The sequence below is a fragment of the Neoarius graeffei genome, chromosome 7 (assembly GCF_027579695.1).
Source record: "Neoarius graeffei isolate fNeoGra1 chromosome 7, fNeoGra1.pri, whole genome shotgun sequence".
Lineage (NCBI taxonomy): Eukaryota > Metazoa > Chordata > Actinopteri > Siluriformes > Ariidae > Neoarius > Neoarius graeffei.
In genome coordinates this window covers 66,929,296-67,073,474 of record NC_083575.1, presented here as the reverse complement: position 1 = coordinate 67,073,474, position 144,179 = coordinate 66,929,296, and the positions used below count along the sequence as shown (strand labels likewise).

General features: G+C 40.9%; 6 protein-coding genes across 6 annotated transcripts in view; 3 read left to right on the top strand and 3 right to left on the bottom strand.

Annotated features, from left to right (window-relative positions):
- Window positions 1–48,450, bottom strand: part of si:ch211-51a6.2 (neurotrypsin) — a 51,386-nt gene extending 2,936 nt beyond the window's left edge. The window contains exons 1-13 of the mRNA XM_060926270.1: window positions 47,978–48,450; window positions 40,865–40,907; window positions 35,794–36,036; window positions 34,025–34,163; window positions 33,738–33,916; window positions 21,005–21,152; window positions 18,430–18,608; window positions 17,037–17,178; window positions 12,905–13,119; window positions 8,764–8,905; window positions 8,233–8,511; window positions 5,980–6,102; window positions 124–404 (exon numbers count right to left, since the gene is read on the bottom strand). Of these exons, the coding sequence (XP_060782253.1) occupies window positions 124–404; window positions 5,980–6,102; window positions 8,233–8,511; window positions 8,764–8,905; window positions 12,905–13,119; window positions 17,037–17,178; window positions 18,430–18,608; window positions 21,005–21,152; window positions 33,738–33,916; window positions 34,025–34,163; window positions 35,794–36,036; window positions 40,865–40,907; window positions 47,978–48,040 (2,176 nt within the window). The 5' untranslated portion in view covers window positions 48,041–48,450. The remainder of the gene's footprint in view (window positions 1–123; window positions 405–5,979; window positions 6,103–8,232; window positions 8,512–8,763; window positions 8,906–12,904; window positions 13,120–17,036; window positions 17,179–18,429; window positions 18,609–21,004; window positions 21,153–33,737; window positions 33,917–34,024; window positions 34,164–35,793; window positions 36,037–40,864; window positions 40,908–47,977) is intronic.
- A 5,951-nt stretch (window positions 48,451–54,401) lies between these two features.
- chchd1 (coiled-coil-helix-coiled-coil-helix domain containing 1) lies at window positions 54,402–59,560 on the bottom strand. Its single transcript, XM_060924824.1, has 3 exons — window positions 59,287–59,560; window positions 55,420–55,538; window positions 54,402–54,898 (listed from the first exon to the last, which is right to left on the bottom strand). Exons 1-3 carry the CDS (start codon window positions 59,417–59,419, stop codon window positions 54,797–54,799), a joined length of 354 nt encoding a protein of 117 aa, XP_060780807.1. The 5' UTR covers window positions 59,420–59,560; the 3' UTR covers window positions 54,402–54,796.
- A 25,990-nt stretch (window positions 59,561–85,550) lies between these two features.
- si:dkey-191g9.5 (rap1 GTPase-GDP dissociation stimulator 1) lies at window positions 85,551–101,481 on the top strand. The gene is made up of 14 exons (XM_060924822.1): window positions 85,551–85,563; window positions 86,771–86,875; window positions 88,140–88,262; window positions 89,648–89,773; window positions 90,008–90,136; window positions 92,010–92,135; window positions 92,410–92,553; window positions 92,949–93,080; window positions 93,659–93,793; window positions 94,087–94,212; window positions 96,132–96,271; window positions 97,807–97,933; window positions 98,168–98,296; window positions 101,354–101,481. The coding sequence occupies exons 1-14, from the start codon at window positions 85,551–85,553 to the stop codon at window positions 101,479–101,481; spliced, it is 1,683 nt and encodes a 560-aa protein (XP_060780805.1).
- A 10,310-nt stretch (window positions 101,482–111,791) lies between these two features.
- On the top strand, window positions 111,792–115,962 carry si:dkey-191g9.7 (G protein-regulated inducer of neurite outgrowth 2). The gene is made up of 2 exons (XM_060924821.1): window positions 111,792–111,934; window positions 113,513–115,962. Exon 2 carries the CDS (start codon window positions 113,519–113,521, stop codon window positions 114,923–114,925), a length of 1,407 nt encoding a protein of 468 aa, XP_060780804.1. The 5' UTR covers window positions 111,792–111,934; window positions 113,513–113,518; the 3' UTR covers window positions 114,926–115,962.
- Window positions 115,963–129,007: 13,045 nt separating this feature from the next.
- On the top strand, window positions 129,008–129,421 carry sprn (shadow of prion protein). Its single transcript, XM_060924997.1, has one exon. It carries the CDS (start codon window positions 129,008–129,010, stop codon window positions 129,419–129,421), a length of 414 nt encoding a protein of 137 aa, XP_060780980.1.
- A 5,170-nt stretch (window positions 129,422–134,591) lies between these two features.
- The window catches only part of mtg1 (mitochondrial ribosome-associated GTPase 1), a 15,791-nt gene continuing 6,203 nt past the window's right edge, over window positions 134,592–144,179 (bottom strand). The window contains exons 3-11 of the mRNA XM_060924820.1: window positions 144,135–144,179; window positions 143,951–144,037; window positions 143,784–143,840; window positions 141,917–142,007; window positions 141,747–141,808; window positions 141,374–141,470; window positions 136,533–136,614; window positions 136,222–136,334; window positions 134,592–136,107 (exon numbers count right to left, since the gene is read on the bottom strand). The exon at window positions 144,135–144,179 is cut by the window's right edge and continues 60 nt beyond it. Coding sequence (XP_060780803.1) covers window positions 136,010–136,107; window positions 136,222–136,334; window positions 136,533–136,614; window positions 141,374–141,470; window positions 141,747–141,808; window positions 141,917–142,007; window positions 143,784–143,840; window positions 143,951–144,037; window positions 144,135–144,179 — 732 coding nt within the window. The 3' untranslated portion in view covers window positions 134,592–136,009. The remainder of the gene's footprint in view (window positions 136,108–136,221; window positions 136,335–136,532; window positions 136,615–141,373; window positions 141,471–141,746; window positions 141,809–141,916; window positions 142,008–143,783; window positions 143,841–143,950; window positions 144,038–144,134) is intronic.

Below are 144,179 nucleotides of genomic sequence, written 5' to 3'. Positions count from 1 at the left end.
CAGAGAGCGGAGACCGGTTACTCTCTTTATGCAGTGTATTATGTTTACAATTACATTTTAGGATTTAATAATCATCAGTTGAGTTGCAATCAGAGACACAAAATCAGTCATGAGCTCAAATACCTGTAACTCCCCAGCCGGTGATGACACATGCAGCAGGTCTTTTTGTTTTCCTGTCACTATGAACAGGAAGGCAGGCAGCATTAGTGTGTGGGTTGAAAGATACACAGTTCCCGTCTGTGCCTTTCAGCCTCACCAAGGCAATGTCGTACTCCCAGCCCTGGCTGAGGTACTTCTTGTGGATGACAATGCGCTCTGGAGAGAGAGTGCGCTCAAAGTCGTCCCTTTCCTCTGTATGGTAGTCTCCCAATCTCAAAACATATCGTGACGGATCAGAGCCAAACCTGAGGAAGTGATAAGTTGTGGTGTGGTTTTGAAAATCAGATTCCATTTTCACAACAACTTGTAAGGGGTGGGTTTCCCAAAAGCATTGTAGCACAAAGATCATCGTTAAATGATAGCGCGAGCATCACAATGAACACTCTCTCTCCTAGTTAAGACGCTCTTAGCGTTAAAAGGCTTTTGAGAAACCCACCCAAGAGTGACACTAAACTTTCCTAAGTCTGAGTTTCTCATTAAAACCTATTTACAAAATTGCATGCTAAGGAATCTTCAGTGTAATGTTGACCCTGTTTCTGCACATGACGGCATGCTTCAGTAACGAATTTCAGCAGTGACTGGCTAATTCATGTTCACGCACTCTCTTTCAGTAACTGCTTATCCTGGTCAGGATCACAATGTGTTAGGTTTTGATCTGTCTGTAGCAAAGGAGGTTGAATTGATGAAGTATGATCTAGGAATGTCGACCTCTGCTGTCTAAGAGATTCTGCCTCACGGATTGATCCGGGAGGAAAGAGTCACTGACACAGACACAGCTGCTCAGCAGAGGTGGACAGTAACAAAGTACATTTATTGAGTACTGTACTTAAGTACACGTTTTGAGTATCTGTACTTTACTTGAGTATTTTTTTTAAACTTATGACTTTAACTTCACTACATTTGAAAGGCAAATATCGTACTTTTTACTCCACTACATTTCTATCAAGGTCCTCGTTACTATGAAGCAGCTTTGAAAGTGGGTGGTTTTTTTTTCTAAAACGTGATTGTTTTTTTCACAGGTGACATTGAGACAGCTGATCAGTAATCACTAGGGTCATGTCATGTCCATAGACTGTATAAAATCAAGTTCACTGATTTCTCCGCAGCATTATTTAACACGATCAGTTGATGGCAGAATGGAAGGAGGCTGATCTTCTGGAGAATGCACGCACCCATGGCCATATCTAGAACCCATGTTTCAGTTTTCTGCAAGGATTAAAGATTTGTTTCGTTTTAAATGTTTGCTTTGTTTGGCGAAAACGAACCAAAAACTCGTCATCTAGCCTGTGGAAGCATATTGAGGTATGTAAGCGTTTTATTCCAAGAGAAAGCTTGCAGTGAAGTTGTCTGTGCTTTTAGAGCTAGCGGTAACGTTGCAATACCTATGCAGTCTGGTTAGTCACATGACTTTCTATGGATTTGCCTGCCAAGTTGCTGGAGCCTTGTCCATGGCTAAAGTTAACACATAACTAGTTAACTTGTACAGTGTTAGTTAGTATGTAAAAACAAGAGTTATGCTAACATGAATAACGTTAACTTATCTGAAGTCCTTTCAGCAATATGTTTTAGCAAAATCTTGCCAAATAAACAATGTAGAAATCTTTCTTTTCTAGAACCATTAGCTACCCAATATGATTTCGAGTTTGAAAAGAGTTTGCTAGCATGTCAGGTGGCGTTTCACTGACTAGTTAGTTTAATGTTAAACCACCATGATGGCACAACATGCGTTTATTTTGTGAATTCACATTTCTGTCTTTGGTAACGGCATTCGGTACTGTAAGCGTTGTGGCAATAATACAACGATGTGTTGACAGAAAATGTATTTTTAAAAGCAAATACTTCAGTACTTTAACTTAAGTAAAAATTTGACTGTACAATTTTCACTTGCATCGGAGTAACATTTGACCAGTGGGATCTGTACTTTGACTTAAGTAATGAAGTTGGGTACTTTGTCCACCTCTGCTGCTCAGAGATGTTTCTCAGGTTATTGTAGGACAAACATGAGTATATATTCACATTCAAGAGTGGGCTATAGCTATGTGATTGAATGATGATGATTTAAGAAGCTGAGTTGTCTGTGTTTGACAGAGTAACATAAATGGCTGATGAAGCATTACATCACTGGTTTAGACTCCTTTATGAAAGCAGAGAGACATTATGTCCCATTACGTCATCCGTCAGGATCATAATCTTATGAAAAGAATAAAGACATTGCTGATCAACATAACCTTCATTAAGCTAAGAGCAGAATGTGCGAGCGAAGATAAATCTCAAGGATTTAATGAACCAAAACAAGTAGCAATCAGAACAGCCTGTTCCAATTTCAAACGTGCCAAACATATATTTCTATCACACCTGGAACACAGGTGTGAGGCTCCCGCACCTTGGGTGGAATGCCAGTCCATTGGAGAGCACCATGCACACAGTCACACATGGGTGTGATTTACTGTATCTACCTACCAATCTTCCTACTGGAATGTTTTTAGGAGGTGAGAGGAAATCCAAGAACAGACAATAACCTGGGACCTTGAAGCTGTGAGGTGGCAACGCTACCCACTGTACCATAGCGCCGCCTATGCTCGTTTGCCACGTCAGAATGAATAAGTTGATTGGGATGCCTCTGCTGTCAATAAGTCTGCTCCTGTTGTTACTACTTTGTATTCTAGAAATACCTTTAAAATATACGGTACTTCATAGAAGAAGGAACCTATAGAGATCTTGCAGTCACGTGACCGGAAAGTACACAACCGCCATCTTGTCGGTCAAAAACACCGCTGAATACTGCTGCACTCGTGTACAGAATGGATCAATTTCAACCGACGGACTACACGGCTCATTTTTCTAATGAACAGATAACTAGATATATGTCTAAAATAAACAATCTACAGATTTGTGACCCTTATGGCTTACCGGACGGAGTTTTCACGACCGGATTTTGAACTGTCAGCGGAATACCCAGACGTGTATAATTACCTCATTAACTTTCCCTCGCTGTTCAGTGGTGAAGCACTGCGTGCTTATAAATCTGTGGACAGTTATCTTTACAGAAATTCAGGATTTGTCAGCGACTCAGATGTGGCATCTTGTAAACAAGAATCCTCATTGGATGGGTAAGTCACTTAAGTATTGAGTACAGCACTGACCAGCCGATTATAGAATAGAATAAGGTAATTCCAAATTGTCCGTGTTGTTTACATGGATCTGGCGTTGGAGAGATAGAGGCTTGGCAGTGGAGGTTTGAGTGGCTGTTTTCTGAGCTTAGTCAACAGGCCGGCTCTGCAGCCTCGCTTTTGCTTCCGCTCCCGGCACCGCCTCCTTCGCTTTGCTTCTCATAACAATCCACGGAGACCCCGCTGGTCTCGCTAACTCGTCCGGAATGTTTTTTTTTTCTCATCCGGAATGTTGTGCATGCGATGGAAATCGCTACAAACCGTCATTTTCTGCTGGAAACCAATGTCCAGTAAGTCCATACGGTTGTAGTAGATATTGAAGTCCGGTACAGACAAACAACACGCAAAAATACACACAAAAAACATAAAAACCGTGCACAGGTAGGGAGAGCTTGTAGCCGCAGCCGTTGTAGTAGAATTGTATATAGTAGGGTTTTCCAGAAGAAAAGTTAGAAGTAGAAGTAGAAGGCGGAATATGGCGTTTGACCGACAAGATGGCGTCTGTCACAATCTGGATCGGCTGTGACGTCACATGCAAGTGCTCCATTGAAGAAAAACTATCTCAAACATTTGACCTTGACATGACCTTGCCCCTGCTTGGATTAATTCCAAAATCTCAAATCTTATATGGAGTCTAATACTTCCCTATAAACCCTGCTAACATTCAGCCACTTTTTCTTGGGATATCACACTAAAGAGAATCTCGGACAGAGCTGGACGGATGGACAGATGGATGGACACACGGATGGGCCGATGACAAATCATAGCAAGCCTTGAGGTCCTGAAAATTAATGTGTAAGTAAGATGTCTGTATGACAAACAGGAAGGAAGCTATTAAAGAAAAACTATTTCAGGTGTTTGACTGGGCTCTGACCTTTATCCTGTTTGGATCAATTCCAAAAGCTATTCAGTTCATCGGATGGTTACAGTGATAATTCTGCATAACTCCTACCAACATTCAACCACTTATTCTTGAGATATCATGGTCACAATAATCTCAGAAGGATTATTGTTAACAGACAGTCAGATGGATGGATAGACAAACAACCTGAAAACATAATGCCTAAGAGATAAAAATAAAATAAAAAGTGTCCCTTAGCAAAAAGAAGTTTATTCAAGTGTACTATGAGTATACTTATTTTTTACTAAAACTGAGGAAGTATACTTGAAGTTGACTTTTTATAAACTATATTTTATATACTTAAGAATAGTATAGTGAAGTATACTTGGCTTATACTGAAAAGTATAAAAAAAAAGTCTAAGACTAAGTACATTAATACTAAGACTTACACTTATACTTTAATACTAAAACTTATACTTTAGTATACTTTTTACGTTTTTCTGCCACAAAGTACTAATACTTAGTATATCTTGCTCCAAGTGCATAATAAGGTCAAGTCATTGACTCCTGCTTAACATTTAATTTATATATTAATATAATATAATGCTGGAGTTTAAAACTTTACAGTATATAGTATGTGTGCTCAATTGCATTATCTTTATGTACCTTAAAATCATACACAAAAACAGAAAAAACTTTTGACTTGACTTTATTGATCAAGAGACCATTATGTTTACATTTTTACATGCAAATGTGCACTTTTTCCTTTCATTTTCTCCAGTAAGGAAGGACTTGATTTCATAGGCCTTTGTTTTTGAAATGTTTGAAAATATATCAAACTTGTTTTCAACATTCTGTCTTGTGATTTTGTAAATGCATCACACTCTTGTGTACATACAGTATGAGTAAACTTTAAGAAAACTTTTAAGTAAACTTTGTCATGGCTCAGCTGGCTAAGGCGCCATACCATAACTCTGTGGACCCGGGTTTGATTCCGACCTGAGGTTGTTTCCCGATCCCTCCCTGTCTCTCTTTCCTGCTCATTTCCTGTCTCTACACTGTCCTATCCAATAAAGGTGGAAAAAAAAGTAATATGCCAAGTAAACTAGTGAAATAACCAACGTTTATAATAGTATACTTAAAGTATACAATAATAAACTAAAAATAGGGACTCGAAGTATATAACTAGTACAATGGCAGTATATCGATAAGTGTACTTGTGGTATACTTTAAGCATACAAGAGGGATATACCTAGTATATAGATGAGTGTACTTGTTGTATACTTTAAAGTGTACTTTTGCAAACTTAAAATGAACTTTAACGTATACTTTTATAAACTTGAAATGTTCCAATTTAGTCCAAAAAAGTATTAAATTTGTATACTTTCTAGTACACTAAAAGTACATGGTCTGTAGGATACTTGCTATACTTATACTGAAGCATACTTAATAAAATGAACTTTAAGTATACTACTTTTTGCTAAGGGGTTGCTGATTTCATACATTACTAGGATCTAGAACTAAACCTCGGTTTCTTTAAGGATGAAAATTGTGTTGTTGAAAACGACCTGAACAGAATTAGTCGAATATGCTAAGTACGTTACTCAGAATGAATTAAGTCTTAAAATTAATACTTATACCCAGTCATTTTTAAAAACCTTTTCCTAAATTGGCCATTTAGAGATTCTTCAAGATGTACCTCAAGATATTTTGTGAATGATGCCCCAGAACATAAACATCTTTCTTTGTAGGCAGACAGAATAAAGCCATTGTGTTTTTATGCAAAACCACTGGATGTCTCCCTCTTACCTCTTAAAGCAATGAGCTGCAGTGACAATCCAGCAGGAGTTGATGAGAGTGGCTCCACATAGTGGATGGTTCCTTTTGGACTGAGACCTTAGCCACAGAGACACTTGCCACGGCCAGTCCCCTCTGCAGAACGAGCACTCAGATTGTTAATGAGCTAACTCTAAATTACAGTACCAGCTAAAGGTTTGGCCACACCTTCTAATTCAATGGTTTTCTTTATTTTGATTCATTAAAAGACACTTCATGTCTTAAAGTAAAGGCTCACTCACAACCCGCCGTATGTGCTACTACAGGCGGTCTACGGTAAAAAATTTGGCAAAACCATGCTTGAGACTTGTGCGACACTTGCGTGTGTTCAGCACCATAGAAGGTCGCAGACTGGCCATGGAGACTTTTGGTCCTGCACATGCAAATTCTATGGGTCTTGCGAAAAATCAAGAACGCATACACTACGTACAGGACCCGTACTCTTTTTGTACGCCTGAACCAAGTCAGCAGCGCGGCTAGTAAGGGCTTTGCGATGACAGTAAGATGCACGAGTGACATACGGTCATTGGATGAGTGATGTGCCTCAGAAGTACTACACAAGTACTCCACACTTGCTATTTGTGTGGCCCCCAAGACAGAAGTACATCTCACTTTCTACCCCATGTGTGGTGTGCATGCACCGGACGCGACCCGCACGCGACACGAAGGGCAAGACTCTGGGTATATATATTGGGGAGGAACCAATCATGTAACGTGTAGCATTGTAGAAGGGAAGAAGATGGCTGTCGCCATACTGCCACAATGACTGAGGGAGTTGGACTCTTATAGGCAGATGATAGAAGCTGGGGAGCAGCACGAAGCGATATTGTTCTTCATCTGAAAGACAGATGCAGAATGCTGCAGACATGCTGGTTTTATACCCATTCCTGGCTTGTGTAACATGAGTTATTGTCATGTGCTAATCACGTGCGTCACACATGCTTCACAAGTGCGTCCCGTACTCCTAGTGCAGAAAACTGGTAAAATGCAAGTCACGCGCGCCACACTCACTGAACACGCACTGATCATGTGCGTCAGACATGCGCTTTCCATGGGCTAACGGCGCAATCTTTCCCAGGCCTTGAGGAAGTCAGGCGTGCAACCTGTACTTGACAAGTACTTTGCCCCTAGCCCTCCCCCAAACTTTCCCCCAGGTTCACCGCGACCCTGCGGCACGGCTGCGAGCTCCCAAACCCTGCGACCCGTGCGTGTCCAAAATACTCACGGTGGGTTGTGAGTGTGGCATAATGATGGATGCCATTTCTCTTTATTTAATTGAGTGGTTCTTAACATAATATGGATTGCTACAGTTGTGGAATAGGACTATTTACTGTATTTTTATTAGCTATTGTTTACTGTTTGATCCCAAATGCATTAAGGAGGTAAGAAATTGCACTAATTAACTTTTGACGAGGCACAGCTGTTAATTGAAAAGCATTCCAGGTGACTACGTCATGAAGCTGGTTAAGATAATGCCAATAGTGTACAAAGCGTCATCAAGGTAAACAGTGGCTACTTTGAAGAATCTAAAATATGAAGCATGTTTTGTTTTTTAACACTTTTTTTTGTTTACCACATAATTCCATATAGCCCTGTGATGACCTGGCGACTTGTCCAGGGCGTACCCTGCCTTTTGCCCATCGTCAGCTGAGATAGGCTCCAGCTTGCCTGTGACCCTGTAGAACAGGATAAAAGCGGCTAGAGATAATGAGATGAGATGAGATAATTCCATATCTGTTCCATATGTTGTTTCGTAGTTTTGATGTCTTCAGTTTTGTTCTATAATGTAGGAAATAGTCAAAATACAGAAAAACCTATGAATGAGTAGGTGTGTCCAAACCTTTGAGTGGTACCATACACAAGTCCTAAATACCAGTGTGGGCTTTGTCTGAATAGCATCTGGAAGACTGTGAATTTGAGAAGTGGGACAGGAAGCACGTTACTCCTAAATATGGTTGTTGATCTTGGCAAAATGCAAAATATTCACTGATTATGGTAAACATCTACAGTATATTACAGCGATACCAGTTTCGTCTTCATATTGCCTCGACAGATAGCAACCCTTTCAGCAGGATATGGGGCAGCATGTTTCACTTTTATTGACTAAAATAACCACAGGAGCATGACAGCAAAAGTTTCCTTCCTTCTTCTTGGAAAAGGAAATCACGTAATATGACTTCTTCTCACTGTAAAATTATGGAAGCTGAAAGCCTAAAACTGAGTTACCTAAGTGACTTGTCTCCTCCAATGATCCTCCTCCTGCGGCGCTGTGTGTTGGGCCTTAGGCCACATGACTGGGTTGCTGTCATGCTGTCGGCTACGGGCTGGAACACGTAATCACAGATGACCCCTGCATCCTCACTGTGCCTGCAGTTATGTTTGTCTGACCCATCGGCTAAACACTCTCCCAGAGATGACTCTGTACCCACACACCTCACATTGTCCAAGTGGATTGGACCCTGACCCTCACCAAAATAGGCCATGGAACGGGCTTTAGATACTCCACTGTTTGAAGAAACAAAAGGGGGGGGGGGGGGGGGGAGAAGGTTGCGAAAAGAAGGTTTAAGCAATTAAAATATAGAAAGAATACATTCAGCCCATAATAAAGTAAGACTGGCTAATCTAGTCCTGAACATTGGTCTGAACGGCACAAAAACCAAACAGGTAAACAAAGCACACCAAGTAGCTTATCATGGATATATATTAGTTAAGCTATACAGTGTTTTCTCTTGTATTGTGAATGAGAGAGTGACTCACACAAAGCCCAGCTGTCTACACACTATAGCAGCACTGATGTCATTCCAACCATCATCACACACACTTCCCCACTCGCTGTTAATGAAGACTTCCACACGACCCTCTTTACGACTCTCTCCATCCACCAGCCTAAGTAGGGGACCTGCAAACACAGCATGTACAAACTAGAGCAGTCATTCTTCATTCCTAGAATCGGGAGTCCTGTGTGTCTATTATTACGTAATGCATATGAACAAAATCATTGATGAGCTGTTAGGTGAGGCATGGCAGAGGAGAGTTCTTGCCCTTTCAGGAATGTGAAAAAATTTACAATCTCAGACTTTATCCATCCATTATCTGTAGCCGCTTATCCTAATCCAGCCCCTGGGGGTGCATAAGCATACTCTTGGCGTTGGTCCCAAGCCCGGATAAATGGAGAGGGTTGCGTCAGGAAGGGCATCCAGCGTAAAACTGTGCCAAATCTAATCTGTGGCAGAGTTGAGGATGTTAAGGTTTGCGATGGGAGTGACAAGGTTGGACAGGATAAGGAACGAGCACATCAGAGGGAAAGCACATGTGGAGATCTTGGGAATGAAGCTAAGAGAGATGAGACTGAGATGGTATGGGCACATCCTGAGAAGAGATGCAGAGCATGTTGGAAGGAGAATGTTCAGGATGGAGTTGCCAGGCACACGAAAATGAGGAAGGCCAAAGAGGAGATACATGGATGTGGTGAGAGAGGACATGAAAATGGCAGGTGTGGTAGAGAAGGATGCGGAAGACAGGGAGCAATGGAGACGAAAGATCTGCTGTGGTGACCCCTAATCGGAAGCAGCCAAAAGAAGAAGATCTGTAGCTGCTTATCCTGTTCTACAGGGTCACAGGCAAGCTGGAGCCTATCCCAGCTGACTATGGGCAGGAGGCGGGGTACACTCTGGACAAGTTGCCAGGTTATCGCAGGGCTGACCCATAGAGACAAACAACCATTCACAACTACAATCAATTTAGAGTCACCAGTTAACCTAACCTGCATGTCTTTGAACTGTGGGGGAAACCGGAGCACCCGGAGGAAACCCACGTAGACACAGGGAGAACATGCATACTCCGCACAGAAAGGCCATCACCGGCCATGAACCCAGGGCCTTCTTGCTGTGAGGCGATAGTGCTAACCACTACACCAGCGTGCCACCTCAGACTTTATCAAAAAAAAAAAAAGATGAAATGTGATGTGCATTAGGGAGGTTGTATTAATGCATAAAATGAGAGCTTTTAATGCCTTAAAAGCTTTATAACCTTCAGTGTCTTGGGTCTTACTCTGAGAACAGAATACCAGAATATTCATATTTTTCAAAACCTAACCTTTTTAGATTTTCCAGACCTGTCTGAATCTAACGTATTGTAGAGATATCATGGAGCGCAGGTGGCCAAGTGGTTAGAGCGCTTGACCGCTAAGCGAACGGTCCCTGGTTCGAGCCTCGGCTCGACGGGGATCTGGGGCTCGCTCCCTGTCCACCCAGCAGTGAATGGGGACCTGGTGGAAACACTGGGGAAGTTAAAGGCGGCGAGGAAAGGAACTGGCCACCCTACCTCACTATGCCGATGGCCCAGGACAAGTGCGCTCTCTAACAGGCACTCTCCCAATGTACGAATCGTATATGGAACCCCCCTTTGCAGAGATATCATACCTTGGTAAACTGTTAATGTGCATACCTGTAAGCCTAGGCAGCTGGCCAATAATGTGATGGTTAATGTCCTTGTTTTATTACGTTAAGTGTTTGTTGTCCAGTTGCTTGTGCTGGTATTCAAATTCAAATTTATTTGTCACATTCACAATCAGGCGGCATGGTGGTGTAGTGGTTAGCGCTGTCGCCTCACAGCAAGAGGGTCCGGGTTCGAGCCCTGTGGCCGACGAGGGCCTTTCTGTGCAGAGTTTGCATGTTCTCCCTGTGTCCGCGTGGGTTTCCTCCGGGTGCTCCGGTTTCCCCCACAGTCCAAAGACATGCAGGTTAGGTTAACTGGTGACTCTAAATTGACCGTAGGTGTGAATGTGAGTGTGAATGGTTGTCTGTGTCTATGTGTCAGCCCTGTGATGACCTGGTGACTTGTCCAGGGTGTACCCCGCCTTTCGCCCGTAGTCAGCTGGGATAGGCTCCAGCTTGCCTGCGACCCTGTAGAACAGGATAAAACGGCTAGAGATAATGAGATGAATGAGATGAGATGTATAAATATATAAAGCTCTGCAATATACACTGCATAATATACAATATATAGAATATGTAGAAGTATATACTACACTAAAGAGAAAAATTGAAATATTTAACAATTATTCCACAAAATCAATTCATACCTGAGCTGATAGCTGACAAGGCACGTATCACTGAGTTGGCTATAAACCATGTATGATGAGATTGAGTGAAATAATTGTTTTATTATATCCACATTCGGGCGGCACGGTGGTGTAGTGGTTAGTGCTGTCGCCTCACAGCAAGAAGGTCCTGGGTTCGGCCGGCGAGGGCCTTTCTGTGCGGAGTTTGCATGTTCTCCGCGTGGGTTTCCTCCAGGTGCTCCGGTTTCCCCCACAGTCCAAAGACATGCAGGTTAGGTTAACTGGTGACTCTAAATTGACCGTAGGTGTGAATGGTTGTCTGTGTCTATGTGTCAGCCCTGTGATGACCTGGCGACTTGTCCAGGGTGTACCCCGCCTTTCGCCCGTAGTCAGCTGGGATAGGCTCCAGCTTGCCTGCGACCCTGTAGAAGGATAAAGCGGCTAGAGATAATGAGATGAGATGAGATATATATATATATATATATATATATATATATATATATATATATATATATATATTGCGGGCGGCACGGTGGTGTAGTGGTTAGCGCTGTCGCCTCACAGCAAGAAGGTCCTGGGTTCGAGCCCCGGGGCCGGCGAGGGCCTTTCTGTGTGGAGTTTGCATGTTCTCCCCGTGTTCGCGTGGGTTTCCTCCGGGTGCTCCGGTTTCCCCCACAGTCCAAAGACATGCAGGTTAGGTTAACTGGTGACTCTAAATTGACCGTAGGTGTGAATGTGAGTGTGAATGGTTGTCTGTGTCTATGTGTCAGCCCTGTGATGACCTGGCGACTTGTCCAGGGTGTACCCCGCCTTTCGCCCATAGTCAGCTGGGATAGGCTCCAGCTTGCCTGCGACCCTGTAGAAGGATAAAGCGGCTAGAGATAATGAGATGAGATGAGATATATATATTGCACTGTAATGAAGTGAAGTTGCATCAAGAGGTACAATTGCAAGAGAAATGTACTGAAAATATTGCACCCTGGTGAGATGAAATTGCATGAAGAGGTACAAGAGATAAGGGGAATGAGGGTGAAGTGGTAATGACACCCCGTTGTTGTCCATTATTGTCCTGATTAAGAGTCCGAATGGCCTGAGGGAAGAAGCTGCTCCTCCTCCTCATTCTCTCCGTGTTGGCCTTAAGGGAGAGAAAGTGCTTCCCTGACCTCAACAGAGAGAAAAGTCCATGTTTGGGATGGCTAGTAGGCGTCATACCAGCATGTTATTTTGTGTTTGTTAGTTAGTGTTCACTGTCCAGCTAAATACCTATGATTTTCATTACCCCCTGTCAGTTTCCCTCATTGAAAAAGAGCAATTGCACTGTTTTAACTATGCTTCCTGGTCAAGTTTCTTCCTCACAGACGTCACAGTATGGAGCATCCAGGACTGGAATTGAAAACAATTGCAAATGAAATTCAGCACGTGTGTCTTGTCCTATTAGTTATACTGGAGTCATTGAGCAATTCATAGCAGTTAATGAATCACCTTCATGCTTGGAATATAAGGGGTTAAGCCTAATGGCCACTGCGTTTTACTGTTTAGAGCATCCTCATACACCATACTGTGAACTGAGTGTATTCTCAATTTTTCAAGTCATACTGGGGCTTAACAGATGACAAAAATAAATACAATTTGTGTTGTAATTTGTTAAATAGACCTACACTCTTTTTGAACCCTTGAAGGGTTCTTTGATTGTGTAACTGGAAGAAACCTGAAGGTTTGAACCTACAACAGTGTTTTTCCTATCAGAAATGTTTCCATTTAGAACCTTTTTTCAAACCAAGAACCCTTACCAAGAAGAAATCCTTAAAGAACTCCTTAAGTAGCCCTGAAGGTTACCTGAGACTTGAGGAACTGCAGTAATATCATCGGTATTTCCTCCTCTCTCACAGCGTATGGCCACATCTTCACTGTGGGAGCAGTCGTGGCGTCCCCACTCTGCATGGCTGCACTCCAGCAGGGAGCTCTCTCCCCCGTCGCACCTCACCTCATCCAACAGAATTAGCCCTGTGCCGTCCCCATACGCACCATCTGGTGCTATTTCAGCCCGCCCTCTGTTGGACAAAAAAGCTCAATTTCTGCAGTTCTTATCAAGAAAAAAATCCTTTATCCTACCGTAAATCCTAGTGTTAGAAAAGTATCAAAAGGTTGAAAATGTTAGTCTGGTAAGTCTGAATGCCATGTCACGCACTGTCTGTCTTATTTCAATTATGGCAGTCTGATAAACAATTTTTTAAAAATATATTATCAGTCCTCTCACTGGAAGTCTATTAACTTGTACAGTCCACATCCATTCCAAATGTGGATCAACTAAGATTTGAAACAGCCCTATGTTCACACTAGCAGTGAAAAGGCAATAGGTGATCATTCATTTTCTATGTATGTGCATGACACAGAGTCACAATTTCACCAACAGCGACAAAGCAAAAAAGATGACGAGCAACATTTGAAGCAAGAGCTATGTAAATTAGACATGAAGGGGTAAAGTGATAAATCCGGAAGAATGGCTCAGATTATTCATTGGACCAGTCCTATAGTGTATGGTGTGACATTTCTTCAGTTCCCCACACACAACTTTAGTTCAGGGGTCTTCAATCCTATCCACAAAGGGCCAGTGTGGCTGCAGGCTTTCATTCCAACCAAGCAGGAGCTACACCTGATTTCACTTGTTTAATCATTTCACCCTCGTCTCCAATCAACAATCAAGTGAGCCTCCAATTTGGCTGTAATGAAAGCCTGCAGCTACACCGGCCCTTTGCGGATAGGATTGAAGACCCCTGCTTTAGTTCTTACCTGCAATTAATTTCTATGCACTATCATATGCAACCTCTCATTAAATGTGTATAGAGACATTATTAAGAATAAAAACTTGGAAATAGCAGAGATCATTGGTGCCTCTGGTATAACCAGAGGTGGACAGTAACAAAGTACATTTACTTGAGTATTGTACTTAAGTACACTTTTTGAGTATCTGTACTTTGAGTATTTTTTTTAAACTTCTGACTTAAACTTCACTACATTTGAAGGGCAAATATTGTACTTTTTACTCCACTACATTTCTATCAAGGTCCTCGTTCCTATGAAGCAGCTTTGAAAGTGGATGTTTTTTCTTTTCTAAAACGTGATTGTTTTTTTTCGTAGGTGACACTAAGACAGCCCATCAGTAATCACTAGGTTCACGTCACGTCCATAGACTGTATAAAATCAAGTTTAGTGGTTTCTCAACAGCATTATTTAGCACGATCAGTTGATGGCAGAATGGAAGGAGGCTGATCTTCTGGGGAATGCATGCGCTCATGGCCCATGAACCCATGTTTCAGTTTTCTGCAAGGATTAAAGATTTGTTTTGTTTTAAATGTTTGCTTTGTTTGCCGAAAATGAATCACATCACAGCCAACAAAAACTCAACGTCCAACCTGCAGAAGCATATTGAGGTATGTAAATGTTTTATTCCAAGAGAAAGCTTGTAATGAAGTTGTCTGTGCTTTTAGAGCTAGCGATAACGTTGCAATAGCTATGCAGTCTGGTTAGTCAAATGACTTTCTATGGATTTGCCCGCCAAGTTGCCATCGCCATGTCCACGGCTAACGTTAACACATACAGTTAGGTCCATAAATATTTGGACAGAGACAACATTTTTCTAATTTTGGTTCTGTACATTACCACAATGGATTTTGAACAAAACAATTCAGATGCAGTTGAAGTTCAGACTTTCAGCTTTAATTCAGTGGGTTGAACAAAATGATTGCATAAAAATGTGAGGAACTAAAGCATTTTTTAAACACAATCCCTTCATTTCAGGGGCTCAAAAGTAATTGGACAAATCAAATAATTGTAAATAAAATGTTCATTTCTAATACTTGGTTGAAAACCCTTTGTTGGCAATGACTGCCTGAAGTCTTGAACTCATGGACATCACCAGATGCTGTGTTTCCTCCTTTTTAATGCTCTGCCAGGCCTTTACTGCAGCGGTTTTCAGTTGCTGTTTGTTTGTGGGCCTTTCTGTCTGAAGTTTAGTCTTTAACAAGTGAAATTCATGCTCAATTGGGTTGAGATCAGGTGACTGACTTGGCCATTCAAGAATATTCCACTTCTTTGCTTTAATAAACTCCTGGGTTGCTTTGACTTTATGTTTTGGGTCATTGTCCATCTGTATTATGAAACGCCGACCAATCGGTTTGGCTGCATTTGGCTGGATTTGAGCACACAGTATGTCTCTGAATACCTCAGAATTCGTCCGGCTGCTTCTGTCCTGTGTCACATCATCAATAAACACTAGTGACCCAGTGCCACTGGCAGCCATGCATGCCCAAGCCATCACACTGCCTCCGCCGTGTTTTACAGATGATGTGGTATGCTTTGGATCATGAGCTGTATCACGCCTTCGCCATACTTTTTTCTTTCCATCATTCTGGTAGAGGTTGATCTTGGTTTCATCTGTCCAAAGAATGTTCTTCCAGAACTGTGCTGGCTTTTTTAAATATTTTTTAGCAAAGTCTAGTCTAGCCTTTTTATTCTTGAGGCTTATGAGTGGCTTGCACTGTGCAGTGAACCCTCTGTATTTACTTTCATGCAGTCTTCTCTTAATGGTAGATTTGGATATTGATATGGCTACCTCCTGGAGAGTGTTGTTCACTTGGTTGGCTGTTGTGAAGGGGTTTCTCTTCACCATGGAAATTATTCTGTGATCATCCACCACTGTTGTCTTCTGTAGGTGTCCAGGTCTTTTTGCATTGATGAGTTCACCAGTGCTTTCTTTCTTTCTCAGGATGTACCAAACTGTAGATTTTGCCACTCCTAATATTGTAGCAATTTCTCGGATGGGTTTTTTCTGTTTTCGCAGCTTGAGGATGGCTTGTTTCACCTGCATGGAGAGCTCCTTTGACTGCATGTTTTCTTCACAGCAAAATCTTCCAAATGCAAGCACCACACCTCAAATCAACTCCAGGCCTTTTATCTGCTTAATTGAGAATGACATAACGAAGGAATTGCCCACACTTGGCCATGAAATAGCCTTTGAGTCAATTGTCCAATTACTTTTGGTCCCTTTAAAAACAGGGTGGCACATGTTAAGGAGCTGAAACTCCTAAACCCTTCATCCAATTTTAATGTGGATACCCTCAAATGAAAGCTGAAAGTCTGGACTTTATGTCCATGTCCATTATATAACTATAACTTGAATATGTTTCAGTAAACAGGTAAAAAAACAAAATTTGTGTCAGTGTCCAAATATATATGGACCTAACTGTAGCTAGTTAACTTGGACACAGTTAGCATGTAAACATGGAGTTATGCTAACATGAATAATGTTAACTTATCTGAAGTCCTCTCAGAAATATGTTTTAGCATAATCTTGCCAAATAAACAATGTAGAAATCTTTCTTTTCTAGTAGCATTAGCTACCCAATATGATTTTGAGTTTGAAAAGCGTTTGCTAGCATGTCAGGTGGAGCTTCACTGACTAGCTACCTTAACGTTAAACCACCATGATGGCACAGCATGCGTTCATTTTCTGAATTCACATTTCTGTCTTTGGTAAGGGCATTAGGTTTTGTAAGCATTGTGGCAATAACACAACGATGCTTTGACAGAAAATGTACTTTTAATACTTAAGTATTTTTAAAAGCAAGTACTTCAGTACTTTAACTTAAGTAAAAAATTGACTGGACAACTTTCACTTGTATCAGAGTCACATTTGACCAGTGGGATCTGTACTTTGACTTAAATAATGAAGTTGGGTACTTTGTCCACCTCTGGGCATAACCAGCTTACTTTGCTAAACTTCTAATCTGCTGGACAGTCTATACCTACAAGCAACAACGCTAGGGGGCAGTAAACACTCACAAGAGACAAACTGTAAAGACACTAGTAACTTGTTGCTTGCTAGTTTAAAACACTGTAATCCGGCTAACCAAACTGATTTTGGTGACCACTCCTTTGGGGTTCTTCTGTATGAAGACTTGACGCCCACCTGAAGCCAAGCTGCCGACACACCACCTGGGCATGTTGCTCAGTCCAGCTGTCATCACACACTGTGCCCCAATCTCCAGCGTAGTACACCTCCAAGCGTCCTTCCCATGGAAAATCTGCTCCGACCAGACGCAGTGCACCGTCTATAACACAGTTTAACACCTAAGCTTTTACAGCTGTGTCTTCATTTAGGCACGTCATAGAAATGAGTGAGTGTGCTTATCTTGAAGTAGGCATTCGGTTCCATGTCAATCTGTTATCCATGTGTTGAAATTATGCAGTGCAGTGGTTTCCAGCACAGTTGTTTTTACAGATGAAACCCATTAGTTAGCACATGAAGAATTTGACTAATAGCTAACAGGTTAGCTGAGAAATCCATCGAGTTCATGCATATAGCGCTGAATGTTGTCAAGAAGTGTATAGAAGTCTGATTCGCCTTTCATAATAAAGTGGATATTACAAATAATTAACAGTTATTCCAGACAATCGAGTCGTACATGAGCTGATAGCTGACGAGGCGTGTAATGCTGAGTTGGCTATAAGCCATGTACGACGAGATTGAGTGGAATAACTGTTTTATTATCTCCACATCCACTGGATTTTGAGAAACGGAGGATTTTTATTTTTAGCAAATTTGAGAAATAAAAACTTTATACGAAACATCCGACAAAATCATTTCTGCTTAGAATGTAAACAAACCAGTGAAATGACAGTAGCAGTTTGTGAAAAATGCTATAATAATAATTCTTGAAAAATAAAAAAGATACATTCTTACTCATGGTATATAAGCTGATAGCCTAGCAGCCAATCAGAGTGTACGATTGCTCATATCCAATGAATGTGGATAGAATAATTATATTTACATTTTCCATCAGGGAAAATTAGCCAGAAAGAGGTAACCTGGTCATGGTTGTGGATCATGTATGGGATGTATTGGAACACTGAGTGATAGGTAGGAACATACCCTGGATGGGATACCAATACAATGCAGGACACCACACACACACACACACACACACACTGGCATGTTTTTATTATAAAAACATATAATAACTGATCTGCATGCATACACTGATGTGAAAATAGTTTGACATTTTGAAGGACTTACGGTATTTTTTCAACATTAATATTGATTTCACTGTAATAATCTGACTAAATTTATTTTATTTAATATACATTGTTTTATTCATTGTAGCTATAGATGTTATTTTATCATAAGCATTGTATATTTATTTTAAATTTTGTGTTGAACTGTTCACTGTTAAAATCTTAATGTTCATGCCAACTGGTGAGACCAAATGAAGAAAAAGACCAAACATTACAGGACTGGGAGCCCCTATGTTGTAATATATACACACTGCAATTTATTGTATTTTTGTTGTGGTTGAGTTCACCTGTATATGGGTTACAGGACACTCCAGCATCCTCCATGTGGTCACAGTTGTGCTGGCCCCAGGGTGTGTGAGGACACTCTTCCAGAGAGAGCTCATTTCCTGTGCATTGTACCCCGTCCAGCAGGATGGGCCCAGCCCCCGGGCCAAAATGAGACCATGACCACGCCTTTGGCACACCACTGTATTCACCATTACAAGAACACATTAATTCTACAAATCATTTACGTTTTCAGGAGGCTGGTGGAACATGCACAGTTTTTAGATAGGTTGAGAAGCATGCATTTCCGTTCAAGGTGAAATACTGAAACATACAAAGTTTCAGAGTTTGATGAATTTGTCAATTTAACAAAATCAAAATTCTAGAAAAAAATCATATATAGTAGCACTTGCAGAATAACACTGAGACTGTGAGATTGTGTTTGTATAAGTGTGTGTATAAAGCTGTTCCTATCTCTAAGCGAGCCCTAATGCTTAGTAAGAAAGGAGAAACTGACAGCATCAGTAATTCACGCTCTCCATCATTCATTTAACACAAACTTCCTCCCACAATTCATGACTAGCTCTGCTTCATTTATATTAATAAATGTTACTCATAATAGGTGTGGGTCGGTGTTTTACTGAGTTAATAAACCATCTCAGAGGGCCTAGGTAATAAATGACACAACACATCATACAGTGGATATAAAAATGTCTACACAGCCCTGTCAGAACTGGAGTTTTTTGTGAGGTAACAAATGAAAACCAAGAGAAATCATGCCAGATCTTTTTCCACCTTTAATGTGAGAGCAACCAACAAAATTCAAGTGAAAAACAAATAGAAATAGTTTAGGACAGAAAAAGCAAAAAGCAAAAGAAATAACGAGACCATCAATGATGGCGTAGCTCACACCGGCCTCGTCTAGTCCAGAAGGAACGATCTAAAGTGGGCCACCTTGTGCAATAAATGTTGCAAGCTATATACATGCTATATCTAGAAGCTATATACACCCTAGGAATACCGACCTATTTGCCAGAAAGAATCCAAACGGCGAGGAACTGACCAAGAAGAAACAATTTTTGTTGAACTGCTCATTAAGGCTTAATTAGTCCACAACTTCATTAATAATTGTAATTAAGCAAATCTGGGTAGAAATTATATGCACCCTAGGTACCCCTACCTTAATGCCAGAAAGAATCAAAATCAGTGAAGAATTGAGGGAGAAGAAGTGATTTGTGTGGAAACTGTTTGTCAGGGCTTAATTACTCCATATCTTCATTATTAATTGCAATTATGTAAATTTGTGTAGAAGTTACATGCACCCCAGGCAGACCTACCTTCCTGCCAAAAATAATCTAAAATGGCAAGGAATTGACTGAGAAGAAGCGATTTTTGTGAAATGTGGACAACGCCGGATGACAGACAACGGACGATGGACAACACATGATGACATAAGCTCATCGCCTAACGGCTGGATGAGCTAATAATATAAATAAATAAAAAACCCTCAATAAACTGTTTGTACAAGTGTGCACACCCTTTTATAATGGGTCATGTGACTGTGTTTAGAATTAAAGAATCACATTTAAACTCATTGAAAAGTAATTATCATATCGCTGTCATCAGTGAAGTGATTCTGATCAATGCCAAATAAAGATCAGCTGTTTCTGTAGGATGTGCCTGAAATCATCATGGTTTCATCTGACTGCTGAAGCCATGGTTCACGAAGAACGTACAAGCATGTTCATAACCCCATTGTTAAAAGTCACTGATCAGGAGAAGGCCAGGAAAAAAAAATCCAAAATATTAGATGTACCACTGTACATGATTGTGAAGGCCATCATCAACAAGTGGAGAAAATGGGACACCACAGTGACATTACCAAGAACAGGACTTCCCTTCGAAATAGACAAAACGAACAAGAAGAAAACTTATCAAGGAGGTAGCCAAGAGCCCTGCTGCAACATTAAAGAAGCTGCAGTAATATTTGGCATGTAATGCTCACTCCCTGCATGTGACAACAATCTCTTGTATTCACACATCTAGGCTATAGGGTAGGGTGGCTAGACAGAAGCCCTTTCTCATAAAAAAGACCCCCTAACTTCTAAGCCTACCTAAATTTTGCCAAAATTGCCCTCCATGGACCAGACTTATTTGTCCAGCGTATCCCACAGATGCTTGATCAGATTTAGATCTGGCAAATTTGAAAGCCAAGTCAACACGTTGAACTCTTTGTCATGTTCCTCAAACCAGTCCTGAACAATTTCTGCGGTGTGGCAGGATACATTATCCTGCCGAAGGAGGCTATTGACATTAGCGAATACCATTACCATGAAAAGGTGTACTTGGTCTGGAACAATATTTAGGTAGGTGGTGAGTGTCAAAGGAACATCCACATGAATATCAGGACCCAAAGTTTCTCAGCAGAACATTACCCAGAGCATCACACTGCCTCTTCTTTGAGGATTGTGGTGGATCTGGAGCCTATCCCACAAACACTGAACTATGAAGAGCTAACTAACAGTTCAAAAGTCCTAAAGACAGTTAAAACCTGCAATACTGGAAAGCATTCTGACGTGTTAAATCACTGCTCCTTACCCAAATCCCAGCTGTCGACAGACCACTTCGGCATCAATGTCATCCCACTGGTCATCGCAGATTGTGCCCCATTGGCCATTATGATACACTTCCACTCGTCCCTCAAAGTCTTCCTGGCCTCCCACCAGCCTCAAGGGAGTGCCATTTCCTAAAACAGAGGGAAAAAAAACTAGCAATAAACACACCTGCACAATGTTCCAAATCTGAAATATACATATGTGCTCACTGTGTTTTGTAGAGATGCCAAGTGTTTTAAAGCCTGTGGATATATAACAGACACCAGAGAAGTCTGACATAATTTATACAAGACACAAGTCCCAGGACTCAAGTCTGTAAAAAAAACCTCTACTGAGACCTGAAAGACTGTATGTTTGTATATAGGGGAGTAAAATATGATGGTTCACTGCCAGGACCTTAGAGTTCCCCAGTTTCTTTCAGCCTCCTAATGTTTCTGCGAATCATTTCTTGCTCATTCTAAATCAATATTTCACAAATCTGTCCTCAATAACCCCCATATGGTCCACATTGGCTCTCTCCCAGCTCCTAAACCAAGTCATAAAGTATGTAAAAATGTGAAAGGGCCCCTGAGTAAGTTCAGTATTCTGAGAACTAGGAGAGAGCAAAAAAGTGATTTCTCTGGCATTTCTGAGGATCAGTAGAGGAAACGCTGCTCTAAATATACTTAAATCTATGCTTTAATCTGGCTCTACAAAAACATACACACTAAAGGTGTTTATCTGTCTCTGTTTAGTGGTACAAATATCCATATCTGTATTTGTATTTGCATTTCAACCTAACATGGGCATGGCCTAAACCATTTCCGTTTTAAATCCTTTTTTTTTTTTTTTTTTAAATATGACTCCTACCACCAAAAACACTGGGAAATAAAACCCAGAGAGTTTTTGACAGTTCCTCAAACTCATATCACTCAAAAGATTTTTAATCCCACTCACAGGCAGAGGTGGAAAGAGTACTAAAATATTATACTCAAGTACAAGTACTGTTACTCTGATGAAATTTTACTTAAGTACAAGTAAAGTTACCAGACAAAAAATCTACTCAAGTAAAAGTAAAAAGTAGATCATTTAAAATGTACTTTGAGTAAAAGTAAAATGTTACTTTTAACAATGGGTGTTTTCTGCCTCCATTGTGTTGTGCAAAAATGAAAAAGAAGAGGAAACAAGGATATATGTACATCTCAACCCAGATGTTTTATTTAAAGGAAGTGTATCAAATTGAATGCTTAGGATAATGCTGCATTAAAACTGAGACAAACAAAAAAGGTCAATACACACAGTCATGTCGTTTACATCGCCCTGACCACACACAAAGCATTGTACACGAAATATGAAAGTGAAATGTTGCACCGAAATCTCGTAGCTTGCCTGTGTGCACTGTGTGTTATTGAACAATTCAATTCAAACATTATTTGTTTTGCTTAGTATTCCTTTCTGGCCTGTTGGATGTAGAATGGTAGGAGGACTGATCATGTCAGGTTGGCGAGCTAACTTGCTTGCATGATTAGCCAACCGAATAACAGAGTAGTTACCGTTATGTTACAGTACCAACAGGTTGCTACTTCAACATTAGCAATGCCATCCACTATTTTTGGAATATAACCAGCCTATTGTCGGTTTTACTATGGAAAGGAAACATTATGATCAGGGGCGCAGATACATTTTTTGAACTGGGGGGGACAAAAAACTGGGGGGGACAAAGCTGCCAGCAAACCAACCCCAACCCCGATATGCCTGTCAAACTTGTTGTGGGTAACCATAGCAACCAAGCTCGAGCTCGCAACCTGTGCAGTCTGCGCAGCTCAACCAACTGAATATCAGTCTTTGTTTTGTTTTATGTGAGTTGTTGCAACTATGTATACATTGCTGTGCACCTCAATAAACTGAATGATAATTAGTCTTTTGATTTTTCCGTGAGGTTTGCCTTATGCAAAGAAAGACAGCATAGACGTTTTTTCCTCCCTATAAGTGGGGGGGGACCGAACGAGGTGAATTTAAATCTGGGTGGGACGAATCCCACCCGTCCCACCCTCTATCTGCGCCCGTGATTATGATGCCAATGACAATACTTACCTCAACATGCTTGCACAGATTAGACGTCGAATTTTTGTATGCCGCAATGGTTGTCTTCTTGGGCACACATAATCTGCATTGCATAATGAAACTGTCACCCCTTTTCTCTACGAAGCTGAAGTGATCACGTATGTAGGGCCAGGGGTGCACTTCATTACTGGAAGAAATTGCGTTTTCTGCAGGGTCGTCCACCACAGGTTCCTCGGTCTCCTCCATGTCCGCAGGGGCGCTTTATCAACACCCGTGGCCCAGGGGCTAGGCCCCTCATAGGCTACCTGTCAACCCTACCCTTACCGTTGGCCAGGAAAACACTCTTATTTTATTTGCAATACGTGTCAAGCATTTACAGTGTAAGCGCGTAATTAGCCTAGAAGCCTACGATAGGTTACGTTTGGCTCAGCGTAGCTGCGCAAGGCCCACACTCACGTCACTCAACACATCCGACCACAGAGGGAGAGAAGAACATGTGCACTATCATTACAGAGCCAGTTCTGATTATTACCATGGACAGGACAGTGATACTGCGCAACTTTCATGCAGGGGTATGACCAGAGATAACCACACAAGCGCGCGTGCGCTAATGTAGACCTATGTGTTGTAAACATAAAACACACACACCTACAGACAAGTCCTTTTAAAAAATAAAATACATAAAAATAGCTCGGCGGCATGAAAACAAACATTCACTGCAAGACAAGGTGCCCTAGAATCGCCATCAGTTTTTAATATCTATATGGACTTTGTTGTCAGGCTTGACCAGCATGAGATATCAAAACTGTACCCAGATACAGGCTTCAAGTTCAGATATTGCATTCCAAATGAGGTATCCACAAGAGAAATGCGTACGAAAGCATGAGCATCAGGAGAGGGTTGCATAACAGAGACTCTATACGCAGATGATCAGGCCATACTCACTGGATCCATCGAGGAGCTTCAGAATATTCTTCAGTTGTATGATAAGACCTACACCCGCTTTGGTTTACAAATATCATATGTCAAAACAGAAACAATGGCTTTTAACGTCAATGAGGATATCAAATGTAAACCAAGTATCATTTCCCTTGGCGGCACTAATATTAAAAACGTCCGCACCTTTAAATATCTTGGTTATAATGTCAGCAACTGTGATGAATCCTCACACTTCCTGCATGCTAGGATAAGTGCTGCATTCATGAAATGGAATGAACTGAAACACATTCTAACCGACCTCCGAATACTACTAAAAACCCGTATAAAGTTCCTAGTGGCATGCGTTCGATCTCGTCTCCTGTACAGCACACAGGCATGGCAACTATCATCCAGTGAAATTCACAAAATTGAGGTAGTGTGGCACGGCTTCCTAAGGAAAATGATTAAAGGTGGATATAAACGAAAGAATGCCCCTGACCAAAAGAACACTACAAATGAAGATATAGACTGGAGCTACAAGATGTCCAATGCTGACCTCCGGAAACTGACAGGAACCCAGGATATAAAACTATCCTGCTACGTACAACAACTAAAATATATTGCTCACGTTTGCGGGATGGGCAATAACCAAGTGCAAAAGCAGCTCCTGTTTGACAAAAATGGTTACAAATGGACGAAATGGGAAAATCTGCTGGGCATAGACACCCAACAGATAAGACGTATGATGATGGACAAATCAAACTTTGAGCAATTGCTGCAACTGCTACAGCAGAAGCACCCCTAGAGAGTTTAACTTTTGACAGGGGAACATGATGATGATGATGATGAAGGTACTTGGCTCGGCGGCCACATGAAACGTAAACACCATGGACAGCGGCCAAACTCATAACTCTACAGACCGAAATACACGAAACCAAGTCCTACTAGGGTCTATTTTACCGATCTATGTTCAAGCATCATGCAAGTCTTCCTTCTCCTTGAATAAGACCGTGCATTCAACTGCCTTTTTGACATGACTGCATCGAAATACCACTTGCAACAATATTTCATGCACTCCATCAAGAAAAAAGTTAAACATGATGAACACGGGCATACTGTTTTGAGCATACGATTTTTTAAAAAGAAACTAGCTACATCAAAGTCCTTCAATAAACCCATCCTTTAGCGCAAATGAGCTTAACCTAGTTCAAAGCATGATGCTAGCAGTAGCTGCATAAGGCAAAATCATGTGGGCCTTTCGTCAACAACAAGCCACGGCGGGCAAACATTAATAATCAAGTGTCCTTACCTTAAAACGTTGTCTTGACCACAGAACTTCTCAAGTATTTCACTTAAATCCACACGGGTTAACAACACACCCAACACAGCTAGCGAGAAATGTGGATCTGCGCTAGCTTTGTATTGCTATTCCCCTCAGTATGCTTACTCTGTCTGCTGCCCGAACTGTGACAATTATAGGCTACAATCTTTTCATCAATTTCTTCAGTAGATGCCGTTTTAGACATTTTATTATCCCCATCGAAATATGCTATTATACTAACAGGATTATAACTCAAATCACACGACACGTATTCAAATCACAACTGATTTATTTTACTGTTGGACAGATCATAGCATATCCAGCCTAGCTGCACATAGCCTAGCTGCTGGTAGGCTGATAACTGATAAGTAGCTGATATTCTGAACAGATTGGTGATTCTTACCTTAAAAAAGTCTGTGACTTTAGGCAACGATTCTATCATTACCTGCATCTCTCTCTTTTTTTTCCTTTTATGCGCCCCGCTAACATGTGAACGCTTCATCTTTCAAAGCCTCTAAATTTGTGTCTTTGCAGTCTGCAGTCTTTGGCGCGCTTTCGTGCGTGACGTTACATTTTGTTACATTTTATTCTGGTACAGTTGTGGGTGTTCGTTTCACGAACCACATCCACCATGTCTCTTACAGCAGGCTACTGTGCACTCATTTATTTCTAACCTTATTTCTATCCGTACATTAATGTAGGCCCACGATTCCGACAGTTTATTATTTTATTAATATTACAAGGCCCCCGATTGGCTGTGGCCCAGGGGCTTGAGCCCCCCGAAGCCCCCCCCCCTTAAAGCGCCAGTGCATGTCCGCCATCGTCTCTGTGAGACTCGCGCGCACGACAACTGTCCTTCCCATGATTCATTTCCAGAACGCATTTCCCCTTCTCCGTTTTAGCCTTTTTTAATTTTTTATTTATTTTTTATTTTTACTCAGTAACAGTTGTGATGTAAAATGTACCGAAGTACACTACTTAAAAGAAAACATACTTAAGTAAAAGTAAAAGTACACTCTTTAAAAATTACTTGAAAAAGTATAAGTACACAAAAAAGCTACTCAAGTACAGTAACGCGAGTAATGTAATTCGTTACTTTCCACCTCTGCTCACAGGGTTATTATTTTTATTTATACCAACGTGTGATAATGCATCAATTTGAAGTTGAAGTTAGTTTCTTCTATTTCCCAAAATCGAAACAAACTAGTAGACTAATTTAAGCAATCAGTTTAGTTACTAAGGACCGTCTTATGTGAATGAACGTGGTCTTTATTTGAGCTGCACATCTGAAATCAGTTTGCTCTCACCTGCATGAAAGTAAAAACCTCCCACCCACATGACTTTTTTGTCTTTTATTCTACACAAACCTCTGGTCTGAACCAGATGCCCTGTGAACAATTCTGGCAAGATTTCTTTCAAAAATTGTATTCATATCTGTATTTATATATCTTTAGAACACATTATCTGTGAATAACATATTTGAATAAATGTATCCATCCATCCATCCATCTTCTACTGCTTATCCGGATCCGGGTCACGGGGGTAGCAGCCTAAGCAGAGCAGCCTAGACTTCCCTCTCCCCAGCCACCTCCACCAGCTCTTCCAGGGGAATGCCGAGGCGTTCCCAGGACAGCCGAGAGATGTAATCTCTCCAGCGTGTCCTGGGTCTGCCCCAGGGTCTCCTCCCAGTGGGGCATGCCCAGAAAACCTCCCTTGGGAGGCGTCCAGGGGGCATCCTAACAAGGTGCCCAAACCACCTCAACTGACTCCTTTGGATGTGGAGGAGCACCGGTTCTACTCCGAGTCTCTCCCGAATGGCCAAACTTCTCACCCTGTCTCTAAGGGAGAGCCCAGCCACCCTGCAGAGAAAACTCATTTCTACCGCTTGTATCCGCGATCTCATTCTTTCAGTCACTACCCATAGCTCGTGATCATAGGTAAGAGTGGGAACGTAGATGGACCAGTAAATTGAGAGCTTTGCCTTTTGGCTCAGCTCTCTCTTTACCACAACAGACCAGTTTAGCGTCCACATCACTGCTGACACTGCCCTGATCCTTCTGTCCAACTCCCGCTTCCCCTTATCCTGACTCGTGAACAAAACCCCGAGATACTTAAACTCCTCCACTTTAGGTAGCAACTCCCCCCTGACCTGGAGTAGGCACTCCACCTGTTTCCGGCTGAGCGCCATGGCCATGGACTTGGAGGTACTGATCCTCATCCCAGCCGCTTCGCACTCGGCTGCAAACCATCCCAGTGCATGCTGTAAGTCACAGATTGATGAAACCAACAGGACCACATCATCCACAAAAAGCAGAGACATGATCCTGATGCCACCAAACCAGACACCCTCCGCCCCTTGGCTGTGCCTAGAAATTCTGTCCATAAAAGTTATGAACAGAACCGGTGACAAAGGACAGCCTCGGCGGAGTCCAACATGCACGGGAAACAAGTCCGACTTACTGCTGGCAATGCGAACCAAACTCTTGCTCTGTTCATACAGGGACTGAATGGCCTGCAGTAGTGGGCCCTGAACCCCATACTCCCAAAGCATCCCCCACAGGGCACCATGAGGGACACGGTCGTAAGCCTTCTCCAGGTCCACAAAACACATGTAGACCAATTGGGCAAACTCCCATGCATCCTCCAGTACCCTTGCAAGTGTAAGGAGCTGGTCCAGTGTTCCATGACCAGGACGAAATCCGCATTGTTCCTCCTGAATCCAAGGTTCGACTATCGACCGGACTCTCCTCTCCAGCACCCCAGCATAGGCTTTCCCAGGGAGGCTGAGAAGTGTGATCCCCCTATAGTTGGAACAAACTCTCCGGTCCCCCTTTTTAAAAAGGGGGACCACCACCCCAGTCTGCCAATCCAGAGGCACTGTCCCTGACCTCCATGCAATGTTGAAGAGGCGTGTCAGCCAAGACAGCCCAACAACATCTGGTGCCTTCAGGAACTCAGGACGAATCTCATCCACCCCCGGAGCCCGGCCACCGAGGAGCTTTTCAACCACCTCGGCAACCTCAGCCCCTGTGATAGGCGAGTCCTCCCAAGCACCCTCAGACTCTGTGTCCTCCTCGGACAACATGAAGGTGGGATTGAGGAGATCCTCAAAGTATTCCTTCCACCGTTGGATGATGTCCCCAGTTGAGGTCAACAGCACTCCATTCTCACTGTAAACAGTAGGGACAGAGCACGGTTTTCCTTTCCTGAGCCGCCGAACGGTTTGCCAGAATCTCTTCGAGGCCGACCGAAAGTCACTTTCCATGGCCTCTCCGAACTCCTCCCACGCCCAAGTTTTTGCTTCAGTGACTGCCAGAGCCGCATTCTGCTTGGCCCGTCGGTATCTGTCAGCTGCCTCTGCAGACCCACAGGCTAACCAAGCCTGATAGGACTCCTTTTTCAGCTTGATGGCTCCCCTCACCACAGGTGTCCACCAGTGTGTTTGGGGATTACCGCCATGACAGGCACCAACAACCTTGCAGCCACAGCTCTGCACGGCCGCCTCAGCAATGGAGGTGCGGAACATGGTCCACTTGGACTCAATATCCCCATCCTCCCCCGGTATGGAGTTGAAGCTCTACCGGATGTGACAGGTGAAGATCCGATGGATGGGAGCCTCTGCCAGACGTTTCCAGCATACCCTCACTACTTGTTTGGGCCTGCCCGGTCTGTCTGGCTTCCTCCTCTGCCATCTGATCCAGCTTGCCACCAGGTAGTGATCAGTTGACAGCTCTGCTCCTCTCTTCACCCAAGTGTCCAAGACATATGGTCGTAGATCAGATGAAACAACTACAAAGTCAATCATCAATCTGTGGCCTAGGGTGTCCTTGTGCCACGTGCACTTATGGACACCCTTATGCTCAAACATGGTGTTCGTTATGGCCAAACCGTGCATGGCACAAAAGTCCAACAACTGAACACCACTCGGGTTCAGATCAGGCAGGCCATTCCTCTCAATCACACCCCTCCAGGTCTCACTGTCATTGCCCACGTGAGCATTGAAGTCCCCCAGTAAAACAATGGAGTCCTCTCATGGTGCACTGTCTAGCACCCTACTCAAGGACTCCAAGAAGGCCGGGTACTCCGAACTACCATTTGGCACATAAGCGCAAATGATAGTCAGTGACCGTTCCCTGACCCGAAGGTGCAGGGAAATGACCCTTATGAAAAAAGGACCCTTATGAAAGAAAAAACAGGTATCCGAGTACCCTCATCTGGACCAGGGATACTGGGCCCCCACCCTGGAGCCAGGCCTGGGGGAGGGGCTCTTCGGCGAATGCCTGGTGGTCGGGCCTATATCCATGGGGCCTGGCTGGGCCCAGCCCGAATGAGCAACACGGAACCACTCTCCTGTGGACCCACCACCCTCAGGAGGTGTCGTAAGGGTCCAGTGCACTGTGGATTGGATGGCAGCCAAAGGTGGAGACCCTGGTGTACTGATCCCCGGCTGACAAAACTGGCTTTTGGGACATGGAATGTCACCTCTCTGGTGGGAAAGGAGCCTGAGCTTGTGTGTGAGGTTGAGCGGTACCGACTAGATATAGTTGGGCTCACCTCAATGCATAGCTTGGGCTCTGGAACCAATTTCCTGGAAAGGGGTTGGACTCTCTTCTATGCTGGAGTTGCCAAGGGTGAGCGGCTCTGGGCAGGGGTGGGGCTACTGGTAGCCCCCTAGTTTGGCACGCTAACATCGGAGTTCTCTCCAGTTTATGAGAGGGTCGTTTCCCTGCGCCTTCAGGTCGGGGAACGGTCGCTGACATAAATGTATTCATATTCATAAAAATATATTTACATTAAATTCCCACATGCACATTCTATGTACTAAATGAATAGCATACAGTTGTGGTCAGAAGTTTACATACAGTGACATGAATGTCCTCTTGGATATGAATGTCATGGCAATATTTGGGCTTTCAGTAATTTCTTTGAACTGTTCTTTTTCTGTGGCAGAAAGTACAGCTTACATATTTAATTTAAAAAACAACAACACTAGAATTTGGTGCACAAGTTTTAATTTTCTTTGTGTTTTCTGAAATCAACACGGTCAAAATTATACATACAGGGTCAAAAATATACATACAGCACACCTAATATTTGGGTAAAATGTCTCTTTGCAAGATTCACCTTGATCAAACATTTTTGTTTACCATGAACAAGCTTCCGGCAGAATTCTGGTTGGATATTTCACAACTCTTCATGGTAGAATTGGTAGAGTTCAATTGCATTTTTTTTTCTTGACATGGACTTGACTTATAAGCACGGTCCATATATTTTCAATTGGGTTGATGTCAGGACTTGTTTTAAGCTTAATGTTAGGCAAGGCAAGGCAAGTTTATTTATATAGCGCATTTCATACACAGTGGCAGTTCAACGTGCTTTACAGAAGTAAAGGCAAAACAGTAAACAATAGAAAATAAAATTACATAAAATAAAGGGGGAAGAAGAGAGAAAAATAAAAATAATATAAGAATTAAACAATAGTAGAAATAAAGTAATAAAATGAAGTAAAAGTTCAGTAAAAAAAAGCAGAATAAAATGGAATAAAAGTTAAGTAAAGTTTAAAACATGCAAAGACTGTAAAAGTTAAGTAAAGTTTAAAACGTAAAGATGATGATATTTATCAGTTAGCAGAAAGCATCTGAAAACAGCTTGGTCTTTAGTCTAGATTTGAAGCTGCCAACAGCAGGAGCATTTTTGATGTCCTCTGGGAGTTGGTTCCATAGCTGTACTGCATAGCAGCTAAAAGCTGCTTCACCACATTTTGTTTTAACAACAGGTTTTATCAGTAAATTTTGCTGCTGCAGTCTGGTAGATCTGATTGAGTTAGGCTGCTGCAACATATCAGAGAGGTAATTGGGCCCTGTACCATTTAGAGATTTGTACACCAGCAGCAATGCTTTAAAGTCAATTCTGTAGCTTATTGGAAGCCAATGAAGGGACCTTAGAATTGGAGTAATGTGCTCTGTTCTTTTTGTTCGTGTGAGAACCCTAGCCGCTGCATTTTGAATCAGCTGAAGTCATTTGATGGTCTTTTTTGGCAGGCCTGTGAAAAGGCCATTGCAGTAGTCAACCCTGCTAGAGATGAAGGCATGTATAAGTTTTTCCAGATCATTTTTTGACATAAGTCCTCTTAGTTTGGAAATGTTTTTTTAGGTGATAAAATGCCGATTTAGTGATTGCTTTCATATGACTGTCAAAGTTTAGCTCGCTGTCAATGAAACCATATCTTTTGTTTTAATCCCCTTTGTGTCAAGAATAGTGGTAATCCTGAGTCTTTCATCTTTTTTCCCAAATAGAATTACTTCTGTTTTATCTGTGTTCAGCTGAAGAAAATTTTGTGACATCCAGTTGTTGATTTGGTCGATACACTGGTAGAGACATTCAAGGGGGGGCATAATCATTAGGCGATAGAGCAAAATAAATTTGGGTGTCATCTGCATAGCAGTGATACAAAATTGAGTTGTTCTTGATAATTTGTCCAAGTGGGAGCATATAAAGGTTGAATAGTAATGGTCCAAGGATCGACTCCTGGGGGACACCACAGGTCAAGGACATTGATGTTGAGGTACAATTTCCCATGGTAACAAATAAGCTTCTATCTTTTAAGTATGATTTTAACCAATTGATAACTTTACCAGTCAACCCAACCCAGTGTTCAAGTCGATATAGCAGTATGTTGTGATCAACAGTATCAAAAGCTGCACTGAGGTCCATTAACACCAGGACCGATGTTTTGCCTGCATCAGTAATGTTAGCCTGCTTTATCCTCCACAACCAGCTCTGATGCATGTTTGGGATCATTGTCCTGTTGTAACTCCCAAGTCCCAAGTCGTGTTCAAGTTTCTGATGGTTTATGCTGAAGAATTCTGAGGTAGTCCTCCTTCTTCATTATTCCATCCACTTTGTGCAATGAACCAGTTCTGTTGGCAGCAAAACAACCCCAGAGCATGATGATCCTACCACCACCACCAGCTGGTACAGTGTCCCTCTGTACATGGTGGTCACTGTGGCCAAGCAACTCAATCTTTGTCTCATGTGACCATACAGCTTTCCTCCAGAAGGCTTTTTTCTTTGTCCATGTGGTCAACTTCAAACTTTAGTTCAGCTTGAAGGTGTCAATTTTGGAGCAGGGGGTTATTTCTTGGATAGCAGCCTCTTAGTCCATGGTGATCTGAACTGTAGACAGTGATCCATCAGCTTCTAGTTCATGGCAGGGCTGTGCCATGGTGGTTCCCAGGTTGTTCCTGACCATCCAAACCAATTTCCTTTCAGCTAAGGGTGACTGTTTTGAAGCAAAGTGGCTTGGCAAAGTGACTACACCTCACAATAACTTGGATACAATTGTTTGAACTGATCTTGGAACTTGCAGTTGTTTAGAAATGGCTCCAAGAGACATTCTGGAGTTGTGTACATCTGCGATCCTCTTTCTCAGATCTGCACTGAGCTCCTTGGACTTTCTCATTGTATTGTGTGTTGGTCAATCCAATGAGTGCTGTAAACAAACCTTTTTTAGGAAGGCACAGAGAAGCCACCAGCTGTAGTCAATCATGATCACTAACAGGAAGTTAAAAGGCCTTGGCCTTGGCAAGATAAGTGACATTTTGGAAGTTTCAGCACCTCTGAATTAATAATCTAAGTGAGCGTATGTTAATTTTTGACCCTGTATGTATAATTTTGACCCTGTGTTGATTTCACAAAACCCAAAGAAAATTAAAACTTGTGCACCAAATTCTAGTGTTTTTTTTTAATTAAAGATGCATGCTGTACAATAATTCTGCCACAGAAAAAGAACAGTTCAAAGGAATTACTGAAAGCCCAAATATTGCCATGACATTCATATCCAAGAGGACATTCATGTCACTGTATGCAAACTTCTGACCACAAATGTACGAGCAACGTACAGTATGTGTACCACCACAGGGAACCCAATTGTAAGTGAAAGGCAACGTATCTCAAACACTTGACCACCAGACAATGAATTTGTATTTTTTATTTTCATAAGATAGATGGGTTTTTATCTAGTGCTTATTTTTAATTTGCTTTTTTTTTTTAAATAGTGTGCGATTATTTATGAACACATTTTACATTCATCGGGAGCTCTGCTTTTAGGCAGTGCCTAAATATATCTTTAATCACATTCATTGCCTTTAGTCATACTAATCATGGCAATGTACGGTCAGTTTAAACTTTGGCAGCAAGTATGTTGGCATTTTTTACTAGGCCCTTAAACAAAGGGCCTGTATATATTACTCTACTCTTAAGATTAAGTTAAGATACATTTGAGACATTTTTTATTCAATCAGCAGGATGCTGAAACTCAAAAAGAGAGATAATAATAAGTCTAAATCCATGAAAGTAAATCTGTCCTTATAGATCAGTGTTATTTAATCTCAATGTGGTTTTAGAAATATCAGTATGAGGAAAACTGTTTCACCTTCAGGTGCAGCACACACCACTCCAGCTTCATTTCCATGATTACAGTCACCGGAGACAAACTTCCTGCCCCGGCACTCTAAGACCGAGTTCTCGTTGCCACGACAGCCAAGTTGCTCATAGTGGAAAAGTCCAGAGCCAGGGCCAAAGTAGGAGTGCTGGAGTGCAGTACCAATTTCACTGTACAGCAACAGGCAGACAGATTATTCAACTTGTCAGTCATTTATTGAGAACATTTATAACCATGCACATATAGAAATGAATAAGGCTAAAAATGATGGCTCATACCCGAGGCTAAGCTGTCGACAGATGACACTTGCATCTCGGTCAGTCAGGTGTGTGTCACACACTGTCCCCCACTGGCCATTCAGGTAAATTTCCAGACGGCCGCTCTTGTTAGACCCTCCTCCCATCAGCCTGGCTGCACCTACCGAGAGTTGTTTAAGTATAAACATATCAGTGCTTAGGGGCAGCACGGTGGTGTAGTGGTTAGCCCTGTCGCCTCACAGCAAGAAGGTCCAGGTTCGAGCCCCGTGGCCGGTGAGGGCCTTTCTGTGTGGAGTTTGCATGTTCTCCCCGTGTCCGCGTGGGTTTCCTCCGGGTGCTCCGGTTTCCCCCACAGTCCAAAGACATGCAGGTTAGGCTAACTGGTGACTCTAAATTGACCGTAGGTGTGAGTGTGAATGGTTGTCTGTGTCTATGTGTCAGCCCTGTGATGACCTGGCGACTTGTCCAGGGTGTACCCCGCCTTTCGCCCGTAGTCAGCTGGGATAGGCTCCAGCTTGCCTGCGACCCTGTAGAAAAGGATAAAGCGGCTAGAAATAATGAGATGAGATATCAGTGCTTAAATGTACTGTTTCTTTTTTGATAAAAGAAGACACAGTGTGCATACATAAAATCAACTCTGTCATTATGGTATGATAATTACATAGAAGGTTACCTTAATTTTTGGTTTAACACCATGCAGCATACAAAATAGGTGAGTTTCAAGCTTGGCAAGTAAATGAAGACAAGTACATACACAGACAGCCGCACACCTACACATTTATCCTCTAAATCTGTGTTTGTAAAAAGTGTTGTGACTCTGAAAGGGAAAGTTAGACAGAAGCAGACAGAGATAATTGCAAACATGGAGGATGTAAATATCAGCAGTGCCACAGCACTCCACATCAGCACTGCCACAGGCTGAAAGGTGATGACAAGTCCACACAAAGACAGGTACACCACTAATGGACTCCCAAAGGAAGCCAGAGATAACGAAATGTATTAACACAAGAAAGAGACAGAGGATGAATTAAAACATAGCTGCAAGATAGATAGATATACAGTAAAAAAAGAGACAAGATGGAACAGTTGACTGTCAGATTCAAAGTGAAATATTTATTTGATGATAATAATAATACCACAACTATGATTTTCCCAACTGTTCTAATGACATGAGTGGCCTGAAAATTAGCACTTGTTTAGACTGACACTATAGTCAAGAAGGAAAAAGAAATTTGTTTAGACTATCGTAAAACGTGGACCAAGGGATTTGATTAGACTGGGGCCAATAGATAGGTGAGATGAGACAGGGGTCAATAGTTAATATCAGACTGGAGCAAATAGCTGATGTTGGATTGATGAGAACAGGCTAGAAAAATGTTTGTTGGAATGGGACCAACAGTGCGATTAGACTGGGTGTTAGTTAGGCTTGGGGCCAATGGATGAGGTTAGACTGGATCAAATGGGTAAATTTATACTGGGGCAATAAGTGAGGTTAGACTGATACAAATGAGTGAAGTTAGACTGGGGCCAAACTAAACAATGGAAAAGGTTCATACACAGGCAAAATGGGAAAGTGATTCAAGAAGATGGATTAGTTCTTTGTTTCCTAACAAAGAACATGGTAAATGCATGTTTTAGGAAGAATGTTGTTATTCAAAAGCCTTTATTATTACAATGCTAAAATCCAGCGTATAATCAGGAGCAATATGGTTTCAACATTGTTTTTAATACAAGTGCCTTCCTGAAAAATCCAAACACACTTTATACAACATTCAGATCAAGAGCCTCACCCTGGTGGCAGTTGCAGTAAGCCCAGCCGATGGCTCCAGACTGCTGTCTGAAGAAGCACCAGGGCTGGGACTCACGGTCAGGGTTCCTGCAGTAGCTGTGATCTCCAAGCCCCCTGCCTGGGTACTGCAGCATGTAGTCAGGGAACTCAGTCCATTTCAGACAGGGAAAGCCTGAGTCTGTCTGTGACATGGAGCCATTGTAATAACCAAGTACTGTGACACCCTCAAAACAGGACAGAGGGCCTGAGGGAATAAAAACAAGCATGTGAGTGAGCACGATCATGCACACAGAAACTCATAACCTCAAGAGATAATCCAGTCACACATTTCTGCTTAACTTTGCTTGAGTGTTCAATCTGAATCTTGACAATATTGTGCATATGACAAATGTAGGTCATCTTATAAGTGTGCTCTAAGATGGAGAAGATCTTATTAGTTTTCCCTTTTTCCTTGCTGTTTGTCCTTTTTTCTCATTCTGTCTAGACTTTGAGGGACGAGGCACAATAGTGAGTCATACTAATGACTGCAACACTGTGCCAGAGGATTTTTTTTTCCTTCCACATAACACAACTGAACCTTCAGGTAAATTTTGGCTTGAGGTAAATCTTGTGTTCAGGAAGATCCTCTAATAAATTTAATGTGAAACAGACCACTAGTAATACAGTAATGATGATAATTCCCATGGTTGAGGCATGGTATGCCCCAACATCACTTAATACAACATTTGGGTCCTATCAGCTCCATTCCTGGGAGTAATCACTGCTTTTTATTAGTTTTAGAAACTGGCTCTGTTCTCATGCTGCTCACTTGGGATTACTTTTCTGCAAATCTGAGTGGAAAGAAGGCTCTATAGCACAGTTAAGGAGAGACCTCCAGTAAAATGTCCTACCTCTCCCCATTTGACAGCAGGATAGCTCTTAAAATGCTTGATGTGGATGTAGCTGTAGCGCTATAAAGTGTGGATGAACGCCAGTGGCAACACTTTCAGCTTGGACCAGATCCATGTATACAGACCCAGTACTGAATATCAATATCAAACTGAGATGCTATAAAACCAGTGGACCAAAGCAGCTTTGATTAAACAACCTGAAGCACAATTAATTCTGTAAACAGTTTGTTTCATTATACCTTACTGTCGAAGGTTGAGGTGGATGATTTTCCACCAAGGACGTAAGCAAATCGAGACCCATGTCTCAGCCAAGGTAAGCAGAACACATGAGAACAAAGCAGGATCAATTCACTAACCCCTCTCTGACTCATAAAACCCAGCTGTAAACCTCTTGGAGGAATCCCCAGCTATGTATGCTTGCGTTAGAAAATTATAGAAATGACAGAAATTGCTCCCTCTGAATTTTACAGATGAAGCCGTTAGAGATTTATATGAGAGCAGCAGTTGCAGGTTTGAGCATGTGCTTTTAAATTTTCACCCATCCAATACTGAGTCTGTTCCTGTCCTTACCTACCAATCTTTCTTTGACGTGGGCTAAGTGAGCTAATAACCTAACACAGAACATTTTAAGCTTGATAGTTAGCTTGGATAAATAGTGTTTCATTGCCTGCCAATTTTTCAGTCAGGCGCCACAGGTTTGATTATTCCACATTATTTTAAATATCAGTTTCTATTCAAACTGTGAGTGGAAAATCAGTAGGAGGTATCGATAATTATAGTCCATTAATTATTACCAAACACGGAAAAAGAAACAGCATGATAATATAGGTTTCTTTTTGGGGGGAAATTATTAAATCCATTTAAATAAAACATCCAGCTCGGGCTTGTGACTAGCATTAAGTTCAATCAATGAAAACTGTATGCATGATGGAGAAAGCACATCATAATGTGCCACAAGACACCAGTTTATGCCACATATTGCTCTCACTTGGAACAGGGGAAACAAAAATATAATGCATGCACAGAAAGACTCTAATCCACCTAATCTGCCATAAGAGCTTGATTAAACCCACTTTCTAAATTAAAAGACTTGTGTTAATTCCAAGTGCTTGGAGATCAACTTGGGCTAATGAGTAGTGCAACCAAGAAGCATTCACCCCATCACTAGGAGATTGCAAGTGGACTTGGATCCTAGATCCAGATTGCGAACTCTGAGCACAAGATGGAAATACAGCTGGGATGGGACATCAGTTCATGCGCTCACACTCATTCACACCTTGGACTAAATTAGCATGTTTTTGGGAGGTAGAAGGAAATAAGTGAACCCTGAGATGCGGAGGAGCTGTGACGCAGCACCACTACCCTCTACAACACCATGCCGCTATTCAGTGATAGTTTATTGGAAAAAAACCCCCACAGAAAGTCTTCTTCTTCTTTCAGCTGCTCTTGTTAGGGGTCGCCATAGCAGATCTGTTTGATTTAGCAAAAGGTTTTTATTTATTTATTTATTTATTTATTACACTGGATGCCCTTCCTGATGCAACCCTCTGCAATCTATCTGGGCTTGGTGACCAGTACTAAGTATATACTGGCTTGTGTAACCCCAATAGCTGGGTATTTTGGAAAACACAGAAACTACATAGCAGTAATAGGAGTCAGCACTAACAAGAATTATTCTATCCACATTCACTGGATATGAGCAATCATGTGCTCTGATTGGCTACTCTACTACTAGGATATCAGCTCATATACCGTGAGTAGAGGAAAAACAAAATGGTGGCGTGTGTTGCTGAACCAACCGAGAATGAAATAAAAACTCTACTTGAAAACAACCCCTCCCAAAAATACAAAAAAAGCAACAAAATACATAATAAACATATTTGATGGTAAGAATGTGTCTTTTTTTCATTTTTCAAGAATTATTATTATTATAGCATTTTTCACAAATTGCTACTGTCATTTTGCCGGTTTGTTTACATTCTAAGCGGAAATGACTTTGTCGGATGTCATTTTATTATTATTATAATATCAGAATTATTATTATTATTATAGCAATCCTACCATAGCCCAGGTCCATGCTGTATAAAGTTTTTATTTATCGAATTTGCAAAAAATATAAATAAAAATGCTCCATTTCTCAAAATCCAGTGAATGTGAATAGAATAAAACAGTTATTCCACTCAATCTCGTTGTACATGGCTTATAGCCACCTCAGCACTATGCACCTCGTCGGCTATCAGCTCATGTACAACTCGATTTCGTGGAATAACTATTAAATGTTTGAAATGTTTAACATTTGGTTGTCTATTAATTTCCTTTTTATTTTCAGCTCTGCATGTAAATATACTTTTAATCTATCTGCCACTGCACTGTAAAAGCAACAGTTAAAACAGTCGGAGGAGAGTATAATATAAGACTGAATACCAACTGGGAGCATGCATTTTTTCATAACGTTTTTATGTGGGAAATAGTTTGCATGCCTGGCTCAATCCTAGTTTATTATCTCAGTAATCCACAGGCTTTTCTTGCACATGTTCAATCCTACCATAGCCCAGGTCCATGCTGTAATTCACCCTCCACACAGCTTATGTATCTTCATGAAACAAACTTCTCAAGCAGTGTCTGGGCAAAATGCTCATCCTAATTTGTATCGAATTCCAAAAACAGATCTTCATAAAGAACATGACATCAGTAGATTCAGCAGTTCTCTGTCTAGGAAATAAACAAAGTCTTTATGTACTCAAATTAGAACAATATAAGTAGCAGAAGCCGATCTGATAAAAGTGAAACGAACTTGAAACATGCATGAGGAATTCTGCACTGTCTCAGCTTGAATGGGATGGAAATACTGACCAAAAAAAGAGAGATCAGCATTGAGCAGGAAGGAACCAAGGAAATTGTTCAGGCTTGTGGAGAAGATCATATGATACAAATGTAATCACAAGCTATCAGTAACATTGCCCATTTTCACTCAGTAATTTTTATATGTAGGTCATATTACAAGCACTTTTGACTATTGTGTTTCTGTTATTAACACAACTGAGCTTGGGTTTATCATTACTTTTGCTGCAGGGAACATTCGGCTGAAACATCATGGTGAAATCTCTGTATTCTGCATCACTGTCTTATACCAGTGCCAAGAAGGCGAGTGTGATTTTAAGCTTTGGGTGACTTTGACAAAGCAAGCAACATCATGACATTGCAGAGATGGTATCCGGTTATTTAGCACAAAAGTCTTTTGGCACAAATCCAAAATCTTTTAGCACAAGTTCTCAAGTCTCTTAGCACAACTCTACGTTCTTTAGCACAACTCTGGTCACAATAATCGAAAAAAAAAATTACTCATCTTGATATAGGAAAGGGTTTATTATGATTGCTTAGGGACTTTCTTGCATTTAGAAGTCACAGCAATTATCTAAAATGCAAATAGCTTAATAAAATAATTGAAATAGCTGTACATAGTTTTCCTTTCTTTCGACCTTTTTTCTTTCGTAAAAAATTAAAATAAAGAACAAACAAAAAGCTTCCTTGAAACTCTTATCATCTTGTAAATTTCGCTTGACTTTTCATTCTTTATCAAATTAGCAAATTGTAAATGATAAATATGATATAATTTAAGCTTAGCACTTTAATAAAGACAAAACAAACCTGGAAGTTGGCTGTAGTGGTGTACTGTGTCCGGGTACGTGCTGTGTTAAATAATTTGGAGGGAGGATTGATGACTAACATATGGCTACATCAAACATGGCAGTTTCAAGATGGCGGAGTGGGGAACTACAATCGCTCGTTTTCGATCGGAATCTCGGCAACTTTCATTAAAAAATCCATCAAACATCTTTAAACATGATCAGTAAATATTCATAATAAAGATTAAGTGTTCTTGGATCTTGTGCTAAAGAACTTAGAGTTGTGCTAAGAGACTTTAGAACTTGTGCTAAAAGACTTTTGTGCTAAATAATCGTAAACTGCAGAGATCACCTTTTTGGATTGTTCAATACACATTTAAACAACATAATAGCACATAGGTCTCAGTCATAACATGTTGCCTATTGAATGGGGCTTTATACCCATGCTGGCAAAATAAAATTGGATAAAGTCCATCTCAGTTTAACGTTTTGTCAGTGACAAGCAGCACCATATCAGGATTTTCTGTGCAGGTTGTATGGAGTAACAGGAACATACCTGAACTCTGCACGGTATCCAAGTGGCCATCTTTCTGTGTAACCTTTGAAGATAAAGGTAACATTAGGATATTGTTCTGTAATCATTTTCTGCTTAAAGTGCCATTCCACCATTGGATGTATTCTTTGGCATAAAATACAATATATTTTATGACAACATGACTAGACAGAGAAATCTTTTAGCTTCAAAATGATATATCAAACATAATTTTTTGACAACGACAAGTATATTAATTTTGCGACCAAAGTCACCTACCCTTTTAATTTCCGCGCGGTAGTGAAACGTGATGTCATCGGCAGGTTCCCCTTCTTGTGTACCACGTCACGTGTGACGTGGCACAGATTATCAGCAATGGCGGATAGAACGCGATTTCCACTTGTCGATTGCTGTGCCGATATTCACCATCGACCGTCTCCTTTGGGCATCACTTGCTATTTTCCTTCGCTTCTTTTCCGAAGCTGACCATCGCGTTCTATCCGCCATTGCTGATAATCTGTGCCACGTCACACGTGACGTGGTACACAAGAAGGGGAACCTGCCGACGACATCACGTTTCACTACCGCGCGGAAATTAAAAGGGTAGGTGACTTTGGTCGCAAAATTAATATACTTGTCGTTGTCAAAAAATTATGTTTGATATATCATTTTGAAGCTAAAAGATTTCTCTGTCTAGTCATGTTGTCATAAAATATATTGTATTTTATGCCAAAAAAATACATCCAATGGTGGAATGGCACTTTAAGAATTGAACTGCAGTAATTAACAAATGTCCCAGTGTCCTTTCAAATACTAACATGTCAGAGCAGTAGATACTGTAAATACAGTGGTGCTTGAAAGTTTGTGAACCCTTTAGAATTTTCTATATTTCTGCACAAATATGACCTAAAACATCATCAGATTTTCCTAAGTCCTAAGTCCTAAAAGTAGATAAAGAGAGCCCAGTTAAACAAATGAGACAAAAATATTAACCTTGGTCATTTATTTATTGAGGAAAATGATCCAATATTACATATCTGTGAGTGGCAAAAGTATGTGAACCTCTAGGATTAGCAGTTAATTTGAAGGTGAAATTAGAGTCAGGTGTTTTCAATCAATGGGATGACAATTAGGTGTGAGTGGGCACCCTGTTTTATTTAAAGAACAGTAATCTATCAAAGTCTGATCTTCACAACACATGTTTGTGGAAGTGTATCATGGCACAAACAAAGGAGATTTCTGAGGATCTCAGAAAAAGCGTTGTTGATGCTAATCAGGCTGGAAAAGGTTACAAAACCATCTCTAAAGAGTTTGGACTCCACCAATCCACAGTCAGACAGATTGTGTACAAATGGAGGAAATTCAACACCATTGTTGCCCTCCCCAGGAGTGGTCGACCAACAAAGATCACTCCAAGAGCAAGGCGTGTAATAGTCAGCGAGGTCACAAAGGACCCTAGGGTAACTTCTCAGCAACTGAAGGCCTCTTTCACATTGGCTAATGTTAATGTTCATGAGTCCACCATCAGGAGAACACTGAACAACAATGGTGTGCATGGCAGGGTTGCAAGGAGAAAGCCACTGCTCTCCAAAAAGAACATTGCTGCTCGTCTGCAGTTTGCTAAAGATTGCAGTTATTGCTCCACAAGGGGGTCACACCAGATACTGAAACCAAAGGTTCACATACTTTTGCCACTCACAGATATGTAATATTGGATCACTTTCCTCAATAAATAAATGACCAAGTAGAATATTTTTGTCTCATTTGTTTAATTGGGTTCTCTTTATCTACTTTTAGGACTTGTGTGAAAATCTGATGATGTTTTAGGTCATATTTATGCAGAAATATAGAAAATTCTAAAGGGTTCACAAACCTTCAAGCACCACTGTATCATGTAGGACTTATAATAAACACAGCAATCATGTCATAGCTGTTCTTTCTAACATAAAAGTAAAAAAAGGTAGACATTTATTCATAGAATGCCTAAATGAGTAATGAATGATGTTTGGTTGGTTTTGTCTGTTGCAAATGGGAGCTAAGCCTGTCTCATATGTCCTTCTCAACATGGCATATATGTAGTGTATAAACAGGTCATTGGTAATTTTATTTATTTTATGACACAATGATGATAGAGATTATTATTATTATTATTATGGTTGTATTTATTATGTAGCTGCTAAAGTTACAAGTCAGATTGACTAACTTGATTTAAATGGTGGGCAGCACGGTGGTGTAGTGGTTAGCACTGTCACCTCACAGAAAAAAGGTTCTGGATTTGAGCCCAGTAGCTGACAGGAGCTCTTCTGTGTGGAGTTTGCATGTCCTCTCTGTGTCTGTGTGGGTTTCCGCCGGGTGCTCTGGTTTCCCCCACAGTCCAAAGACATGCAGGTTAGGCTAACTGGTGGCTCTAAATTGACCGTAGGTGTGAATGTAATGTGAATGGTTGTTTGTCTCTATGTGTCAGCCCTGCGATAACCTGGTGACTTGTTCAGGGTGTACCCTGCCTCTCACCTATAGTCAGCTGGGATAGGCTCCAGTTTAACGATGACCCTGCACAGGATAAGTGGTTATGGATAATGGATGGATGGATTTAAATGGGTTTAAAATAATACCTATCGCACTAATGTAGTTATAAGAAGATGCTATAATTTCCTGAGACTTATGCTGATAGTGCTAATAAAAAGCACTAAAGGCTGCACTGTAGTAAATGTGCTAGTACATAGCTGTTTAATGTGGCTTATATTTACAGATGGGAATTACATTTATTTAATTAATTTTTTTTTGTACACTGAAAAGAAACCGACCTGCAACGGAGAGCCTAGATGAATTGTGTAGAACTATTTAGTGCAGGGATTCTCAAACTGTTCGGAGCCAAGTATTTATTTAACTGTAAGATAAATTCCATTAACTCCTTCAGGACATAATTATTTCATGAGCATTATTTAAAAGTGTACAGTAATATTCTGGCCATTTCAAGACATTCCATAGACAGAACACACAGGGCCAAGCTGACATGTTTCAAGTGATCAGTGAGACTGGAGTTTATCATGGCAACATCGAATACACTGAGAGGCAAGAATACATGCTGGATGGGATGCTAGTCCATCGCTGGGCACAACACACACACACACACACACACATTTATACCTAGGCACAACTGATCTTAACCAGTCCACCTACTGGCATGTTCTTTGGATGATGGGAGGAAACCAGAGAAAATGGATGAACACAAAAACTCCACACAGACAAAAACACAGGCTCGAACCTGGGACTCTGAAGCTGTGAGCTTGCAGCATTGTAACTGGGAGTAAGTGAAACTATTAGTTTGATTATTAATAACTTGACATACAGGCTTATATTTTCATCACAAAGGAAGCTCATGCAACTTGGAACGTTTCTGTGACTCATCACTGACACCTTAAATGCAGCAAATGTGCTAGTACATAGCTGTCTAATATGGCTTATATTTACAGATGGGAATTAATTTTTTTTTTGGTACACTGAAAGGAAACCCACCTGCAATGGAGAGCCTGGATGAATTGTGTAGAATTATTTAGTGCAGGGATTCTCAAACTGTTTGGCGCCAAGTATTTATTTAACTGTAAGATAAATTCCATTAACTCCTTCAGGAAATAGTTATTTCCTGAACATTATTTAAAAGTGTACAGTAATATTCTGGCCATTTCGAGACATTCCATAAACAGAACACACAGGGCCAAGCTGACATGTTTCAAGTGATCAGTGAGACTGGACACTGAGTGGCAAGAATACACGCTGGATGGGATGCTAGTCCATCGCTGGGCACAACACACACATTCATATCTAGGCACAACTGATCTTAACCAGTCCACCTACTGGCATGTTCTTTGGATGATGGGAGGAAATCAGAGAACATGGATGAACACAAAAACTCCACACAGACAAAAACACAGGCTCGAACCTGGGACTCTGAAGCTGTGAGCTTGCAGCATTGTAACTGGGAGTAACTGAAACTATTAGTATTAGTTTGATTATTAATAACTTGACATACAGGCTTATATTTTCATCACAAAGGAAGCTCATGCAACTTGGAACCTTTCTGTGACTCATCACTGACACCTTAAATGCAGTAAATGTGCTAGTACATAGCTGTCTAATATGGCTTATATTTACAGATGGGAATTATTATTTTTTTTTGGTACACTGAAAGGAAACCCACTTGCAGTGGAGAGCCTGGATGAATTGTGTAGAACTATTTAGTGCAGGGATTCTCAAACTGTTTGGCGCCAAGTATTTATTTAACTCATCTCATCTCATCTCATCTCATTATCTCTAGCCGCTTTATCCTTCTACAGGGTCGCAGGCAAGCTGGAGCCTATCCCAGCTGACTACGGGCGAAAGGCGGGGTACACCCTGGACAAGTTGCTAGGTCATCACAGGGCCGACACATAGACACAGACAACCATTCACACTCACATTCACACCTACGGTCAATTTAGAGTCACCAGTTAACCTAACCTGCATGTCTTTGGACTGTGGGGGAAACCGGAGCACCCGGAGGAAACCCACGCGGACACGGGCAGAACATGCAAACTCCACACAGAAAGGCCCTCGCCGGCCACGGGGCTCGAACCCGAACCTTCTTGCTGTGAGGCGACAACGCTAACCACTACACCACCGTGCCGCCCATTTATTTAACTGTAAGATAAATTCCATTAACTCCTTCAGGAAATAGTTATTTCCTGAACATTATTTAAAAGTGTACGGTAATATTCTGGCCATTTCGAGACATTCCATAAACGGAACACACAGGGCCAAGCTGACATGTTTCAAGTGATCAGTGAGACTGGACACTGAGATCCAAGAATACACGCTGGATGGGATGCTAGTCCATCGCTGGGCGCAACACACACACACACACACACACACACACACACACACACACACACACACACACACACACACACACACACACACACATTCATATCTAGGCACAACTGATCTTAACCAGTCCACCTACTGGCATGTTCTTTGGATGATGGGAGGAAACCAGAGAACATGGATGAACACAAAAACTCCACACAGACAAAAACACAGGCTCGAACCTGGGACTCTGAAGCTGTGAGCTTGCAGCATTGTAACTGGGAGTAACTGAAACTATTAGTATTAGTTTGATTATTAATAACTTGACATACAGGCTTATATTTTCATCACAAAGGAAGCTCATGCAACTTGGAACCTTTCTGTGACTCATCACTGACACCTTAAATGCAGTAAATGTGCTAGTACATAGCTGTCTAATATGGCTTATATTTACAGATGGGAATTATTATTATTATTATTTTTTTGGTACACTGAAAGGAAACCCACTTGCAGTGGAGAGCCTGGATGAATTGTGTAGAACTATTTAGTGCAGGGATTCTCAAACTGTTTGGCGCCAAGTATTTATTTAACTGTAAGATAAATTCCATTAACTCCTTCAGGAAATAGTTATTTCCTGAACATTATTTAAAAGTGTACAGTAATATTCTGGCCATTTCGAGACATTCCATAGACAGAACACACAGGGCCAAGCTGACATGTTTCAAGTGATCAGTGAGACTGGAGTTTATCATGGCAACATCGAATACACTGAGAGGCAAGAATACATGCTGGATGGGATGCTAGTCCATCGCTGGGCACAACACACACACACACACACATTTATACCTAGGCACAACTGATCTTAACCAGTCCACCTACTGGCATGTTCTTTGGATGATGGGAGGAAACCAGAGAAAATGGATGAACACAAAAACTCCACACAGACAAAAACACAGGCTCGAACCTGGGACTCTGAAGCTGTGAGCTTGCAGCATTGTAACTGGGAGTAAGTGAAACTATTAGTATTAGTTTGATTATTAATAACTTGACATACAGGCTTATATTTTCATCACAAAGGAAGCTCATGCAACTTGGAACCTTTCTGTGACTCATCACTGACACCTTAAATGCAGTAAATGTGCTAGTACATAGCTGTCTAATATGGCTTATATTTACAGATGGGAATTATTATTATTATTTTTTTTTTGGTACACTGAAAGGAAACCCACTTGCAGTGGAGAGCCTGGATGAATTGTGTAGAACTATTTAGTGCAGGGATTCTCAAACTGTTTGGCGCCAAGTATTTATTTAACTCATCTCATCTCATCTCATCTCATTATCTCTAGCCGCTTTATCCTTCTACAGGGTCGCAGGCAAGCTGGAGTCTATCCCAGCTGACTACAGGCGAGAGGTGGGTTACACCCTGGACAAGTCGCCAGGTCATCACAGGGCCGACACATAGACACAGACAACCATTCACACTCACATTCACACCTACGGTCAATTTAGAGTCACCAGTTAACCTAACCTGCATGTCTTTGGACTGTGGGGGAAACCGGAGCACCCGGAGGAAACCCACGCGGACACGGGGAGAACATGCAAACTCCGCACAGAAAGGCCCTCGCCGGCCACGGGGCTCGAACCCAGGACCTTCTTGCTGTGAGGCGACAGCGCTAACCACTACACCACTGTGCTGCCCATTTATTTAACCATAAGATAAATTCCATTAACTCCTTCAGGAAATAGTTATTTCCTGAACATTATTTAAAAGTGTACGGTAATATTCTGGCCATTTCGAGACATTCCATAAACAGAACACACAGGGCCAAGCTGACATGTTTCAAGTGATCAGTGAGACTGGACACTGAGAGGCAAGAATACACGCTGGATGGGATGCTAGTCCATCGCTGGGCACAACACACACATTCATATCTAGGCACAACTGATCTTAACCAGTCCACCTACTGGCATGTTCTTTGGATGATGGGAGGAAATCAGAGAACATGGATGAACACAAAAACTCCACACAGACAAAAACACAGGCTCGAACCTGGGACTCTGAAGCTGTGAGCTTGCAGCATTGTAACTGGGAGTAACTGAAACTATTAGTTTGATTATTAATAACTTGACATACAGGCTTATATTTTCATCACAAAGGAAGCTCATGCAACTTGGAACCTTTCTGTGACTCATCACTGACACCTTAAAATACTCAAATACTTCTTTCTATTTTCAGATTGAACAACACTGCTCTAAAACATAGCCTTAAGACAGGGAATCGTTTGGGGTACTTACTTGTCCCAAAGCATAAAGCAAAAAACAGCCGACTATAAGAGGAGAGAGCGCACCGGTGGCCATGGTGTCCTGTCAGAGCCCCTTGTGTGAGCACCTCTCTCCCATCTCTCTCTCTCTCTCTCTCTCTCTCTCTCTCTCTCTCTCTCACTCACTAATCCCCGAACAGCACAGCCTCACGATGTTGGAGCTACTAATCCCCAAACCCACAGCAAGCCCAGGCTGGATGTCCTTCAGAACCCAGGCGCAGTCCGGGACATGCTGCTCCTCCTGCACGCGCCGCGCGTTATGGAGCCACGCGCTCCATTCACTCTTTATGGAGCCACATAAAAAGAAAAAAAAAAGAAAAAGAAAGAAAGAAAAGCGCAGTCACCTCACATGATACATCAGGAACAAATGGACTAAGGTGTGGCAACGCAAATCAGACAGCTGAGAATCCCAGGAAAAAGAGGCGAGGTGAACATGCAGACACACGTCCCTCCCTCTCACACTGCTTTCATTACAGGTGTGATTAAACAGCTGGACGACTTTCCTTTCTCTTGTCAAACGACCCACAAGAGATCAAAGGGCAAGCTGATATGCAGATCTACCCGGAGACCAGCCTGGAAGAAGATACACGACACCTCATATAAAACTGATTATTGTTATATATTATATTTCTAAAGATCCATTTTCTTGCATTTGAGGTCAATATGATCAGATACCTCATGAGAAAAAAGACCTGGGGGGAGTGGAGAGACCTGGGACAAGTTTTCATCTTTCATAGATTATGTGAGGTAGCATCACATTCATATTGCATTAGAGAGGATTTACTATACCCTCTTACGACAATATTAGCTTCTCAGCTTACATATACTGGCCTTCATGCTTCACTTCTGTTATTATTATTTTTTTTTTGCAGTAAGACATTGGGGGCGGCACAGTGGTGTAATGGTTAGCGCTGTCGCCTCACAGCAAGAAGGTCCTGGGTTCGAGCCCTGTGGCCGGTGAGGGCCTTTCTGTGTGGAGTTTGCATGGTGTCCGCGTGGGTTTCCTCCGGGTGCTCCGGTTTCCCCCACAGTCCAAAGACATGCAGGTTAGGTTAACTGGTGACTCTAAATTGACCGTAGGTGTGAATGTGAGTGTGAATGGTTGTCTGTGTCTATGTGTCAGCCCTGTGATGACCTGGCGACTTGTCCAGGGTGTACCCCATCTTTCGCCCGTAGTCAGCTGGGATAGGCTCCAGCTTGCCTGCGACCCTGTAGAAGGATAAAGCGGCTAGAAATAATGAGATGAGATGAGATTTCTCTGTACAAACCTTACTGCGGTCTCCAGCTTTGTGGCTCCAAAGGAAGTAGGTTACTGTAAGGGGCAACATCTAACTCCTGATGTAATCTAAAACTTGATTGATTGAAATTATGGGAATACAAACTGTCCCAAGTCTCTGCACTGCAAAAAATTGAAAACTGAATTTGAGGAGAAAATTACTTAATACTGGTCAAATTATTTTGCTGCATGGACAGATATTTTTACTTGATAAGACATCTTAGAATAATCCATCCATCCATCCATCCATTATCTGTAGCCGCTCGTCCTACAGGGTCGCAGGCAAGCTGGAGCCTATCCCAGCTGACTATGAGTGAGAGGCGGGGTACACCCTGGACAAGTCACCAGGTCATCACAGGGCTGACACTTAGACAATCATTCGCACTCACATTCACACCTACGGTCAATTTAGAGCCACCAGTTTGCCTAACCTGCATGTCTTTGGACTGTGGGGGAAACCGGAGTACCCGGAGGAAACCCGAGTACCCGGAGGAAACCCATGCAGACAACATGCAAACTCCACACAGAAAGGCCCTCATCAGCTGCTGGGCTTGAACCCAGGACCTTCTTGCTGTGGGGCGACAGTGCTAAACCACTACACCACCGTGCCATCCATCTTAGAATAAGTTGGTTGCAATCTAGAACTAGGTTTAATAATCTCAGATTTAGTGTCTTGTATTCTTCTAATAGGAAATGCTAGATCGTTTCAACTGTTTTCAAGATATTTTCACTTGCTAAGATATCATTTTTTGCCGTGTGTGCTCTCCCCTACACTTAGTTGCTATTTTATCGAATGCATCTAGTTTCACCCTGCATACAGCTACTGACTCTAATCCATCTGTTCATTCATTAATTTGTCTCCCATAACTGCTTTATCCTGGTCAGGATTGCGATGGATCCAAAACCTATCCTGCAAACACTGGGAGCGAGGTGTCAATGCACTCATGATGGGACACCAATCCGTCACATTTATACTCATTCACACCTGGGGCAATTTACTATAGCCAGTTTACCTACTGGCATGTTTTTGGGAGGTGGGAAGAAACCAGGGAACGCAAAGAAAACCCATGTGGGCATCAAACTGAACATCCAAAGAAACTTCACACAGACAGTAAGATCGAACTAGGGTTCTAACTTGGGAACTGCACCATCTGTTATTAGGTGCAATTTATCATTTCCCCTTCAATGCAAAAGGGACAGCATATGACCACCATTAATCAGATATTTTTGGGTGGAGAATAATATGACAGTGACAGACTGTGCTGATAAAAATGTTTCAGAGCAGGATTATACACAACTATCTTGCTGGTCTACTATGAAGTTGTCCGGGTAGAAAGGGGGGAAGCCATGGCCTAATGGTTAGAGAAGCAGCTTTGGGACCAAAAGGTTGCCAGTTCAATTTCCTAGACCAGCAGGAATGGCTAAAATGCCCTTGAGCAAGGCACCTAACCCCTTACTGCTGTGTGCATGTTGTATGTCGGTCTGGATAAGAGTGTCTGTTAAGTGCATGTATTGTAGAAACTCTTGCTCATCTTCTTCTACAAATAATCTAGGTTAATCGTCCCCCAGCCCTTTATAACGGTCAGTTTCTGACTGTAGGACACTGCTGGCTGGACCTTTTATTAGCACTATATCTCAACTCTGCTGTAGCACCAAGGTGTCTGATACACTCACCAGCACAATAACCAGTACCGTATCAGTTTCACTGCTGCATCAAGAATCTAACTCATATCTCATGAGCAGTAGCCCTACAGTGGGCTGACAAACTGTGTATAGCAACAGATGGGTGACAGTCAGTAATAGTGTTCTGCATTGTAGATGTTCCTTATAAAAAAAGTTAACAAATGTGGGTATAAACTAGCTGTAACTAATAATGTGGACGCTGAGTGTATATTGTTGATATTAAAGGTGGGACCTACACTTCACTAAAGGTGGAAATGCACCTGTGTGTACAGTCATACAGAGAAGCATAAAGTGAGCCTCGCCCTGTACACTTAAATACCTAATAATGGATATCACCTATTCATATTGTGATCAAACATCAAAGCAAATATAGCTTCATTACCGTCAACCATGACCGAAAGTTACCCTTTTACAGAACTTCTTTTCTTTACTGAACTGAGCGGTTGTCTGTATTAAAGTTCTTCATGTTTTCCTTCAAAAAATACAACTGATTTGTAAATAATCTTTGACCTGTATTGCACTCAAACAATACAACAGCACATTATTTGATGTTTTATCTGACGAATTTTATTGTCGCCCCCGCCCAATTAACGTTTTTTTCAATTTTGATTCTTGCAACACATTTCAAAACAAGTTGGGACAATAATGCATTTACCACTTTGTAATGATGCCATTCCTTCTCATGACACTTCAAAGATGGTTTGGGACTGAAGACACCAAGTGATGAAGTGTTTCAGGTGTTATTTTTTTCCTATCCTTCCTGCAAACAGGTCTTAGGATATGTAGCAGTACAGGATCGTTATTGTCGTATTTTCCTTTCAGAATTTGCCACACATTCTCTTTGAGGACAGAATGGACAGACATCCTCTTCTTCCACAGCCATGCCTTTGTAACGTGTGCAGAATTGTCTTGTTGAAATATCCCTGGAAAAGATGTCGTATTGAAGGTAGCATACGTTGCTCCAAAATCTCAATGTACTTTTCTGCATTAATGCTGCCATGACAGAAATAAAAATTACCTTTACCAAGGGCACTGACACAACCCCATACCATGACACACTCTGGTTTTTGGACTTGTTGCTGGTAACAGTCTGGATGGTTCTCATGGTATTTGGTCCAGAGCACACTGCATCAATTTCTTCCAAAAAAAAAAAAAAAGACCTGCAATACTGATTCGTCTGACCACAATATACGTTTCCACTGTGTGATGGTCCATCCCAGATGCCTTCGAGCCCAGAGAAGTTGACGGCGCTTCTGGACACAGTTAATATCAGGCACGGTAAAGTTTTAACTGGCATTTGTGGATGTAACTGTGTATTGTAGTGCTTGACAAAGGTTTGCCAACATAATCCTGAGCCCATATGATTATATCAGCTATAGATGAATGATGGTTCTTGCTGCAGTACCGTCTGAGGGATCAGAGATCACAGGTGTTCAGCTTCAGAAATGTAGAAATATCCAAATCCCTTCATATCTTTCTTTGAGGAACATTGTGTTTAGTAAGTTTTTTTTTTTTTCTTTTTTATCAGACATCTAATTTTTGGGTTTGTTTACCTGACATGTTTCGACGTACAACTTCCGTCTTCCTCAGAGTGTCACCGGATGTTATTGGTGACGCATCTTTTATCAGCTGCTGTTTCTGAAGGCGTGGCCTTCCTGTCTGGTTTGACAGGTCAGAGTCATCCGCACAGAAGATAACAAACATCAGCGCTGGATCAGGGAGGCCATGGAGATCCGTAAGCGAAGCCCGAGGACCATCAACCGGGATGAGGGAGCATACATGCTCTCCCATACCTGGAGTGACATCTTGCAGGGGACGAACAGACAGTATAAGGCGTGACCGACCTGTCAAACCAGACAGGAAGGCCACGCCTTCAGAAACAGCAGCTGATAAAAGATGCGTCACCAATAACATCCAGTGACACTCTGAGGAAGACGGAAGTTGTACGTCGAAATATGTCAGGTAAACAAACCCAAAAATTAGATGTCTGATAAAAAAGAAAAAAACAAAAGCTAACTATATTTAATATAAGACATAATGAACGTAATCGAAAGATTGTGTTTAGTAAGTCCAATAATTTTCTCATGTATTTGTTTCCAAACTGAAAATCCTCAGCCCATCCTTGCTCCTCAAAGACTAGGCCTTTCCTGGATACTGATTTTGTACAAAATCATGACCATAACCTGTTGACATCATCTGCTTCAAATCACATCATTATTTAATTGCTTTACCTCGTTACTAGCTTTAAATTGCCTCCATCCAAACTGTTTTTTTTTTAGAATGTGTTGCAGGTCTGGAATGCAGGAATGGATGTATATTAACAAATGAAAAGAAGTTGACCAGCCAAAACATGAAATATCATAGGTTCATAATGTCTGCAATGAAATACAAATCAAGGTAAAATTTAAAAAAATCACTGCTTTCTTTTTTCATTTGCATTTTCCCAACTGTCCCAAATTTTTCCAATTTGGGGTTGTTGAGGATATCTACTATTTGACTACTAACCGCTTGTTTTAAATCTCTCTCTCATTCTCAAAAAGCAGGAGGATCTACACACATTAAAGGCCAATTTGTTTACAAGATCTCCATCTTATCGTGCTAGGTTTTCTCACGGTTTAGCAAAACAATTCTGCTTTCTTTCATAAAAATCTTAATTATAGCAGGCATCAAAGCATGATAAAAGCATTGAATTCTGTTATCTTCTAAGGAGTGGCTGCATTGCCCATCATCAGACCATGATATCCTGTACTGGTGTCCCGTGGTTTAATTCTACCAAGATTCGCATATTACGCAGCATATAAAACAGCCCACAGGAGATTAAAAAGTCACTATTATAGGCAGCTTTGTGCCCGAGACTCTACACACTGCATTCATGCTCCAGCGCATAGAATATATTTAGTAGTACTGTGCTCTTTGATCAGTACTGAATCTTAAAGTTGATAATTTCATTAGTACTTCAGAAGGCTCAGAATGCATTGTTGTATCAGACAGAACTTCCTTTTGGAGTCTAGTCACGTTATTCACAGTGAGCCAGATAAAAAGTGAGGAAATGGTGGATGGCACTGTTCCAGCTGCATTTATGAACCCGGTTAGGCAGTGAAGGTTAAATCAAGGTTAAATTAAAAATAGCACAGCTACATCACCCAATTAAGTTGCTTGATATATTGTTATGAGCTGCTATATTCAAGAGCGCGAATGTGTAATGGAAAATACAAACAACACTCAAGTCATTAAATCAGCATCAGCAGTCTCCAGGGCTACAGCTGATAGCTTTATGCCCTGGTATGTAACCCTATCCACTAAGTGTTGCTGACCAGACGTCTGTTTCCACATCACACACTACTGGAACAAAGCGTAAGATTACTGACTAAACTGACTGCAGGATGACCGGTAATTTAGTGGTTGTGATAAAAAAAACCAGAACAGCAATTACACAAAATTAAGTTGTTAGGGAAATCATTTTATGACATCAACATTCACAATAATATTTCAACAAATAAACTTTCAAACATTACACAGTGTGAGCTGCTGCTTTTTTCTAATCAGAGAGATGACAAGGTGACTTGCTTTATTCCTGCTTTCACAGGGTGAATTAGAGTGATCTACTCAAATATTAAACTGCATCCACAATCTTATAAAAGCAGCTCCTTTGCTTTGCCATGATCTGCTGCTGATGACGATATGATTAAATACAAGACCAACAGCTTTGAAGTGGCAAATGAGCTGTGTGCGTCTAACGGCCACACCCAAAACCATGTCTCTATCAGTCCGGTGTTGTTGTTGTTGATTCATGCCCATGTCACTCGCTCACAAATCACTGCCAGTGCCAGACTCTCACAAATTGGGGTACCGCTTCAACAGCTTGGTGGCCTGTTTTGGTAAAAGCCGTCCACCCTGGGAAAGGGTTTGTTGCTTCATTTGGTTGCGTGCTTCTGCCTGTAAGAGATTAAATTAGAAACAAAGTCAGCACCATGTAGAAGTCGTCAGTACATCTGAGTCTTATGCATCCGAGTTACCATATGTTCTGTTATACATAAGAGAACAAATACAGTAGAATACATTTTAAAGTATTGCATATACCTGAGCAGGGTTTACAGCCTTGCTCAATGATCTTATAGTGTCTCTAACCATAAAATGTGAACTTATACCTGCTTTATAAGATCTGACATTGCTGAATCATCATTCAAAACAGACAACAGGTCATGAACATTGATTAGGCAAAATGGACAGAGACACAACAAGAAGAGAGACTGAAGAACAGGCAGGAAACATTAGCTTGTTTCACTTCACTGTTTGTTATGACTCCTCCCAAAGCAGGAAACAAATTACACTAGCCACTCTTCCTAATTACCCGTTCCCATGTCTCCCTTTGCGGCATATTTAATGAATGTCAGAACGCTGCTGACCTAAATCGGCATGCAGGGTTTTTCAGGAATTTTCCGACAGCATTAGTTTACCTGCGCTTTCTGTATACATCTGTAGAACACGTCAATTTCGTTAGAGCAGAGTTTGGTGTTGAAGTCATTCTGCTTCCAGCAGGCCATCACTAATGCCATCTCTGTCACACAGGAGGCCTCTGCAAGAACAATAAGCATGCGCAATGTGTAATAAACATATAAAAAAAATGCAACATACAGTATCTTCTAAAATTTATGTTCATCAGTCAACATGGATCAAGCACATGAAATTTCTTTTGAGTTTTTGAAGTGCAGTTGGGCTCAAAAATTCCCTGACCTCCGGCAACCCTGTATTTGACGTTTCCCCTATGTACATATGGCATGCAAAGAACACCACCCTGGGTTACTGTGAGAAAGTCATTATCAGATCAGTATTGAATATGGTTTTATACTAAGGCAATGTTCATATGACAAGCATATTTGAAAATTTTATTTTTTTTTTTAAATCAGATCTGATCAGTCGATCGTTAAGGTTTACATTCATAACCGCAAGGTGACCCATACCAGTCTTTAAAATGAACACACTTTCCCCTGAACACCCCATGCATTCTAGAAATGCTCTTGAATATCACAGGGCATCAGTAGGTTCCTTGCAGTTTTACTTGAATCCTTTCTCTAAACATCAAAGAAATCATTGATTTCCTGAATCCTTGTACTGATGAGTGTCACTGCTCATGCTGATCTCCCTTGTTGTCCAGCAGTGCTGCGGACACTGGATGATGACGACAACGATATGCACTTTGGGGAAAAGTCACAAGATTTCCAGTATGATCGTTCTCATTCATGCCTCATGGCTACATATGGGATGTCTCCAACCTAAGGACTAGATAAGAAATTAGCACATCTGATTGGAAAAGAACCTACAACCCCGATTCCAAAAAAGTTGGGAGAAAGTGCAAATTGTAAATAAAAACGGAATGCAATGATGTGGAAGTTTCAAAATTCCATATTGTATTCAGAATACAACATATGATGACATATCAAATGTTTACACTGAGAAAATGCATCATTTAAAGAGAAAAATTAGGTGATTTTAAATTTCATGACATCATCATCTCAAAAAAGTTGGGACAAGGCCATGTTTACCACTGTGAGACATCCCCTTTTCTCTTTACAACAGTCTGTAAACGTCTGGGGACTGAGGAGACAAGTTGCTCAAGTTTAGGGATAGGAATGTTAACCCATTCTTGTCTAATGTAGGATTCTAGTTGCTCAACTGTCTTAGGTCTTTTTTGTCGTATCTTCCGTTTTATGATGCGCCAAACGTTTTCCGTGGGTGAAAGATCTGGACTGCAGGCTGGCCAGTTCAGTACCTGGACCCTTCTTCTATGCAGCCATGATGCTGTAATTGATGCAGTATGTGGTTTGGCATTGTCATGTTGGAAAATGCAAGGTCTTCCCTGAAAGAGACGTCGTCTGGATGGGAGCACATGTTGCTCTAGAACCTGGATATACCTTTCAGCATTGATGGTGTCTTTCCAGATGTGTAAGCTGCCCATGCTACATGCACTAACGCAACCCCATACCATCAGAGATGCAGGCTTCTGAACTGAGCGCTGATAACAACTTGGGTCGTCCTTTTCCTCTTTAGTCCGAATGACACGACGCCCCTGATTTTCATAAAGAACTTCAAATTTTGATTCGTCTGACCACAGAACAGTTTTCCACTTTGCCACAGTTCATTTTAAATGAGCCTTGGCCCAGAGAAGACGTCTGCGCTTCTGGATTGTGTTTAGATACGGCTTCTTCTTCGAACTATAGAGTTTTAGCTGGCAACGGCGGATGGCACGGTGAATTGTGTTCACAGATAATGTTCTCTGGAAATATTCCTGAGCCCATTTTGTGATTTCCAATACAGAAGCATGCCTGTATGTGATGCAGTGCCGTCTAAGGGCCCGAAGATCACGGGCACCCAGTATGGTTTTCCGGCCTTGACCCTTACGCACAGAGATTCTTCCAGATTCTCTGAATCTTTTGATGATATTATGCACTGTAGATGATGATATGTTCAAACTCTTTGCAATTTTACACTGTCGAACTCCTTTCTGATATTGCTCCACTATTTGTCGGTGCAGAATTAGGGGGATTGATGATCCTCTTCCCATCTTTACTTCTGAGAGCCGCTGCCACTCCAAGATGCTCTTTTTATACCCAGTCATGTTAATGACCTATTGCCAATTGACCTAATGAGTTGCAATTTGGTCCTCCAGCTGTTCCTTTTTTGTACCTTTAACTTTTCCAGCCTCTTATTGCCCCTGTCCCAACTTTTTTGAGATGTGTTGCTGTCATGAAATTTCAAATGAGCCAATATTTGGCATGAAATTTCAAAATGTCTCACTTTCGACATTTGATATGTTGTCTATGTTCTATTGCGAATACAATATCAGTTTTTGAGATTTGTAAATTAATGTATTCTGTTTTTATTTACAATTTATACTTTGTCCCAACTTTTTTTGGAATCGGGGTTGTAATATTTATTTATATATATATATATATATATATATATATATATATATATATATATATATATAATTTTTTAAATATATTTCTGCATAAATATGACCTAAAACATGATCAGATTTTCACACAAGTCCTAAAAGTAGATAAAGAGAACCCAGTTAAACAAATGCGACAAAAATATTATACCTGGTCATTTATTTATTGAGGAAAATGATCCAATATTACACATCTGTGAGTGGCAAAAGTATGTGAACCTTTGGTTTCAGTATCTGGTGTGACCCCCTTGTGGAGCAATAACTGCAATCTTTAGCAAACTGCAGACGAGCAGCAATGTTCTTTTTGGAGAGCAGTGGCTTTCTCCTTGCAACCCTGCCATGCACACCATTGTTGTTCAGTGTTCTCCTGATGGTGGACTCATGAACATTGGTTAATGTTAATGTGAGAGAGACCTTCAGTTGCTTAGAAGTTACCCTGGGGTCCTTTGTGACCTCGCCAACTATTACACGCCTTGCTCTTGGAGTGATCTTTGTTGGTTGACCACTCCTGGGGAGGGTAACAATGGTCTTGAATTTCCTCCATTTGTACACAATCTGTCTGACTGTGGATTGGAGGAGTCCAAACTCTTTAGAGATGGTTTTGTAACCTTTTCCAGCCTGATGAGCATCAACAACGCTTTTTCTGAGGTCCTCAGAAATCTCCTTTGTTCGTGCTATAACACACTTCCACAAACATGTGTTGTGAAGATCAGACTTTGATAGATCCCTGTTCTTTAAATAAAACAGGGTGCCCACTCACACCTGATTGTCATCCCACTGATTGAAAACACCTGACTCTAATTTCACCTTCAAATTAACTGCTAATCCTAGAGGTTCACATACTTTTGCCACTCACAGATATGTAATATTGGATCATTTTTCTCAATAAATAAATGACCAAGTATAATATTTTGTCTCATTTGTTTAACTGGGTTCTCTATCTACTTTTAGGACTTGTGTGAAAATCTGATGTTTTAGGTCATATTTATGCGGAAATCTAGAAAATTCTAAATTCTATATAAAAAATACACACAGAAAATTGGCACTGGTGCCTCCCTAGTCATCACTTTTTTTTAGTTGTCTGTTAAAATAACCTGCAAAAATGCTGGTTAATGTTCAATCCCGACTTTACTCCGAATGAGGAGATAACTGAACAGTATTATAATGAAATAATGAAAAAAAAAAAGCTAAGTAGAATATGATGTTTGTAATATTTGGGTATCGATGCTGTACTGATGGTTCAGCGCATTTGATATCGACGATTACAGCAACCATTAAATTCACCAAATCAGTTTAAACGGCCCAGGGGACTCTCAGACCACTGCATAAACAAATAAAAGTACTAGCAAATAATAATAATAAAAATTCTTACCTCCTTTTTTCGGCTTGCGGTTAGCGACTTCGTTTTTAAGAGCCAGAGGCTTGTTGGGTTTGAGGACGGGCTTTCCACGCTCTTTACTCAACAACCTGGCCACCTTTTCCTGAATCACACATCCACTCTGCATTGCCGTTAATTTTTTAAAATTAATATACAATAACAACTAACATAAGTCACAAAAAGAAAGATACACTCAGCCAATCAAACGACTATATCTAGTTTAGCTATAAGCTAAACCTATTCACTCACGTCCTATGAAGGTCGCCATTTTTACCGGAAAGCGAGTCTTAAACAGTCGTTATGGTTACGCTTAACGGCACTGTCGTAAACATGCCGCAAATGTAGGGTTGGATTTTGAACTCAAATTTGTAACACTTCACTCACAGTATGATAACATATAAGTGGGTAGTTACGTTTCTTTCTATTTGGAATCATTTCGTGTTCAGTTATTTTCATGTGTTGTCTGATGATTATAAAAACAAACAAACAAACAAACAAACAAACAAACAAGCATTAGGCTGCCTGATCAGTCCAGTGGTATGGACTGTTTCAGACAATAAACTCACCAGCCACTTTAATAGGACCTTGTTCTTGATTCTAAGAGTCCTGTTCTTGGCTGCAGGAGTGGAGCCCAGTGTGATATTCTGCTGTTGTATGCTGAGATGCTTTTCTGCTCACCGCAGTTGTAAAGAGTTGCTATGAGTTGTTGTATCCTTCTTGGCGGTTCAAACCAATCTAGTCATTTTCCTCTGAACTCTCTGATCAACAAGGCGTTTCCACCCACAGAACTGTCACTCAGTCAATGTTTCTTTCTGAAATACTCAAACTGGTCCATCTGGCACAAAGACCCATATCACACTGAAAGTCACAGAGATCACAATTTTTCCCATTCTGATGTTTCAAGTGAACATTAACTGAAGCTCTCGATTTGTATCCGCATGACTTTATGTGGGTGGCACGGTGGTGTAGTGGGTAGTGCTGTCGCCTCACAACAAGAAGGTCCGGGTTTGAGCCCCGTGGCCGACGAGAGCCTTTCTGTGCGGAGTTTGCATGTTCTCCCCGTGTCCGCGTGGGTTTCCTCCGGGTGCTCCGGTTTCCCCCACAGTCCAAAGACATGCAGGTTAGGTTAACTGGTGACTCTAAATTGACCGTAGGTGTGAATGTGAGTGTGAATGGTTGTCTGTGTCTATGTGTCAGCCCTGTGATGACCTGGTGACTTGTTCAGGGTGTACCCCGCCTCTCACCCATAGTCAGCTGGGATAGGCTCCAGCTTGCCTGCGACCCTGTAGAACAGGATAAAGCGGCTAGAGATAATGAGATGAGATGAATGATTTTATGCATTGTGCTGCTGTCAAGGGATTGGCTGATTAAAGAACTGCATAAAACAGCAGGTCTATGGGTGTTCCTAATAAAGTGGCTGGTGAGTGTATGTGGTATGTGTTGGATAGAGATCCCCAGGGAAGACCTAGAACCTGCTGGAGAAGTTGTATTTTACTGTTGGCTTGGGAATGTCTGGGGATCCCGCAGGAGGAGCTGAAATCTGTAACTGGAGATAAAAAGTCTGGAAGGAATAACTCAGGTTGCCTTGTTTATATGATGCACACCTTTCCACAGAAGGCTTTATTCAGAGTAGCTCTAAGGTTCAACACAGCAAGAATGCATGATAATGAAGGACAAGCCCAAGCAAACGTGTTCCTGCACTTCATCGCAGCAGTGCCAAGTCAGGAAAGAGAAACCGAGAAACCTTAAATTTCTCTCATGATTCTCAAATTCTTTTTGAGTTCGGTCTTGTGAAGATCACCATACAAAATTCCAGTGGACATAAAACATATTTAAGCTCTATGTTCTGCTTTGAAGCAGGATCACATCATCAAGCCCTAATGACTAACTATTATAAGGCTATTATGGTTTGTTTGAAGGGTGGAGAACGTAATGCCTGAAATTTATCCATGTGGTCACATTTGCACATTGTTACATGTGACAGCTCATCCACTGCTTTTAAAGTAGTCATGTTCTTTGTAGAGTTCTAGCACGTTTGTACAAAATGTTCTACACCCATCATGACTGAGATAAACATGTCATTCCGTAGCATAGAGCTGTGAGTTCATGCAAGTCAAAGTGCTGAGTTCAAGGTGCAAGATCCCTTAGAAAATGTAAATGAGCTCATGAACTCTGCTACCTTTTTCACCAGCTGGAGACATGAAAATAGGGGTGCAGCTGTTTGGATATAAATCTTGTTCTTATGCAGGTGAAGTGCTTTTAACACGGGGGCCCTCAGGAAACAGGGCAAGACAAGTCAGGACCCTTTTAAGAGGTGACTGATTTTTACTTAACTTTATTCCCTGATCTGTTTTAGTTATTTTTAACTGACACTTTCACCCCATTCCCAAGGCTAAGCTTCCTTCAGGGTATGGTTTTCGATGATGTGCATAAGACTCCCACCTTCTGTAAAAGTGCAACTTGTTCTTGGAACTGTTCTGGTATTTCATCTGTCTCTGCATGCTTTTACCTGGTAAATTTTTATCTACTGGGAAAAAATATATATAGTATCCCTCTAGCAATGTTTGGATTTTGTCATAAATGATTAGTAACTCTGAAATCAGGTTACTCAAGCCTGCATCATACCAGTTCTTGTACTTGGGAAAAAAGTCTTTGATAAAACTTCACTCAAGATCTTAGATCCACAGTAAAACTCAATGATACAAACCATAAAGTCAGAAGGCTACATACAGATGCTAATTCTAATTCTGTGCTCGATAGTATGTAGTATGTAGGAATATTGATGAATCGTGAGCAAGCAAAATCTGTTGGTGTGAAAAAGCTCAAGGGACAATGAATGGCCTTTCATAAACTCTGACCTCTTTGGCTCCTATTTGTTAAACTGTCTCAAAGCCAGTGGCCCGTAAGCAGAAGCTTTTCTCTTGAGTTTTTGTTCGTTTTCTCCTTCTCTCTGCCTACGTATTACAAATCATTCCTCCATAGTATTTATTTCAAGCTTTGTTAAAGAAGCTTGGCCAAGCATTTTCACTCAAACCTGGGCCTCACCTATTGAACTGCAGACAAGTGAAACAAACAGAGGTTGTCTTGTGTTTCCTCTTTTGTTCAGAATGAGACTCTCGTTGTTTTAGTTCCTTCTTCATCCTTTGGCCCTGATCATGGCATGACACCTCCAGGGTTGTTCAATTGTTTCCATACTTCTAGAGTAATAGTAAACCATAGGGGTGTATAAGCGCTGGTTACAGGTTACAATCAGTTCCAACCCACGAGATCCAAAAAATATTGGACCAAATTGGGAATCCTGTTTGAACCCACTTTATGAACTATGTGCATCAACAACACCAGTTATAAGAACCTTTTCTGAATCCCATTCAGGATTACCACAAACTTTCCAGTATCACCTTACTTCTCAGATGTCCTCGTGATTTGCTTATTTAGATTAAGTTTTGAGTTTAAGCTAGTGAGTCATTTCAGTTGGCAAGCTCAGCTGTGCTTATTTACTCAGTGGATTACATACATTGCATACACACAGCGGGGGCAGTAGAGGTGAAAAAAATTGTTTCTCAGGCTTACACAGGGCTATGTTTAAGCTGACTCTCTCTAAGCAAAGCACCACCCGCTGATATGTATGCACTAACCGAACAATACACACAAACTTTCAAAAACTCAAGAATATGTCATCAAAACTGTAGTCCTGTAATTTGTGCAATTAGATATAATAATTAGATTTTTTTGGGGGGGGCTTTTTTCACCTTTATTGGATAGGACAGTGTAGAGACAGGGAGGGATCGGGAAATGACCTTGGGTCAGAATCGAACCCGGGTCCCCGGATTTATGGTATGGCACCTGAGCCACGACGCCCCAATAACAATAATAATAATAATAATATTCAGTCAGAAACCAAAGCAGCAGTTGTGTGTCTGTATGAGCCAAGTGTTGACTACATCAGATACTACAGTGAAGTAAGTCACTCTGACAGGTAGGATGACACTTGTGGCAATTCAATTGGTTTATCCCAACCAGTCAGAGCTGGACAACAGCAAACTGCTATTTACTTTTACTTTGATATTAGTTGTATTGCCACAACTGTGTTTAATGCTTGTGATATCACTACTATAATATCCATCCATTACCGTTTATCCTGTGCAGGGTCGCAGGCAAGCTGGAGCCTATCCCAACTGACTATGGGCAAGAGGCGGGGTACACTCTGGACAAGTCGCCAGGTCATCGCAGGGCTGACACATAGGCTACGTTTACATTAGACCGTATCTGTCTCATTTTCTTCGCGGATGCACTGTCCGTTTACATTAAACCCCCTGGAAAAGCCAGGAAACGGGAATCCGCCAGCGTCCACGTATTCAATCCAGATCGTGTCTGATCCGGTGCTGTGTAAACATTCAGAATACGCGGATACGCTGTGCTGAGCTCTAGCTGGCGTCTCATTGGACAACGTCACTGACATCCACCTTCCTGATTCGCTGGCGTTGGTCATGTGAGGCGACTGCTGAAAAACGGCGCAGACTTCCGCCTTGTATCACCTTTCATTAAAGAGTATAAAAGTATGAAAATACTGCAAATACTGATGCAAATACTGCCCATTGTGTAGTTATGATTGTCTTTAGGCTTGCCATCCTTCCACTTGCAAGTAGTAAGTGATATGTGCTGGGATCACACACACAGCGGCTCAGTCCCGAATCGTGGCTTGTGCACTTCACTCGCGCGCTGTGTGAGCTGCGCAGGGCCGGAGTGCGCACCCTCCAGAGGGCACTCGCTGTTCAGGGCGGAGTGATTTGGAGCGCAGGATGCCTGCGGAGCCGAGCGTATCCGCGTATTGGCGTTGCTATGTGCACGGCTAACGGTTTTAGTGTAAACGCGAATCGTTTTAAGAACGTTAATCTGATGATCCGCTGATTCGACGTAATGTAAACGTAGCCATAGAGACAAACAACCTTTCACACTCACATTCACACCTACGGTCAATTTAGAGCCATCAGTTAACCTAACCTGCATGTCTTTGGACTGTGGGGGAAACCGGAGCACCCGGAGGAAACCCACGCGGACACGGGGAGAACATGCAAACTCCGCACAGAAAGGCCCCTGTCGGCCACTGGGCTTGAACCCAGAACCTTCTTGCATTGAGGCAACAGTCCTGACTACTACACCACTGTGCCGCCCCGCTACTATAATATGTTTAATTTAACACCTTTATTAAGCCCTTATGGAAAATCCCATCCATTTCACAGTGATTATGTGAGAAAATCATATCAGAAAAACAAAACCATATGCCCTGTGAAGAACGAATATGTTGAAAAAATAAATGAATCACTTGGGGACAATAATCACATATGTAAAATGAAGTGCATGGAAATTTTCAAATATGAAAATAAAAGCATGTGCACGACATGTGACAAATATGAGGACCATGTGTGAAGTGTCTAAAAAACACATGGGAAGGTCATGTGACTCGTCTATAAGGAAGCGCACTGACTGGACTTGAATACAGTTTAATCACATCCTGGATTTCATTAGCAAGTCCTTGATCAAAGTCTTTGTTGTTTTTCGAGCTCTTATTGCTTTCCAGTAACACCACATCAGACATCATCTTATAATAAGGCCCTCTATTTTATTAAATATTCACTATTTAGACCTAATTATAGTAAAATGTCATTTTCCATGACACTGCTGAAGGACAGGGATTCCCAGGGAGAAGGTTGTTGAATATTTAATGAAAGAGCTCTTTTTAGTCAGTATAGAAAGAGTGCATGGTCTATTAAGTCAGCATACAAAGCTGAGACCTCCTCCCTCTCCCTCTCTCTCTCTCCAAATGTCAAATACAGGAAGGGATCCCAGAGGGATACAGTTTACTGACCTAAAAAAAACCACACACACACACACACACACACACACACACACACACACACACACACACACACACACACACACACACACACACAAAACATTTTCTTTTAGGATAAATTATAGTCCTTGTTATTTTTTGACACTCCAAACACACCCAAACCCTTATATGCATCACAAATTGTGCCATAATTTTTTAATGAAAAATCCGATAATCGTAGATAGAAAGGCGCCACCTTAATTGCTGCACCCAAATTGGTTTGTTCCTGTGGCAGAATATTTGAAGATTCAATGTAGAAACATACAACAGGGGGGTATCCATTTTAGAAAAAGTTAAAATGTAGTATTTTTATAAGAATACCTGATAAACCTTGATTTCTATGCCTTTATTTCTGCCAATAGCAGTACTAGAATACTAAACTAACAGAATAATATATGATTCAATGTCACTGTAGGATTACACATTTTTTTTATACACAATGTTTAATGCCATGATCTACATGCCTGATCAATCTGTATTCTGTAATATGACAAAAAGTGGAAAATCTTATTGATGGAAATTTGGGGAAAAAATGGAAAATTATATTGATGGAAATGTATTTTTTAAATTTTTAACGGTTATTTTCTTGAAATAAGTATGATATTGCACAAAATACATTACTAAACTCTGCAACTATTAATATTCAGAGGTAATGTTTATTTTTTTAAAGACTCATGAGTCTCTTTTGTGTCCTTGTGGCAGCCTTTCACATTCGTCCTTCCACTCAATAGCAACTGCTCCATTTCCAAATTAGATAGAATTCATGTTCAGTTGCAATTTATTCTACAGTGATTTAGCCTTTAATAGTAATGAACAAGCAAGTTAAAAAAAAACACAATATTTTGGTAATGCAATATGTTTGTTCAGCTCTTAACTCTGAGTATCTTTCCACACCACTCTGTCATTGCCAAATGACATTGTTCATGCTATGCGACCATAAACCAGATTAGCTTTATTTTGTCTTTAATATCCCACTGCTCTAATAAATTGGTGTCATCAGACAGTGTCAAAGTTTAAAAAGAAAGAAAATAAAGTCTTTGCCCTGAGGAAATAAATCAATATGGAAAATAATAGTAGGAAGGAGGGAGGGAAACGGACTGGAGGGATTGTTTAAGCCCTAGGAGCGCTGTCTGGAATTGTGAATTGATTAATGCAGGCTGAATCCATTAGTTAATGAAGTCTGTCTGGACAAAAGTGCATTTCCTGGAGAAACTGCCTCACCTCTTTGTCCCATATCTTTTGATGGGGTCCTTCAGAGAATTGCATGGCTCTTACACCATTTCATGGTATCTGTCAGTAATATATTTTTCTATTTATGGCCATTTGGTTTCTCTACTGAAAGGCAGAATCTCTTAGAAGTGCCACATCTGTCTTCCTACAGATAGAATAACCTAATTAATTTCCATGTGAGCAGATATTCCCATGACACATGGAAGGAAGACTATGTGTATCGCAAGAAACAATTCACCTGAGCCTATGAGACTTCAAATTAAGGTTGTGACCTTGCCTCACTCTTTGTGCTTCCTACACAATTTAATAGCTTTAACCACATTTTCCAAGAGTGTATTCTGCATACTAAGCAAGTTATTTGGCACTCTTGAGTATTTGGTGTCACGTTAAGACATTGCCGGGGTACTGGTAAATGTTGAACCCAAACGCAGAACCCAAACCACAGAATAAAGTCAACAGTGCATGTTTATTTACAGCATGGGAGAAGGGGAGTGAGGAAGGATGAGTGACTTGGGTGGAGCGAGAATCAAACCTGAGTCACTGCAGTGAGAGCACAACACTTGTCCACTTGAGTACGCGTGCTACCACGATCTCTGGAACAGGTGGAGATCTGGAGGGATGCTGGGGTTTAAATGGTGGCAGGAGATGAGGTTCAGGTGTGACATTAAAACAAATGATAAAATGCTTCCTATTCCGTTATAGATAACAAAGCATAATGCTTTCTGAGCTCAATTTAAAAGATTCAATGATTTTTTTTTGCTAAACATTTATTAGCAATGACTTCTTCTATATGTCATTTTGAAAGTTAGGAAATGGCATGGTAGTGTAGTGGTTAATACTGTTGCCTCACAGCAAGAAGGTTCTGGGTTTGAGCCCAGTGGCCGACGAGGGCCTTTCTGTGTGGAGTTTGCATGTTCTCCCCGTGTCTGTGTGGGTTTCCTCCGGGTGCTCTGGTTTCCCCCACAGTCCAAAGACATGCAGTTAGGTTAACATGTGGCAGCCATGGCCTGAGGTTGGGCTGAAGGCACCTAACCCCCAACTGCTCCCCGGGCACTGTAGCATAGCTGCCTACTGCTCTGGGTATGTGTGTGTGTGTGTGTGTGTGTGCTCATTGCTCACTTGTGTGTGCATGTGTGTGTTCACTGCTTCAGATGGGTTAAATGCAGAGGAGACATTTCACTGTGCTTAAGTCTGTGTATGTGTGATAAATAAAGGCTTCTTGTTCTTTTTGTTGTCTTGTCTTGTTGGTGAAAGTAAATAAGCTCAGATACTATTAATATCTGATTGGACAAGTGAAAAAAAAAAGCCCAGAGAGAACTGAAGGATTCAGATTTTACTGACAGAGGCATCTCTTATGCATTAATCCAGTGAATGGCAATGTGGCTGTGTTTACTAAAAATGGCTCTGCAAAATGCACCTGCAACAGAGGTGAGACTGCTTTTCCGTTACAGTCTTTGTCTGGTCTTGTTGGGGTTTGGAAAGAAAGCCTGAGATTGATGGCAAGACCCACAATCCACACCCACAACCCACAAGAACACTTACGCTGTCCCAACACTCTCAGAAAATGAAGTACATTATTGTACCTTGTACAACAGCTTGTCACTGAAGCAGTACCCTCTAAGGTACTTATTTCTACCCTTTATATACTGCTTGGAAACATATATGTAGCTTTTTGGGCCTAATAAGGTACACATAGTTACCATGAGGTCCAATCATGACCCTAGGGGGTACATTAGTGTAGATTGTACCTTGGGGTACAGAAATGAACTCCTACTGTTCCTCTGTTTCTGACAGTGAGTACTGGTCAGTAGAAACAGTTTTTATTCCCCAAAATATTTAAATAGTATTGGCTGGTGTTGAGTGGTATATCAGATATATTCCATTCAGCTAGCATAATATTGAACAAGTCGAAGATGAGGTCAATATCATGCTAGATGAATGGAATATATCTGATATACTACGAAAAAAGCCATTATTATTATTATTATACATACACATTCCGTTCGGGTGTTCAACATGTCTTTCTCTTTCAAAATTCAAGAAGGTCTTGGGTTCGAGCCCAGTGGCCGGCAAGGGCCTTTCTGTGTGGAGTTTGCATGTTCTCCCCGTGTCTGCGTGGGTTTCCTCCGGGTGCTCCGGTTTCCCCCACAGTCCAAAGACATGCAGTTTAGGCTAATTGGTGGCTCTAAACTGACCGTAGATGTGAATATGGGTGTGAATGGTTGTCTGTGTCTATGTGTCAGCCCTGCGATGACCTGGGGACTTGTCCAGGGTGTATCCCGCCTCTCGCCCATAGTCAGCTGGGATAGGCTCCAGCTTGCCCGTGACCCTGTACAGGATAAGCGGTTACAGATAATGGATGGATGGATGGATGGGTTCTAAATATACTAATAAATATACAACCCCGATTCCAAAAAAGTTGGGACAAAGTACAAATTGTAAATAAAAATGGAATGCAATAATTTACAAATCTCAAAAACTGATATTGTATTCACAATAGAACATAGACAACATATCAAATGTCGAAAGTGAGACATTTTGAAATTTCATGCCAAATATTGGCTCATTTGAAATTTCATGACAGCAACACATCTCAAAAAAGTTGGGACAGGGGCAATAAGAGGCTGGAAAAGTTAAAGGTACAAAAAAGGAACAGCTGGAGGACCAAATTGCAACTCATTAGGTCAATTGGCAATAGGTCATTAACATGACTGGGTATAAAAAGAGCATCTTGGAGTGGCAGCGGCTCTCAGAAGTAAAGATGGGAAGAGGATCACCAATCCCCCTAATTCTGCATGGACAAATAGTGGAGCAATATCAGAAAGGAGTTCGACAGTGTAAAATTACAAAGAGTTTGAACATATCATCATCTACAGTGCATAATATCATCAAAAGATTCAGAGAATCTGGAAGAATCTCTGTGCGTAAGGGTCAAGGCCGGAAAGCCATACTGGGTGCCCGTGATCTTCGGGCCCTTAGACGGCACTGCATCACATACAGGCATGCTTCTGTATTGGAAATCACAAAATTGGCTCAGGAATATTTCCAGAGAACATTATCTGTGAACACAATTCACCGTGCCATCCACCGTTGCCAGCTAAAACTCTATAGTTCAAAGAAGAAGCCGTATCTAAACACGATCCAGAAGCGCAGACGTCTTCTCTGGGCCAAGGCTCATTTAAAATGGACTGTGGCAAAGTGGAAAACTGTTCTGTGGTCAGACGAATCAAAATTTGAAGTTCTTTATGGAAATCAGGGACGCCGTGTCATTCGGACTAAAGAGGAGAAGGACGACCCAAGTTGTTATCAGTGCTCAGTTCAGAAGCCTGCATCTCTGATGGTATGGGGTTGCATTAGTGCATGTGGCATGGGCAGCTTACACATCTGGAAAGACACCATCAATGCTGAAAGGTATATCCAGGTTCTAGAGCAACATATGCTCCCATCCAGACGACATCTCTTTCAGGGAAAACCTTGCATTTTCCAACATGACAATGCCAAACCACATACTGCATCAATTACAGCATCATGGCTGCGTAGAAGAAGGGTCCGGGTACTGAACTGGCCAGCCTGCAGTCCAGATCTTTCACCCATAGAAAACATTGGGCGCATCATAAAATGGAAGATACGACAAAAAAGGCCTAAGACAGTTGAGCAACTAGAATCCTACATTAGACAAGAATGGGTTAACATTCCTATCCCTAATCTTGAGCAGCTTGTCTCCTCAGTCCCCAGACGTTTACAGACTGTTGTAAAGAGAAAAGGGGATGTCTCACAGTGGTAAACATGGCCTTGTCCCAACTTTTTTGAGATGTGGTGTTGTCATGAAATTTAAAATCACCTAATTTTTCTCTTTAAATGATACATTTTCTCAGTTTAAACATTTGATATGTCATCTATGTTCTATTCTGAATAAAATATGGAATTTTGAAACTTCCACATCATTGCATTCCGTTTTTATTTACAATTTGTACTTTGTCCCAACTATTTTGGAATCGAGGTTGTATTTGAATATACTACTGAACATAAGTTGTACACCAGAATTTTGTATAAAGGTTAAAAAAAGGTAAAGCTGAGAAGTCATTTCTGTGTTGATATTATTGAGGTCAAATGTGTAAGGCTCAATATCTTCAAATCACAGAGCTGTCTAATAGTACTACAATTCTGACATTGTCCTGGTAATAATTAACTTTGGAGGGACTATATCCATATATTATAAGCAATCACGATCATAAAATATTTTGCAGAAGATAAAACATACAGTGAGATATAATGGTTTAATCATTTCTTATAAAGATCTTATTGTCATTTTTGCAGTTATAAAAGATGTGTTGCCAAAGAGCTATGGATAAGCAAGAATAATGTCATACTGCCACCTGCTGATCTGCTGATGTGTTACTCCTCTCAAACCCCCTCTGCTGAATCTCTTCATGTCTGTCTTTAGGTCTGTCCATTTTCTTTTCTTCCATAAATCACTCCCTACTGCTCTTCCCTTTACATTTTATAATGCCACATATGTTTGTCTCTTTATACCATCTCTTGAAATGTTTGTTTGAATGTTTGTTCTCCTTTCCTCAGTTATAGATACAGTGGATATAAATAGCCAACAAAATAGCCACACCTGTTAAAATTCCAGGTTTTCCTAATGTAAAAAAAATGAAACCAAGATAAATCACGTTGGATCTTTTTCCACATTTGATGTGATAGAGCAACCAACAAACTTCAAGTGAAAAACAAATAGAAATGTTTTATGGGGAAAACCTTCGTAACCTGGTTGCATAAACACGGGCATGCTTTTATCCTGGGGTCCAGACTGTGCTCCAGTCACATTCACATTCAAACCAATCACATTCAATCCAATCACATTCAAACTATTGTTTAAAAGTAATTATCATACAGCTGTCATTAATGAAGTGATTCTGATTCACCTCAAATAAAGATCAGCTATTTCTGTAGGATTTTATTGACATCTTCTTGGCTTCATCCAACTGATGAAGCCATGGTCTGTAAAGCTTACAAAGCTTCTTGAGGATCTCACTGACAAAAGGTATCCAAAATGAAAGGGGTATAAAAGAATTTCCAAAACATGGAACACACATGAAGACCATCATCAACAACAGGAGAAAATGGGGAATGACAATACCATTACCAAGAACAGGGTGCTCATTCAAAATTTATGAAAGGCTGCCAGGAGACCTACCACAACCATAAAGGAGCTGCAGGAATATGTTGCCTGGACTGGTCACTCCATATATGTGACGACAGTCTTTCATTTCTTCACATGTCTGGACTACGGGGTATCGTGGCTAGACAGAATCCATTTCTTACAACAACAACAACAACAAAACATCCAAACCCACCTAAATCACCCTAAAACGGCTAATCACCCAAAGGACACCATACCCACAGCGAAGCATGGTGGTGGCAGCATCATGTTATGGTGTTGCTTCTCTTCAGCTGGGACTGGGTCTCTAGTCAAGATAGAGGGGATCATGGATAGTTCCATTTACCAATCTACTTTGGCACAAAACCTCCAGACCTCTGTTAGACAGTTTAAGATGCCCCCTTCAGTTTAACAGGAGTGTGTAGATCTTTTATATCCACTGTACACACACTAGACAAACTTTTGAAAGAGTTTGTTTGTTTGTTTGTTTGTTTGTTTGTTTGTTTGTTTGTTTGCTTGTTAGTAAGGGTAGTCAGTCAGTCCCTCTTCCCAAGAGCCCACCCACCTGCCTGAATGATTACAGGCCGATAGCACTCACTCCAATCATCTCAAAGTGCTTTGAGAGAGTGGTACTGGCCCACATTCAGAGCAGTATACCGGACCCCCTGGACCCCCTGCAGTATGCCTACAGGCGCAACAGGTTCACCTCAGACGCCATCGCTGCTGCCCTCCAATATACCCTCTCCCACCTGGAAAACAAAGACTCCTACATCAGAATACTCTTTGTTGACTACAGCTTTGCCTTCAACATGGTCATCCCCCACAAACTCACCCATAAACTGTCCACACTTGGTTTGCACCCCGCCCTCTGTGACTGGCTCCTCGACTTCCTGACTGGCAGGCCCCAGACTGTCAGGATTGGTAATAGGATTTCAACCAGCATTATCACAAACATTGGCACCCCACAGGGATGTGTCCTCAGCCCCATCCTCTACACCCTGTTCACCCATGACTTTGTCGCCTCCCACAAGGACAACATCATCCTGAAGTTCGCAGACGACACCGCAGTGATAGGACGCATCACTGGCGGAGACAAAACGGCCTACAGGAGGGAGGTGGCCAGTCTGGTGTCATGGTGCGAGGACAACAACCTCACCCTCAACACGGACAAGACGAAGGAGATGATAGTGGACATGAGGAAGGAGAGAAGACCTCAAACTGTCCTTGACTGTGTACATCTGTTTACATTTGTTTGCACATGTTTGCACATTACTGCCCTTTTTCACTGCTATGTTCTATCATTGCCTTATTTTTTGTATTATACTGCCTATTCTGCACTACATTACCTTTATTTTGTACTGTACTGGGTTTTTTTTGTTTTGCTTTTATTGTGCACTCTATTGCCTTTACTTTGTATTATTTCTTCCACCTATTTATTGTTGTAATTGGCATTCATGGTGAACAGCAAACTAAGAATTTCATTGTGCAAGAGGACATGTTCCTTACTGTGCATATGACAATAAACACTTTGAAACTTGAAACTTAATCTTCTGCCCTGTTTGATCAGGTCCTTGTCATTGTTTGTTTGTTTGTTTGTTTTTTGTATCATCATTAACAAAGAATGTTTCTGCCACCTACTGGACATATCATACAGAGGCCCAACATGAAAGAAATTCATCATGGATGGCATACGATTCTCCTTTTAATGAATGCATAGAGTTTGCCCTATACCTATATTGATTCTTAATGTGCATAAGAGGTTGTTTGCTTGCTTTCTGCTATGAAATAGCAAATTTATCAGAGAATGCAAAAGTATATCATCTGATTGAAAAGATGTAAAGACAACTTAGCATGACTGCTATGCTCAATGGTGTATTAGGTAAAAATTCCCCCCCCCCCCCCCCCCCCCCCCCCCCAAGATTAGGTCACGAATGGTTAAGTAGGTCAGTCCAACATTTGAATGAGTTTTTTTGTGGGTTTTTTTTTTTTACTCCTTGAGTCCATCCCATTATTCCCACCCATGTTCAACGAAGCTCCACCCCCAGGATCTATGGTGACCTGTAGAGTAGATTGTCTGACTGGCAAGGCTTCCAGGCTGAAAATCAGTTTTCCAAATGGGTTTTCTCAGCCACTTATTACACTTCTGCTAAGATTATGGGCCAAACCATTATTTTTTTAAAATCATGTTCCACATATCTTTCAGGTTATTTGTCTTTCTTTGAATGTCCATCGTGAGCGATGATGACATCAATGGTGTCTTAAGTGGGATCGTAGCCCAAAAGCTGAAGTACAAGTGAATCCACATACTGGGCATATGACGGTAGTGCTGGGGTCGGGTCTTCTTTCCTTTCTGGCTTGCCGCTTGCGGTCCAGGTCATCTTGTCTGTTCTCCTTGAAGTTGTTTACTCCTTGGTGAACAGCATGGCGCCAGGCACATCTGTCTGTGGCGATGGGCTCCCACTCACGGTGAGGGATACCGCATGCAGCAAGGGACAACTTCAGTGAGTCCTTGAAGTGCTTGAAAGGGCGTCCGATCTTCCTTGTGCCAGTAGCAAGTTCAGAGTAGAACACCGTCTTTGGGAGTCGTGTGTCGTCCATGCGTACCACATGACCAGCCCATCTTAATTGAGCTTTCGTGATGAGTGCTTCGATGCCAGGCATGTTTGCTCGTCGGAGCACTTCTGTGTTGGGAACTCTGTCTGTCCATGAAATGCCAATGATCTTGTGCAGGCAGCGGAGGTGAAACTGGTCCAGTGCTTTTAGCTGTTTTTTGTACAGTGTCCATGTTTCACAGCCATAGAGTAGGGCCGTTATGACGACTGCCTTATAGACTGCCAGTTTTGTGTGAAGTGTGATGCTACGTTCGCCCCACAGCCGTGACCAGAGCCTACCAAAGGAGGAGCCTGCCTTTGCAATCCTGTTTGACACTTCTTTGTCCATGCTGCAGGATGAGGTCAGTGTACTTGCCAGGTAGGTAAAGCTCTCTATGTTGTTGAGCTCTGTTCCCTCAATCACGATGTGAGGGGCTGGTAGTACCAGCCCTGGTGCAGGCTGAAACATTACTTCTGTTTTCTTCAGGCTGATTGTCAGTCCGAAAGCCTTACAGGATGATGACAGGCAGCTAGCGAGTTCTTGCAGATCTGGCTCGCTGAGAGCAGCAAGGGCACAGTCATCTGCAAAGAGGAAGTCTCTCACTAGGGCCTCCAGTACTTTGGTTTTCGCTTTGAGACGCCGTAGGTCAAAGAACCGACCGTCACATCTATAGCGAATGGTTAGTCCTGCGTCTGTTGCAGAGAGTGCTGTGAACAGCATGGTGGCAAACATGAGGCTAAAGAGAGTGGGTGCCAAGACACATCCTTGTTTTACTCCGTTTGTGACCGGGAAGGAGTCAGACATCATGTCTTTTTCCACAACACGGGTCATCATGCCATCGTGGAAAGATCTGATGATGTTGACAAACTTTGAGGGACAGCCCAGTTTAGACAGGATAGACCACAGGCCCTTTCGACTGACTGCGTCAAACGCCTTTGTTAAGTCCACAAACATAATGTACAGGTTCTGATTCTGTTCATGGCACTTTTCCTGGATTTGGCGAAGTGTGAATATCATGTTGATGGTTTCCCTGTTTCTTGTGAAGCTACACTGGCTTTCAGACACCACGTCATCCAGCAGGTGTTGTGTAATGTGGTTGAGGACAATGTGGGCCATGACTTTCCCTGCAGCACTCAGCAGTGAGATGCCCCTATTTTTGTCACATGATGCTCTATCTCCTTTGTGCTTATAAAGGTGAATGATGTTAGCATCTTTGAAGTCCTGTGGTACCGACCCCATTCCCAAAACATTTGCATCAGTTCTGTCAGCTTGGCTGTGACAGCTTCCCCTCCTTCCCTGAGAACCTCGGGTGGTATGCCATCTGGCCCTGGTGCTTTTCCTCCTTGGAGCTGTGTGGCAGCGGGGGCATGGTCAAGTGTCAGTCTGTGAATGGAGGGCGGAGTCAGGGAAGGTAAGTGTCAGAATCACTGCACCTGATGTGAGTTAACCTGTGTTTGTGTGTCTTCCCCAGTGACTGCGCCCTGAGAGAGAGCAGAGAAAGGGAGCTCTCTCCTGACCCAAATGCATGTGTGAGAGACTGAATGAGCTGAAAAGCCACACATTAAAAATAAAAGAGTTTCTGAGAAGTCAGTTCTGGCCTGCTGTGCTTCTGTGCTCCACCCACCTGCTCTGGTTCTACAAGCTGCTTGATGGCCTTCTCGGTTTCCTCCAGACTGGGAGGGTCATCCAGGAATGCCATAAGTGGACGCTGTGGCATATCCTGAATTACGTGTTGGTCAATATTGGAGGGTCTATTGAGCGGCTGACTGAAGTGTTGTCTCCAGCGCTTATGTCACTTTTCTCTGTGAGGAGGGTGCCATCAGCTGAACGGACAGTTGCCATAGCATTGGAAGAGGGACCATACACAGCCTTCAGACCTGCAAAGAACTTTCTTGTGTTGTGTTCATCTGCATACTGTTGTAGTTCTGCAGCCTTGGACTCCCACCATTTGTCCTTCATTCATCTGTGTTCTATTTGGACTTTACTCCTGAGGTGCTTCAGGTGGTCATGCTTTGCGGTAGAGTTCTTGTCATTTAGCCATCTAATGAAAGCTTCCTGCTTTGACTTGAGGAGGCTGGTAATCTCTTCATTGCTGTTGTCAAACCAGTCCTGGTGTTTGTGTTTTGCATGACCTAATGTGAGTTCAGATGTGTCATATAGTACAATGCGAAAGCTTCCCCATACTTTCTCTGGGTCGCTTTCAGCGGGCAGTTTCTTAATCTGTTCCCCAAGGTTTGTTGCTAGCAACTCTTATTTCAAGTTGAGAGAGCTGCAGGACATCAAGCTTTTTCTTGACGTTGTCTTTTCTCCTCCTGTGTGTACAATGTGCATTGGCAGTAGAGAAGGAGAGCTTTGATCGCAGCAGCATGTGATCAGTCCAGCAGTCAGCTCCTCTCATTGCCCTTGTAATGCGCACATCCTGAATGTCTTTCCGTCTTGTTATTATGTAGTCAATTTGGTGCCAATGCTTTGAACGGGGGTGCATCCAGGTGGCCTTATGGATGTCCAGTAGCTGGTACAGGGTGTTGGTAACTGTGAGGCCATGCTCAGAACAGAGTGTGAGGAGCATCTGACCATTTGTGTTTTCCCCCCCATACCATGTGATCCTATGACATCTGGCCATGATTGTAAGTCACTGCCCACACGAGCATTAAAGTCTCCCATTAGCAACAACTTGTCGTGTTTGGGTACAGTGTGTAACAAAAGTGCAAGTTTCTCATAGAATTGTTCTTTCTGCTCTTGTGCATAGCTCATGGTGGGAGCGTATGCACTGATGAGCGTCAGCTGCGTCTTCCCTTTCAGGGGTAATCTCATCACCATAAGGCGGTCATTGACTCCTCTGGGAAGGGTTTCTAGGTTCCTCACAAGTGAGGTGCAGATGGCGAAGCCAACTCCTGCTTCTCTGGGCTTGTCACGACACTTTCCTGACCAAAAGAAGGTGTATCCAGCACCAATCTCAATAACCTCCCCTGTGTCTGCCAGGTGTGTTTCGCTCAAGGCAGCAATGTCAATGCTGTACCGTTGTAGTTCACGTGCTACCAGGGCTGTGCGACGTTCTGGTCTGTCAGAGTCCTTCCTGTCCATCAGGGTTCTGACGTTCCAGGCTCCAACACAAAGCGTAAACTTCTTGTGAGTGGGTCTTGTATGTTTTGATGCGTATTGTCTCTGGTTTCGACCATGTAGTTCGATGTCCAGCCAGCTGCGGTGTGCTGGCAGGATGGGCTGAGACAAGCTTTCTTTAGGTCACCTTTTCTAGACACTTCCCCCGCGAGGGGGAGCAGTGCTGACTCTGAAAAAGGGCTGCTCCGTCGCCAGGATGGCTGCCGAACCCTACCCTTGCCTCAAGTGAGTAGAGAGCGACCATCCAGTCCTGACCGCTTGCATGCAGGTCCGTGGCTAGCGGCTCCCAGTGCCATCTTACACCTGCCGCTGTTGTCACTCGCCCATCACCGCAAGTCTTTGGTGAACAAGAAAGATAAAGCCATTGAGTCCTGGGCAAGAAAGGCAGAAGGTGAGGAAGAAGTTAGACAGAAGCCGTGGGTTGCTCAAGCTCCGTGACCTCCCTCCCGGTTCAGCCGCGTTTTGCCAGGAGGGATGTAGAACATAACATCCTGGCCACGACTGAACTGCAGCCATTTAGTCATGGCTATGAAATGTGTAGAGAGTAGCTGGTGGTTTGGAGTCAGGGTTATTCTTCCCGTAGACGGGCTGCCTGCCAAGGCTAACGAGCTCCATCTACCCAGGTTTGAAATCAGGGTTTTCCTTCCCCTAGACAGACTGCCTTCCATGGCTGACGAGCTCCATCTACCCGTAGGTTATTTGTACAAGTAAGAAATTAAACAATCAACTATTGCACCTTTAAGAAAAGAAAAAATGCAAATATAACTTTTAATTGAAGCAGCATTTATATAACATAAACGATAGAATATCTTACTATAGCTAATTTTTCTATTGCTGAATTAACACCCATACAAAGATGCAGGGGTTGCTGATGGCACTGCAGGATTGCTGACTTTCATGATTCTTTTAATTTCAACTGCAAGAGCAACTGCCAAGATCGTAATATAGATAGTGCATGTCATGCATGCCAATTAACATTCCAGCACCCCCAATGTAATATGCCTATACTACATGCTGCTCATGACATTTAGTTTTGCTGAGATTTGGCAAAACAATGGTGCCATACTGTATTTGAAAAAGTTCAAAGATTGATATAACAATTTATAGAAAAGAAATTATTTTAAAAGGAACAAGAGGAAACAATTGGTGAAGTAAGAAACTTCACCAGCCAAAAAATGTGAGTAATCATGGAATCAGTCATTGTTATAAAAGTATACTATTAGATGGGTTCTTCAAGGGTCCACTGGAAAATTAAGGGTTCTTAGCCTCCCAATAGAGTCCTACTGAAACCTTTTCTGAATAGGAAACACTGTTGTAGCATTTTAAGGGTTTTAAGGGTTTATGACATTATTCACTGTATTCTCAAAAAGTACACTGTGGCAAAATTTATTACAATATACACTAGAAATTGGTCTATTGTCTGTCCATAGTAACAATCACTCACAGTTTGCCTACATCAGAATAATTCATTGTTAGAATAAGCTGGTCTGGGAAAATTAATTGGGAAAACATCTCACTGTGGCCAAATTCTGAAAAATAGCTAAATATGACAAAAAATCAGGTTCTGACAAATATATATATATATATATATATATATATATATATATATATATATATATATATATATATATATATATATATATATGTGTGTGTGTGTGTGTGTGTGTGTGTGTGTGTGTGTGTGAAACCTCGATATTAAGACCATCATTGGGACCAGGTCGAGGTGATCTTAATATTGAGGTGGTCTTAATATTGAGTTGGCAAGATATACTGATAGTTGCTGAGCTGTTGCATAGCAACGTGCATGCATGATGTTCTTAATACTGTTGTATTACATGTAATAAATTTATGAACTAGTTTATTGTATTTCATTGATAAATGATTAAATCAACAAGTTAAATTTAAACAAAAGTATAGCATGTGTGTGGTTTGTGTGTCTAGCAAGTACAAATGTACATGTAAATGCTGTTTGTCACATTTCATGTTGACAGCCTGAATGTACCCCAAACATGTGCATGCTTTCTTTCAAAACTTCTAATATTTCGTAAGCTTTTGTGGTTAACTTGGTTCTGATCATGAGTTGTTGCCATGGGTTGCATTGAGTCTTTTTGCTGCATGTGATTTTAACCAGATAATTAAAAAGGAAAGACAAGCAAACAAGGGTGTTTCATGTCATAAACAAAGTTTTGTTTCATCAATGTTTCTGGAATAACATGGATAGCAGTTTTATAACATAAAAACATGCTCAAGCACAAAACAGAACAAAAATGACCTAGCATAAAAACAGTTAACTTTACACGTTTACTCATATGGTCATATGGAACACTACTTTTACTTGTTAAAACAACTTGCAGGTAGCAATAGTTTAGCCACACAATTGAGCTATAGTAGGCACATTCACATTTCACTTAAAAAACCTGTCCAAAGTGGACTGCCTGGCATTTCCCATTATTTTCACTGACTGTTTTTCCACATTTTCTTGAATTTTGTTTAAATCCTCTGTGATATTACACATGCCCTTGCTCATATAAAACACCTTCAACTGAGACAACATTTTCACTGCTTCCTGATGTGACTTTACTGTCTGTGGGTCATTTTCTTCAACATCATCTTCATCATCACTACCAGCAATATTGTCCACACTACTAGTACTACCGCTGGTGTCTCTTACAAGTGTCTTTTCCCAGTCTTCCTGAAGTTCTTCTCTCACAGGGATGCCACAATCCACAGTCGCATACTCCTCAGCACTCATTGCATTCTCAAATCTGATTTTACTGGCTGCAACTCTAATAAGTTCCACAAGCTCTGCAAGGGGCACATTGTCATCATCATCTTCCTCTTCACTGTCACATGTGTTGAATGTAAACTTCACTCCAGCCTTTCCAAAGCACTTTATCAGTTTCCGGCTTAATTTCTTTCACCGCTGAGGCCACCCACTGAATAGCATCAAGCACAGACACACTTTTTGACACTGTATTGGCACTCACTTTTTCTTCTGAGTCTATTTTGACAACAACTGACCATATGAGACGTTTCCTGTACAACTGTTTCATGTTTTGAATTATTCCTTGATCCAAGGGCTGTAGTTCAGATGTTGTGTTTGCAGGGAGGAACACCAGTTTTACATTTGTCAGCACAATGTCTTGTGGGTGTGATGGTGCATTGTCTAATAGTAGCACAACATTTCGTTTTGCATTTCTCTTTTTTTTTGTCAAATGCCCGTACCCAGTCACAAAAGAGAGAAGTGTTCATCCATGCTTTAGAATTGTATGTCCATTTCACTGGAAGATTGGCCTGATCAATATGTTTGAAGCATCTAGGTTTTGCACTTTTACCAATCACCAAGGGGCGTTCAAACTCTCCTATTGCATTTACACATAGCACTACAGTAAGTCTGTCTTTGGACTTTTCCCCCCTTTACACTGTTCCCCACGGATGGATAATGTTTTATCTGGCAAAGCTTTGAAGAAGAGTCCTGTTTCATCCATGTTGAACACATCTTTCGGATCATACCCACGCAGGATGTCAGGTAATCTGTCTTTCCAGTCATTAACAGTCTCTTGACAAACACTACCACTTTCCCCACAAACAAGAGCAAAGTTGATGTTGTGTCTTTTTCTAAAGCAGTTAAGCCAACCATTGGAAGCCTTGAACTCTTCTTGACTGATGCCTAGCTCAGAAGCATACTGAAGGACTTTTTCTTGCAGCATGGGTCCTGAGATGGGAATACTGTACAGGGATCTGGCACGCTGGAACCATTCCCATATCAGTGTGTTCAACTCATCAACAGGGGATTTCTTACACAGACGCTTTCTGTCATTGCCACAGTTGCCCTCATACCCTTCAATAAGCTCAGCCTTCCTTTTCAAAATGGAGTGTACCTGAAATCATAATAAAAAAACAATATAACTTTAAGTTTTCATTTAAACTTTTAATAAACTTGTAATAGAATTAATCATAATTAAAACCATACCATTTTTAAATGTAAACCATACAGCAAACTTGCACAAGTAATTGAAACAAGAAATTGAAATCTCGTTCTGAATACTCTTTCATAATTATGACACTTTTAACAACTTGAACTTTTTCTATTTAAATCGATCTACTAAAGCTCACTTCACACCTCGTTGCATAGATTACCTGCGTTTTGCCAATTCCAAACTTTTCTGCTAGCTGACGCTGACTTTTACCCGCACTTTCATTAATCAGATCAATTTTTTCTTTCAAAGACAACTCATTACGTTTTCTACTCATTGTCGTACAAGTCGATCTTAATTTTGCGGCATGACGTAAAAAAATTTACGGCATGACGTAAACTGGATGTCATGAAAGCTCTTGTGCCCCGTGTTTTGACACGACGGGGGGGGAGCCCGTATTTTCAAGGTTTAATTACATTGATTTTTGACGGGTGGGACTGAAATTAATGGTCGTAATATGCAATATTGAGGTGGTCGCATTATTGAAGGCCGCGACCAATGAAATATATAAGCAAGCAATCGGGACCGTGAAAAACTGTTCGTAATTTTGAGGCGGTCGTAATTTTGAAGTGGTCGTAACATGAGGTTTCACTGTATATATATATATATATATATATATATATATATATATATATATATATATATATATATATATATAAAATATACAACCCTGCTTCCAAAAAAAGTTGGGATGCTGTGGAAAATGTAATTAAAAAGATAATGCTATGATTTGCAACATTTGCAATGTTGAAACTGATACATTTTATTGTTTTTTGAAAAATATATGAAAAATATTTTTCATTCTGAATTTAATCCCAGCAACACATTACAGAAAAGCTGTGATGAGGCAACAAAAGACTGGAAAAGCTGTGCAATGCTAAAAAAAAAAGACTATCTCACAACTAACTTGGTTAATTGGCAACAGGTCAGGAACATGACTGGGTATATAAAAGGAGCATTCCAGAGAAGCTGAGTCTCTCAGAAGTAAAGATAGGGAGGGGTTCAGTGCTCTGTGAAAGACTGTGTGGGAAAATAGTACAACAATATAAGAATAACGTTCCTCAACGTAAAATTGCAAATAATTTGGGGATTACATCATCTTGGCTACATAATATCATTAAAAGAATCAGAGAATCTGGAGAAATCTCTGTATGCAAGGAATAAGGCCAAAAACCAACACTGAATGCTGATCTTTGGACCCTCAGGCGACAATGCATTAAAAATAGACACTGCATGGGCTCAGGAGCATTTACAAAAACCACTGTCTGTGAACACAGTCTATTGCTGCATCCACAAATGCATTAAATTCTACTATGCAAAGACAAAACCATATATAAAGAATATTCAAAAATACTACTATCTCCTCTGGGCCCGAGCTCATTTATGATGGACTGAGGGAATCGAAATTTGAAATTCCTTTTGGAAAGCACAGACACCGCATCCTATGGGCTAAAGAGGAGAGCGGCCGTCCAGCTTGTTATCAGCATACAGTTTAAAAGCCAGTATCTGTAATGTTTTGGGGGGCATTAGTGTACATGACTTGGGTAGCTTGCACACCTGGGAAGGCACTATTAATACTGAAATATATATACAGGTTTTGGAGCAAATATGCTGCCATCCCGATTATGTCTTTTTCAAGGAAGGCTTATTTCAGTAAAACAATGCCAAACCAAATTCTGCACGCATTACAACTGCATGGCTCTGTAGTAAAAGAGTCTGAGTGCTAAACTGGCCTGCCTGCAGTCCAGACCTGTCATTAATTGAAAACATTTGGCGTATTATGAAGTGCAAAATATGACAAAGGAGACCCCAAACTGATGAGCAACTGAAATTGTATATTAGGCAAGAATGGGACAATATTTCACTTTCAAAACTACAGCAATTGGTCTCCTCAGTTCCCAAATGTTTACAGACTGTTGTTAAAAGACGAAGTGATAAAACACAGTGGTAAACATGCCCCTGTCCCAACTTTTTTGAAACATGTTGCTGGCATCAATTTCAAAATGAGCATATATCAAACAACCATAAAATTTCTTACTTTCAACATGTGATATGTTGTCTTTGTACTACTTTCAATGAAATATAGGGTTTTTATGATTTGAAAATCATCACATCCTGCATTTATATTTTACACAGCATCCCAACTTTTTTGGAAACGGGGTTGTAATAATATACTTTGACATCTGTACATTAAGAAAACAAATATATTTTACCAAAATGGTGGGAAGAAATGTTTTTATTTTGACTAATTTTTACCCTTGCCTTGACTACAAAGGTCATGTTTGGCAAGATTTAACACACTCAGCAGAAAATGCAGTCCTTCTATCTGAAGATGTCGAAAACCTTGTTAATTAAGTGTGATTTCTTCACACAGTGAATAACAGACTTTGAGTTTAAGTTGTTTAGCCATAGTTAGATGGACATAAGCTTTTGCACTGTCACAGCATTATCAAAACAGAGAAGAGCAATTTCACACTCTGCACAGATGGCAGTGGACAAAGTTTTGAAGTGTGAAAATAAAAAAACCAACAACCTAATAATAAGACAATTTTCTCTCTTTTCGGTTTCATTTTTGAGGGTAAGCTATGATGTCATATTAGGGCCATTATTGGAAAAAAATGGAGCTGGCGCTGTAATATTCTGAGAAGAAACTCTGAGATTAAAGTTGAAAATTTACGAGAAAAAACTCAGAAATTCTGTGAGATGATAAAGTCATAAATGTGCGATAAAAACCTAAAAATCCTGAGATTAAAAAGTCAGAAATTCCAAGTTAAAGATGTCACAAATTCAGAAGAAAAAAAAAGCCTTGGAAATGATCTCAAAAACTCAGTGTCATAACTATGTTATGTCTTGAAAACTTATGTCTTGAAGTAAACATGCGTTAGTCAAAATTTAGTTTGCACAAATATTGCACACAACTCAAAATAGTAGCATGCTAAGCTAACATAACCAGAACCACGATACTAACATATCTAACTAGTCAACTAAATTAACCTTACAAAACCTGGATGCCCCGGCACAAAGTGATCCAAATTTGGGTGGCAAACAAGCCGACAATTCTCGACAACAACCAATGCAAGAGCACTTATTACCAGTATCAATGTCCGAATGTTATCTAGCAAGCTTGCTAACATTACCTCGAGATGTACAGTAGGTAGCATCTAAACCTCTGTTGAAATGGGCTGACTTGGTTTATGATCAAAGACTAGCGAATCAACAACTTTGCTAATACGGCCATAAATCAAGCAAGTGAAACAACATAAGCTAGAGCAAGGAAGCTAATGTAATATTATGTACTAGTCTAACAGAAAGAAGCCCAGCTCAGCATCTGTTTTGCAGCCTTTTATCTCTCTTCATTCTCACCAAAAAGTAAAAGCCAGTCTAAGATTTATTCTTGTCCAGTCTCTTGCTCAGCCACTCTCTCTTTTGCCATGATGTCTGTATTGAGAATACCAATCTAGATTCTTTTTGTAGTTATTAGCTAGCTGAATACTCCATAGTTGTTGGTGTGTAACATGGTACTGTAAAGCCATACACAGTTCTTGCGAGAGGTCAGTTCTCGCGAAAGCTCTCTCCGGGAAGCTCACCAGTGCTGTAACCAGCAAATCAGGCATGGAGTTGAGCTGGAAAACAAGCCATTCTCCCTATTACAAGTCATTGTACCATGAAAATGATTTTGAAGTTGATATTTTAAGGTAAAATTTTCTACCTAATGTTGCTTTAACTGCTGCTGTTTTGTAATCGAGAAAAAAATGCAGGGAAATGAATCAGTGATGAGGATCACTGCTGAGTCTGTAAAGGCTGTGTATCAGATCCAGCGTCACCCGCAGGCTAATTGTCAACTGATGAGCTTTATGCAGCTTTAGGATTTAGAGCGTATCATGAGGAGCATGAGAGGGTGGGAGAGCCTGTCTTCGAATAAGACGACGAGAGTGGAGGGGGAGGGATTGCCAAAGAGTGAGAGAGAGTGTGTGTTGGTGTGGAAGAGGGATGGTGAATAAAAATGGTATAAAAGCATGGAAAGGTGGAGAGATTAAAGGCAAAGAGTGTGTGACATGATGTAAGAATGCACATTTATTCATCAATGGAACAGACCAGCGAGTGTGTCCAAAGCCGGGTGCTGACTCAAGACATTCTTGAGGCTGGAGTCTGCTGTCCTGCCTGAAGGAGGGGTGTTTCTGTCGTCACACACACAAACACACACACAATCCACACGGAACTGCGACTACAAGCAGGGATAGAGACAGGGAGACACCGAGGAACAACCAGGCAACCAGAAACCATGGCAGATATGGGTAAGTACCGAAAACTCCTCAGTTTTATGTCAGTCAGTCCTGATATCATTAAGAGCTTATGTGCCGCCCGATGGCGATATGATGCTTTGTGTTATGAGAAAGGATAGCTACATCCCACAGATGCTTGGATTTACCTCCTGCCTCACCTGACCATATTTAAGCTCTGAAATGTGATGAGCTCTACAAGTGGACGTGATGAAGTCCCGAGCACCACGCCCCAGAGCGAATTGGGACTTAGCCTCTGTGTGACTGTTTAAGGTGTTTCATGTTGCCATGCAAGCTGCCTGAGCTAATGAGAACCCCAGGGAATCTCTGCCACTCAGGTTTTATTTCCCTAAGGTTCTCATTTCACCAGATTCTCATAGTTGTCTGATCTGTGTTTGGGTCTAACCATGGCGGCTTGATATCTATATATTTATACTAAGAGTCTGCGGCTATAATTTGGCTGGATTGAAATAGCCCAGCACTCTGTATTTCTATTTTTATTCTTCTTAACAGGGATTATCAAGGTGATTACTCTCTCTCTTGCAGATATTCTCTCTCTCTTTTCTCAGCTCTGTCTGTATTACCGTATATGCTGGGTTTGGTTTCAGGAAAAACAAAAAAAAAAAAAAAAAACAAACCTGAGCATATAAGGCTCTCCATCTCTTTCTTCCATTTGATTCTGTCTCCATTTTAGTGCTCTCTGGAAATAGAAAAAGTGCATTGATTAATATCAATAACAAATGAAAGGCAGAGGATTGGAAATGCATTGCAGTGCATTGCATACAGAAGAACAGAACAATCGGCTTATTAATTCACTTCTTCCATTTCTTGCTTGAATGAACCATGTAAGTGAAAATACACAGTCATACACATAAATCCTGCCACACAGATACTCTTGTGTTCTGCATGACAAAAGGTCCTACATAAAAAAGGACTTAACTAGGCAGTAGCTTATGTAACATTTAACTGAAACTCATTGCCTGTGGTGAAATAAAAATAGATTCCAGATGTGCCTCAGTTCCTTCATCCTCAAAATATTAATTTATGTAAGATGTGTGTGTAACAGTAATTCTATACACCTGTGAACGTCTCAACTGAAGAATAATTCTGATGCTGTGTCCAAATAAAATAAGTAAAATAAATTCCATTAATGGTCTGTAGACAAGTCTTTGCCCCAGTATAACTGAATGGTTTCCTTTCTGGTATTGTGTTCATGTTTCAGATGCTCTGGCTGAGGCTCTGAATGCCATCAGTGTGAGCACTGAACTTGTAGAGGAGGAACTGAAGCCTCATGTGGACATCCTATTGAATGTCTTATTGGAGAAGAGTGAGTCTACATATTCATATCCGTCTATACATCCATCCATTCAACCATAAATCCATCCAATCATCCATCTACTGTACCTGTCCATTCATTTATCCATATATCCAAGCATTATCTATACCACCATGAATCTATTTACACATCGTAATCCTTGCTGTCCATCCATCCATCCATCCATCCATCCGTCCATCCATCCGTCCATCCATCCGTCCATCCATCCATGATCCATCCATCCACAACAACACCAATAACAGCATTGTTTTATTGTAATAACAAGTAATTATATGTTTTTTGTGCACACTACTTAGCAGCACACCTGCTATATTCTAATGCTCTCATTAGCTAATGTGTGATTTGAATAAATGGAATCCACTACTGTAGGTAGCAAAGGGCCAACTACATACAATCCACTTGTACATGTCAGATAGATAGATAGATAGATAGATAGATAGATAGATAGATAGAGAGAGAGAGAGAGAGAGAGAGAGAGATTAAGTACTGTAGGAAAAGAGATCCAAGAGAAAGTGAAAAATGTTTTTTCTTATTCTTTTACACACTAACATAGACACAAATTAGAAGAAAAGACAGGATTTATTGACTGAAAAACAGATGAAAAACCGTCAGAAATAAGAATAAGAAAAAGACAGAGAAGAAAAAATTAGAGAGCATAATCTCACTTGTAAACTCTGCTTGCTCCCTCCTCTTCTCCTTCGACTCTTCTCTGGTGAAAATTAATTTGTTGTTACTGCCTGTCAGACTCTTCGTAATTTTAGTTGGCAAATGCATCTAAAAATGGAAAAACCAGACTCCCCCAAAGAACACAATGTAGATGTTGCTATGGCAGCACAGCCTGATCTGACAGTGTGACCTGCCTCCTTGACTGGATGGAGTATTTTAGTTGGGACACCCACTCTAATGAAAGATTCCCCTCAATGTACGGTATGGTTGAGGAAATTTTCCCATCATTCAACAGTCTGACCATATCCTGCTGAGAAGCTACGACCAGAATTAGGAATCAGGGCAGCCGTGTGAAGCAAGGACTAGAACAGATGAAAGAGATGGGGTAAGCACATGAAATTTAGAGAAAGGAACGTTATTGATTTTATAGCGTAAGAGAGGATACTCTGAGCACTGAAGCCTACTTACAAGGCTGTCCTTCAGCCTTTGCAAGTACACACCTAGAACACACAGCCATCTGGAAAACCATGTGTTAAATTATTTATGCCAACCTTATGCACACACACAAAATACTCTGCTTTCTCCCTAGAAATCGGTGCTGCAGAGCAGATAGCCTCCAGTGGAATACTGCCCACGCTGGCCCAGGCTCTGAGACAGAAAGGCTCGCTCACATCACAGGTGACGCTGTTGGTGGCCGAAATGGCCAGAGAAGGTAACAGAAACAACATTCATCATTATTAATAATACATTTTCATCTTTGGGTTATTGTCCAAGACAGCATAATCCATCCATCCATTATCTGTACCATCCATCCATCGATCCATCCATCCATTATATTATCCATCAGGGTCACGGGGGAAGCTGGAGCCAATCCCATTTGACTTCAAGAGGCAGGGTTCACCCTGGGAAGGTCACTAATCTGTCACAGGGCTAACACAGAGACAAGCGACCATTTTCACTCACATTCATACCTACGGGCAATTTAGAGTCACCAGCTGACCTGAGCCACATGTCTTTGTACTGTCAGAAGAAACCGGAGCACCTGGAGGAAACCCATGCAGGCACGGGGAGAACATGCAAACTTCACGCATAAAGGCCCCAGTCAAACATGAGATTCAAACCCAGAACCCTCTTTCTGTGAGGTGGCAGTGCTAACCACTGCACGACCGTGCCAAGCATAATCCAGAGCTTGGGGGATATACATACTGTACATACGTACATACATACAGACATACAGCATAAGCATTATTGAATATGCATCTGTTGTCATCTAATATGAGGTGAAGAAACAATTTATAATTTTAGAACGGTAGAATGTCAATTGAGGTCCTGTGACGCCACATTGAAACTGCAACGAAGGAACTAGGATGTTGTTTTGCTAAAATTCAAAACATTGAACATAAGCAGTAAATTCAAGAAGTTGGAAGCTCAATTCTCTTGGTTGAATAGCAAAGGAGACAAAACCTCATCTGTCACAAACATCTCAAAATCTTTGATATCTAGAGATCAGGGGTGAGTTTCCCAAAAGCTTTTTAATGCTAAGAGCATCTTAACTAGGAGAGAGAGCATTCATTGTGCTGCACACTGTACCATTTGACAATGATCTTTGTGCTGCGATCCTTTTGGAAAACTCAGTTCTTGCATCCATCCAACCATTATCTGTAGCCGCTTATCCTGTTCTACAGGGTCGCAGGCAAGCTGGAGCCTATCCCAGCTGACTATGGGTGAGAGGCGGGGTACACCCTGGAAAAGTTGCTGGGTTATCGCAGGGCTGACACATAGACAAACAACCACTCACACCTACAGTCAATTTAGAGCCACCAATTAGCCTAACCTGCATGTCTTTGGACTGTGGGGGAAACCGGAGCAAACCCACGCAGACATGGGGATATGCAAACTCAACACAGAAAGGCCTTCGCCAGCTGCTGGGCTTGAACCCAGGACCTTCTTGCTGTGAGGCGACAGTGCTAACCACTACACCACCATGCCGCCGCAGTCCTTGCAATGTCTAAATAAATATAATGGCTTTCATTTGTGGCTCTATTTGTTCTTAGTCTTTTCTAATGACTCATTTTGATGTGTGTTTTGGTATTTTAGCTGCTGTAAGAGATAGATGTATCCAGGCAGGCCTGGTGACTGCTCTGGTGCCTTTACTGAACAGCCCAGACCAGGAGCTGCTGCTGCACACCGGCCGTGCCATCGGACGCATCTGCTTTGACAACAGTGAGTACAGCTGTTCCTGAGCCAACAGCCTTTTGTTCAGGAATAGACAAAGACAAGCATTCATTGCAGACAAACAAATACCCAACACAACTTACATTGCAAATGTCATTTGTTATAGCTTGTCATTCCTGTACTTGATTTCTTTTGTTTTATTTATCACCTCCCACTATCTTCCCTATTGATCTGTCTAACATTTTGTTCTCTTTCTGTTCTGTCTCTGTATCCCATCCTCAGCGGTGCAACAAACTCAGTTGGTGAATTGTGGTGTTATCCCTAGGCTGGTGGCCATTATGCACCAGTACCCAGAGAATGATCCACTTGTCAACGTCTGCCTTCTGGCCCTGTGTAATCTTGCTGATATGGGTGAGAAAGACAGCAGATGCACTGCTCTCAGTTAACCAACATGGTCTTGCTCTATACTCATTCATATATATATATATATATATATATATATATATATATATATATATATACAGTGGTGCTTGAAAGTTTGTGAACCCTTTAGAATTTTCTATATTTCTACATAAATAGGACCTAAAACGGCATCAGATTTTCACATAAGTCCTAAAAGTAGATAAAGAGAACCCAGTTAAACAAATGAGACAAAAATATTATACTTGGTCATTTATTTATTGAGGAAAATGATCCAATATTACATATCTGTGAGTGGCAAAAGTATGTGAACCTTTGCTTTCAGTATCTGGTGTGACCCCCTTGTGCAGCAATAACTGCAACTAAATGTTTGCAGTAACTGTTGATCAGTCCTGCACACTGGCTTGGAGGAATTTTAGCCCATTCCTCCGTACAGAACAGCTTCAACTCTGGGATGTTGGTGGGTTTCCTCACATGAACTGCTCGCTTCAGGTCCTTCCACAACATTTCCATTGGATTAAGGTCAGGACTTTGACTTGGTCATTCCAAAACATTAACTTTATTCTTCTTTAACCATTCTTTGGTAGAATGACTTGTGTGCTTAGGGTCATTGTCTTGCTGCATGACCCACCTTGTCTTGAGATTCAGTTCATGGACAGATGTCCTGACATTTTCCTTTAGAATTTGCTGGTATAATTCAGAATTCATTGTTCCATCAATGATGGCAAGCCGTCCTGGCCCAGATGTAGCAAAACAGGCCCAAACCATGATACTACCACCACCATGTTTCACAGATGGGATAAGGTTCTTATGCTGGAATGCAGTGTTTTCCTTTCTCCAAACATAATGCTTCTCATTTAAACCAAAAAGTTCTATTTTGGTCTCATCCATCCACAAAACATTTTTCCAATAGCCTTCTGGCTTGTCCAGGTGAGTTTTAGCAAACTGAAGACGAGCAGCAATGTTCTTTTTGGAGAGCAGTGGCTTTCTCCTTGCAACCCTGCCATGCACACCATTGTTGTTTAGTGTTCTCCTGATGGTGGACTCATGAACATTAACATTAGCCAATGTGAGAGAGGCCTTCAGTTGCTTAGAAGTTGCACTGGGGTCCTTTGCGACTTTGCCAACTATTGCATGCCTTGCTCTTGGAATAATCTTCGTTGGTCGACCACTCCTGGGGAGGGTAACGATGGTCTTGAATTTCCTCCATTTGTACACAATCTGTCTGACTGTGGATTGGTGGAGTCCAAACTCTTTAGAGATGGTTTTGTAACCTTTTCCAGCCTGATGAGCATCAACAACGCTTTTTCTGAGCTCCTCAGAAATCTCCTTTGTTCGTGCCATGATACACTTCCACAAACATGTGTTGTGAAGATCAGACTTTGATAGATCCCTGTTCTTTAAATAAAACAGGGTGCCCACTCACATCTGATTGTCATCCCACTGATTGAAAACACCTGACTCTAATTTCACCTTCAAATTAACTGCTAATCCTAGAGGTTCACATACTTTTGCCACTCACAGATATGTAATATTGGATCATTTTCATCAATAAATAAATGACCAAGTATAATATTTTTGTCTCATTTGCTTAACTGGGTTCTCTTTATCTACTTTTAGGACTTGTGTGAAAATCTGATGATGTTTTAGGTCATATTTATGCAGAAATATAGAAAATTCTAAAGGGTTCACAAACTTTCAAGCACCACTGTATATATATATATATATATATATATATATATATATATATATATATATATATATATATATAAATATAACTTTTTTGTTCACATGATGTTCTATAAATGGATTGACAAAATACATATGATGAAAGGTAGAGCTCATGGTAGTTGATTCTGTTCAGACGCAGCAAGAGAAGCTTTGGCAGAAGTGGGGCTGGCAGATGTTCTGACTTCCCAGCTGAAGCGTGCGCCAGATGCAGAACGCCGCCATCTTGTCCTGGAGGTGCTGGGATCACTGGGGGAGAGCGGTGAGCCAGACTCACAGTTCAAGAGAAGAAACTATATATATATGTGCATGTATGTGTGTGTAGTGCACATAAAGTGTATAATCATCATCATCATACTCGGGCGGTACGACTGCAAATGTGTTTGTGTGAAGGTGAATTAGCCTAATGTGGGACATTTTAACATTTTAACCTAATTCATCCATAGGAAACATAATAATAAATAATAATAGGTGTCCCACATTCAGCAGTGTCCCACATTATGGCAGTTCACTATATGTTTGTGCTTGTGCCTCAGATGCAATGAAGCTCCAGTTTGTAGAGGGCAGGGTGCCTGAAGCTCTCTCTGAAATGATTCAAGGATTGCAGGGCGACTCCGACCCTCATGACCTATGTAGTATAAAAATAGCATCCAACCTCATAGTGACACTGCTACTGGGGGGTAAGTTTGACCTAAAAGTGCTTTTTTTTTTTGTTTTTAAATACAGAAACTGAATCAGTATCACAGACACACTGGGCCTGGGACTTGCCCTAAATTACCTATTTTACTAACAGTTACTAGTTTACTAAAAAGTAAACATGCAATATATGCATTCCATAATTTTACCATCAATATCCAAATCCTTTATTTCTAAGTAAGCGTTACATTGTGTATGTTCATTACAATGAATGACATCTATGTCTTGTTTATCTGTAAAATAAAAGTTATTGGTAATTAATATGACTCTGTCAAATGCATAGCAGCAAACCATGATAATAATGCCATGTTATATGCTGAAGTAATAATGAAACAAATATTGTAATATCTACTTTTAATTTTTTTAATCCATCTTCTAGATGAATCCATGCAGAAATGTTTTGGAGAGGGAACAGGGGGTGTGTACCAGGATGTTTTGTCCTGGCTACAGTCCTCTAACACCCAACTTCAACTGTCTGGAGCACTGGCAGTTGCCAACTTCGCCAGGAATGGTGAGCAAACCGAGGTTTCTGTGAATTTTGTACTGTATGTAGATTCATACTATTTCACAACATTTTAATCCTAATTCACAATTCGAGCTAGCATTAGTTATTTTAACGTGCTAGCTTAGATTTGACTAGTTTGCTATCTTGGTAGCTTGGTGATACATAAGCTTGTCTCATAACTTCTGTAGTAGGTTATGCTGAAAATGTCTTACAGCTATTATTTGAGGGGGTCATGTGTTACAAAGTCTACTACCTATTTCCATCTGCAATGACATTTCTGCAATGCAAATGTAACATTAAGTCAGATGTGGTCTCTGTTCTGAACTGGAAATCACTCATGGACACAAAGTGATGTCATATTTTTTCAGTTGTTGGGCAGGCTAGGCGATTTCTTTCAATCCTCATGTACATTTTTATGCAGTGTAGATAGAGTGTTCTTAAGAAAAATTTTCATTACATGAACGTGATGCTGCCACGGACCTCCATCGCATCCCATCCCTGTAGAACGCTTGTGGTGTACATGTCACAATTTCAGCGGCAAGATGTCTCCATTCAGTCTCTACTCTTGCTGCTTTATCTTTCAGATAGTAATTGTATAAAGATGATGGAACTGGGGGTTGTTCCATATATCCTGGATCTACTGGAGCATCATGTAGATGAGGGAGATGTTTCAGTGCAGCATGCAGGCCTTAGTGCACTCCGAAATCTTGCTATACCAGGTATCGAACAATTTACTACCAAGCCACATTTATATTTCTTTCTGTCCAGCTAGATACAAATGAACAACTCAGAAGCAGTGAATTTATACAGGTCATAAGTGATTGATTTTTAATACTGTTTTGCTGCATAGACAAAATTCTACTTTACCATTTCATAATCCTTCTGTTTTGGGCTGTTTTCCTGCTGTTTTACTACTAGCTGATTTTCAAACAGCACTTTTCTCAATCTAATCTCACTTACCCTAAGACCTGACCGCAGGCTTAAAGATGCACTTTTTCTCATGCTGTTGTAGCATCTAATAAAGTACGTATGCTGGAGGATGGAGTGATTCAGAGGATCAGGACTCTGCTGCGCTCCGACATGCCTCCCGTCCAGTTCAAGCTGCTGGGGACTCTGCGTATGATGGTGGATGGCCAAGGTCAGGACACCAAGTGAATACAAATAGCAGTGTACACCCAAACTAAAAAGTTGATTTAATTTTCTAATTGCTTAGAAGTCACTGGTGTTAACCATGAAAAAAATGGGTGCACCTGGCATTAGTGCACATGACATGGGTAGCTCGCACATCTGGGAATGCACCATTAATGCAGAATGATATATACAGGTTTTGGAGCAACATATGCTGCCATCCAGATGGTGTCTTTTTCTAAGAAGGGCTTGCTTATTTCAGCAAGACAATGCCAAACTGCATTCTGCAGGTATTACAACTGCATGGCTCTGTAGTAAAAGAGTCCAGGTGCGAAACTGGCCTGCCTCCCATTTAAAACATTTGGCACATTATGTAATGACAAATATGTCAAAAGAGACCCGAACAGTTGAGCATCTGGAATCCTACTGTATATTAGGCAAGAATGGGACATTTCACTTTCAAAATCACAGCATTTGCTCTCAAACATTTATTTACAGAGTGTTGTTAAAAGAAGAGGTGATGTAACACAGTGGTAAACATGCCCCTGTCCCAAATTTTTTGAAACTCAAAATGACCACATATTTTTCAATGAACAATAAAATTTCTCAGTTTCAACCTTTGATATGTTGTCTGTACTATTTTCAATGAAATATAGTTTTAAAAAAATAAAGTTTTATATAGCGTCCCAACTTGAGAAGCCATGGCTTAATGGTTAAAGAAGCAGCTTTAGGACCAAAAGGTTGCTGGTTCGATTGCCTAGACCAGCAAGAATGGCTGAAGTGCCCTTGAGCAAGGCATCTAACCTCCAACTGCTCCCTAGGTTGCTCTGGGTATGTTGTATGTCGTGCTGGATAAGAGCATCTGCTAAATGGCATTCACAAAATTTAATGTAACTTTTTTGGAAACAGGGTTGTATTTGCTTTAGATCAATTAAAATACAGACATAATAGTTTGTTAAATATATATAACATTGACTATATAGTTTCCTGTTTTTTGGCGGTAAATAAACATCACTCAGAATTACCTGGCAGGCTTGTTGCTAACAAAAGATTGATGCATGAAGGTCCAAAATTATAGAATTCCACATTCCATTTCTGAGGTAAGTCAAATGCAGTATGTGACTGCCTCATGGGCCTTTTAAGGAAAAGGGGCAGGATTGAGCAGCTCTGATTGATTATATATGATTATAATCTGATTGATTATAGACGATTACTAAACGTTTATGAAGACTTTGAAAATTATAATCTCAAATTATAATATAAATAATAATAATAATAATAATAATAATAATAATAATAATAATATAACAATTTAATAATAAAAATATAATAATATAAATCTAATATAATAATTATTAAAACAACAGGTAAAATAAAAAAAAGTGAATAAAAAAGTAGAATACAAATATCCAGAAATGTGACCTGACTTTGGCATTTAGTACTTGTATTTTCTTTTCTTTTATCAAATTTACTTTGGTTCTCAAATTTCTGTATTTGTTGTGAAGAGTCACAATGTCAGTAGATGTAAGCTATTGACCTTTAAGCCACATAAATGGTTAAAAAATCATCCATGCATAATAATGTACATACAAAAGCAAGGAAATTATCCTTCCTTATCCTAGAGACAAGACTTGTGTTCAAATTGTTATTCTAAAGACTATCATTAGGTTCGTTTCAAAGTATATTATTACCTTCACAGGCTTGTCGCAGCCTCTAGAAGCACAATAACAGACAGTAGAATAGACTCTGACACAGAGACTTCTTGTCTTGGAAATTACTAGTTACAGTCAAGTAACTATTGCACTTTACAAAGGTGATCAATACAGTGGGAGGAGAAAACCTCTCTCAAGTCGATCAATCACTCACATATACTTTATCTCTATCTTTCTTCTGTGTGTGTGTGTGTGTGTGTGTGTGTGTGTGTGTTAGATGAGGCAGCTACAGTTTTGGGAAAGGATGAGATGTTACTGGCACGGGTTATTGAGTGGTGTGAAGCAAAAGACCATGCTGGTGTCAGAGGAGAGGCCAATCGACTTTTAGCAGCACTTATCAGACACAGTCGCTCCCCGGTGAGTTACTTATGTGTGCATTCACATGTGCACACACACAAACACACACACAGAGTAATAACAGAATCTTAGGCATGTGTAAAGAAATGCTGTCGACCAAAAATTACTTAAAAAATAATGAAATGTTTCAACATGAAAAAAAACTATAAACAGCAGTAAGCCATAATAAATTAAACAAAGTCGGTATTTGGTATGAGACGACCCTTTACTTAAAAAAAAAAAAAAAAAAAATATATATATATATATATATATATATATATATATATATATATATATATATATATATATATATATATTAGTCTCAGGTACAATGAGTGCAGTTTTATGCGGAAATGAGCTGTAGGTTTTACTGAGCATCTTACAGAACCAGCCACAGTTCTTCTGGACACTTTGACTGTCACACTCACTTCTTAATGTTGCAGCAAAACCCAGTAGCCTTCATTATGTTTTTGTCTTAAAAGTGGTCTGTTATGTAATATGCTGCTTTCTTTACTGATATACAAACATTTTTCTGTAACATCTAATTTTGTGCTGGAAAACTAATGTTTGGAAGTCTAAAGTGTTTTTGTACTGGCTTCTTCATTTTGCAGCAAAATCCAGTAGCTTTCATTATGTTTTCTTTTTTAATCTGAAAAGTGGTCTCATGGGGTGGCACGGTGGTGTACTGGTTAGTGCTGTCGCCTCACAGCAAGAAGGTCCGGGTTCGAGCCCCGTGGCCGGCGAGGGCCTTTCTGTGAGGAGTTTGCATGTTCTCCCCATGTCCGTGTGGGTTTCCTCCGGGTGCTCCAGTTTCCTCCACAGTCCAAAGACATGCAGGTTAGGTTAACTGGTGACTCTAAATTGACCGTAGGTGTGAATGTGAGTGTGAATGGTTGTCTGTGTCTATGTGTCAGCCCTGTGATGACCTGGCGACTTGTCCAGGGTGTACCCCGCCTTTCGCCCGTAGTCAGCTGGGATAGGCTCCAGCTTGCCTGCGACCCTGCAGAACAGGATAAAGCAGCTAGAGATAATGAGAATGAGAGAAGTGGTCTCATGTATTAGATACAAATGTTGTTGCTGCTCAGATACAAATATTGTTGTTGTTTCTTGCTCTGTAACATTTAATTTTGTTCTGGAAAATGAATGTTTGGAACTCTAAAATGTTTTTGTACTGACTCGATAATGTAGAAGTCATAAAATAGAAATCTATAACAAAGTTTGTATGAAAAAAATAGGGTGACTCAGACTTTTGCACAGTAATATATATATATATATATATATATATATATATATATATATATATATATATATATATATATATATATATAATGTTTGTGTGTGTGTGTTTAACAAATTGCTAGCTGCAGATAAAAAAGTACTAGACTAGTAAGCGTAAATTGGCTTGATATAAAAATAAAATAAAGCAAAACAAAAAATAGTTACACATAACCCACACAAAGGTGTATCCCAATGTTTCATACACAGAGTTCTGAAACACCAATATAATATCATGTAATGTCTACAATATTGATTCGGTGTTCCTGTTGTAATGACAGGAAGTCATCCATGCTGTCATCAAGGCAGATGGGGTCCAACACCTCATCTCTATGGCAACCAGTGAACACGTCATTATGCAGAATGAGGCGCTGGTTGCTCTAGCTATCGCCTCTGCAATAGATATTGGTACGGTTCAACCATTTTGAACAGTTTTAACATAGTAATACAGCATTTACTATTTTGTAACAATATAGAATGACTACAAGTATGGGCTGTTTTTTATTTTACACATTGATTTGTTCTGTTCAGTGTGTTATGACTGTTAGTTGCAAAGAGTCTTATGAAAATGTATTGTCTTCTTCTCATAACCCATGCTTGTCCTCTTCATTTGTGTGTGTGTGTGTGTGTGTGTTTACCCAGAGGTGGTGGAAGAGCCATTCAGTCATGCTGATCTGCTATCCACCCTGAAGAAGATGCTGGACGACCCTGTAGGCGCAGTGGAAGTCAAATTTAGCACACTCGGGCTCATCTGCAGTCTGGCCAACTCTAGTGAGTAACATAAAAGTCCTCTCACTATAAATAATGTGTAAAATTGTGTGGCAAATCAGGCTGAGGGGGATTTTGGGATTCAGAGTTTCAGGGAGTGAGCTGTTTGCTTCGGGCTAGTTAGCTCTCTTAACATCGTCAGATGAAATTAAGTTGTCTTAGATGTTTGTAGTCTGGACTTGATGTACAAAAATTCATGTGCCTTGTTGGTATGAATTAATTTTTTTTTTGTCTTCTTCAAATTTTACTTGGAGTATGCAAACTTTTGCTGAATGCACAACCCTAAATCAGAAAAAGTTGGGGACGGTTTGCTGAAATTGAAATTACAACCTAAAACAATGATTTGTAAATAATATTTGCCCTGTTTTGGACCCAAAACAATACAACAGCACATTATTTAATATTTTACTTCATGCATTTTATTGTTTTTTCCCTTCCCAAATAAACACTTATTTCAAATTTGATTATCATGACGGGCGGCACAGTGGTGTAGTGGTTAGCGCTGTCGCCTCACAGCAAGAAGGTCCGGGTTCGAGCCCCGTGGCCGGCGAGGGCCTTTCTGTGCGGAGTTTGCATGTTCTCCCCGTGTCCGCGTGGGTTTCCTCCGGGTGCTCCGGTTTCCCCCACAGTCCAAAGACATGCAGGTTAGGTTAACTGGTGACTCTAAATTGACCGTAGGTGTGAATGTGAGTGTGAATGGTTGTCTGTGTCTATGTGTCAGCCCTGTGATGACCTGGCGACTTGTCCAGGGTGTACCCCGCCTTTCGCCCGTAGTCAGCTGGGATAGGCTCCAGCTTGCCTGCGACCCTGTAGAACAGGATAAAGCGGCTAGAGATAATGAGATGAGATGAGATTATTGTGACACATTTCAAACAAGTTGGGTTGGTAAAACATTTACTATTTTATGATGATGCCATTCTTTCTCACAGGACTTAAAATATGCTTAGGGACTAAAGACACCAAGTGATGAAGCGTTTTAAGTGTGATTTTTGTCCCATTCTTCCTGCAAACAGGTCTTAAAGTGCATATCCTGGACCAATTTCGTTTTTTTTTTATATGCAAGTATGTCCCTTTACACACTCATCCAGAAGGGTAATTTTGCACAAGGCCATCTGCCTATAGCAGAAAAAAATAAAATAACAAAACGCATCTGGAAAAATCCCAAGGGAGTCTGGAGCCAGATTCGTGACGTTACCTGCGGAAGCGCCAGCAGGCTGTGAGAGCTTGCATGGTTTCAGTGCACAGCCTGTGTAGACCAAGCGCTCCCATTTCTCTCTCATTGTCCGGTCTTTTGGAAAACGATGAGTACTAATCCCATCAAGATTGGTGTTGCAACACCCTCCTACGATACATCTGTTAACCATTTTAATAATTACATGATAACGTTGAAGAAATTTGCAGAAAACCACCAGATCACAACAAACCAGCGCTGACGTAGGATTCAGAGGGAGGCGTCCCGCACGCGACGTCACGAAAATCAATGTTTGCCGGGAAATTCAAATGCCAAGTTTTTTCAGAGGCGGACCAATTCACCTCAAATGGCTTGAATTCAGCTGAATTTTTCTGGTATTGCGCAAGGTAAAAAAATTGCACAAAATGCAAAATGTGACAGATATTTGACCAAAGTTTAATAAAAAATAGGAGAATTACATTGATGTTGCTCCTGAATTTACCCGTGATATGCACTTTAAGGTGTGCAACAGTACAGGGTCGTCATTGTCATATTTTTCGTTTCAATAGTCACCACATATTGGGAACGGAAGGGACAGACACCCTCTTCTTCCACAGCCATGCCTTTGTACTATGTACAGAATGTGGTTTTGCATTATTGTTGAAATATCCCTGGAAAACATGTCTTGAAGGCAGCATATGTTGGTCCAAAACCTCAATCTACTTTTCTTCATTAATGCTGCCATCACAGAAGTATATGTTACTTTTGCCAAGGGCACTGACACAACCCCATACCATGACAGACCCTGATTTTTGGACTTGTTTCTGGTAACAGTCTGGATGGTCCATTTTGTCTTTCGTCTGAAGCACATGGCATCTATTTCTTCCAGAAAAGTCCTGGAATACTGATTCATCTGACCACGTTTACACTGTTTGATGGTCTGTCCCTCCGAGCCCAGAGAAGTTGACGGTGCTTCTGGACACAATTAACATAAGGCTTCCTTTTTGAACAGTAAAATTTCAAAACTGTAACTCCGTATAGTAGTGCTTGACAAAGGTTTTCCGGTTCTCAATGCAGTGCTGTCTGAGGTCTCAAAGATTGGGGGTGTTCAGCTTAGGCTTGTGCCCTTGCCCTTTATGCACCCAAATTCCTCCAGATTCCTTCAATCGTTTAATGATATTATGCACCATATAGAGTAAAATATCCAAATCCTTTCATGTCTTTCTTTGAGGGACATTGTTTTTCAACATTTCAATATTTTTATCATCCATTTGTTGGCAAACTGGAGATCCTCAGCTCATCTTTACACCTCAAAGACTAGGCCTTTCCTAGATACTGAGTTTGTACAATATCATGATTACAATCACCTGTTGACATCACCTGCTTCAAATCACATCATTATTTAATTACTTTACCTCATTACTAGCCCTAAATTGCCCCCATCCCAAATGTTTTTTGGAATGTGTCGCAGGCCTGCAATGCAGGAATTGATGTATATTAACAAATGAAATGAAGTTGACCAGACAAAACATGAAATATCTTGGGTTCATACTGTCTGCAATGAAATACAAGTCAAAATAAATTTACAAATCACTGCTTTCTTTTTGCATTTGCGTTTTCCATACTGTCCCAACTTTTTCTGATTTGGGGTTGTATGTTAAGCCATATTTTTTAATGCAAAACATCTATTACTGGATGCACAGAACTTCAGCTTAAAGTAATCATCTTTACTTTTTAAACAAAGATTATAGGTTTATTTCTGGTAAATGACTGTCCATGAATCTAAAATGATATCTGAAGTCCCATTCAAATCCCAGCTCTCATTTACATCCCATTTCGCTTGAGATTGTGATGCCATTTGTCTCTCTCTCTCTCTCTCTCTCTTTCAGGCACGCTGAAGGAGCAGATGGACGCTCTGAACCTGAAGGAGAGCCTGTCTAATCTCTCCAGTCACACCAGCACCAAGCTGGCCTTGCAGGCAGTCACCGTAATGGGTGTCCTCTCTGAGACTAGCTAGACCACCTGTCCAAACTCTCTGATTGATGGAACTGCTGACTAGAAGCACAATGCGTGTCCACTTCACACACTCCTTATCAACCCAGTACTTTATTCTGTGAGACTGAAGCAATCTGAAGCAATATGTCTGTGAGCTCAGTAGGAAGCGGGATGATGCCATTCTGGCAGAGGAGCTTAATTGGCTCATAAATAAAGGAGCATTTCATAGTTCATTTCCTATTAGCTGACCTGTGATAACCTTGAGGATATAGAGTACAATTAGAGGCTGTGTTAACATGCTTACCGTCTCCTGTATAAAAGCACAATTCTCTCTAAAACCCATTTCATTATCTGAACACTCTGAAGGGAAAATTAGCAAGCTAAAACAAAACAAAACCCAATAGCTCGTGTAATATAAATACATAAAGAATCCTAGTGTTCTGCCCAGTTATACTGTATGGACCTTAGATTTTCTCTGGTAATTAGTCATGCCTAGGAATTGGAATATGTTGCTTTTTGTTTGAACGGGCGCTGAATTTGTGCAAATATGACACTCTGTCACTCCTACACTCCATTAACCATATTCTTTATTAAGACTTCATTATGGACTTACTTATTATTCCTGCATTTACATAATGTGGAATGTGATTACAGCTCTTGCCTGAGAAAAGGATTTCAATTTGCAATAATTATTTAGTCGTTATATTATAATTATAATATAGCTGGTTGTAATAATATTTAGTAGAGTTTTTTTAATGCAAATACTTTGATCATGTTGATCATTCTATTAGCTAACCATGAATACAAGGAAATTACATGTCTATATTAGCAATACCAAGAAATATATCAAAAGCAGTGTTTGAAAGTCTCTAATCTCATATAAAAACATCAAATACGCAATGATGATGTGTTCTATGTGTGACTGTGCTGTTCGTTAATACACATCTCTGCACGGTATATGTGTCTAACTGTGTCACTAATGCATTCTTGATTCTTTACAAGAAAAGTCACAGCTGGTAAGAAGTACATTTACAATTGCTATTCTTGGCAGATGATGAATGGAGGCTGTCTGTCTGATAAAAGAGGATCAGCTGAAGGAAATGAGTCTCAGGGACTGTGATTAGGAAAGCTTTTGTGTGACACAACTGCCTGCACTGCATCACCAACCCTCTCAACAGCAATTCATTGCAGCCAATTTACCAAGCACTTCACTGCTAGATAATGTAAATTGCACAATCTCTGTCCATCCTTGGTACTGCCACTGTTGAACAGACTTGTAAAAGGATGATTTTTAATGTTGAAAAGTGCACCAGAAGAGCTTGTATCTGGCAATAAAAGTGAAACAGCTGAACTGGCATGCTGCTCTTCTTGAGGCAAAACGCAAGCCTGTTAAGAGGGCAAAAAGTTTAACAAATTTAGGAAATGGGCGGCACGGTGGTGTAGTGGTTAGCACTGTCGCCTCACAGCAAGAAGGTCCTGGGATCGAGCCCAACGGCTGGCAAGGGCCTTTCTGTGTCGAGTTTGCATGTTCTCTCCGTGTCTGCGTGGGTTTCCTTCGGGTGCTCTGGTTTCCCCCACAGTCCAAAGACATGCAGGTTAGGCTAATTGGTGGCTCTAAATTGACTGTAGGTGTGAATGTGAGTGTGAATGGTTGTGTGTCTCTATGTGTGTCAGCCCTGCGATAACCTGGCGACTTGTCCAGGGTGTACCCCGTCTCTCGCCCATAGTCAGCTGGGATAGGCTCCAGCTTGCCTGCGACCCTGTAGAACAGGATAAGCAGCTACAGATAATGGATGGATGGATGGAAGTTTAGGAAGTGGTGAGGTATGAAGGGAGGTGCAGTAGGTAACACTGCCACCTCACATCTCCAGAGTTCCTGGTAAGATCCTAGCTCAGCTCCTCTTCTTGTGTCTGAGTGGGTTTCTACCAGGTTCTCCAGTTTCTTCCCACCTCTAAAAATTAGGTTGATTAGATTAAAAAAAAAAAAGGTGGATTAGACATGTTAAATTGCCATTAGGTGGGAATATGTGTGTGCATGGTGTCCTGTGATGTACTGAGGTTACAACCAGGGTGTATTCTTGCCTCACACCCAGTGTTCCTGGGACAGGCTCTGGAACCACTGACTAGAATAAAGATGGGGGGTGGCACGGTGGTGCAGTGTTTAGCACTGTCACCTCACAGCAAGAAGGTTTTGGGTTCAAGCCCAGTGGCCAACGGGGGCCTTTCTGTGTGGAGTTTGCATGTTCTCCCCGTGTCTGCGTGGGTTCCACAGTCCAAAGACATGCAGTTAGGTTAACTGGCTACTCTCAATCATCCATAGATGTTGTGTGCATGAGTGTGTGTGAGTGCACAGAAAGGAACTGGCCACCCTACTGCTGCAATTCTGGCCAAGTCAACCAAATATGATTCGCCTCAAGCCCAGATCGGAATCGACAGTGATGATGACTGAAGATTAATGAATGACATGAGTAAGGTGTTAAAATTTCTCATGACTTTAAACCTGGAGGTAATGGAACTCTAGAATAAATAAGCTATGTTTCAAATGTTTCTTGACTTTTCTTATATAATCACATCAGCCTTGCAGGCGACATGGTGGTGCAGTGAAGTTTTGCATGTTCTCCCTGTGACTGTCTGAGATTCCTCCAAGGGTTTACTGGTTTACACACACACACACACACACACACACACACACACACACACACACACACACACACACACACACACACACACACCCTCCAACCCCCAAAAAAGAATAAGTGTGTGGCGCCTTGTGATGCACTGGCATCCTGTCTGGCATGTATTCCTGCCTTGTGCACAGTATTCCTAAGATAGTCTCCAGATCCTTGGTAAACATAAATCAGTTTATGAAAATAAATGAACTATATAATTAATTTACAACCCCAATTCCAAAAAAGTTGGGATGCTGCGTAAAGCATAAATCATAAAAAAAATTGAATGTGAGATTTGTTAATCATGGAAACCCAATAATTCATTGAAAATATTACAAAGGCAACATATCAAATGTTGAAACTGAGAAAGTTTTATTGTTTTTTGAAAAATATTTACTCACTGAATTTGATACTTGCAACATGTTTCAATAAATTTGGGACAGGAGCAGCAAAAGACTGAAAAAGTTGTGTAATGCTAAAACAACAACAACAACAACAACAACAACAACAACAAACAAACAATGAATTGGCAACAGGTCAGTAACATAATTAGGTATAAAAAGAGCATCCCAGTGAGGCTGAGTCTCTCAGAAGTAAAGATGGAGAGGGGTTCACCGCTCTGTGAAAGACTGTGTAGGCAAACAGCGCAACGATTTAAGAATAATGTTCCTCAATGTAAAATCGAATTTGGGGATCACATCATCTACAGTACATAATATCCGACTGCACTTTTTTAATATTCAAATCAAATCATGGTTGCAGTTTTTCAGATCTTTCTTTTAGGTCTGACAAATATTATAGAAATCAAAGATTGTGAGACGCAGCACTTCACTGACCATTTATTTTACATTCTAGGTTCTAGCGAGCCACTAGATGGAGACAGCAGCAACCCTTGTTGGGCAAAATTTCTCCATTCTTTGTACACTATAATAATAATAATAAAAATCCACTTTACTGTACATTTTTTATTGCTAGGGTAGCGTCCTCAAGAGTGCAAGTATTGTACCTTTAGTATGTTCTTTAGCCCCCTGGGCAGGTATTTGTAACACACACACACACACACACACACACACACACACACACACACACACACACACACACACACACACACACACACACATTTGTCTCACTATCCTTCTGAGAACCTTCCATTGACATAATTATTACTGCAGTTAATTCATGCTGTGCCTGCACCGAAACCTAACCCTAACCTCAGTAATGAAAAGGAAACTTTTTGGCATTTTTATTTTTAATTTGTGTTAAACAACAACAACAACAAAACCCACACAGCAGCAATTTCCCTATGGGGACCATCCAAATGCCTCCACAAGTTCGAAATTATCAGATTTTACTATCCTTGTGGGGACATCTGGTCCCCAGTAGTACACACACACACACACACACACACACACACACACACACACACACACACACACACACACACACACACACACGTTTGTCTCACTATACTTGTGAGGACCTTCCATTGAAATAATTATTATTGCAGTTAATTAATGCTGTGCCTGCACCTAAACCTAACCTGAACCTTAACCTCAGTAATGAAAAGGAAACTTTTTGGCTTTTTAAAAAAAAATTTGCTAAAAAAAAAACAAAAACAACCCACACACACAACAGGAAGTTCCTTGTGGGGACCATCCAAATGTCCCCACAAGGTCAAAGTTATCAGATTTTATTATCCTTGTGGGAACATTTGATTCTCAGTAGTACACACACACACACACACACACACACACACACACACACACACACACACACAGATCAGTCTCACACACACCAATTGAGGCATGGATTGCACAAAACCTATGAAGGTGTGCTGTGGTGTCTTGGTCAATTAAGTCCTGTAAGTTGTGAGGTGGGCCTCTATGGATCTGAGTTGTTTGTCCACAGATGCTCGACTGGATTGAGATCTGAGGAATTTTGGGGTGCAGTCAACACCTTGAACTCTTTCTCGTGTTCCTCAACCATTTGTGAACAATGTTTTCAGTGTGACAGGGTGCATTATCCTGCTGAAGGAAGCCACTACCATTGGGGAATACTGTTGCCATGAATGGGTGTTACTTGGTCTGCAACAATGTTTCAGTAAATGGTACAAGTCAATGTCACATCCACATGAATGCCAGGATCCAAGGTTTCCCAGGAGAACATTGTCCAGAGAACATTGTCCATTGTCCAAGAAGCAACATCTAACTTCTGATGTAATCTAAAACCTGATTGGTCAATTCATTTATGAGAATACAAATTTTGTCCCAAGTCAAAATGTCTCCCTGATAATAGTAATCTACTTCGGGATTAGAATTGTTTGAGAACAACCTGAAGCATATTGCAATTGTACACTGTTTATTTCAGGATAAATAACGTCATGTAATCTAAACTCCTCTGGGCCACACTTGAGCTATTGAAGACAGGAATCACAGTTTAAAATAGCCCCAGGAAAGAACAAATAAACAAACAAACAGAAATTATACATTTTCTTTTGATTTCCAGAGGTCACATTTCAGACATCAGTAAAAAAGATTTGCAACTAAATCCAAATTTGTTTACAATTATTGTCTGACATAAGGGGGGGAAGTGGCACGGTGTAGTGTAGTGGTTAGCGCTGTCGCCTCACAGCAAGAAGGTCTTGGGTTCGAGCCCAGCAGCTGACGAGGGCCTTTCTGTGTGGAGTTTGCATGTTCTCCCCGTGTCTGCGTGGGTTTCCTCCGGGTGCTCCGGTTTCCCCCACAGTCCAAAGACATGCAGGTTAGGTTAACTGGTGGCTCTAAATTGACCGTAGGTGTGAATGTGAGTGTAAATGGTTGTGTGTCTCTATGTGTCAGCCCTGCGATGACCTGGCGACTTGTCCAGGGTGTACCCCGCCTCTCGCCCATAGTCAGCTGGAATAGGCTCCAGCTTGCCTGCAACCCTGTACAGGATAAGCGGCTACAGATCATGGATGGATGGATGGATGGAGGGAGATTATGCATTTTTCACTTGTCCATTTTATGGCTTCATCTTTCTCATTTCTCTCAACCACATATTCACACATCATGTGTTTACTTGGATTCAAATGTAAAATTTTAGGATATAACATGGTGAAATGCACCATTGCATGGCTTTTATATGTGATCATATGTAAGTGAGGCGATCTTTCTGCAATTTAATCATATAGTCAGTGTTTTATGTTCTTTCCCAAATGACTAAAAACTTACTTATGTAAAATATGACAGAATCTTTTTCTTACCCGTGACTGAGGATGGGGCATGGTGGGCTGAATGTAGCATATGGACACTCTCTGTGGGATGATGGGAAAATGGGCAACAGGCCCAGAATTCAGTTTCCTGTACTTTCATTATCCACAAACCTATACAGCCAGCTGAGAGTCCACTGTGTTTCAGCTCAAATCATTGGTAAATATAAAAATGCTGAATGGACTTAAAAATATTTAAGTGCTTCTTTTGCACTCTAATTAAAACCACACTGAGGACCAGTGCTGTATTTGGTGGGTTTGGAGCCCAGGAGTGAAAAATACCAATTCTTGCATAATGGGGGATTTAAAATAGACAGTGACCAAAAAAAAATCTACCAGAATTTTCAATTAATTTGCTCTTGTTTGTTATTATCACTGACGGAGTGTGAATATACAGTAAATATTATGATGCTACTGTATTTATCCAGGATGTATTGGGTGTTTTTATTTCTCACTTTGGGAAACTGGCTATTCCACTCCATCTCATCTCACAACTTTAGTTTTTGCTACACACTCAGAGATTTTTATTGATTATTAAATAAAATAAAATAAAACTTATCTGGAGTATTATTACAAGTTCAGACTCACTAACATGCTATAGTGTAACTTGATAATTTTTGCTGCATAAGCTCAGGAATACTGATCAATCATTATTTTATCATGAGTATTATGACTTTGTACATTCATACCAGAAAAATGAACAGACTAAATATGCAAACTGTCTCTACAGGTGCTTGTGAGAAAACCCACCTGGACAGGTAAGATTGTGAACACAATCGCATGGCTGTGTGGGTGTGGCTGCATTATGTCGGGTGGAAAAAGCCCTGAGTAAAATCCTTGCTGGAGGTGAAAAAGAGAGAGAGAGAGAGAGAGAGAGAGAGGAACATTACCCTTTGGAACGGACGAGCCTCGCTTGTTTGAAGGAGTGCCATTTAGACTGAAAGGTACAATTATTTTGAAATAAGTATACTGTCTACACTGTGGAAATACTCAGAACCTCTTTCAACCTCTTTCGGTAAGGAGAAATTTTTAGCCTATATAATATGAAAACTCAGATACATTGCTCCAACTACACTATACTATACAGTGTGGTGTAGATATGAAAAATGGCGCTGGGACTTTGTGCTTCCATTGATATGGCACATGCTGGTTCTGTCCAGAGTGAACTATGTTAGAGAAAGTGTGAAAGACTTTATAAGCTGGAGTGCTTATTTGCTATCAATGTCAGCATTGCCAGAATACAGCATTTAAGGTGTAACTTTTTCAAAGTCAGAATAATAAAAAAAGGAAAAGCACTGTATAATATGCTGTCTAGATTTCATTACATATCTTTGCCACATGAAATATCTCTAATCAGAACATTTATGGGTTAAAGGACACAAGGAACCTATGTATATATACACACACTCATTTTTTTGTATATCACAGTACTTTCAACATACATTTTACCTCAACACTGACATTCTCAGGAAACACAGTACATAATGAATTGTTTTATTAGACACAGTGTGTCTCGTGCAATAATTTACTTATACAATACCAAGGACTTTCTCTGTTTTGATCTGTATACATTTAAAACCCACTGAAAATACAGCCAGAAATTTCAGAAAGAATGTTTAGTTCAAACACTGATATTTGTCAAACAGAAGGAAACAGTGGAAATATGGTCCTCTTTAGATATATAAATTTATGACACAGCAACCTGCAGGTGCAGTTAAAGCCGAAAAGTGTTGTTTCCATGTGCATTAGTTCAAAATAGACAGTTAACACCCTGTTTGGTTCACTTTTTTTGTTGTTGTCAACTTAAATAACCTGTTGGTTAAATAACCTTGGTCCAAAGATGTGTGTGAGTTACTGGCTCTGGAGACCCCCTCTTAGGCAGATGTAGGAGTAACAGAGTACTTTCCTGTCCTCAAGAGTAGTTAGAAGTTTGTTTGTTCTTACAACACATTTTTTTGTAGATGTTTTTTATTTATGAAACCCTACTCAGCAATATCAATTTGGCTGTTTAAGTGAAGATAGATATTGTTCTCTGTTCAGTGACAGCTGTATATCCAGATGTTTTGAACACTGTAGAAAAGTGGAGAATAAAAGATGGTAGGCTATGCGCTATGAAGTCGGCAGATGCAGGTTAGATTAGATTAGAGTCAACTTTATTGTCACTGAACAAGTCATTAAATAACAAAATGCAGTTGGCATCTAACCAGAAGTGCAAATTAGTGTAAAAGTGCAATGTAATAGATAACAGGCCTATTGGCCAGACTAACTACGTACACAAATGAAGTCTGAGACTCTTCTTGAATTTAAGGAATGATGCTTCGTTTCTCAGACTACTTGGAGGTTTATTCCACACTTTAGCCCCATTTAAGCAAAAAGAACTATGATACTTAGCAGGTTTAGCAAGGGGCCAGGGGAGAAGATCTTTATTTTGCATATTATATGTGTGGAAATTGCACAAGTAGTGAAAGTCATGTCAAAGATAAGCAGGTGCAAGGCCATTTAGGCACTTGAAAATTTGTAGGCAAATTTGATATTTCCTGTGAGATTCTAAGAACGGCCAACTAAGAATGTGACTGATTTCATGCTGTTGGATTTTGCAACCCTCAGTAATACTGACAGCATACCTTTAAAGTTTTTCCAAATAGTCACGATTAGTTTTTCTACAACCATCCCAAACAACTGAACAGTAATGAAACAGGGGAAGTATCATGGTGTTACACAAAGTGATACAAGCCTCACGAGGGATCATCTTACAGGCTTATTATCAAGGTCTCTAGATAAGACAGATTCAGTTTCTGCAATAGAGCTACTACTGAAAAAAAGCAAAGTATCATCAGTGAACAGTTCTGGACTACAGATGGCAGATCATTGATACACTATGAAAAGTAGCTGGCCAAATATGGAACCCTGTGGAACACCAACGTGAATAAACTGCGGGTCAGGAACAACACCATTAACACTGACACTCTGAGTTCTATTAGTCAGGTTGGCTTTAAACCGGCAGACAGCAGAGTCATGCTGCTCTTCTCGAGGCAAAACACAAGCCTGTTAAGAGGGCAAAAAGTTTAACAAGTTTAGGAAGTGGGTGGCACGGTGGTGTAGTGGTTAGCACTGTCACCTCACAGCAAGAAGGTCCTGGGTTTGAGCCCCGTTGCCGGCGAGAGCCTTTCTGTGCGGAGTTTGCATGTTCTCCCTGTGTCCGTGTGGGTTTCCTCCGGGTGCTCTGGTTTCCCCCACAGTCCAAAGGCATGCAGGTTAGGCTAATTGGTGACTCTAAATTGACCGTAGGTGTGAATGTGAGTGTGAATGGTTGTCTGTGTCTATGTGTCAGCCCTGTGATGACCTGGCGACTTGTCCAGGGTGTACCCCGCCTCTCGGGAGTCAGCTGGGATAGGCTCCAGCTTGCCTGCGACCCTGTACGACAGGATAAGCAGCTACAGATAATGGATGGATTTTCAATCATGACCCAAATGCTGCACCAAAGCTATACAGTCTCTGTTCATTGGTTATGTGTGTGTAGTAAAAAAAATGCTCTGGGTTCTGTTCAAATGTCCATATGAAGAAGGTGTGACATCACTTGACCCATTCACATTCTTTTCTGTGTCTTTTATCCAGGACTCCCCGACTGTTATAAACAGTTTAAAATTTTTGTGACTACTTGCCAAATGTGAGTGGACACGTGTATTTTTTCAGCCGTGTCTTGTATAGAGGCAGAAAAGAGACAAAACAGGAATCAGCAGTCCCATTGAGAACTGATGTTGCCATAGCAACAGCGAGAGAGTGATGGCGAGAGCTGAGTGAGCTGCTAGAGATTGTGAGAGGAAATAGGTACAAGAGGAAAAATTCGACAGTATTCTCACACAAAATGTGTTTGGATGGAGGGGGAGCCAATAACAAAGGGAATGCAAAATAAAACCCTGTTTAAATTGTGCATTAATTTTTATCTCTCACTTCTTTACAGGTAAATAAAGGCACACTGAGGTTGACTGTTTAGCTATCATTCTGTCTTTATTTCACCATATGCCCTCTTCATGTCCATGTCCAGCCCCCTCACCCCCTTAATCCACTACATACAAACACCACTCCCTCAAGCTCCCTCGCTTTCTGTCTCACATAAACACACAGCATCTTAAACCCAGTGTGGGCTGTGAATTTAAAGATCTGCAACCCAGGCAGGCTTGTAATCAGATGAAAGACGAGATTATCCCAAAGATCCCGTCATCTTTCCTACTGCTGGAGAAGCATTAGAGGAGCTGGAGGAGGAGGAGGAGGAGGAGAAGGAGGAGACTCTGGGCCAGGAGGGGTGGGGTCTGACGGAGTGACTGAGTGAAAGAGAGGAGGAGGGGTTCACCTGTGGATGTGTATGGGAAAAGAGACACCACTGCTGTTGCCTGTTCCCTTTCAAGGTCCCGCACAGACACTGAGATGACTACACGGCGACATTAGAAAGGAAGAAAAGGCAGGGAGACAGAGAAGGCTGGGAAGGACTGGGGAAAAGGCAGTGCAGAGAGAAAGGTCAAGAAGAGAACATAAATCCTGCCTGCAAGTCTCATCACAGGGTAAGGATAATTTATCATACGTGTGCTGTGTAATAAAATTCTGAAAAGGGATAATTAGAAAACTGACTGTCTGGTGCCTCTGTGTTTGTGGTTTCTGCGTGCACACTTGTGCGTGTGTGTGTGTGTGTGTGTATGCACATGGAAGGGACTTTGTATTATCAGATATTTTTATATCTTATGGATGAATAATGTATGTGCAGGTCCTGAGTGACTATATTCTCCAGACCTTGCCATGCCATTTAGAGATAAATTATACAATTACTATCAGCAGGCATTTTTTGTGTCATGTGTACGAAAGAGGTTTTGCATGATCTCCCCAAACAGTCGAGGCAATCAAGCTGGCCTGTGAGAATCAACTAAATTGGTTTATTGACCTCAAAAACACTTTCCCTAAAGTCAATGGATTTTCATTGAGTAACTGTTCCACTTGGGGCCATGCAGGCAGAGAGTGTGGCACTCAATGGAACCTGATTCTTATGTGTTGGCTGGTGTATGTTGTATTTTTACCATCTCATGACACAAAAGGAACGATTTCAGAAAAATGTAATAAATAAAGAGATCCTTTTGATTTTTTTCCACCATGTTTTATTCAAAGTAACCTTGTGTTAGGTAAATTGAATATTTCATTTTAAATTTAATATGTATTATAATTTTGAAGCCTTGCCTTATATTGTTTCTCTACATATAGTATAGAAATGTGTATTGGTATAATTCATACTTATAAACATATAACAATTATGTAATGACGACTGTAGGTTTTAGTGATTCCACTTTATCATATTATAGTTTACATTTTACAATTCTAATGGGTTCTTCATTTTCTCGCTCTGGGGAACACTGTTAAAAGTTCTTTGTAGAACCCTACATCAGTTTTCCTTTTAGAAAAAATTCAAAGTACAAGCCATACAGATATCTAATATTGTTAAGCATCTAAAGAACCTTTAAGAGTTCATTTTTATCTTATATATGCTCCCTGGTGGGCGGCACGGTGCTGTAGTGGTTAGCACTGTCGCCTCACACTAAGAAGGTCCGGGTTCGAGCCCCGAAAATACAATTTGAAATTTATTATCAGTTCTGATGAAGGATAATTCAGAACTAATCTTATCTCTCTGATCTTCAAACACAACTTGAAGTTTATAAAATCCAGTCACAATGCAAAGTGCAACCCTATAAGTAAACACTATCTAAAACATTCATAAAATAAACAATTTTAATAATTGACCTTTTGATAAACCAAATGAATGAATTGTAAGTTAAATAGAAAGTCTATGAAACAGCTGCTGTAACCCTCTCTGCTCCCGGGGAGCTGTATCATGGCTGACCCTGCGCTCTACCCCCCGCATTTGAAGAAAAGAATTTCACTGTGCTCTAATGTCTGTGACAAATAATGACTTCTTCTTCTCACCTGCATTTGCATTTAATTTGCCTGTCAAATAGTTTCTCACTAAATGCTGTAAGAATGTGTGTAGTGTTTCCAACACAGTGCTGGTATTATGAGCTTTGCATGAACATTAGATTATTGAGATAAAGTATTATAAATATGTGTAATTAGGAAAATACCCTTCCATCTTGTTTCAGTTTTCCATGGCAGAGATTGGGTGCCCCGTGTCTGAACCGTTTCCACCTGGGAGCACCATTCCATCCAACCCTACTGTCACAAATGACATTATTCCACTTTCTGCTGAACTGAAAGACATCAAACCTGAGGAGATACAGAAGAGTTCTAGTGAAGTACCATGCTCAGAAAAAGTCCTGGAAGATGGAGGGCATATAAAAGAAAAAGATAAATGCCTTCACAATGACCCATGCCCCCACGGTATTGCAGAGGTTCACATATCTGATGAAGCATGTGCCCAGATGGCATCTGGTGCGAACCATAAGAATGAACAGGCATCACTGTCTCTCACAGAGGAAGCCTCCTCATTACACACATACCTAGGAGAAGAGAACCCATCCCCAACCAAGCAATATTTTCAGAGGAGTCAAGCAGATACCCTTCAAGTACAGCAAAAGGCCCATATTCATCCTCTTCAAAGTGAAACAATTGAGTCTAGCTCTCTGAATAAGAAACAAGAAGCACCCAATCCGTCCTTAGTTTCTAAGGAGCCCACACATACACAACAAAGCAGCAGTGCCACCACTTTCTGCGTAGCAGAAAGCAGCCCAATCCAGCCAAGCTCTGTTCAGATTTGCACTTCTGGCAGTTCTCAGGTGTCAGGAGAGTTTGCGAGGGACATTAAACCCTCTACGCTTGAAGCGGCTGCTTGCTGCAGCCCGTACCATCATGTAGCTGTTGAGGACACGTTTGCTGCCTACTGTCACCCCCAGCCCATACCTGCTCCTGCCCAACTTGTACCACGACTAATGAACATGGAGGGAGACTACAAGGGAAAGAAAGCAGGACCAACCTTGTTATCTCTTCCTCCACTCGTTTCCTCCATCAGTGAGACAAGACTGGATTCTAAAAGACTGGTCCACTGCTGTAGTCTGGACTGTAAATGGCCTGGTCCTTTGCCCCAGGGTGGAAGTAGGGAGCAATCAATGAAAGAGGGTAGAAACATGAGAGATGCAGGGACTATGACCTCCTGCAGGGAGCTGAAGGACATAGGGGTGCAAGTGGGTCAAGACTCAGAAAGGTCACCTCAACATGTCTTCCCAAAGGTATGTCTGGTGGATGAGGGGGTGAATGGAAATGACAAGCTTCCAGTGCAACAGAAAACTCCTGTAAAGGATGTGAAGTGGGATTCAGAAGGAATGACATGGGAAATCTATGGTGCCTCTGTGGACCCTGAGGAACTGGGCTTGGCTATTCAAAGGCACTTGGAGCTGCAGATCAAGGAGACTGCAGAGAGAGCAGCAAGGCTCTCACAGAAGAACAAGACCACTTCACACTTGGGAAATGAGAAAAGGAAATGGAAGAGGAGGACGGGAGTAATTGCAGCTCTTCGTCCTTCAATCTGTTGTAGCCGGCCCTCTAATGTCGTGGAATAACTACCAAAACGATCTGGGTTTTGTATTTTCAAGCATCATAGATTTCTCAGAACTTGCAGATGATGTATGAAGCAGGTTATATTTGAAGTACAATAATGGATGAGAGAGAACATGTGCCTAAGTCTTCCTTTCAGTTTCAGAACCACATGCATTGCTTCGGAAAACTTTAGAGTGACCTTAAGGGCTATTTGTTTGGTATGTAATTCAACCCATTTTTCTGTCAGTGGAGCACTTTATTTCTTACAAGCATTTTGTCACTCTTAAGCAGCAGAGTACTGAGTTTAAGACAGTAAGGGGTAAGACAGAAAGCACAAACCCAGCTGTGAGCCTGAGACCATTTGACACCTGTTGACTCCTCACTAAAGTTAAACAACTCAGCTGATAATGCTCATATAAGATCACAGACAAAGTACTTAATTAGGTAAAGCTGTTAGTGTAAATTCCAAAGGTACCTGAGAGACTGAACATGATACTGAACTTTGACCCTGTGCTTCCTGACATGTCTGAGGAGGGCCATGCTAAGCGAAAAACCTTATGCAGCAATACAATGGCCAAATAAGAGTCTCTGCTGTTCTTGAGAAATGTCTTAAGCAAGCTTGAAATATAAAATATGTCTTTGGATAGCCAAGAATTAATAGTTTTAAAAAAATAGCACATTAAGACTTGAAATAATGAAGGCTTAAGAGAACCTAGAGGTCAAAGCAAGAGCTCTGTATCTCTGTAGTACCTTAGTTGGTATTTTCTGATTTGAGTGAGACACCTCTGAAATCAAACAATCATTTTTAAACAGTACTGGAAATCTGCTAGTTGGTTGTTCTAAACATCTGATTTTATAATTAAATAATGTTAAAAAAACCTTACAGGAATGTAGAATTAGCATAATGGAATTTATAGTTATTCTACGAAATCGAGTCGTACATGAGCTGATAGCCGAGTTGGCTATAAGCCATGTAGGATGAGACTGATATTCTATCCACAGTCACTGGATTTTGAGAAACAGATCATTTTTATTGTTTGCAAATTCGATAAATAAAAACTTTACACAAAATTTCCAACAAAATCATTTCTGCTTAGAATGTAAACAAACCGGCGAAATGACAGTTGCAATTTGTGAAAAATGTGGTAATAATAATTCTTGAAAAATAAAAAAGATACATTCTTACCATCACATACTTTTATTCCATATTTTGTTGCTTTTTTTGTATTTTTTTGGGGGTGGGGTGGGTATCTTCTTCTTCTTTAGGGTTTTTGGCGGTTGGCAAACCAACTTAAAGGTGCATTATCGTCACCAACTGGGCTGGAGTGCGGACAAGGCGATATAGGGGAACCCCCCCCCAAAACTATATTCTTTTAGCTATTTCTGTTTCTTTTAAATACTTGAAAACATTTCTTGGGGTTTTATTTTCGAGTAGAGTTTTTATTTCATCCACAGTTGGTTCAGCAACACACTCCGCCATTTGGTTTTTCTCTACTCACAATATATGAGCTGATAGCCTAGTAGTGGAGTAGCCAATCAGAGCGCATGATTGCTAATATCCAGTGAATGTGGATAGAATATACCCACAGATATATGTGGATATATATATATATATATATATATATATATATATCATCTCTAGCCGCTTTATCCTGTTCTACAGGGTCACAGGCAAGCTGGAGCCTATCCCAGCTGACTACGGGCGAAAGGCGGGGTACACCCTGGACAAGTCGCCAGGTCATCACAGGGCTGACACATAGACACAGACAACCATTCATACTCACATTCACACCTACGGTCAATTTAGAGTCACCAGTTAACCTAACCTGCATGTCTTTGGACTGTGGGGGAAACCGGAGCACCCGGAGGAAACCCACGCGGACACGGGGAGAACATGCAAACTCCACACAGAAAGGCCCTCGCCGGCCCCGGGGCTCGAACCCAGGACCTTCTTGCTGTGAGGCGACAGCGCTAACCACTACACCACCGTGCCGCCCCTATATATATATATATATATATATATATATATAAAACACTGAACTAGATGCTTGGTTTGGGGAGGAAATCAGAGGATATGTGTCTAGACTTAACTTTCAGTTAGAAAAATCCTAAGCTGAAAATAAATGTGAACTCTCTGTCAATACATAACAAAACAATTAAGTTTGCACATAAGTATTCTTGCTCATTATCGTTGCATCCTTTCCAATGACCTCAGGTTAATTTCTTTTTCAGTCAATGACAGTATATGCATACGTATACATAAAACCTAAAATATTCCATCTAGTCAGAGGCAGATCTAACTATGCACCACACTCAAATCCATGTGTCAAAAAAAAAGAGCAGTTTATACTAATATTCGCACCAAACATTTCAGTGGCTAAAGTGCAAATTGTGAAACTGGTATAAAAAGAAAACCTTCCTTCACTGTCCTTTCTTTGAAAATAGAAACATTTCTGTGCTGTCTTTACAAAATGAGATCAGTTCCTGTATTGTGTGTAGCACACTGATAAGAGGCAGCATAAGAGCAGAATTGCTGCACCTACTGGTCTAAATGTCTGTTTTTCATTTTGTCTGTATTTACAATGGTAGGATGATACAAAGTATAGTACTCTGATTAACCATGTTATTATTGTTAGACTGAAATGGGGTGGGTTTCCCAAAAGCCTCTTAACACTAAGAGTCTTAATTAGGAGAGAGTGTTCATTGTGATGCTCGCTCTACCATTTAACGATGATCTTTGTGCTACGATGCTTTCAGGAAACCCACCCCTGAACGTTTGGTTTCTGTTGTGTGGGGAAAAAAATGTCCTGTCACAAAAAAAAAGCATAAATGTGTGTTTATATTTTGGATGTATATTATATACAGCATCTAACAGCAATATAATATGGATGATTATGAAAATAAAATAGAAAAACCTGAAAGACTAACACAACTGACACATAGATACACTATATTGCCAAAAGTATTTGCTCACCCATCCAAATTATCGGAATCAGGTGTTCCAATCACTTCCATGGCCACAGGTGTATAAAATCAAGCACCTAGGCATGCAGACTGTTTTTACAGTTTGGAGCTGGCCCCTTCCTCTTCCAACATGACTGTGCACCAGTGCACAAAGCAGAGTCCATAAAGACATGGATGACAGAGTCTGGTGTGGATGAACTTGACTGGCCTGCACAGAGTCCTGACCTCAACCCATTAGAACACCTTTGGGATGAATTAGAGCGGAGACTGAGAGCCAGGCCTTCTCGTCCAACATCAGTGTGTGACCTCACAAATGCGCTTCTGGAAGAATGGTCAAAAATTCCCATAAACACACTCCTAAACCTTGTGGACAGCCTTCCCAGAAGAGTTGAAGCTGTTCTAGCTGCAAAGGGTGGACCGACGTCATATTGAACCCTATGGATTAGGAATGGGATGTCACTTAAGCTCATATATGAGTCAAGGCAGGTGAGCAAATACTTTTGGCAATATAGTGTATAAGTGATGAGCATCATTCAGACACTTTTGAAGAAAATTCTGACGCTTTAATTTTTTTTAATGTTGACAAGAAATATGAGAATGCATTTTTCTCCATTTCACATCATGCCTATTAATTTGACACGTTGCTAATTAATTCAGCAAAAATAACACTTTCAGTATGAGAGTAAGACGTTATCCTGTTGCCCAGATCTGTGTTTTTACCATTTATTACTAGAGCATAACTAATACTGAACTCTGATCCATAGTGTCACACCATAATCTTGGTAAGTTTGATGTCTGAAATATTTCAGTCCTAATTTTGAAACGTCTATGACTTCATCTTTTGGGATGCACAAATATAGTTGTGATTTTTTTTAATCAATGTAATGGTGTAATAATCATGTTTAGGACAAATAAATGTTCTTTATTCATTTTGTAGCAATAATAACAGACAATTTTTTTTTAACTGCAAAAATAGATTTCACATTCGATATACACTACCAGTCAAAAGTTTGGACACTAGATTGCAAATATATCTTTTTCACTGCATCAAAACATTTTGATAAAAGTTTATATAAATTGTGATGTTACACTCACTGTCCACTTTATTAGGAATACCTGAACACCTGCACATTTATGCAGTTATCTAAGCAACCAATCATGTGGCAGCATTTTTATGATCTCTGCACATTTCCTGTTTTAATTACCTCTTTGTTGGAGGAAATTATGTTTTTGCCTCCGTTTGGCTGTTTGCTTGCCTGTTCCCAGTGTAACTCAAAAAGTAGCAAATGGATTTTGATGTAACTTTGAGGAAAGGTGAGCCATGGGCCAAGGAAAAACTGATTAGATTTTGATGCAAATCCAGATACACTCTCAGAAAAATAAAGTACATTACTGTACCTTTAGGTGTACACCTGCTTGTCAATGGGGCAGTACCCTCTAAAATACTTATTTGCACCCTTTATATACTGCTTGGGGGGGTGGCACGGTGGTGTAGTGATTAGCACTGTCGCCTCACAGCAAGAAGGTCCTGGGTTTGAGCCCAGCGGCCGGCAAGGGCCTTTCTGTGTGGAGTTTGCATGTTCTCCCCGTGTCTGCATGGGTTTCCTCCGGGTGCTCCGGTTTCCCCCACAGTCCAAAGACATGCAGGTTAGGCTAATTGGTGGCTCTAAATTGGCCGTAGGTATGAATGGTTGTGTGTCTCTATGTGTCAGCCCTACGATGACCTGGTGACTTGTCCAGGGTGTACCCCACCTCTCGCCCATAGTCAGCTGGGATAGGCTCCAGCTTGCCTGCGAGCCTGTATAGGATAAGTGGCTACAGATAATGGATGGATATACTGCTTGGGAATATAGATGTACCTTTCTGGCCCTAAAAAAAGTACAATAATGAGCCCTAGGGGATACATTAGTGTAGACTGTACCTTGGGGTACAGAAATGGACTCCTACTGTACCCCTATTTCTGACAGTGTATGTATGCAGATCCAGTATTTATTTATGTTCCCAATGTAACTCAAAAAGTAGTGAACAGATTTTGATGAAAGTTGGGTCATTGGGCAAAGGAACAATTGATTACATTTTGATGCAAATCTGAGTATGTGGCCTGGCGGAGGTAAACACTCTACCGAGTTCCCTTCTAGTTGTTGTTGTTTTAACGTAAACAACATTTAAGTTAAAAAAAGAAAAGACTGGAATTCTGCTGGTTGTCAGCTGCAGTTTTATTCTCTTGTCCTACTCCATGCTGATTCTAACATCCATCCATCCATCCATCCATCCATCCATCCATCCATCCATTATCTGTAGCTGCTTACCCTGTTCTTCAGGGTTGCAGGCATGCTGGAGCCTATCCCAGCTGACTATGGGTGAGAGGCGGGGTACACCCTGGACAAGTCGCCAGGTCATCGCAGGGCTGACACATAGAGACAATCAACCATTCACACTCACATTCACACCTACGGTCAATTTAGAGTCACCAGTTAACCTAACCTGCATATCTTCGGACTGTGGGGGAAACCGGAGGAAACCCATGCAGACATGTGGAGAACATGCAAACTCGACACAGAAAGGCCCTCGTCGGCCTCTGGGCTTGAACCTAAGACCTTCTTGCTGTGACAGTGCTAACCACTACACCACCGTGCCGCCCCCCTGATTTTAACAATGCAACTTAATTAAAAAATCTCTCTCTAAACCCCAAAAGCACAACATTAACCTCAGTAGCCAAAAATTAAAACGACTTGGCTTGATTATTTTAATTTCTTCAACAAAAGCTGCAATTGGCGGCATAGTAGTTAGCGCTGTCGCCTCACAGCAAGAAGGTCCGGGTTCGAGCCCCGTGGCCGGCGAGGGCCTTTCTGTGTGGAGTTTGCATGTTCTCCCCGTGTCCGCGTGGGTTTCCTCCAGGTGCTCCGGTTTCCCCCACAGTCCAAAGACATGCAGTTAACTGGTGACTCTAAATTGTCCATAGGTGTGAATGTGAGTGTGAATGGTTGTCTGTGTCTATGTGTCAGCCCTGTGATGACCTGGCGACTTGTCCAGGGTGTACCCCGCCTTTCACCCGTAGTCAGCTGGGATAGGCTCCAGCTTGCCTGCGACCCTGTAGAACAGGATAAAGCAGCTAGAGATAATGAGATGAGATGAGGACCAGCCCACAAGGTTTCAACTGTCACATAATACTACTGGAGTCCTAGCTTTGTGAGGACCCACTAAGATCTCTCTCTCTCTCTCACACACACACACACACACAGAGTCTAAGCTTCATCTTGCTTTTTACTGTATGATCGTATGCACTGGAGCTCCCTCCTCCATCTCTCCTCCATCACCTCTCTCTCTCTCTCTCTCTCTCTCTCTCTCTCTCTCTCTCTCTCTCTCTCTCTCATGTATTATAACATCCTTACATAACACCTGCATCGTATTTTAGCTGCCATATGAGCACAGGGAAACTGCGTGGATTTGACAGAGCAGAGCATCCGTTGCACAAAGCTGAGGTAAGTCTGAGAAGGGCATTGATCGCATCTTTTCTTCATGAGACTGCGGATGAAGGCTGGATGGAGCAGAATGGCGACTCTGTAAACCCGAGGGGTTTCAAGAATGTCGGCATCGCACATTTAATGACATTTTTCAATATACGCATGCAAAATATGCGAAGGAAGGACAGGTGGGACCACAGAACCCACTGGTCAGACCAAGGATGCGTTCACATCCGCATAGTTCTCTAATAACACCACCTGTGACCTCGCCTGTAACATATAATAAGATGGTTTGCATCAGGAGCCTAAATAGTCACTTAGACAGCTTATCAAAGATAGCTTAGTATATGGTATTAGGTGTCATCTGGGGATTTTTATTGTCATATGAAATACATAATTTGGTAGTCAAGATTTCTATTGAAGCTATAATGTGTGTTTAAGCTGAGATTGAAACCACCTGAGCTACTATTTAAAATATTGAGTGTGATGTGTTGTTGTTTTTGCTACTGTAGACCATTATTTGTATGTATCCTGGTGGGACAGATTAAACTCCATGTCGCAGACTAGCTCTGACAAGATTTGGTATTTGTGTAAATATACAAATATCATTTTGTTTTATTCTGGCCTGTTTAAAACCACACTGTTATTTCTTATTCATTCAGAAATCAGGCAAGAATTTTGTCGAGAAGCTGTACAAAAGCCTGCCATTTCATTTGACCTATTTTCAGCACAACAGCTCAGCTCTCATACAAACAAGAGGCTCTGCAGTCCACTTCAGAATTATTGGCACCCTTAGAATCTGTGGATGCGACCAATACTTAATTAAATTTAATAAGGACCAGCACGTGTCTTTTTTTTATCGTCAAATAATGTACAAAACTTCTGGGCCGTGTTGATATGACATTATTTCCGTTTCCGGCTGAGAGTACGCTGTGCACATTTTGGCTGCCGCTTCTCACCGGAGCGTTTTCTTTTTCTTCTTCCTTTGTTTTTCTTTTTGTGTTTGTATAGTTTGATGGGTTTTTAAAAATGTTTTGTTCACTGGTTGTGGCGTAACTCCGGATCCAGTTTTGGGCGTTGGTTCCCTTCGGGCCTTGGTCCGCCATGGGTGGTGCCTGTGCTCCTCGCTGTTGACTGCAGTGAGCTTGTTGCTCTTTTAACGTTAGAGTTATCCAGAGCTCTGTGCAGCGGTGCATCTGTGCTTGGTGCGGTGTTCTGTGCAGGTGGTTTGGGACATACCAGTGCTTTGTGCGGCGATGCTTCTGTGCTCGCTTTGTGGATCCATGATGTGGTGTTCCAAGCGATGTTCCCCAGCATCGTGGTGGTGTCTGTGCAGACGGTGTGGGATTTATCTTCACGTGCCTTTTGGTGGGACTGTGGGTAGCTAAGCCATTGGAATTACATACTGGCCCTCTTTTGGTGGACTATTTTTTTTTCTCCCTTTCCCGAATTGTAAAGCGACCTTGGGTGTGAGAAGGGCCCTATATAAACTAATATATGAACAAATTATTATTATTATTATTATTATTATTATTAAAGGATAAACAAATTTTCACATTATAACTAATATTTCTTATTTCTCAGATTAATATTTCGTGAAAATGTTTTGAGCTCGATGTGATTTGTGGTTTTCTTCTCCCACTCAAAGCGCAACACTGACAAAGTCATAAATAATATTTTATTGAACGCAAGTATAATGACAAATAGTTCTTATCTTATATTCAGTGTAAACTGATTACTACAACCACAAATCAGAAAATGTGGGGAAAGTATGTTGAAATGATGATTAAAACTGATTATTTGTAAATCATCTTTGACCTGTACCGGCTAGTGGCCTAATGGTTAGCGTGTCCGCTTCTCAATCGCGAGTTCTACTCACGATCGGGTCATACCAAAGACCATCATAAAAATGGTACCTACTGCCGTCTGGTAAAGCATGCTGCAATACCAATGCGAGTGGGGGAGTCAAACTCTCGCGGTTACCTGAGGACTAGCCCCCCACTGTAACCCTAGTTATGTAATAGGCGAGAGGCTGAGGGCTATGGAAACGGAGATCGGCGCTGCCACATGGCGTGGGAAGGACTTTGACCTGTATTGCATTCAAAACAATATAACAGCACATTATTTGATGTTTTAGCTCATGAATTTCATTTTATTTTGTTTTTTCAAAATAAACACATTTTAAATTTTATTCTTGCAACACATTAAAAAAGGGGCGGCACGGTGGTGTAGTGGTTAGCACTGTCGCCTCACAGCAAGAAGGTCCAGGTTCGAGCCCCGTGGCCGGCGAGGGCCTTTCTGTGCGGAGTTTGCATGTTCTCCCTGTGTCCGCGTGGGTTTCCTCCGGGTGCTCCGGTTTCCCCCACAGTCCAAAGACATGCAGGTTAGGTTAACTGGTGACTCTAAATTGACCGTAGGTGTGAATGTGAGTGTGAATGGTTGTCTGTGTCTATGTGTCAGCCCTGTGATGACCTGGCGACTTGTCTGGGGTGTACCCCACCTTTCGCCTGTAGTCAGCTGGGATAGGCTCCAGCTTGTCTGCGACCCTGTTGAACAGGATAAAGTGGCTAGAGATGATGAGATGAGACATTAAAAAAGTTGCGACAGCAAAGCATTTACCACTTTATAATATTGCCATTCTTTCTCACAACAGTTAAAAAAGATGTTTAGGGACTGAAGACACCAAGTGATGAAGTGTTTCAGGTGTTATTTTGTCCCATTCTTCCTGCAAATGGGTTTTCAGGTGTGCAACAGTATAGGGTCGTTATTGTCATATTTTTTGTTTCAAAATTTGCCACACATTCTCTGTTGGGGACAGAGTGGACAGACACCCTCTTCTTCCACAGCCATGCCTTTGTAATGTGTGCAGAATGTGGTTTTGCATTGGCTTGTTGAAATATCCCTGGAAATGATGTCATCTTGAAGGCAGAATATGTTGCTCCAAAATCTCAATGTACTTTTCTGCATTAATGCTGCCATCATAGAAGTGTAAGTTCCCTTTGCCAAGGGCATTGACACAACCCCATACCATGACAGACCCTGGCTTTTGGACTTCTTGTTGGTAACAGTCTGGATGGTCCTTTTTGTCTTTGGTAAAGAGCACACGGTGTCCATTCCTACCAAAAAAAAAAAGACCTGGAATACTGATTCGTTTGACCACAATACACGTTTCCACTGTGTGATGGTCCATCCCAGATGCCTTTGAACCCCGAGAAGTCGATGGCGCTTCTGGACACCTTTAATATAAAGTTCCCTTTTTGCACAGTAAAGTTTTAACTGGCATTTGTGGCTATAACTCTGTATTGTAGTGCTTGACAAAGGTTTGCTAAAGTAATCCCGAGCCCATGTGGTTATATCCGCTATAGATGAATGACGGGTCTTGATGCAGTGCTGTTTGGGGGATCAGAGATCACGGGTGTTCAGCTTAGGTTTGCACCCTTGCCCTTTTGGTTTTGCACCGAAATTCCTCCAGATTCCTTGAAACGTTTCATGATATTATGTACCAAAGGGGGTGAAATATTCAAATCCCTTTGTATCTTTTTTTGAGGAACATTGTTTTTAAACATTTCAAAAATTTTCATGCATTTGTTGACAAACTAGAGATCCTTGGCCCACATTTGCTCCTCAAAGACTTGGCCTTTCCGGGATACTGATTTTGTACAAAATCATGATTACAATCACCTGTTGACATGACCTGTTTCAGATCACATCATTATTTAATTGTTTTACCTCATTACTAGCCCTAAACTGCCCTCATCCCAACTGTTTTTGGAATGTGTTGCAGGTCTGAAATGCAGGAATGGATGTATATTAAAGCAAGACGGCCTTTCGATTTCATAAAATTGGTGAAATTTAGTTTCCTCTGAAATTTGGTCATTGTGATATTTGTTTATTTCTGTAATATCCACAAAATATCAGGCCATTCTGTGGCTGGGAAGTTATTTAATTTGAGGGGATTCCCGAGCAAATAACGTGCATGAAATCGCTCGCTTCGCGCAGTTGAGCAGACAGAAGAAGTCCGTGTGCGCATGCGTAGGTTTACCTTTGACCGTGCGCTGACCGTTACATCATTCTGTCGCTAAACGAACAGCTGATCACACAGAGGTGCTCGCTGACCGCCAATATTTATTAGTTTGGTCCTGCGCTTCCTTTCCTTCGCAACATAACGTCTTTTCTTCTCACTTTCCATGACTGTAGTTGGTCTTTCATGTTTCATTCACACACTCACGTCCTCCATTTTTCTCTCCTGTTTCAAATTTGTAACCCATAATGCCTTGTGCGAACGGGGAAAGCCCAACACGTGATGCGTGACATAGTATCTTGAATTGGGTCATGGTGAAGCAGGCAAAAATAGCGGAGAATCGTGGCTCTAAATTCATTAATTGTTCAATTAAAAAATCTAATAATATTGGAAGTCTCTGATTTGAATTCAGTAGCTTTCAGTCCACTAAAGAAAAATAATTGGGTGTCAGGAAAATTCTTTTTATGACCTACAGTTGAAAAATCTGAAAGGCAGTCTATCTTTAACAAACAAAATGAAGTTGACCAGACAAAACATGAAATATCTTCGGTTCATATTGCAAGTATTACTTGCATGGAATACAAGTCAAAGCAAATCTAGAAATCACTGCTTTCTTTTTTTTATTTGCATTTTCCCTACTGACCCATGTTTTCCGTGGGGTTGTACAATGTGTTATAAATCACAATGGAAAAACATGAAAGATCATGGGTCTTTGCAGAGGTGATACCATTAAAAGTGATACCAAAGTGATATCAAAAGGCTCCCATTCTCAGGGACACCAAGGCTCCCATTCTCAGGGACACCAAGGCTCCCATTCTCAGGGACACCAAGGCTCCCATTCTCAGGGACACCAAGGCTCCCATTCTCAGGGACACCAAGGCTCCCATTCTCAGGGACACCAAGGCTCCCATTCTCAGGGACACCAAGGCTCCCATTCTCAGGGACACCAAGGCTCCCATTCTCAGGGACACCAAGGCTCAGTCAACTAAGGCACCATACCATAAATCCGGGGTCCCAGGTTCGATTCCGACCTGAGGTCATTTCCTGATCCCTCTCCAGCTCATTTCCTGTCTCTGCACTGTCCTATCCAATAAAGGTGAAAAAAGCCCCCCCCAAAAAAAGGCTTCCATTCTTTATCATCTACATTAGCTAGCATTGTGAAGTATTTTTGGTGCACAACACCACAATGACTGTAATATTCATAAAGAAAAACAAATATATTATTACAACTTTGCACATCTTTGCAGTAGCAGTGAAAATGGAACAAGTTCAGATAAGTAGGTGGCACTGAGGACTTTATTGTGTTTAGCATTTCACTCAGGTGCTAGTTATTTGCATGGCACTATTTGAACAAGATTAAAACAAATTTAATCAGTACTGCAATCATGAAAAATGTCTGGCTGCTCTCTGGCCAACTGAATAGGGGCCAACCAAACATTAAATATTTAAAGCCATTCAGTATAGCATTCCATTATAATTTTATACACACTCACAGTCCACTTTATTAGGAATGCCAATCATGTAGCAGCACAATGCATAAAATCATGCAAATACAGGTGAAGAGCTTCAGTTAATTTTCACATCAAGCATCAGAATGAAGTAAAAAAAAATGTGATATCTGACTTTACCCAAGGCATGGTTGTTGATTACATTTTCCCCATTCTGGTGTTTGATGTGAACATTAACTGAAGCTCTTGACCTCTATCTGTCTCAGTTTTTATCCCCCGCTGGCCAAAAGGCCTGAAGAGGGATTATGTCGTGGCGATGTCCGTCCATCCATCCCAGGAAGAGTTCTGAAATCAACTCCTCTCACAATTTTTGGAGGAATTTCACAAAACTTGGCAGGATTCTTTCTTATATGCCGGTAATATGCATATTGCAGTTTCGTTCAATTCAGTCACATTTTACCAGAGTTATGGCTTTATAGCATAGATATAGTTACCAGTGGGGGATATTGTGCTCTCAGAGCACTCTTGTTACATTGTGCTGCTGCCACATGATTGGTTGATTAGATAACTGCACGAATGCGCAAGAGTACAAGTGTTCTTAATAAAGTGGACGGTGAAGGTTAGCTGGTCAGGTTTTTCAAATCTCAAACTTGCTAGAACAAAATAGATTTCCACTATTATATTTCAAGGGCCTTACATCTAGTAAGTAGTTATTTTAAAGCCCCATGAACCGAGAATTGGTATTTTTTGCTCCTGATTCATTTTGTTGCAGAGTGTAATTCATATAAAAACAGAGACCGGCACCACATCCACGTGCCTCAAGAGCTGGTTAGTACTGGGGCACGAGACTGCCTAGGAAGATCAGATCCTGGCATGGGAGGGACTTTGACTTGACTTGACACGACACAGAGTGATGCAACAAAGCTAAACAGCAACCAACGCAAGAGGACTTATTACTAGTGTCAATGCCTGAGTGTTATCTAGCAAGTTTGCTCGAGATGTAGCTAACAGTTAAACCTCTGTTGGAAATGGACCGAATTGGCTTACAGTATGATCAAAAGCTTGCAAGTTAACAACTTTGCTAATACAGTTAAACATCAAGCAAGCGCAACAACACAAGACACAGGGAAGCTCATCGCCTAATGGTTAGAGAAGCAGATTTGAGACCAAAAGGTTGCCAGTTTGATTCCCTGGACCAGCAGCAATAGCTGAAGTACCCTTGAGCAAGGCACCTAACCCTCAACTGCTCCCCAGGCTGCTCTGGGTATGTTGTACGTCACTCTGGGTAAGAGCGCCTGCTAAGTAACTGTAATGTAACAAGACGTGTCTAAAGTCTAAAGTCCTTTCCGCACTGTATGGCGCATTAGGCGGTGCCGATCTCCATTTCTGTAACCCTCGGCCTCTCGCCTATTACATAGCTAGGGTTACAGTGGGGGGCTGGTCCTCTGGTAACTGCGAGAGTTTGACAAGACATGGCAGCTAATGTAATATTACTTACTCGTTCAACAGAAAGAAGCCCAGTTTGGCATCTGTCATGGAGCCTTTTGTCACCCTTAACTCTCACCAGTGAGTAAAATCCAGTCCAAGATGTACTCTTGCTTGGTCACACTCACTTTTTCTGTTGCTGGCTTCCTCCAACAGCATCTTCTTTCGACTCTTGACCTCAGCTGCTGCCATGATGTCTGTACTGAGAATACTGATTTAGCTTCTTCTTCTTATTGGTAGTGTCACTGTCTGTGATGCCGTAGAACATGATGCAGTTCTCACAGTGCTGTAAAGCATTACACAGTTCTCACAAGATGTCTCAGGGACACCACCAGAGTTACACGGTGCTATAACTGACGAACCAGGCGCGGACTTGGAATAGAAGACAAGCCATTCTCCCTATTACAAATCAGTTTATCATCAAAATTATTTTGAAGATGATATTTTAAGGTAAAATTTCTACCTAATGCTGCTTTAAATCATAAAATAACCAATTTCTAATAGAAGTGTTTCACTTACATAACATATTAAAATGTACTAACTTTAGGAAATACAGGTGTGCAGGTGCTTCCAAACAAGGAGACGGATCAAAAAAGACCTGGAATTCAAATACAGTTTCGTCAAAAACCGCACATGTAGTTCTTCTTTTTATCCTTATTGACGAGCTACAAACAACCCTTTTTTACAAAAGATCTGTTGCTTTTTATTTCAGGTTGTTCCAGAATGAACGGAGCTTTAGCCACCTGCTGCATATTCCTGCTTCTCTCTGCTTTCCTGTGTGACCAGGTGATGTCCAAAGGTGGTAGAGGAGGTGCCAGGGGTTCTGCTCGGGGTTCTGCCAGAGGTTCCATCCGAAGCAGCGCGCACGGTGGTCGCTCATCCCGTATCGGTGGCTCATCTTCTGTTAGGGTGGCAGGAGCAGCTGCTGCTGGTGCTGCAGTAGCACTGGGAGCTGGAGGATGGTACGCTTCGGCCCAACGCAAACCAGATGACAGCTCCGAGAATGAGGACAATTATTACAGCAACAGGACTGACTGGGAACTTTACCTCGCTCAGACGTCTAACGCAGTGACTCACGAGTTCAAATATAGTGGACTGCTCTCATTGTTACTACCAATCAACTTTCTGCTTCCTTGAGGGTGGAATCAGACGCTTTGAGAGCTTGAAAAGTTAAAGTTAACTGTGCAATATGTATTCCTAGTATTTAATGTATGGTGTTAGACTTCATAAAGAAAATCGGTCTAGAAGTTGTAGAGTCAACACTGAAACAAGCTTTTACAGGACTTGATTTATATACTTATGTTTCAGCAGGAATAGTGGAAAATAAATATAAGAATCGAAATCAAATGAGCGGATCATGTAAAAAGCTAGTAAAACTGTGGATATATTTCACTTTATCACTGTTATATGAGTATAACATGCACAGTACTCTGCTTGGATATGTAATCAATTTTCACTTTCATTGAAGCAAAAAAAAAAAGAGCGAGAGAGGGACAAATATTTGATTGTTAAAAAGTAATTTAATTATTAATAATTTCAAGTTCACTTGAAAAAAATACAAGTTAAATATCTGGGCTTTTCAGAGATAGGCAAAATGATTTGGAAAAAAATATCTTGTTGATTAGCACATGATCTTGCATTCCAGGCTTAAAGGAAAACTGAAGTCATTTTTAAACTTGCTTTATTTCTTAATTAACGTGTTATTCAATTCCGTGGGCGGCACGGTAATGTACTGGTTAGTGCTGTCGCCTCACAGCAAGAAGGTACGGGTTCGAGCCCCAGGGCCGGCGAGGGCCTTTCTGTGCGGAGTTTGCATGTTCTCCCCGTGCCTGCGTGGGTTTCCTCCAGGTGCTCCGGTTTCCCCCACAGTCCAAAGACATGCAGGTTAGGTTAACTGGTGACTCTAAATTGACCATAGGTGTGAATGTGAGTGTGAATGGTTGTCTGTGTCTATGTGTCAGCCAGGGTGTACCCCGCCTTTCGCCCGTAGTCAGCTGGGATAGGCTCCAGCTTGCCTGCGACCCTGTAGAACAGGATAAAGCGGCTAGAGATAATGAGACGAGATGAGATGGTCCACGGCAGGCGTCACTTATCCGCGCGATCTTCATGAGACTTGTACGAGACTTCGAAATGTGAAGTGTCAGCCAGGTGTCAGTGCTGACATTTTGAAAACTGTTTTCCAAACAAAATATTGCACAAAAACGAGTTTAAATGACGATTACTGCCTACTTTTTTCAAACTTTGCTGAGTGCTATCAAAACAAACAAAACTTCCGGCTTGATTACATCAGCATTCGAAGGAGGGTGTGCGCGTCTTTTGACAACGTTGGCAGATGTTGGTCACTTTGATTTCTGCTGTATGTTTTACTTCCGTCCTACGATGTCTTGCACAGGTCTTGACAAATCTCGTTTACGGCCATTGCTTTGACATATGGACTGATATATTACATAGCATATTTCAAACACTCAACTTGCTATAGCAGCGACAAAATAGCTATCAAAAATGCATTCCTATATTTAATAAAATTAGATAAATAGAATTTTTATGTTAAAACATTTGCCTTCAGTTCTCCTGTAATGTATTTTTAAAGTGATTTTACAAGCCTAACTTAACTGGGTGAAAATGAGCATTGGGATGAGCAGGTGAATATATGAAATATTAAGCTGAATTTTTGAACACTGAAAAACTATTTGAATATACAGTACCAGGCAAATGACGATTACACACCTCCTAATTCAATGTTTTTTCTTTATTTTTATTAATTAAAAGACACTTCTTGTCTTAAAGTAATGATGGATGTCATTTCTCTTTACTTAGTTGAGCGGTTCTTGACATAATATGGATTACTACAGTTGTGGAATAGGGCTATTTACTGTATTTTTATTATTTACTAATTATTAGAGCTCAAATACATTAAGAAGGCATGCAGTTGCACTAATTAACTTTTGACGAGGCACTGCTGTTAACTGAAAAGCATTCCAAGTGACTACCTCATGAAGCTGGTTAATGCCAATAGTGTACAAAACGTCATCAAGGTAAACACTGGCTACTTTGAAGAATCTAAAATATGAAACTTTCTTTTTGTTAACATTTGTTTACCACATTGAAGTTCGCTGATGATTCTATAATCCAATAAAATCCACTGCACGGGTGATTGGCCTGTGCAGCTTCACCAGAGCCTTGTTGGCCAGCTTTACCTGTTTCCATCTCCCATGACGAGAACGAGGGATTGGACTTTGGGAGACACTTGAAAGGCTAGCCCAAGACAGGACGAGATAGAGGAGAGAGATTGTCGATGGACAATGCTCCAGGAGGAGCTAAGGGCCTCACAACAACAACAATTTGTTTACCGCATAATTCCGTACATGTTCCAGATATTATTTCATAGTTTTGATGTCTTCAGTATTGTTCTACAATGAAGAAAACAGTCAAAATACAGAAAAACCTATGAATGAGGAGGTGTGTCCAAACTTTTGACTGGTACTATATGTGACTGATTTTTGAAAATGTGAATTTTATCTGAAAAGCTAAAATCTGAATCTAATCACTCTAATAAAGCTACTTTAAATTTCAAGGAGGTTAATTCAAAACGAATAAAACACAGTTTTCCCCAAGTGATACATTTCAATGCTAGGAATTAAAGGGTGTTTAAATTTTAGTATTAATAATTCAATGGCTTTTAACATTCAAATATTTATGTCTCCTTTATTGTTTTCATACTCTAGACTGATAGATAATCTTACATCTTGTTTTTCTTTATAGGAGCCATGTGCCAATGTAAAATATTTTTTGTCTCAACCTTTTACCACAGTATTTGATATATCACAATAACAAAATGTTTACTTACAAACATTCAGTCACTTTTCAGCTAGATGCACAACTCAAATCAAAGAGTAGGCTGAATAACAAATGCTAGCTAACAGATTACAAACACCGTCAAGGTACATTATGACAGTACAACAAAGACTTTTAATCTCTAAGGGCATGTAAGGCGGTTAGTCAACACAGCAAAGAATGGGTTATGAGACAAGCAGTTAAGTTACTGTTTTTATTATTACGTATTCGGTGTAACTGATTTTGTCTGCCTTGTTCGTCAGACAAACTCTTGCAGTACTTCTAGTATATTGTATCACAAATTATTAAAACAGGTTTAGTTTATATATTGTATGAATGGGCAATTTATACTAGTTGTAATTGTTTACACTTGTAATAGAATATTGTTAATGTATTTCTACGTAATACTTTTAGCAACTCACAATACAAAGACATACTAAAATAAATGCTGTCTCTTTCTATGTAACTTCTATATTTAGTCATGCAATTACAGATTAAACAATGTGACAAGACAAACGTATCCCCGAACCGTTAGATAAGATTTTTAGAATTCTATAGAAATAGTTTTATGTGACTTTTTTCCATTATCTGTTAAGTACTGTATTGTCCAAGAGGTGTTATGAACTTGTATTTTTCTGCCACCAACTTTCACCAAGACTATGAAAATGTTCAGATGCCCAGACTTGGAAATATCATTGTGTCTCTCTCTCTAATTTTGTATATTATATAAAGCTGGAAAGTCTGCACACCCCTTTCACCTTCTCCACGTTTTATTACATTACAGACTTATTCTACAATAGATTGAGTTCATTTTTTGTCACAAATTTCTACACAAAATAGCCCATAATGACAAAGTGAAAGCAGGTTTTTAAATGTGCTAATTTATTAAAAATCAAAATGCAAAATATCATATGCACACAAAGTGTGCACACCCTTTGATAGGACACCCAAAAGTGAGCCGAGGTGCATTTTGTTTCCACTGATACTGCTTAAGATGTTTCTACAACTTAATTGGAGTCCACCTGTGGCCTCCAATTATATTGCCAACACCTGCCTATATAAGGTCCCACAGTTGACAGGGCATGTCAGAGCAAACTCCAAGCCATGGGGTCAAAGGAATTATCTGCAGACCTCAGAAACAGGATTGTGTCAAGGCATAGATCTGGAGAAGGGTACAGAAAAATTGCTGCAGTTTTACAGGTCCCAAAGAGCACAGTAGCCACCATCATTCGTAAATGGAAGAAGTTTGGAACCACCAAGAATCTTCCTAGACCTGGCCGCCCAGCCAAACTGAGCGATCGGGGAAGACGGGCCTTGGCCAGGGAGGTGAGCAGGAACCTGAGGGTCACTCTGACAGAGCTCCAGCATATTCTTGTGGAGAGGGGAGAACCTTTCAGATCATCAACCATGCAGGCAGCACTCCACAAATCAGGCCTTTATGATAGAGTGGCCAGATGGAAGCCACTCCTTTATAAAAGGCACATGACAGCCCGCTTGGAGTTTGCCAAAAGGCATCTAGAGGACTCTAAAACCATGAGAAACAAGATTCTCTGGTCTGATGAAACCAAAACTGAACTTTTTGGCCTGAATACCAAGTGTCATGTCTGGAGGAAACCAGGCACCGCTCATCACCTGGCTAATGCCATCCCTACAGTGAAGCGTGGTGGCAGCATCATGATGTAGGGATGTTTTTCAGCAGTGGGAACAGGGCGACTAATCCTGATCGAGGGAAAGCTGAATGCAACCAAGTACACCGAGATCCTTGAAGAAAACCTGCTCTAGAGCACGCTGGACCTCAGACTGGGGCGAAGGTTTACCTTCCAACATGACAACGACCCAAAGCACACAGCCAAGAGAACAAAGGAGTGGCTTCAGAGAAAGTCTGTGAATGTCCTTGAGTGGCCCAGCCAGAGCCCAGACCTGAATCCAATTGAACATCTGTGGAAGGAGCTGAAAATGGCTGTGTACCGATGCTCCCCATCCAACCTGACAGAGCTTGCAAGGATATGCCAAAAGGAATGGCCAAAATTTCCAGAAACAAGTGTGCCAAACTCATAGCTTCTTTCCCAAGACACCTTGAAGCTGTAATTGCTGCCAAAGGTGCATCAACCAAGTATTAGACTAAGAGTGTGAACAGATACTGTATGTAACCCCTAAATAACTTATTTTTGTCAGTAAAATAAAATTGCATGTTTTCTAAAAACCTGCTTTCACTTTGTCATTATGGGCTATTTTGTGTAGAATTTTGTGACAAAAAATGAACTCAATCTATTGTAGAATAAGTCTGTAACGTAATAAAACGTAGAGAAGGTGAAAGGGGTGTGCAGACTTTCCGGCTTGACTGTGTGTATATTATATACACACACAGACTGATTGGGGAAAATCATAGCTAGAGCATGTTGAAAATGAAATTATTCACTGTATCACTCATTTATAGGTGCCGTTTTAATAATACATAGGAAATTCTGTTTTATATAAATGTTTTATTGTTTGCACACAGTATTTAATTTATATTACATCAGAGAAATATAAGAAACAACACCAAAGTATCTTAGTGCAGTCAAATTCATGCCATGTACACACGTAGCCGGGTATTTTTAAAACCGAACATTTCCCCCCCTCCGTTTATAAAAATGTTTTATCCACACCACCTCGTCTTCGAAAAAAATCCCTTCCACACATAACCGAACATCTGCGTTTTCAATCACATTCATAAGCATTCCAAACCTGTAGATGGCATTATTTCCCCAAATCCTACCCCCTAATCACATCGCCTGTGCTCTTGGAGCAGTAGTTGGGCTTCTAAAATTAAAGATGTAAATAGCACCTGCACAATAATTAACGCTTTCAAGGCACTACTCCGATCCATTACTCTTTAGCTAGCCGCACACTATGCCGATTTTCAGCGTACCGAGCCAACTGAAGTCGCGAGTCAGGCGTAAAGACTAGTTTTCGATGGTACCGACTAATCTCACAGCCGATTCGAAAAACTAATCGGGAGCCAGACTGATCGGCGAGAGTCGCTAGCAATAACCAATCATATCTTTCGCATATAACACGTGACATCATTAAACACAATTTCTAGCGCGAGAAATACGTGTTGGTAGCACCTAATGCAGGTATATACTGTAATTCCATAGACTGAAGCTTTATCCATAGACACAGTGGGCTGGAAAGCCACTCTGCTCAAGTTGTGTGGCTGAATTCCAAATCGCTTTAACTCCCCTATATAAGTGCACTATTTAAGGTTGGAAATAATAGCTCATGCAGCCTAGATAGTGCGCTACATATTCCATGTTGTGTCATTTGTAATTCAGCCTGTAGCATCTTCAAGTGTTGGATTTAACAGTAACTATATCCAATAGCCAATCACAAAGCTATTAAGTTGTCACGTGTCGCTTCAATCGCGACTGCACTCGTCAACAGTCGGGCGATATGTGCGTGCCCTGTCGGGAGTCGGCTCTGAAATGGGTCGGTTCGGTACCGCGTGGATCGCCGTAGTGTGCGGCTAGCTTAAGTCCATGCTTAATCTGGCTTCTGCAGTAAACAAAGGTCGCACGTTTGACGTCAGGGCAGATTTGTTGTCATTTTTTTATCGCAGATTGTGACATTCTAAAACGCAAACCTCCGGTTATCTCTGTCCACACGAAAAGGCATACACGGAGTTTTCAAAAATCTTCACTTTGCCCGGAGTTTTTTAAAATATTCGTTTTTGATGTGTTTTCATGTGGATGACAGGCCAAAACATAGAAAAATACCTTCGATTTAGCAGATACCCGGCTACGTGTGGACGGGGTCTTAGTCAATATATAAATACAGGATTATCACAGTTGCCATTACCATGAATATCATGAATCTCTCATCAGCATAAGCAACATGTTTCATGTTTTATCAGTCAAGCATGACTTTGCCCAGCTCTCCTTTACGGAAAGCTCTGATGAAGTCATACGCTGCAGCAGTGTAGTTCGGCATTCTGACAGTAATGTCGCCTACGGAATTAAAAGTAAGATAAATTTCTTGCAGGCTAACACAGCATTTCTGTTTTGTAAAATATTCTCAAATGGCATTGGATACTGAGTCAAGTAATGAGATCACTCACTCACCTACTCCTGTGATGGCTTTCACTCGCTGAGTCTTGCCTAACTTAACAGCGATACACTTCAGCACATGTTGAATATCATCAGATGGTGTGTCTAGATTATACCTCGCCACATAGCTGAGAAGACAATGTTAAATACAAGATTTCTTAATTAATATCACGTAACTATTATTTCTGAATATCTAATGTCTCTGCTCTTAAGGTAAATTACAATTTGTTTCAAAAACATTAACTTCGTGTTGTCAGTGCAGAAGAATAAGTTTTCAGGGGTGTGTCGCAAAGAAAGTACATGTCAAGCATCTATAGTTCACCTACCCAAACCGCTGGAGTCTGTTGAGTGAAAAAAGCAGATAATCAGCTATGATCTCTTCTCCAACCAAGTGGTCCAGTATGGTACCTGTTGGAAAACAAAACAAGAATTTCCTTACAAATTTACACCAGTTACTAACAATGTTATTGCTACGGACCCGTCACTAAACCAGTATGTGCTGAACAGGTACCCCAGATGGTCACATTTTTTGCTCCATCCACCACTCTATCTATCATGAGTTCTATTCACGGTCGGGTCATACCAAAGACCATCATAAAAATGGTACCTACTACCATCTGGCAAGGCACGCTGCAGTACAGATGTGAGTGGGGAGTTAAACTCTCGTGGTTACCAGAGGACTAGCCCCCCACTGTAACCCTAGCTATGTAATAGGTGAGACGCCAAAGGCTACGGAAACGGAGATCGGTGCCGCCCGATGCGCCACATGGTGCGGGAAGGACTTTGACTTTTTTTGACCACTCTATCTACTGAGAGTTGGTCTAGTGGTTAGCATGTCCATCTCTCGATCGGGAGATCACGAGTTCTACTCACGATCGGGTCATACCAAAGACCATCATAAAAATGGTACCTACTGCCATCTGGCAAGGCACGCTGCAATACAGATGCGAGCAGGGAAGTCAAACTCTCGCGGTTACCAGAGGACTAGCCCCCCCACTGTAACCCTAGCTGTATAGGCGAGAGGCTGAGGGCTATCAAAACGGAGATCAGCGCCACACCCATACATCTTAAAGAGTTGGTTAGTACTGGGACAGGAGACTGCCTGGGAAGACCAGATCCTAGTGTGAGAGTGACTTTGACCAGTCTATCTCACAATGGCCCTCATTTATAAATCGAACGTAGAAGTCATTGTCCAAAAGGGTTCATGTGTGATTCATGAAGCGTTCGTATCTTGCCAATCACAGTGCAAGAATGATCGGGCAATGATAAATGTAGTGGCTGAAAACCATAGTTATTTAAATATTCTTTGTCTAGAGGTCACGCCCCTACATCTTATGACATGGAGATGAGGTGTGTAATATGGCCAAGAAAAGAAACTTCTCTACTCTCGAAATAGAAGCTCTAATTCCACAGGTCCAACAGAACACATTATTTTTATTTGGCAGACTGAAAAGTGTCATCAAAGATAGTCAGAAAAATGCAGTATGAAAAGAAATCACTGCTGTGGTCAATAGCATTGCAATCAACAATCAAATTTCAGCTGATGTTTTAATATTCGTTTTATACATCCGTGATATGCATAACCTATATACTATACACAGAGTGCAGAATTATTAGGCAAGTTGTATTTTTGAGGATTAGTTTTATTATTGAACAACAACTATGTTCTCAATCAAACAAAAAGACTCATAAATATCAAAGCTGAATATGTATGGAAGTTAGAGTGGGTTGAGTGTTTTTAGTTTTGGCCATTTTAGGAGAATATGTATGTGTTCAGGTAACTTTCACTGTGCAGAATTATTAGGCAACTTAATAAAAACCAAATGTGTAGCCATTTCACTTATTTATTTTCACCAGGTACACTGATATGACAACTCCAGATTTGCAAATAAACATATCTGACATTCAAACACAAAACAAAAACAAATCAGTGACCAATATAGCCACCCTTCTTCATGAGGACACTCAAAAGCCTTCCATCCATAGATTCTGTCAATTTCTTTATCTGTTCACGACCAACATTGTGTGCAGCAGCAACCACGGCCTCCCAGACGCTGTTCAGAGAGGTGTACTGTTTTCCCTCTTTGTAGACCTCACGTTTTATAATGGACCACAGGTTCTCTATGGGGTTTAGGTCAGGTGAACAAGGGGGCCATGTCATTATTTTTTTCACCTTTCAGACCTTTACTGGCTAGTCACGCAGTGGAGTATTTGGACGCATGAGATGGAGCATTATCCTGCATGAAAATCATGTTCTTCTTGAAAGATGCTGACTTTTTCCTATACCACTGCTTGAAGGTTTCTTCCAGGAACTGGCAGTAGGTCTGGGAGTTGAGTTTGAGTCCATCCTCAACTCGAAAAGGTCCAACAAGCTCGTCTTTGATGATACCAGCCCATAGCAGTACTCCACCTCCACCTTGCTGGCATCCGAGTCGGAGTGGAGCTCTGTGCCCATTACTGATCCAGCCACAGGCCCATCCATCTGGCCCATCAAGAGTCACTCTCATCTCATCAGACCACAGCACCTTAGAAAAATCAGTCTTAAGATATTTCTTGGCCCAGTCTTGACGTTTTATCTTGTGTGCCTTACTCAGTGGTGGTCGTTTTTCAGCCTTCCTTACCTTGGCCATGTCCCTCAGTATTGCACACCTTGTACTCTGACACTCCAGGAATGTTGCAACTCTGGAATATGGCAGAACTGGATGCTAATGGCTGCTTGTTAGCTTCACGCTTGATTTTCCGCAGACCATGTGCAGTTATTTTGCGCCTTTTTTTTCCCCACACGCTTCTTTCGACCCTGTTGACTATTTGCAATGAAACGCTTGATTGTTCGGTGATCACGTTTCAACATCTTCGCAATTTCAAGAGTGCTGCATCCGTCTGCAAGACATCTCACAATTTTATACTTTTCAAAGTCTGTCAGATCTCTCTTCTGACCCATTTTGCCTGAGGAAAAGAGGTTGCCTAATAATTATGCACACCTGATATAGGGTGTTGATGTCATTAGACCACACCCCCTCTCATTACACAGATGCACAGCACCTGATATACTTAATTGGTAGTAGGCTTTCAAGCCTAAACAGCTTGGAGTGGGACAACATGCATTAAAAGGATGTTGTGGTCAAAATACTCACTTGCCTAATAATTCTGCACTCAGTGTATATAATAATAGTCTAATTTAATAACTTATATTGCAAATCTTTACATGTAGGTGAAAAAAAAAGAAAGAGAAAAAAAAAGGTCAAATCTCAAACTCGCCACCAAAAATTATACACAGTTGTGGAGTTTCTTTATTTCCTCATTTTAAACATGTTTCAGATCAATCACAGCCAGGCACCAGTGGTGTTCAGCCTGTATCTAGATAAACTGGCCTGGAGCCATCCCGCTGAGAGAGAGAGCTCCATCCCTGTGCTGGCACACAACCACCCTGGACGCCTTGGGAGACAAGAAAGATTGAATACTAGCCACTTGTCACTCTCCATTAAAAAAAAAAATCCCTGTGGTCCAGGAAAAACCCTCTCTTGTCTTACCGATGCATAGAGGTCTTCTAACAGAGCTAGACGTGCCATTACCAAGATTCGATGACTGGCAAAGCTCTTGTTTAAATAGATGACTAAATAAACATCTAACACATTGCTAATCAGTTAAACTACACAATGCTTTTGCTTGCTTAATTACCTCGCCTGCTATGGAGTAAGCGGGGCGAGGTAATATGCTTTCAGTCGGGTTTCTTTGCTTTTTTTGTTAACGATATTACGGGAAAACTGCTGGATCAATCTTCATGAAACTTTCAGGATAGATGGGCATTGGTCTCAAATAGAACCTCCAACATTCTGAGGGTCATCCGGTCAAGGTCAACAAAAAGGTTGAAATTGTTTTTATTGTGGATACTGCCTCATATAGAGGCGCTAGCCACTACGTCACCGTGCTGTAAGAATGTAAGAGTGCAACAATCACCCACTGTGCATGCACATGTTCCGATTCAGCATTCGAAATAAATGGACTAGACTAAAGAAATTGCTTTCAGACATGTTTATGCTTATCACAGAGGGAAAGTGTGTTCCACTGAGCTCTAGCGCTGGGCCATTTCTGGGAAATAAGAGTTTGGGTCATGGCAACAGCGTGTGTATGTCAGCCTCGGTTCAGAGGTTTCAGTTTCGAAAACTGTAAGAGGTAAGAGTAGAAATCATATAAAAGTACAGACACTTGGTATATTTTACTTCTGTGACTTTTAAATTATTTATTTTTGGATTACGCTTCATTTTTGTGGCTATTGCCTCAGAGTAAATATATACACACTATATTTACTGTATGGACATGGTATCAGAAAATAATTTTATTTATAAGCAGTAGCCACATGTACCCATAGGGTGCCCATTTTTTTCGCGATATCTTCCTTCATATTCATCATAAGTGCTAACGGGCGAGGTTTGTTTTGCCTGGCAACACTTGTTTTATTTGTAATTATGTTCACCAGTAGCCTAACAAGTAGGCTATCTCAAAATGAAAGAGAAATTAATCTTATGGCAAAAAAAACCCAAAAACAAAACACTTTTAATCCTTTAATTGCAAACAATTTGAAAATAACTATTTAGCCTTCGTTAGGGATATATGAAATGTATTCGATGCAGGCCTTAAAAAAATATCAATTTTTACCATATTCTGCATATTTTTAAGTGACGACTATGTGGCTGCTTATGTTTAGATGCCACTCAGAATATATGGTCCAATAACAATTCTTCACTCAGCCAGGTTAAAGATGTTGCTCTGTCCATCCTGACTCTTAAACTTCCGTACACAAGCTGAGACTTGACGTGAGATTTAATCGTAGCCTCCACCCATGTCCACATTGATAAATACCGAGCTTTGTGTGGAAATGACTGCATGTCCAGTTTTATGTTATATGTTCGTTTTGTAAACGAAGGCCATTATGTCTATATCCAGGAATCGAGAATACTGACTGATGTCCATTCTGAAGCCAGTCCCGATGCACATCTGTCTGAAACGATCCATATAAAAGTCTCCCTTGAGCATTTCCCTGAGTTTATCACTTTACAATAAACTGCACTGACTGTATACACAGTCAATATGACACCAGCTGAGAGACAGAGAGAAACAATGTAGACTGTTCCTAAGGACTGGACTGGGAATCATGACACAATCTTACCACATAAGGCGAGTTTCATCCCGGTCTCTACGCTCTCAATCTTCGGAGACAGCACTCCTGGTGTGTCAAGCAAATGTATTACGGGTCTTTCGCACACCTGAAAACACAAAACAGGATGTTCATGATCAGAGAAGGGCACCTAGTTCCAAGCAAGAGCTTGTTATGATGCAAATTCAGGCCACTGAAGGCCTGAAAGCATGGAATTTATAAGCCGTGACACACACCCATTAGAACCCACTCATCCTCACAGTCAGGAAATGTTCTTTTTTTAAATCATATAGAAACACAAACAGAAAAAGTGCAACTGAGAAGAATCTGGTCTCCTTTAAACCCTGGCTGGCTAAACCCCTCTGACAACTGTCAATCAAAATACCTGGATTTTTGTCAGGACAGCTTTGGTAATTCCAGGTTCACCTCCAACCCTTGAAGCTTTGCCTGTATTCAAAAAGGATATATCCATTTTATTCTTCAGTTTTAAAACAAATAACTCCTGAAAGCAGAGAATAAAAAGACAAGTGCAAATATCCAGTTTCCACAATTTACCTTTTTTCAGGTTTGTCCTTCTTAAAGCATTAATCAAAGAAGATTTCCCAACATTTGGCACGCCGATCACCATTAGGCAATAACTTCTGTTCTGTGCAATGATGGAAAAATAAGAAACTCATTTATTTACCAACATCCACACGAGTTCCTATTGGACAATTGAAAAATCAGCAAATACGGGCAAATAATAGCGAGGAATTAAACTGAAGAATGAATGCTTGAAGTAAGGAATAAAAGCGCATAGGATGTCCTGTAATAAGAAAATAATCAGAGACGGAGTGGTGTCATGCACCCCACGCAAAGTGAGGTTACTATTACCAGCCGAACGTTATTTAAAAAAAAAGAAAAAGAAAAAAAAGCTATTTCAGCACATCCTGGCATGTTTTATTCTGCACATACCACAGCAATTTGCCAAGAATTACTTTTTAAAATTAATTAAAATACAACACATTGTCCTTTATATTCCTTTATAGTTCTATTTAATGTTATGGAATATTTGCAAAACATATTACTTCCTGTTACTGCTAACACATCAGATATGATCCACTTTCCTTTGTTAAGTAACCACCTGTTTTAACCCATCGCTGTGTAGGATAATGTATTATAACAAGCACATTAATATAAACCTTGCAGCTGGAAATTTTGTCAGAGCTGCTGTTATATAAAATTAATCAATCAGTGCTTTCTGACCAATCAGAATCAAGAATTCAACAATGCTGTGATATAGATAATTTGAATTAGTATAAATATAGAGGCGATTATAGGAAATTGCATGCGCTGATTAGTCGAGAAATTCAGACTATCCCTGTGTCCGAAATTGCTCCCTACTCACTAAATAGGGCACTATATAGTGAGGACACCATTTTGTAGTGCTGTCCAAAACGATAGTGAGGATTATTACACCCTATATAGTGCACTCAAAGTATCCCACAACGCATCACGAAAAGTAGTGTACAACCGATGGTCACTAACCAAGCAATATATCCCATCATGCATTGCGGTGGCGCTGAAAGAAATCAAATTAAAAGTCTCAAATTTGATTTAATAAAAGGCAGCGGCAAAGAAGAAAGTATTCAGCCTTGATTTTTTTAAAAAAACTGAAAGATGCAGGTACTTTGCATTGATTAATGTGGAAAATACGCTTGGTATAATATGGATTTATCACAAAAATACATGCATGTATTTATTTTGAAAACCCACCAACCGACTGATCTGGCACGTTTTAATTGTGCGACAGTAATGATGTAAATACCAGCGTGACGGACTAGTGTCCGAAAGTGTTTTTACATTTTACCAATGAGCTCAATACATAGTCCTCTATATAATAATTCCTTATATAGGGAGTATTGAACGAGTGAGCGATTTCGGACACAGGGCCTTTCTCGATAATCACCTCGAGTGACTCGGCAAAATGGCGGCCAATCGCTTTGTCATTGTAAGTGAGGAAGAATTTCAAATTATATAAGCAAATGCTGTTCCTAAAAGCATTAAAGACGCTACGAAGTTTGTTCTAAAACTATTTAAGGGCAAGGTGGAATAGTGATTTACTTTATCCATTTCAAAACAAAGTATTTTATGTGAGTCGGCATGGATAAGCGACAAGTCTGCGCCGTGCTGTTATTACATTTGCATGCTGCTTTTGAAGTTTGAAATAAATTATTTTTAAATAATCATCTGTGTATTTATACTAAAACTATTATCCCCCTCAGGCTCAGTGAATATCGGTGAATAATAACCTCAACTTCGTCTCGGTCATTCTTCACTGATATTCACTTTGCCTTCGGTGAATAATTGTGAATTAATCAACACAGAACATATTTCTTTTATGAGGAAAAAAAAGAAAGAAAAAAAACTTAGCACTTCTCACCTCCTCTCTGTGGAAACGAGGTGCGTTCTCTATTAGGTCTGTTACAAGAGGAACTATCTACAACACAATGAGCAAATTTGCCATAAAATAAAGCATGCTTAATTCCATAAAGCATTGTGGTTTTATTGCAGTTTGTAAAATGTGACAATACTTGCTGTTCTGCTCACCTTTTTAATACTCTCATCTCTTTGCTTTAGACAGTCTGTGAACAAGACATTCTCAACTCCATCTCTCTCAAGCTGTTTCAGTATACTCTGAAGAAATAAAGATTACACATTCAAAATCATTTACATACGCTCTGTTGGGAGGACTATAAAGAGACGATAATTTACTTGATGCATGTTGTGATACCAATTTGTCTGACATGTCTGCCAGGTCCATCTTATTCAGGATGAG

Excerpts from the sequence above, each read along its gene's own strand:
- chchd1 (XM_060924824.1), bottom strand. The coding sequence starts at position 59,419 with ATGCAGAGTGGATGTGTGATTCAGGAAAAGGTGGCCAGGTTGTTGAGT. Across the intron at positions 55,539-59,286 it reads CCGCAAGCCGAAAAAAGGAG|AGGCCTCCTGTGTGACAGAG; the intron begins GTAAGAATTTTT and ends TTGTTCTTGCAG. Across the intron at positions 54,899-55,419 it reads GATGTATACAGAAAGCGCAG|GCAGAAGCACGCAACCAAAT; the intron begins GTAAACTAATGC and ends AATCTCTTACAG.
- si:dkey-191g9.5 (XM_060924822.1), top strand. Across the intron at positions 90,137-92,009 it reads GTGTAATCTTGCTGATATGG|ACGCAGCAAGAGAAGCTTTG; the intron begins GTGAGAAAGACA and ends GATTCTGTTCAG. Across the intron at positions 92,136-92,409 it reads GGGATCACTGGGGGAGAGCG|ATGCAATGAAGCTCCAGTTT; the intron begins GTGAGCCAGACT and ends CTTGTGCCTCAG.
- si:dkey-191g9.7 (XM_060924821.1), top strand. The coding sequence starts at position 113,519 with ATGGCAGAGATTGGGTGCCCCGTGTCTGAACCGTTTCCACCTGGGAGC.
- sprn (XM_060924997.1), top strand. The coding sequence starts at position 129,008 with ATGAACGGAGCTTTAGCCACCTGCTGCATATTCCTGCTTCTCTCTGCT.